Below are 144179 nucleotides of genomic sequence, written 5' to 3'. Positions count from 1 at the left end.
GCGTATCTCGGTCAGGTTTCGCTGAGTCTTCCAATTCTTTATTACTACAATCTTAGCTGGTTCCACGGTAATCCCCTCGGGATTGATTATGTGACATAGAAACTGCACTTCTCGTAACCATAAAGCGCACTTTGAGAACTTAGTGTACAGTTTCTCCTTCTTCAAAACTTCTAACACCTCTCTCATATGCTCAGCATGGTCAGACTCGCTTTTAGAATAAATTAATATATCGTCAACGAAAATGACAACCGACTTGTCTAACATCGGCCGACATACCCTATTCATCATGTCTATAAATGCTGCGAGAGCATTGGTTAGACCAAACGACATCAATCTTATAACTGATCAAACAAATAATCAATCGAGGAGTTCTGGCAGCTGGGGCATTAATTCTTTCATCTCGGACAGCGCCAAACGATAAGGTGCTTTTGCGACGGGCTGTGCTCCTGGTATTAACTCTATCTGAAATTCTACCTCACGTTCCGGTGGTAACCCCGGAAGGTCCTTAAGGAACACTTGGGATAGTCACACATTACTGCACCCTCGCCTTAACAAGCCATCGGCTTTTATCATCAAAATGATGTTAAGCTCTGAACCTTCTTTGTCACCATAAACCATTACTGTACCGCCATCCGAAGACTTTAGTCTTATCAATCTACTCTTGCACACTATCTGAGCTTCAAATTCGGATAGCCAATCAATCCCTAATACTACATCGAATCCTCCTAAGTTCATCACATACAGGCTAGCAGGGAATTCATGTCCTTCCAATTCTATCTTACAACTCTTAACCATTCTCATAGTTTTAACTGAGGTCTCACAGCGTTCTCTATCATAAAAGTTTCAGGCACACGACAACATTTCATCTTAGCTGTCTTACAAAACGGGGTAGTTACAAAACTCCTAGTCGCACCTGAATCAAACAATACAGAAGCAGAAACACTGTTTACTAGGAACGTATCTGTCATAACATCCGGGATCTGCTTGGCTTGCTCTTGGGTAAGCATGTAGGCTTTGGTCTTTGGCCTAGACCTCTCAGCATCATTTTATTCATTTCCTCCAACTTCAGTACATTCCCTCGCCATGTGGCTCGCCTTGCCACACCGGAAACATGCTGGTTTTGCATTGCATTCATTGGCATAATGCCCCACCTTACCACACTTGTAGCACGCATTCGACCCAAAACTTACACTCCCCTTCATGAGCCTTCTGACATGTTTTGCAAGGCTTAGTCTCCCACACATTCTGCTTCTTTTCCTTCGAATTCCACAACTGAGTACCCGGTCGCTTAGCAGGAGCGACACACTTCTTCACTTTCTTCTCTTCCACCACTACCATATCATCCATTGCCAGGTCATCGTAAACCATTTCTGCGAGTTCGACAACTTAATTTGCACGGCGGTACAGTGTAAGTTCCCAGTTGGTTTGACTCGTTCATTAGTCCCTATAATGAATATTATAATAATATTAATATTTTAATATTATTATAATCATTATACTAGACTGGGCTGTATAACTAATCTGGGTATAGCTGGTATGCCCAGAAAGTGTTAATAGGCTTAAATTGTGATGTTGTTCATTGTCTAATACCTAAAACCGAACCGGACTCAGTTTTCCCATTTTCCCATCTGGGCCAAGTTGTTCGTTTATGCGTTTAGAAAACAGTTATGGGGATGTAAGCTTGGGTAAATGTGTTGGTCGAAAAAATGAATAAGTTATAAAGAAAGATCACACATTGAGGTTCTGGATTTGTTACGTGGCTCGTTTCCGTTTATTCAGTTTAATTAGGAGAAAAATGCGCACAATTTATCCAAATTGTCTGGATTTCTCATAAAAAGTTTATTTTTACTTAATTAATCCAAAAATATGATTTTTGATCACTCTTGGTGTTCTGATATTCCAACACGTTCGTTGATCACCAACTCGTTGGTTTTTATTAGAATTAAACTTTTTTAATCTTTAAATTAGCACCATTAATTATCCGTTAATCATTAAATTATGAAAATTTAGCCACTTATAAAAATTCATTTTATCTGATATATTTAACCCAAAAATCATCCGTTTACACCAAACGATCAACAAAAATTCCACCAAAATTTCTGATTGACCAGAATGTGTCCCAAAACAACCTTCAAAAATCCCATACTCTAACAATCTTTCCAAATATCCTTTTCGAGATAAAGACGACTATGAAAATTCAATTAAACGCAAATGCAGAAAACCTACTTAGGGTTTTCTAATTGCTCCCAAATTTCATATGTGATCAAAATATACCAAATCTTAGTTTTACACAAAATTTCATAATTTTTAAAGCATTTTAACTATTTTTCCCAAATAAACGCCCCAATTCGGTAATAAATTTGCCAAATATTCTTGGATGGTCGAAAAATTACCAAATTTGAACAAGGACTCAATGATATAGTCCCTGATGTCCTTACAAAATTTCATGATCTAAAAATATGCACATCACAACCTTAACCAAAATAGCCCGTAATCGAGTGATTCGGTATTACCTTAGCGGTTTTGGTTCGGTTCGCCCTTCTAATCAAGTTTTTGGGTTCTTGTGCTTTTATTCAAGCTAGATACAGGTCCTATATCAAAAACCAAGCAATTCTTATCAACATGGCAGCCTTCTTAACCTAGGGTTTCGGCTAGGGTATTCAACTGAACTTTTGAACCGTAAAAACGCTGTTTAAACCCTATAATTCGTGTTTATAGCCAAAAAAGAGCATGATTCCGATTCCTAACAATGTGTATGATCAAAACATCTTTTTTGGACCATTTTAATGATTTTTGCATGGTTAGGAATGATTTTTGGTAATCAAACTATGTTTATAGGATATTAAACTTGATTAAACATGTGTTAAAGTTGCTTAAATATGTTACTTACCTTAGGGTTTGGTGTTTTTGGTGTAAGAACAGCAGGGGAGTTGTTAACTTTCTAGAAAATTTTGGACACAAAATATCTAGAGTATTATATATATATATTAATTAACTAATAATAATATTAAAGTTTTTTTTTCAACTTTGGCGGGCTGGGCTTTTTGGGCCCCCTTTTAGGCCCATGTGGCCCACTTTTCTCGATTTACGTGTCCGAACGTGAAATTTTGAGTCCAGATTTATTTTGGGTTTGGTTTTGGGCGTGAAAAAAATATCGGGTAAGACAAACAACGCGAAAATGAGTGTTTTTCGGCTAATTTTGTATAAATTTATAAAAACATATTATATGTTTGTAAAATTCAAAAATATTTTCACGGATCACATAAAAAATTTCAACTAAGTGTTTGGTAAGTCTTTTTTGGCTTAATGAATGATACAATGCTTGATTTGTAACTATCTTTCGCACTTAAATCTATAGTGGGTACTTAAACCAGCATGTTTTCATTTAAATTGTTTGCTATCGAACTAAGGCGATAATACTAATATATTAGCTTATATTAAAGGTATATCACTTATAGATGGTCCCCCGAGATATCTGGGTCATAATTAGACCCCGTTCTGTTAATCGTTCATTCGTTACGCAATAAACGATTAATCGCTTATTCGGTTTGTAAATACTGAGGTGTATACGTTTTTGTCACGAATGTCACATTCTCCCATCGTTAAGAAATTTCATCCTCAAAATTCACTATGCTAATTATACGTTCTTTGGAAGAAACAAGAGTATTTATTTTCGTTTTCAAATATATTTGGTTCCCCATTGTGGAGTTTACCGAACTTTGATCTATGAAATTTTTGACGAGTCGTAACTGTTTGAATTTCTCGTCCCTTATTCATACGGGTTCTTTACCAAGTTTAGTTATAAGTAAGTTTTCAACTGGTACTATCTCCGCCTCGTTAATAACGCACTTGTTTGTTTTAGTATATAGAAAATTATTTGTAGGACTAAAACTCGACACTAAATCTGGTCTTAGTCGATATGCTACGGGATTAAATTTCGAGGCAATATCGTACTGTTTCGTGTATGTTGAAGTTAAATTATTGGTTTCCTAATCTCAAGTAATACCTTCCAAGGTCTACTAGTTACTAAGTACATCAGTATATTTCTTTTATCAGTTTCAGTCGGTTTTCAATTTGTTTTTGAATCTTACGAGCTTTATCTGTAGTTTCTGGAATCAAATCAAATTTTGCATTTTGACTGTTTGTCAACTTTCAGTTTAATAAAGTATCAATTCATGTTCTTGTTCGTATCGTACCGGCTACAATGCCGCTCGTATAATATTATGATAACTATTATTATTCGATGATTAGACTAGTAGAAATATTGGTCCTAAATTTCTCTAAGGTTTGGTAATTCTTTCAGTGTCTGAATAGTTTGCCCAAATCGATCGTTTGTTTGAGAACGACAAGTCGTGGTTAAACCACATTTGGTTTCTTAAATTTGTCAGAACATAAGAGGCAAAATGACTATTTTAGTCCAAAATAATTGAAATAAACGTACCATGTTGAGTTATGATTTCGTCGACATAATTGTAGGCATGCCTTTCAGTTGTGTAATTGTTATTGATCGGGAGAGAGTATGCATTTTAAGTTAGCCAGCCAATTAGTACCCGGGCCATACTATGTTCTCGGAATGATTTACGAAGGTGTGCTATGAGGTTTATTATAATATTTTCCCACTTCTACTAGGAGTTTCTGATTGTTATAACACTACTGAGGGTTTTTGATACTCTGCTTTAATTCTAGCACGAGTCAGACATTCGAATTACCAATAATATTTATTTGAATCTTTGTGCATCATATCAGTACGTAGATGAATAGAATCTTTGGACTTATGTGCTTCGTCCATGATCAAGTCACATAGTTTACCAAAAGTTGGAATCCAGACTCGGTTTGTTGGAGGTACAGAATTTCATCGGTTTTTCTTTCCAAAGTTCTTATCGTCCCCGTACAAGATTTTGTTTTCTAAATTTTACGCTCTTAGGGCTTTCCTTATGGGCAATATGAATATGCCCAATAATGTTTATCTAAACAATCGTTTCAAATGCCCGTAACTTCCAGTGTTTAACTTTATCCCTTTATCTTAAGGCATCGGTTTTTTTTCCTCAATTACAATTGTTCCACGACTCTACTAGTCTTCCTTACCCCGTATCAAGTTTTGACCGTTCAATTGCGGGTCATAGGCTTTTGTAATTCATGTATATTGTGCATTTAATGGCGTATAAATAGTATTCCCATGCCTTAGGTGTAAAAGTAATTGTCCCATACTCCGGGTCAAAGATAGTATAATTCTTCCCGTGTGCTTTTGTTCGTTGGCAAGCGTATATCGTAACCTTGTCTTTCTGCATTAATACGTACTCTAATCCTTTTCAGAGTGTATCCCAATAAATTACAAGATCATCAGTCCCTTCCGGGAGACTTAGCATCGGGTTTGCACATAATTTCTTTTTCAGTAATTGAAAAGCCTTATTTTGTTATTCTTCCCAATCATAAATTCAGTCTTTTTTTTTAGTTAAGAGGGTTATGGTTTGGGCTATACTGGAAAATTTTCAATATGACGCCGGTAATACCCAGCTAATCTCAAAATTTGATGAATTTCTCTTGGTGCCCCTGATGCTTACCAGTTTTGCTCGGATGTATGTGAATTCCGCGTCAACTAATAACGTGTTTTAAGAATCGTATTTCTTGTAGCTAGAATTCATACTTGAACTACTTGGTATACATTTCCTCCTACCTCAACACCTCCAAGATTGATCATAAGTGTTGTTCATGTTCGTCTTCGGTTTTCGAATATATCAATAGATCATTACTAATGTTATAATGAATTTGTCGCAGTACAGTTTACAAACTCGGTTCGGGTGATCCATGAAAACTGCAGATGTATTAATCGATCCAAAGGGCATAACTAAAGGTTCATAGTGACCATGCCTAGCTCGAAACGCTGTTTTAGAAACATCTTCCTCTTGGATCTTAACTTGAAGATAGCCTGATCGGAGGTCGATTTTCGAGAAGTAATTCGCTCCCTTAAGTTGATTGACCAAATCGTCAAATCATGAGAGGAGTTGTTAGAATTTTATAGTGATTTTTGTTTAGTTCTCCGGTAATCAACACACACCCTAAGCCTCCATCCTTTTTCTTTACCAACAGCACCGGTGCTTCCCAATGAGGATAGTTAGGTTCTATGAAATCCTTGTCTAGTAATTCTTGTAGTTGTGTAATTAGTTCGTACATTTCGAAGAATGCCAGTCTATAAGGTGCCTTGGTAATAGTGGTTGCCCCTAAGGTGAGGTCAGTTCGGAGTTCAATTTGTCGGATAGTGGGATTTCGGGTAGTTCATGAGTAAGGATATTGGAATATTCAAGTAGTACGGGGATATTCCCTATATGTTTCATTAGGGTTTTATAGTTACATTATCCAGAAATGCCATACACCCTAGGTGTAAGTGCTTTAATATTTTAAGATGAGACACGAGAGGTGATTACACCAAACTTCTCTCCTTGTATCATATTGCTTCATCATACAAGAAAGGAATTTTAACTATTTAGTCATCACACACGATTCCCATCTTCTATTTAGCTAACTAGTCCATACTGGCAATTACATCGATGCTTCTCAACTAGTCCGGGAGTAGGTCAATAAAATTGGTTGGTTGTTTAGAATATTAGGATAGTTTTGGAGTATTGGGTTAACAACTCTAGATTTACCGTTAGTGAAGCCAATAGCATAAGGATATATTAGTTCACTAACCAGTACATTTCTCAGGAATAAGTGGTTAGCGGGAATGAGACTTCTATCGGTACATATATCAAGTGAATTCGAAGCATATTAATCAGGAATTACAGATCTACCCTTCACCACATCTAAGTCTTGTTGTGTTTTATCGGGTCCGATCACTAATTGCGGCCTCTAGCCGAGTTAGACGTCGATGTTCGTTCTTGGTTTAACTCAGGACAGTTCCTTTTGAAGCGTTTCGTACTTCCACACCCATAGTAAAATGGGGGTTTGTCATAGTTTGTGATCGAATTGGTTGCGATTAGGATAACGGTAAGTGGTGAGGTCAGAACGGTCGGTTTACAGTGTTCATAATAGTTTCACGGCTACAGGCATAGTATCCAACCTTCCTGCTTTTACGACATGCCTTTATTCGACACATCCTTTGGCAAAGGTTCATTGTATATGTTTAATTCTGAATTAAAGTTGCTTATGGTATTATTTTGAGTTGTACGGTGTGCAAGTTTAAATTGTTGTTGCTCTTGTACCCCTACTTCATGATTAGTTCGTTTTGTACTAGAAGATTTTCACGGTTATTCTCAACACACCTTTACTGACCGAATTCAAAGTTACCACCCCAACTTGTGTCCCGTTTGAGATGTTGTATGGTAGGAGGTGTAGGACTCTGATCTGTTGGGGTTCCATTGGTCAGAAATAGTTGGGTAGTTTTGAGGTGGTCAAGGCTACGACTGAGAAGCTCGTTAAGATTAAGGCTTATATGAAGGCCGCTTCGGATCTCAAAAGTCCTACGCGGATAAAAGGCGAAGACCTATTGTCATTGAGGTTGGGGATCGGGTTATGTTGAAAGTTTCTCCTTGGAAGGGTATTATTCATTTTCGTAAGAGGGGGAAGCTTAGTCCGAGGTTCATTGGTCCGTTCCGTATATTGTCCCGTGTTGGTGAGGTAGCGTATAGACTGGAATTGCCTGATGAGCTCGCGAGGATTCATCCTACTTTCCACGTGTCCCGTTTGAGGAAATGTTTAGCAGATGAGGAGGCCCATGTGCCTCTTGATGATATTGAGCTTGATAGCAAGCTGAACTACGTTGAAGAGCCTATTGCTATTCTTGACCGTCAGGAAAGGCGTTTGAGAAATAAAGTGGTTAGACAGGTGAAGGTGCAGTGGAGGCACCGTAGGGGTTCTGAGGCTACTTGGGAGTTCGAAGACAAGATTATGAAACTCAATCCGCAGTTGTTCCTGTCGTGTCGGGATTCGGGGACGAATCCTATTGTAAAGGGGGTGGACTTGTAACGCCCGTTAATTTTCGGTTTAAAGATTTAAAGCTTGTAAAGTATGTATAATTCTCGGGATTCAACCGATATTTCTCGGAAACCATCTCGTCGTCCTGGTATGTTAAATCCTTTAAATTTTCAACCAAGATGTTACTTATTTAAAATTGGAAGCGCTAGAGTGAAAAATTTTTATATCATAAACAAACCCTAACCCTTCCCCCCTCCTTGTCCGATCGGCATTGTAAAGCCCCCCCCCCCCCCCCCCCCCCCCGCGATTTTCTTTTTTTGCAGCCAAGGTTAACGTCTAAAACTTCAATTGAAGGTTAGCCCCATGTTCCTACAAGTCTTTTACACCTTAATTGGTCATTATAACTCGTTTATTGATCGATAAATGGCTCGTTTTAGGCTAACCGGGTGGCTGTCTAATTGAGCAATTCCGGGACTGTTTTGGTTGAGGTTTTTGCACCAACATCTTCCTAGTTATGTCTAGTATAACATACTTTAAAATTATGTCCATTGGAGTTCGTTTGATTGGTCAACTAGTTGTAGTTTGAATGTTAGTGTTCGGTTGACTAGAATTGTAGATTGTTGCGTTTAACGCGAGGGCTGAAGTGATTAACGATCAATTCAGCTCGGGTGAACTTGGTTTGATGTTCAGGCTGTTGAAAAATCATTTTTATAAGTTATGGGGCTGAATTGATTGTCGGTTACTTAAATGGGTCTGTACAACGCGCATTTGCGTTTATTGAATCGTAGGTGCGTTGTACTTGCGAGTTACTGACCCATTTGACTTGTGTAGCGTCGTGAGGACTTATTGGCTGTGAATTTATCATATTGGGTCCACACGGGGCTGAGTTGGATGTTAATCCCCTAAACAACTCTTAAACGCGTGTGTTAGTATCACCTAGTGCTTCCGGGGGTAATTTGGGAATTATTAATTCCCGGGAGTATCTAAGTGTCGTGTTGGTGGATGTAAGGCCCTGGGGGTGTTATGAATGAGTTTGTTTAGGTTGAGGCTTTAGGTAACTCGAACCATGTTCAAACATCTCGTAGGATTAATGAGTCCTTTCGATGTCACTTGTGATGATTGTATGTTTACCGGCAGGCGTTTGAGTTTTGGGGATACTTAGGGTTCTCTAGCTCATGGTGAATTCGTGCCTTGTGTCAGGTGAGTTTATGATGCCCCGTTTTAATCTTTTAAGTTTTTAGGCTAGCATGCACACCTAAGCAATTTTGCTTGATGAACTGTTAAAATTATTTTGTATGGACTTACTTGTATAGGGTAGGCCTTGAGATAACATTCTTGTATGTTTGTATGTATTATTGTGTGGCCAATAATTGGCGATGTTTATTAGACGTTATCGACTAAGGATGTTGACGTATGCCTACTTTGTGTTTGCATACGTCGGATGAGATGATACGTGTTTGGGTTGTACGTGTGCTCGACCCTGATGTTATTACTTGGATGATGTATATGTAGGGATATAATTACCAGGATGTTTATATATATATATATATATATATATATATATATATATATATATATAGATGATTACTTATTGTTGATGATGGCCTAACTGTTATATCCCGTGTTATTTTAAAATCCTTGGAATGACTATTATGATTTTTATTATTGATGTTAATTATTAAAACTTGAACTCTCTCAGCTCAAGCTGACTTTGTGTGCATGTTAGTGTGAGTTTCAGGTTAGGAGGAGGATGCATTACTGCTTGGACGTGCACGAAGCTACTTGGACGGTGAATGGCATACGTAGACTGAAGATTTAATATTGAACGTTTTCCTTTTAAACTTTTATTAAATACATTTAAATTGGTTTTGGGCATAATTCCCGGGTTTTGGGAACTTGTTTTATTAATTACGGTTTTCCCTTGAATTATACTCTGAATTGGTTATTTTAATGGAATGAACTGTTTTTGAGTTAAGTATTTTTATAAGTATTTTGTATGAATACCAACTATATGATTACCGGGATTCTGTGTCTTACAATGTATGTGTTATATATATATATATATATATATATATATATATATATATATATATATATATATATTACCTTTTATACACATATGTTGTCATTTTTACCTACCCGCACGTTTCGCGATTTCTCCACGAATTCCATCGTACAAGCAAGTCTGTTATTATGATCCGGACCACAATAATATTTGCCCTACAAGTTCATCCGTGTATCCATCAGTATATAACAATAAATTATTATTTATTTTCCAAGAGTTAATCGAGCCTACGATTATATTTTAGGTACCCTAAGGGATTACCTAATCCTTATAACCAATGGCTCTGATTCCGACTTTTGTCACACCTCGTTGAGCGACTTGCGGAAGCGTAAAACGAAAATGTAACAGACACCTTTGGTATCACTTACATTGTTTATAAAGAACAATACAAACTAGTTTGCAATATTTTACATTGATCTAACGTTGTTTACAACTAGGTGATACAAACTAAATCCAGCCTGTTAAGCGACTTTACTTCTTACTAGCACACTTGCGTCAATTCACCCAGTATTGATCGCATGTCAAACACGTAGCACATTGACTTTATAGTCCAAGTCTGGTATACCTGAAAAACATGTTAAAACAGGTCAACTAAAAATAGTTGGTGAGTTTCACGTGTTTCAAAAATTCATTTGTGCGTACAACAATCACAGTTTGTAAATACGCAAGTATGTATGTACGTACGTTCACAAGTACGTTTGTTTGTATGTTTATGACGTAATTATGCTAAGCTACATTGAAGCCTTGACTGTTCGTGCTGCATGCCTCCATTTCCCACGCTCAATCAACCACTGTGCCCCCCTTTCCGCCCACAACATGCCCCGAGTAGCTATGTCTAACACTACATAGCGTGTTTGTATAATTATGGTCATGTGCAAACAGTTTTATGTCTCGGCAAACCGTGCCGGCTCTGTTTGGGTTTGCAAACCAATAGTATTATCCACAAGCCATCGGCTCGAAGTTAATCACTATGTTCGAGGGGACTTTCGTGTGTTAGAACTTAGATAATTCCTATCATCAAACAATTCATATTATACAGATATGTATCAACATGTTTTTCACCCCAAAAGTTCGTAAAAATAGTTTAAAGTGGGGTCATGAAACTCACTGTTTAGAAGACCATCTACACAGCGGTACAGTGTAAGTTCGCAATTGGTTTGACTTGTTCACTAGTCCCTATAATGAATATTATAATAATATTAATATTTTAATATTATTATAATCATTATACTAGACTGGGCTGTATAACAAATCTGGGTATAGCTGGTATGCCCAGAAAGTGTCAATAGGCTTATATTGTGATGTTGTTCAATGTCTAATACTTAAAACCGAACTTGGCTCAGTTTCCCCGTTTTCCCAGTTGGACAAAGTTGTTCGTTTATGAGTTCAGAAAACAGTTATAGGGATGTAAGCTTGGTAAATGTGTTGGCCAATAAAATGATTAAGTTATAAAGAAAGATCACACATTAGGGTTCTGGATTCGTTACGTGGCTCGTTTCCGTTTATTCAATTTAATTCGGAGAATAATGCACACAATTTATCCAAATTGTCCGGATTTCTCATAATAAGTTTGTTTTTACTTAATTAATCTAAAAATATGATTTTTGATTACTCTTGGTGTTCTGATATTCCAACACGTTCGTTGATCACGAACTCGTTGGTTTTATTAGAATTGAACTTGTTTGATCTTTAAATTAGCATAATTAATTATCCGTTAATTATTAAATTATGAAAATTTAGTCACTTATCAACTAAATTATGTAAATTTGTATAAAAATATTTTTGGAATTATTTACTAATTTATTAATTTATAAAAATTCATTTTATCTACTATATTTAACCCGAAAATCGACCGTTTATACCAAACGATCTCCAAAAAATCCACCAAAATTTCTATGTGACCAGAATGTGTCCCAAAACAACTTGCGAAATTCCCAAACTCTAAAAATTTTGCCAAATATCCTTTTCGAGCTAAAAACCATTATGAAAATTCAATTAAACGCAAATATACAATACCTACTTAGGCTTTTCCAATTGCTCCAAAATTTCATATGTGATCAAAATATACTAAATCTTAGTTCTCCACATAATTTCATAATTTTTGAAGCATGTTGACTATTTTTCCCAAATAAACACCCCAATTCGGTAATAAATTCGCCAAATATTATCGGATGGTCGAAAAATTACCAACTTTAAACAGGGACTAAATGATATGCTCTCTGATGTCCCTACAAAATCTCATGATCTAACAATATGCACACCACAACCTTATTCTAAACAGCCCGTAATCGAGTGATTCGGTATTACCTTAGTGGTTTTGGTTCGTTTTCGCCCTTCTAATCAAGTTTTTGGGTTCTTGTGCTTTTATGCAAGCTAGATACAGGTCCTATATCAAAAACCAAGCAATTCTCATCAACGTGGCAGCCCCTTAACTTAGGGTTTCGACTTGGGTATTAAACCGAACTTTTAAACCGTAAAGACGCCGTTTAAACCCTATAATCCGTGTTTATGGCCAAAAAAAGAGCATGATTCCGATTCCTAACCATGTGTATGATCAAAACATGTTTTTTGGACCATTTTTATGATTTTTTTCATGGTTAGGAATGATTTTTGGTAATCAAACTATGTTTATAGGATATTAAACATATGTAAAAGTTGCTTAAACATGTGTAAAACTTGATATTTGGTTTGGTGTTTTTTGTGTAAGAACAGTAGGGGAGTTGTTAACTTTCTGGAAAATTGAATTTTTTTTTCATCTTTGGCGGGCAGGGCTTGTTGGGCCCCCCTTTTGGCCCATTTGGCCCATTTTTCTAGATTTACTTGTTCAGACATGAAATGCTGAGTCCAAGTTTATTTTGGGTTTGGTTTTGGGCGCAAAAAAAATATCGGGTAAGATAAACAACGTGAAAACGAGTGTTTTTCGGCTAATTTTGTATAAATTTATAAAAACATTATATGTTTGCAAAATTCGAAAATATTTTCACGGATCCCATAAAAAATTTCAAATAAGCGTTTGGTAAGTCTTTTTGGGCTTAATGAGTGATACAATGCTTGGTTTGTAACTATTTTCCGCGCTTAAATCCATAGCGGGTAGTTAAACTAGCATATTTTAATTTAACTTGTTTGATATCGAACTAAGGCCATAATACTAATATATTAGCTTACATTAAACGTATATCACTTATAGATGGCACCCCCAAGATATCTAGGTCATAACCAGACCCGTTTGGTTAATCGTTCATTTGTTACGCAATAACCGATTAATCGCTTATTCAGTTTGTAAATACTGAGGTGTATACGGTTTTGTCTTGAATGTCACATACGGCTTAATCAAAACGACATTTGCTAATCCGGATAACCTTGTCCATCGCAGTTATCCATTGCGGAGTAGCGGTTGCATCCCCTGTACCAGACAGCTTCGGTAGGTCACAACCTTTGAACAACCTATAGCTGCACCCACCTCGCCCCCTCTTACCATCATTAACCTTCACATACCGATCTTCACTCAATTCCTCTCTCTCAGTTTCATCACCTTTCTTACTACTTTCTCCTGTCCTCCCAGCAGTTCTTGCAGGGGTCTTAGTCAACTTTTCTTGTTGAAGATTTTGCGCTTCAGCAGCCACTGCCTGTGCAATGGCATCTTGGATAGCAGGGTTAAGCTGATACCCTTCCTCTCGTACTGTCATGCTTCTCTCTTCCTCGGACTCGAGGATCGGTTCTTCATGGGGGTGAGGGTACTTGGGTAACACGTGGTCTGCTACGGCGACTCGTGTGACTTCCTTTTCCAGCAGTCTTCTTAGCACCAGCCATTCGTATTCTATAGGAAAACACAAACGTCGTCACTACAGAAACTATTTAGTACAAGGATAGTAAGGCTAACAGGTAATAACAGTGGCCAGTTATGATTAGCTGATCACGTTACTCTTCGTGTCCTATACACTTCCCTTTGTGAGTTCACGTGTGCTAGTTTCTACTTATAACATTTAGTCAATCACGCATTTCACATCATCACGTATACACAAATATTCCTAACTCTAGCAATTAGGCTAGCTTTCTTACTCAATCTTCATATACATGAGATCAACATACACAAGTTGATCAACTTACTAAGCTTGCTTAGGAGACAGGTGGCATTCTCGGACTGGCATCTTCTTTCTTTTCTTCCTTGAGTCTCATTCTCTGTTCGAGTCTAAGCACGAAAGATGCTTATTATCTCAAACTTATGCTCTGATACCAACTTATAAGGCGCCGTTCCGGGTAGCCCTACATTGGTGTTGTATTTACTCATAAACACAGTTCTAAAATCAGAGTTATTTAAAACTTTCGTGAAATAATTAAAACTTCATGCATTACATTAAAAAACATCGAATCTTGTCTTAATAAAAGTTAACTTGTCTTAAAACATATCATACTAATTCATAACATTCCTGCCAAGATGCCAGTCTTCCAGTCCCTACCACGTGTCATCCTTAAGCCAGCTCCTTCATCATATTTATCTTCGTGCATACTAAAAGTCAGCTACCATGAGTGAGTTCTAGTAAAGTAGGTAACATACATTACATTCACATTCTTACTCATGTGTGTGTATATATATATTTATAGGGGTGGGTTCTAGTGAAAACTCCTCTTAAAGAGAAAACTTAAAACCTCCTAAAAACTTCTAAAAAACTCTTTTTAACTTTTTTTAAAGTTTATTTTTTCCATTATTCTTATATGTTGTTATTGGTTCAAAAAAAAAAACTTGTCGATAACCTCGTCGGTATAGTGCGCATGTGTAATAGTGTGCATTGCATATATGCAAAAGTGTTTGTATTGCATAGAATACAAAACTATTGCACATATTTGATACACACTATTGTATATGCAATATAAGACTAATACAAACATCGAATACACATTATTACGTATGTGTAATACAACATTAACGCACATGTGCACCACATCGACTTTTATTTTATTATTATTTTTTTTCCATATAATACAAAACTACTACACATATACAATACACAAATATTGAATATATGCAATAAAACACTATTAAACACAAAAATACATAGTAATACACATGTGTAATACAACAGTATCGCACAGTTACGTATGTGCATTACAGTGGGTTGTTTTTATTTTTTTTATTTTTTTTTATTTTTGGAGTGAAATAAAAGAAAATATAAGAATAATGGCTAAAACAGAATTTTGAAAATATTTTTTTTTATTTTTAATTAAAAATAATTCTTTAGGAGTCTTTTAGTTTTCTCTTTAAAGGTTCCTCTCCCTATCTATCTTACTTTCATACTTTCATTATTTTATACATACATAATCATTCTACGTTTTTAAGAGCCTTTCGCCCTATAACCTTCGCATATATTATTAGGGTCTGCAACCCTTACTCTTCGAATATACTATTGGGGTCTGCAACCCCTTTATTCTTCGTAGATACTATTAGGGTTTGCAACCCCTTTATTCTTCGCATCTATTCTTAGGGTCTGCATCCCTTTAACCATTCAACCATACAAACCCTACATGCCATAAGTACATTAGTTATTTCTATTCTCATAAACATTTTGGTACATACATTTAACTCTTTCTATGACAAACAATTATCATTTATAAACATTCATATGGCATACTATTACCACTTATGGTAAGTGTATCAACTAATCACATCGTAGTATGCACATAGCCCCGAAAAGATAACAGAGAAATGAGGCTAGAAACTCACCTGGAGTCGGTTTCTCTCCGAGTTATTAGTAATACCCTTCCTTAGCCGTGCACGGCTAACTGTGTAACACATTACGTGCATCAATTATCTATTGCTACTACTTCATACATCTACGTTAATGAACCCTCCAACTAACGGGGGTCTAGGCGGCAGCCCCTAGTAAAGTCCAAGGGGCGGAGCCCCTGGCTGGGGTCGAGCTGCGAGGTCAGCATGGAAAAATTTTATTTTTATTAATAGGGCCTTTATAAAAAATGCATTAGAAAATGAATTGGGTCACGTTTTACAACAATAAAAACAATTCGCATGAAAGAATTCGCATGAAGGAATTCGCATGAAAGAATTCGCATAAAAGAATTCGCATGAAACGAATTCACTTCGCACGGAAATCATTCGCACGTAAACCATTTGCATCGCATGGCTATGCGATGCAATTCGTGGAAAGAATTCGCATCGCATGAAAATGAGTCGCATCGCATGGCTATGCGATGCGATTCACGGAAAGAATTCGCATCGGATGGATATGCGATGCGATTCTGTGTTATGCGATCAGAATCTTCTCTTCTTTGTTTTTTACCATTTTAAATCCATTTTTATTCGAGGCTCTTCCTTAAGACCCGATTTTGCTCTTTTTATGTGTTTTGGGCCGTACCAACTTTGTACACCTGTCACACCCAGTTAAGCGATTTGCGGAAGCGTAAAACGGAAATGCAACAGATACAACTGGTATCAAATACATTGTTCATAAAGAAACATTACTAACTAATTTACAATATATTACATCGTTCTAACATCTTTTACAAACCAGGTGATACAATCAAAACCGGTTATTCAATTACTTTACTTCTAACTCAAATGCCCATGGTATCAATCACAAACCAGACACGTAACGCACAGTAAATTACTACTCTTTTCTAATTACCTGAAAAGCATGATAAAACTGGTCAACTACGAATAGTTGGTGAGCTTCATAAGTTTTGACGAAATAAGTTATGCGTACCACACAGTCATATTTTGTATGTACGCGCGTATGTACGAAAATATATTTACTCATATGTATGTGAATAAGTTTATGATTGAGTGAATCTACGATAAAATCGTTACTGCTCGTTTGTATTACGTGCATTCATTTTCCACGTAAAATCAGCCACTGTGGCCCCCCTTCTGCCCACAATGGTTCCACGTAAAATCAACCCCTATGCTCACTCTTCTGACCACAATTGTTCCACGTAAATTCAAACATTACACATTGTATACAAAAACAATTATTATTTTCTACACATAGAATTTCCTACTCCTATCCACATAGTATGTATATACATATATATACATATATGTATGTATACACACACACACACACGTATATATAGTATTTATCATGTATAACCAATCACTGTGGCTCCCCTTCCGCCCACAATATGTATAACCACAATATTTTCTTGGCATTATTGTCATAATCAACTTAGTTTGTTTAGTTGCAGCAGAACTTGGCTCATAGCCATACTCAACTTTAGTTTAGTAAGTTGCAGTAGAACTTGGCTCATAGGCCATACTCAACTTTACTTTAGTAAGTTGCAGCAGAACTTGGCTCGTAGACCATACTCAACTTTAGTTTAATAAGTTGCAGCAGAACTTGGCTCATAGGCCATACTCAACTTTAGTTTAATACTATTGTGGCCCCCTTCTACCCACTATAGTCCCATGATCATCACAGACCACGTTATCCCCATGGCCAATAGAGACCACGTTATTCCCCAACCTGTTGTGTTTAGCATTATATAGCGTATTTGAATAAACAGGTTGTCACATATGATTTCATTATGTTTTGGCATTCATAGTGTTTCCATTTAATATATCAATCACGATAATAATCACCTTTCATTAGCACGTAGTTTATCATTATATTTGTAGGGACTCTTCATATATGAAGGTTTGGGTATTTGTAAGATCCCAAATCCCGGGAATCCTACAGTTGGTAATCACGTCCACAAATTAACAAAAAAATTAAAAACCAAACAATTCACTTTGTATTTAAAACCCGTTCAGAGTAAATAATAGCGGAAAAGTTTAAGTATTAAAAATCCCAAAACGCGGGTACAGGTGTCCAAAATCAATTGTAAATAAAAGATTCGTTTTATTTGAAATCTTCATCTCATTAAAATCGTTTCAGAGTAGTAAACAGCGGAATAGATAACATCAAAATTCCCAAAACCCGGGAAAATGACCAAAATCAAAATTTAAATACTTATGGTAATAATTTAAAAGAAACAGTTTGCGTTATTAGTTCTTCGACTAGATGTGCCTTCAACCGTCCGAGTAGTCTCTAGCAAGTCCAAGCGGAAATCTCTAATCCTCAACCTGAAAGTCAATCTAACATACACACAAAGTCAGCTTGAGCTGAGTGAGTTCAAGTTGTCATAAACAATAATTCATACTTTATTTCAAAGCTATAGTTATAAACAATAGAGAAGGTATAAATAAAATAAATTATATATAATTCACCAAGTAATACAATCATCGTCGAACACACGTACACGGGCCTCTCCACCACGAGTCAAGACTCGAGTAATATATTTGACCCGGACGCGGAAAGACCTAAGCATGTGACACGAGCCTCTCCACCACGAGTCAAACCCGAGTAATATATTTGACTCGGTCATAGCTTATACATCCAAGCACGAGATATGGGCCTCCTCACCCCAGGTCTTCCCCAAGTAATATATTTGACCCGATCCCGGCTCATACATCCAAGCACGTGATACGGGCCTCCTCACCTCGGGTCTTCCCCAAGTAATATATTTGACCCGATCACGGCTCAACATCAACGGGCCTCTTCACCACGGGATTTTAAAACCAATGTAATATATTTGACCAGCCAAAATGATGATCACGTCACACGGGCCTCTCCACCACGGGTACAACCCGAGTAATATATTTGACCCGGCCATGAATCACCATGAACACACACATCAATAAGCCTACATACATCATTCTTTGTCACGAGGAACTAAATATCATTACACAATCATAGGCTAAAGGTAAAACATCCTCATACGTACATACATACCTCCATATACACATACATATATATTTCTACATACATACATACATACATACATACATATATATATATATATATATATATATATATATATATATCATCCCATATGGGAACTAAGTAGATAGGTCTACTCATATTCAATTACTACCAAGTCTACTAACGTCCTCGAGTCTAGACCATCAATAGTGTATGTAACCTTAAGGACACAAGACCATGAACGAGTCTAAAATATCCTAAGGCATATAAAATAATTCAAATATAGCTTTTAAAATGCACCATCACGAGTGAGACCATGTAAAACTATTCAAGTCATTGTAACGAGTAAAATCGTTTAAAATTGTATTTCGGTGTGTATGCTAGCCCAAAACGTAAAAGAGTAAAAAGGGCATCATGAACTCACCTGGAATCGATCGAACACCTGCAACGAGCAAGGAAATCCCTAAGTACACACTTACAAGTAAGGGCCTGTAAATTATACACAACGCGTTACTAATCTAGACCGCAAGGACACACTTGCCTAATGGGCCGCCCAAGCCCAACACTTTGGCCCAAGGCCCAACAACTTGGCCCAAGTCCCAACACTTTGGCCCAAGGCCCAACAACTTGGCCCAAGGCCCCTAAAACCTTTCAACTAACCAAAACCACCGGTTAAGCCTAAAACGAACTTGTTGATTGATAACGAGTAAAACGTGGAAATTTTAGCATGCGAAGATGCATTTAATTAAATACGATAACCTTTGAATTAAATTATTAAATTTTTACCAGACTTTAATAAATGTCTTAGGTTTATAAAATATTTTTATTATATTTTTGTATTGGACCCAAAAATCATAAAAATTCTTCCAACACAGAAAGGTATGTGCAGCTATTTCAGCGCGCAACAAAATGGTTTTACTTTTATAAAATTCTTTACCGAACCAAATTAAACGATTCCAATTGGGTTTGGTTCCTAACTCAAAACACCAACTTCCAGAAGTAGAACCAAGCAATTTGGATTTGTCGAAAAAAGGATATGACGTCGGGAACACAGACCAGAATCCGTCATCCCGCATCAGCTTTGACACTCGATTTTATAAATTCATAAAAACCATTCAAATCTCGTCCAAATATTACGTATTATACCTTTCTGGAAACTAGACTCAAAGTAGAATATCATAGAAACAAGAATAGATCAAAAATAATATATTTTCATCGAGTTACAGACCCTACAATAAACGTATACGAATCTGTCAGCAATTTGTTATTATCAAAACTCAACCTTAACGACCAATACGCGATGTATAAGGATGGTTTAAGGTGTAAAAGATTAGAGGGGACATGGGACTAACCTTGAATTAGATTTTTACACTCTAATGTTGGCTGGAAAAAAGAAAATCGGATGATATGGGAGCCTTGCCGCTGCCGATCGCAGAACATGGAGGCTAGGGTTTTGGGTATTTTGATTATTATATAAAATGTTACGTTCTGGCCCTTCCAAGTTGAAAGTTGCGACACTTGAATGAAACTTAAGTAATTCAACTTATGGGCTCGTCTAGGAGGCCCCCCGAAGATTCAAGACGAGTCCCGTAACAAAATAGAATCATACAATGCATAAGCATCATTTTCCTTTCTCAACGAAATTTTACGGGCGTTACAGTATTTTACATTCTGAACCGTTTTAAGAAAGATAATACATATAAACATGCTTTTCACCCCAAAAGTTCGTATAACAGTTTAAAGGGAGGGGTCATGAAACTCACGGTTTTGTAAGCACTCAGTGCGAGGTCATCTCGGGTTTGTTTCCCTTGCTATCTCTTAGTCTCTATAGTCAATATTATAATAATATTATTATTTTAATATTATTATAATCTTCATTCTAGATTGGGTTGTATATCTAGTCTAGGTATATCTGTAACGCCCAGAAAGCGTCAATAGGCTTAGATTGTTATGTTGTTCAATGTCTAGTGTTTAAAATCGAACTTGGCTTAGTTTCCCCATTTCACCAGCTGGGCCAAGTTGCTCGTTTATGCGTTTAGAAAACAGTTATGGGGAAGTAAACTTGGGTAAACATGTTGGTTAATAATATGAATAAATTTTAAAGAAAGATCACGTATTATAGGTCTGGATTGGCTACGGGGCTCGCTTCCGTTTATTTAGTTTGATTTGGAAAAACACGCGCACAATCTATCCAAATTGTCTGGATTTCTCACAAAAAGTTCATTTTTACATAATTAATCCAAAAATATGGTTTTTGATCACTCTTGATGTTCTGATATTCTAACAAGTTAGTTAATCACGAACTTGCCGGTTTTCGTCAGAATTAAACTTGTTTAATCTTCAAATTAGCACAATTAATTATCCGTTAATCATTAGATCATGAAAATTTAAAAGTATATCAAATAAAATATGTAGATTTTTATAAAAATATTTCTGGAATTATTTACTGATTTATAAATTAAAAAAAAATCATTTTATGTGCTACAATTAGCCCGAAAATCATCCGTTTATACCAAATGACTTCCGAAAAATCCGCCAAAATTCCTGAGTGACCAAAACATTTCCCAAAATAACCTGTAGGAATTACAGAATCTAAAATAACCTAAGTGACCAAAACACTTCCCAAAATCATCCGTTTATACCAAATGATTTCCAAAAAATCCGCTAAAATAACCTGAGTGACCAAAACAATTCCCAAAAATCCGACCATGTTTTCGTTTAACTGCTTTGCTATTGAACTAAGGCCATAATCTTAATATGTTGGCTTATATTAAACCTATATCACTTATAGATGGCCCCCGGGATTTCTGGGTCATAATCAGACCCGTTCAGTTATTCGTTTGCTCGATACACAGTAAGCGGTTAATCGCTTATTCGATGTGTGAACACTAAGGTGTATCCGGATTTGTCACGAATGTCACAATACCCGTGTTTTTCAAAGTCCGAAAATCACCTTTTTGTCCTATAACACACCCGTGAGGTTATAACTAAACCAGGTTTATGTTTTTCTTTTATCCTACAGCCCGATCTATCGTTATATCAGTTTGCATGTCAAAACCAGCCATGAAAACTTAACCTTGTTGGCCAAAACTCACCCATTGGTCTTGATCCGGTTCAGATACGGACAACCCGTAGATCTTGACGTGTTCTTGTTGTTTCAAGATGTTGAACACGAGATTTATCTCACCTTTGGCTCGTATTGGGATCAGGGTTTAAGAGACATATGAGTGCGTTCTTGACTATGTGTGTGTGTGTGTTTGCAAGGAAAGGGTTTAAGAGACAATGTTGGGGTGTAAACACCCCACCCTATGGGCCTTGGGCCCGTATCCATTTTTTCAAGCCCATTCATAAATCCTAGGCCCATCACTCAATCTCTTTATACTTAACAAAATTAAATAATGACACACACAATAAGTACTGAAATTCTCTTTCATTGATAATTCTCAAATTACGGATGTTACAAGTCTACCCCTCTTAAAAGAGGTTTCGTCCCCGAAACCTAACTATTTCGTAAAAAAATGGGTAAAACTTGTACATCACTTCTTCAACTTTCCAAGTAGCATCCGATCCCTTACGGTGCTTCCATATCACTTTAACTAACGGAATACCCTTTCGTCGAAGCGGCTTTTCCATACGGTCCACTATCTCAATAGGCTACTCGACGTAATTTAGCTGCTTGTCTACCTCAATGTCTAGAAAAGGTACGTGAGACGTATCATTAGCAAGACACTTTCTCAGGTGAGAGACATGGAGGGTAGAGTGAATTCCTTCTTGATCCTCAGGTAGATCAAGCTAGTAAGCCACTTCAACCACCCGAGCTAGAATCCTAAACGGTCTGATGCACCTTGGACTCAGCTTTCCTTTTTTTCTGAAACGAGTAAACTCAATCGGTCGTCGTCGCTTATCGGCATATGACTTCTGACGATCTTGAGCTACTTTCATCCTCGCCTTGATCTGATCAATTTTCGAAGTGGTTTCTTCCACAACTTCTAAACTACCAATCTCCTTCTGACCGATTTCTCCCCAACAAACCTGGGTTCTACAACGTCTGCCATACAACTTCTCGAACTGAGGCATCTAATACTCGAATGGTATCTGTTCCTGTACAGAAAATCTGCTAAGTGCACATGATCATCTCAACTTCCTCCAAAGTCTAACACACATACACGTAGCATATCCTCAAGGGTTTGGATAGTCCGCTCGGACTGCCCCTCTGTTTGAGGATGATAAGCCGTGCTGATGTTCAATCTTATTCCAATTGCTTCATGGAACTTCTTCCAAAATATTGAAGTAAAACGGGTATCTCTGTCGGACATAATCGATAACTGTACCCCATGCTCTGTCACAACTTCCTTGATGAACACGTTTTCCAACGTTTCTGACGAGATGGCCTCTCGTATAGGCAGAAAATTAGCACTCTCGTATAGGTCCATAATCACCCATATGGTAATATGATTCTTAGCTATACGCGGTAGCTTAGTTAGAAATCCATGGTGATGTGTTCCCATTTCCAGTCAGGTATCTCCAAAGGCTGTATCTTTCCATACGGTTTCCGGTGCTCTGCCTTGACTTGTAAGCACGTTAGGCACTTGCCGACATAATCTACCACTTCGTTCTTCATACCCGGCCACCAATAGTCTTTATTCAGGTCTTGGTACATCTTAGTGGAACCCGGGTGGATCGAATATCGAGACATGTGGGCCTCGTCTAGGACTCGGACTCTAAGATTTCCGTGTCGAGGAACCACATTTGATCAAATTTGGTCTTTAAACAGTGAGTATTATCTAACAACTCATTCTGCTACCGAATGATCCTTTCTTTCTTTATCAACCCTTCGTCCACAAGCACCTCTGATTGGACCTTGCTGATCTCTTCAAAGAATTTGAGTTGATTATCAACTTATAAGACTTCTCTGTCGAGATGACTTCTGCATTCTTCCAGCTTAAGGCGTCGACAACCACATTAGCCTTTCTCGTGTAATACTTGATATCACAGCCATAGTCCTTTATCAGTTCTAACCACCTTCTCTGCCTCATATTCAGCTATTTCTGCTCGAAGAAGTATTTCAAACTCTTATGATCTGTATAAATGGTACACTTAGTACCGTATAAGTAATATCTTTAGATCTTGAAAGCATGCACCACAGCTGCTAACTCTAGGTCATGTGTCAGCTATGTGCTTTCGTGAAATTTCAACTGTCTAGACGCATAGGCTATGACCTTTCCTCGTTGCATCAACACACAACCTAACCCTTGATGGGAAGCATCAGTACAAACTACCAAATTCTCTTCACCATCGGGCAGAACAAGGATTGGAGCCTGTGTGAGTCTTTTCTTCAGTTTATCAAACGCTTCCTCTTGATACTTACCCCAACTGAATACTAAAGCCTTCCGAGTCTGCCAGTCAACAGTGCGGCTGTCTTGGAGAAGCCAGGAATGAATCTCCTATAATAGCCAGCTAACCCTAGGAAACTGCGTATCTCGGTCGGGTTTCGCGGAGTCTTCTAATTCTTTGTTGCTTCAATCTTATTTGGGTCCATATTAATCCCCTCGGGATTGATTATGTGACCTAGAAACTGCACTTCTCGTAACCAGAAAGCAAACTTTGAGAACTTAGCGTATAGTTTCTCCTTCTTCAAAACTTCTAACACCTCTCTCATATGCTCAGCATGGTTCAGACTCGCTTTTCGAATAAATTAATATATCTTCAATGAAAACGATAACGGACTTGTCTAACATCGGCCGACATACCCTATTCATCATGTCCATAAATGTTGCGGGAGCGTTGGTTAGACCAAACGACATCACGAGGAACTTGTAGTGTCTGTACCGCGTCTGAAACGCTGTCTTAGCGATGTCCGGCTCTTTCACCTTCAGCTGATGATAACCTGATCTAAGATCTTTTTGCAAAAACCAGCTTGCACCTTGATACTGATTAAACAAATCATCAATCTGTGGCAACGGATATCTATTCTTTACCGTAAACTTATTCAGCTCGCGATATTCTATGCACATCCTCATACTTCCATCTTTCTTCCTGACAAATAGCACCGGTGCGCCCCACAGGGAAACACTTGCCCTTATAAAACCTTTGTCGAGGAGTTCTTGCAGCTGGGACATCAATTCTTTCATCTCGGATGGCTCCAAATGATAAGTTGCTTTTGCGACGGGTTGTGCTCCTCGTATTAACTCTATCTGAAATTCTACCTCACATTCGGTGGTAACCCCGGAAGGTCCTCAAGGAACACGTCGGGATTGTCACACACTAAAGGAACATCTTTCACTTCTTTCGGCACCCAGGTAAGAACTGCAACCTCGCATTAACAAGCCTTCGACTTTTATCATCAAAATGACTTTAAGCCCTGAACCTTCTTTGTCACCATAAGCCATTACTATACCGCCATCCGAAGACTTTAGTCTTATCAATCTACTCTTGCACACTATCTGAGCTTCGAATTTGGACAGCCAATCCATCCCCAATACTACATCGAATCCTCACTAGCGATCTTTATTATAAAAGTTTCAGGTACACGACAACATTTCATCTTAGCTGTCTTACAAAATGGGGTAGCTACAAAACTCCTAGTCGCAACTGAATCAAAAAATATTGAAGCGAAAACACCATTTACTAGGAACGTACCTGTCTTTGGCATATACCTCTCAGCATATTTCTATTCACTTCCTCCTACTTCAATGCATTCCCTCAACACATGGCCCGCCTTACCTCACCGGAAACATGCTGGTTTTTCATTGCGTTCATTGGCGTAATGCCCCACCTTACCACACTTGTAGCACGCATTCAACCCAAACTTACACTCCCCTCCATCAGCCTTCCCACATGTTTTGCATGGCTTATTCTCCCACACCTTCTGCTTCATTTCCGTCGAATTCCACAACTGAGTACCCGGTCGCTTAGCAGGATCAACCCAATTCTTCTCATTCTTCTCTTCCACCACTACCACATCATCCATAGCTAGGTCATCATAAACTATTTCTGCGAGTTCGACAGCAGACACAAAAGTAGAAGGTTTACTAGCCCGGACAAAGGTGCGGGCATTTTGTGGTAGTCCCCTCAAGTAGCACTTGATCCCCTTTGCATCAATGTTTACCATGTCAGGGACAAGTCCGGACATACGATTGAACTCAGTGGTGTACTGGCGGTGTGTCATTTTCCCCGCCTTCAAATTCAGGAACTTCATCTCCGCCCTTTCGACTTTAGCATCAGCACAGAACTTCTTCATGACCATCTCTTCCAAATCATCCCACTTCATAGCTTTGATTTCTGATGGAGTCTTCCTCTACTCAACAATCTCCCACCAAAACATAGCTTCATCCCCAAACGACTGGGTAGCAAAGCCTACCATTTGATCGGAACGATATTCGCTAATCCAGATAACCTTGTCCATCGCAGTTATCCATTGGATAGTAGCGATTGCATCCCCTGTACCAGATAGCTTCGATGGGTCCCAACCATTGAACAACCTGTAGCTGAACCCACCTCGGCCCCTCTTACCGTCATTGAACTTCACAGACCGATCTTCACTCAATTTGTCACACCCCGACTAGCAAAATGCAAAAGCGTTAAACGGGAATGTAATACACACCTCTGGTAGCAGTAACATTGTTTATAAAGAAGCTTACAAACTAATTTACATTATATTACATTGATCTATCTTTGTTTACAAACTAGGTGTTACAACAAAATATGTTCGTTCAACTATTCTATTCGTACAAATAACCTTGCGCCTATTCACATAGCATCGAGCACGTTCCACGATAGATAGCACGACATCACTTTATTCCAACTTTGGTAATCCTGAAAAGCAGTTAAAAAACGGGTCAACTACTGGAGTATGTGAGTTTAACGAGTTTCAAGAAAAAAGTTATGAATATTCACAAGTTAACACTTGTAATCATGATATAAGTATGTATGTATGTATGTACGTATGTAAATGATGTAATTATGCTAAGCTACTGTGAAGCATTAACTGTTTGTGCTGCGTGCATCCATTTCCCACGCCCAATCAACCATTGTGGCTCCCCTTCCGCCCACAACATGGTAGATATGTCTAATGCTACATAGCTTGTTTGTATAAGTATGGTCATGTGTAAACGGCGTTATGTGATACGGCATCCAGGCCGATTCTGTTTAGTTTTGTCAAACCAATAGTACTATTCACAAGCCACAGGCTCGATGTTTATCAATATGTTTGTGGGGACTTTCGTGTGTTTGCACTTAGATAATTCACATCATTACACGTTTCAGAAATGTATACGTAATCAAACATGCTTTTCTACCCAAAAGTTCGTAAAACTGTTTAACGAGAGGGGTCATGAAACTCACGGTTTAATCAGTATTCAATAGCACGTCAGTTCGAGGTTAGTTTAACTTGTAATCACTGGTCCATATATCGATATTTTAATAATATTAACATTTTAACATTATTATAATGTAAATACTAAACTGCGCTGCGCTGTATATCTAATCTTGGTATAGTTGTTACGCCCAGAAAGTGTCAATAGGCTTAGATTGTGATGTTGTTCAATGTCTAATACTTAAAACCGAACTTGGCTCAGTTTCCCCTTTTTCCCAACTGAGCCAAGTTGTTTGTTTATGCGTTTAGAAAATAGTTATGGGGATGTAAGTTTGGGTAAATGTGTTTGTCAATAAAATTTTTAAGTTATAAAGAAAGATCACATATTGGAGGTCTGAATTCGCTACCGGGCTCGTTTATGTTTATTGAGTTTGATTTGAGAAAAAACGCGCATAATCTATCCAAATTGTCCGGGTTTCTCATTAAAAGTTTGTTTTTACTTAATTAGTCCAAAAATATGATTTTTGATTACACTTAGTGTTCCGATATTCCAACAGGTTCGTTAATCACGAACTTGTCGGTTTTTATTAGAATTAAATTTGTTTAGTATTTAAATTAGCACAATTAATTATCCGTTAATCTTTAAATTATGAAAATTTAGCCACTTATCAATTAAAATATCTTGAGGTTTTTAAAAATATATTTGGAATTATTTACTAATTTATTAATTTATAAAAAAATATTTTATCTGCTATATTTAGCCTGAAAATCGTCCGTTTATACCAAACAATCTCCAAAAATTCCACCAAAATTTTTGACTAATCAGAATATGTCCTAAAATAACCTGGAAAAATACCAAACTCTAACAATCTTAGCAAATATCATTTCCGAGCCAAAAATGACTATCAAAATTCAATTTAGCGCGAATGCATGAAACCTACTTAGGCTTTTCCAAATGCTCCCAAATTCAATATGTGTTCAAAATATATCAAATCTGAGTTTCCCACAAAATTGCATAATTTTCAAATATTTTAACTATTTTTCCCAAATAAACGTACCAATTCGGTAACAAATTCGCCAAATATTCTCGTGTGTTCAAAAAGTTACCAAATTTGAATAGAGGCTCAATGATATGGTCTCTGATGTCCCTGAAAAATTTCTTGGCCAAAGAATATGTACATCACAACCTCAACCTAAACAGCCCGTAAACGAGTGATTCGGTATTACGTTAGCGGTTTTGGTTCGTTTTCGCCCTTTTAATCAAGGTTTTGGGTTCTTGTGCTTCTATGTAAGCTAGATACATGTCCTATATCAGAAACCAAGGAAGTTTCATCAACATAACAGCCTCTTAACTTAGGGTTTCGGCTAGGGTATAAAACCGAACTTTTGAACCATAAAAACGCCGTTTAAACCCTCTTATCCGTGTTTATGGCCAACAAAAACTATCAAACTAGGTTCCTAACCATATGTATGATCAAAACCAGTTTTTGGACCATTTTTAGGATTTTTGCATGGTTAGGAATAATTTTTGGTAATTAAACTATGTTTATATGATATTAACTATGATTATTAAATTGAAAAACATGATTAAAAATCAGAATTACCTAGGGTTTTGAATGTTTGCTGAAGAACAAGAGAATATCCAGAAAGTTGTGCTCAAATTTTAAGGAATAAATATCTTCGATATCATATAATTATTAAAAGAATGCTTAAGAGGGTAAATTTTTTTTTCTTGCGGCTGGGAGAGTAAATGGGCTTCCATTGGCCCATTTTGTCCCAATTTTCTGAATCCACAAGCCCAAACATGAAAACCAAGTCCATATTTATTTCTGTTCGGTTTTTGGCGCGAAAAACATATCAGGTACGACAAACAGTGCGAAAACGAGTGTTTTTCGGCCATTTTTGTATAAATTTATAAAAACATAGTATAGGTTTTTAAAATTCGAAAATATTTTCACGGATCACTTAAAACATTTCAAATAAGTGTTTGGTATCTATTTTTCGGCTTAACAGATGATATAATGATTGGTGTGTAGCTATCTTTCGCGTTTAAATCTATAGCGGGTAGTTAAACGAGCGTGTTTTCGTTTAACTTGTTTGCTATCGAACTAAGACCGTAATACTAATATATTAGCTTATATTAATCGTATATCACTTATAGATGGCCCTCCCGTGATATCTGGGTCATAACCAAATCCGCTCGGTTAATCGTTCGATCGATACGTAATAGGCGTTTATTTGCTTAATCGGTAAATACGTACTAAGGTGTACATGGTTTTGGCTCAAATGTCACATTCTTCCCCCGTTAGAAAATTTCGTCCCCAAAATTCAATTATTTAACTTTGCCCTTATTTGGAAAAAGGTTCGAGTATTTCTGTATAAATTCAGATTTTCGCTCCCACGTGAATTCGTATCCTTGTTCTGAATTCCACCGAACTTTTGCTAAAGAAATTTTGTTGTGTCTTAATTGTTTAATTTTCCCTTCTAGTATTTCCGATGGTACCTCTACGAATTTTAGTTTCTCGTTTATGTTCAAGTCTTTTAGTGGCACAATTTCGGTTTCGTCAGTAAGGCAGTTTTTCAAGTTCGAAACGTGGAAGATGTCGTCAATAGAACTTAATTCCAAAGGTAACTTCAGTTGGTAGTCTACAGGACCGATCTTAGAATTAACTTCACACGGCCCAATTTATCGTGGAGCTAGTTTACCGGTTTTATCGAATCGAATAACGCCTTTCCACGGGGATACTTTTAGGAAAACTTTGTCGCCTAATTTAAAGGAGAATGGTTTCCTACGAACGTCAGCATAGCTTTTCTATCGGTCTCGGGCGATTTTCAATTTGTTTGTGATTTTACGGATTTTGTCAGTGGTTTCTTGAATCAAGTTAGATCGAGTAATTTGAGTGTCTCTGACTTCCGTCCAGCATTGAGGTGATCTACATTTTCGATCGTACAGCGCTTCGTATGGTGCAACTTGAATGCTACTGAGATAGCTATTATTATATGAAAATTCAACCAGTGGGAGATGTTGATCCCAGTTCCCACCAAAGTCTAGTACACAAGCGCGAAGCAAATATTCTAAGATTTGAATTGTTCACTCAGATTGACCGTCGGTTTGGGGATGGTAGGCGGTGCTTAGGTCAATTCGAGTTCCCAAGGCTTCTTGTACTGCTTGCCAGAATAGAGAGGTAAAATGGCTATCACGACCAGATATGATCGAAACAGGTACGCCGTGTTATGATTTCATTGATGTGGATATGAGCGAGTTTTTCAGTTGTGTAGGTGGTACGAATTGGAAGGAAGTGTGCGAATTTGGTTAATCGGTCAACTATTACCCATATTGCATCGTTTCCATGGGAGATTTTAGGCAGGTGGGCTAGAAAATCCATGGTAATTTTTTCCCATTTCCATTGTGGTATTTCCGGTTCGCGCAGCATTCCCGAAGGTTTTTGATATTCAGCCTTAACCCTTGTACAAGTTAGACATTTATGGACATACGTAGCTATATCCTTCTTCATACTGGGCCACCAATAATACTCTTTCAAGTCTTTGTACATCTTATCGTCCATAATCAAGTCCCGCAAATTGTTAAGAATGGGAATCCAAACTCGGTTTTTGAAGTATAAACTTTCGTCCGTTCTTCTTTCAAAATTATGCTCATTCCCATGTAAATCTTTATTTTTTAAATGATTTTCTTTTAAAGCTTCGTTTTTGATAGTACGGATTTGTTCGGTAAGGCTGGTCTGGACAATCATTCCTAGTGCTCGGACCCTTAGTGGTTTGATTCTGTCTTTTCTACTCAAGGCATCTGCTACTATATTAGCCTTTCCCGGATGGTATCGTATTTCACAGTCATAATCATTCAACAGTTCTACCCATCTTCTCTGCCTCATATTCAGTTCCTTCTGATAGAAAATGTGATGTAGACACTTGTGGTCGGTGTATACTATACATTTAGTGCCACACAACTAGTGCCTCCAGATCTTAAGTGCAAAGATAACCGCTCCCAGTTCCAAGTCATTGCTAGTATAATTCTTCTCGCGTACCTTTAACTATCGAGAAGCATACGCATCCTAAACCTTTCTGGGACACATCACAATAAACTACCAGGCCATCAGTTCCCTCTGGAAAACTCAGTATCGGGGTTGGCATAATTTATGTTTCAGCATTTGAAAAGCCGCTTCTTATTCTTCTTCCCAGTCATAAACATGGTCTTTTTGGGTTAAAAGAGTTAAGGGTTAGGATATACTCAAAAAGTTTGTGATAAAGCACCGGTAATACCCAGCTAATCCCAAAATTTGGCGAATCTCTTTCGGTGACTTCGAAGCTTGCCAATTTTTATTCGCTTTTTGCTCGGGTCTACTTGGATTCCATGCCGATTAACAACGTGGACTAAAAATTGTACCCCTTGTAGCCAAAAGTCGCATTTTGATAACTTGGCATACAGCTTCTCCTGCCTTAATAACTTCAAGATGGTTCATAAATGCTTCTTGTGTTCCTCCTTGGTTTTCGAATATATCAGAATGTTATCTATAAACACAATAATGAATTTGTCGAGGTAGGGTTTACAAACTCGGTTCATGAGATCCATGAAAACTGCAGGTGCATTAGTTAGTTCGAAAGGCATAACTAGGAATTCATAGTGGCCGTAGCAAGTTCGAAATGCCGTTTTAGACACATCTTCCTCTTGGATTTTAACTTGATGGTAACCGAACCGGAGGTCAATTTTTGAGAAATAATTTGCCCTTTGAAGCTGGTCAAATAAATCGTCTATTCGTGGGAGAGGGTATCGGTTTTAGATGGTTACTTTGTTTAATCTATACACATTCTAAAACTTCCATCTTTCTTCTTCAAGAACAATACCGGTGCTCCCCAAGAAGAATAGATGGGATGTATGAAACCCTTATCTAACAACTCTTGTAACTGGTTGGATAATTCTTGCATTTCAGAGGGTGCCAATCGATAAGGTGCCTTAGCAATAGGGGCTGATCCTGGGATTAGGTCAATACGGAATTCAACTTGTCGGTTCAGTGGTAATCCAGGTAAATCGTCCGGAAAGACATCGAGGTATTCACGTACAACGGGGATATTTTCTATGTGTGTCTCATCAGGTTTCTTTACAGTCACGTTTGCCAGAAACGCCATACACCCTTGGCGTAAATACTTTAACACTTTGAGACGAGACACAAGTGGTAATATCGAACAGGACTTCTCTCCCTGTTCTACAATCATTTCACCATCCGAAAGGGGAATTTTAACTGTCTTGTCGTTATACACAATCTCTGCCTTATACTTGGTTAACCAATCCATGCCGACTATAACATCAAAACTTCCTAACTCTATTGGGAGTAGGTCAATAAGGAATGGGTGGTCATTTAGAATAATGGAACAGTTTTGGACTATTTGGTTAACAGTTATAGAGTAACCGTTAGCGAGTTCTATATATAGGGATTTGTTAGTTCACTAACTGGTATATTCCCCAGGGATAAAAAGCTAGTGGAAACAAAGCTTCTATCGGCACCCGTGTCAAATAATACAGAAGCATATTGGTCAGAGACTATAAATATATATGTCACCGCGTTCGGGTCTTGTCATGCTTCTCCTGAACCAATAACAAACGCGCATCCTCTAGGCCCATTCGAACTCGATGCTTGATTCGGTCTACTAACTGCTCTTGTATTCAGTTTGAGGCAGTTCCTTCTAATATGTTTTGTACTGCCACACTCATAGCAAGCACGGTAGGTTGTTGCGGCTGGGGTTTGTTGGATAGGTTTTTGACGGATTGGTTGAGGTCTAGGTGGTTGTAGATGATAAGGTTGCGTTGTGATGGTTGGATAAAATTTAGTTAATTTTATATATTTATTAGTTAATTTTAATTAAATAAATGAATGAACATAGGTACTTCAAGCATTGTTATGTGTTTTCAGGACATTGGAAGTTAAGGAGCTTAAACGAGCTAATTCAGAGCCATCCAGATGAAGATTAAGCAAGCTTCGAGATGATGGAAGTATGGTGAAACATATATGGAGGGCTAAGAAGGATTCGGGAAAGCATTGGATGAGAAACATGAAGCCGAAGTGAAAAGTAAACAAGATGGGTTACCAGGAAAGTGTCTTTTAGTAAAATGGGCATATCTCGGCCTAGAAAATGAGTTACGCAATCCATAATATATGAATTTCATGTTTCGCAAAGAGACGAATCTGAATATGCAGTAATCTGAGTATCGCAAAGATGCAGTAGGGGCAACTTCGCGATACGCAAAAATGCTTAAGTTGGCCAAAATTTAGGTTTTGCCTTATATAAACCCATTAACCCCACCATTCGGTATATCATAACTTCCAGAGGCAAAAGAGGCTGCATAGGGTGATTTCCCACCATTCCAAGGCTTACAATTAGTTCCAGGTTTGCATGTTCATCAAAGATAAATGTTTTGACATCATGATTATGTTCGACTAGAATCTAGTGTTTGTTCTAGGCTAGGGTTTTGTGTAATTCTCCTTAAGACCAGATTCATGGGCCTAATGTTTATGAACTTGATTTAGTTTATGGCTTTTATCTTGTTCAATTGATTTCTTGGTTGTTTAAACAATTTGTGTTTAAGATTATTGATTAATACATCATTTTATTGTTCATCAACATTTAGGTTTAGGCTCTTGTGTCATTGCACTATTCGGTTAGGTCGAGTTCAATTGTGTCAACAATTCGGTTAGGGTATCGTTTGTCATCACAATCAAACTACTAGGTCTAGTAATTACTGCGCAATCAAGACAAGTGAATCTGGAATTAAGTTGATTATCACATTACCCGAACCTAGAATGAATATCTTTTCTTAATATTGTTTACAAAATCTTTTTAATTAATCATTTGGTTTTAATTAATTTTTTCTAAAAACTGCTTAACATCGTCTGTCCGCCTTAGTTTAATAATTAATTTAGTAATATTAAATTAGCACTTTCCTTGAGTCCCTGTGGAGACGACCTTAGTCAACTGTACTTATTACAGGTATTTATGTCACACGTCAAAAATCTTAATTTAACAGCGGAAGACTTAGTCAAATAATTTGGGCAGTGACAGATGCCGTTAAGTTATCGGTATTTAAGCACAACATATTAACATACAAGTTGGACTTTTATTTATTACAAAATGTCAAAAGTACACGTGTCAGAGTACACGTTTTGTTTAACATAGAAGTCCAACACTCAAGTATTTTACACTTGTTTTTCCCACTTCATCCTCACGAAGCCTTTCCTTTTGGTTTACCTGAAAACACGTTTAAAATGATTTTGTCAACACAAAGGTTGGTGAGTTCTAAATTTAAAAACCATGATGTAACAGCCTTAGGCTTTTACATCAATTATTTCTTTATTTTAATCAATGGGAATATCATCATTAACTTTAGTTCTTGTATTTCACTTCACATTTATTTCATTGAAACAAAGATTTTCTTTGTTTAATTATTCCCACAAATACCACTTAGTCCATACGTACCTAAGTCAATGCATTACCTTGCCTTTACTTAGCCAAGGTTTACTTTTGTTTTACACACAATAGTTATTTAAATTTTCACACCGGTCCTCGCTTTACCACGATAGACCATATGGCCCCCCTTTCGCTACAGAAGTGAAAGTGCATAAAATTCAACATTTTATTTAACAAGTATGGTAGTTATAGACTAGCTAGGATTATAACAAATGTATGACTCCCTTAAATCTATAATCAAAGCGTACAACAATCGAAATATTTATCACTTACCCCACCGGCGTGACCGGTGATGATAGGGCGTCACCCCGATAGATCTATCAACATTTCTATGCCTGTTTAACAGTAAATGATTATAAGGTTGTGAAAAATGTTCTCGATTTATGTCCTCGGTAGCCCGACCATATCGGTCAAATTTAAAGTCATTCCAATACCACAGTTGTTAGAACAAAACGAGTTTTGACCCAAACGTGTTTTCCCCCAAAACATTTATAAAATTATTTAAATGTGTTAAAATAGTGGGGATTTATGAGAAACTCACCTTTAATGATATAACGTCGGTAAAAGTCCAAACACTCGTGTCCTATTAATATATTACATGTTTTTAATAATACATTCACCTTTATAATATACATCGTCCATCCAACTTGAAGCGTTCACACAAACGTTTTAACCTTTAAAAACGATTATTTTTATTATTTTATTATTTTTGTGTTTAAACGACCCACTGGCGACCTTTAGTTCGATTAAGTTCAAATTGTTATTTCTCACACAAGCACGCAACTTCTAACAAACAACTAATATCCATAAATCCTATTATGCACATAAAACATTCAATTAAACAAGTTACGCACATAAATATTATTATTTATCTAATAATAATTATATTCACAAAAGATTATTTGTTTTTATTAGACTTAAGTTTTAGTATGACTTTATACACCTTTATTACAAGTTTTATAAACTTTATGTTTTTAAACCAATTTTTCTGGTTTTGTCGGTTTCGCGTCTAACGGCGAACCGGTTAACGTTTTGTATAATTATTTTATGGTTATAAGCATGAAAACAATTTATATAGTTAAAATATATAAGTTTTATGATTTAGTTTATAAAAGTATTTTCGCTCTCGGTTTAGCTAAATTTTCCATAAAAATGGTCGTTTTTAACGACTTCGCGTCGTCTTTTGCGAACCGACTCGTTTATTGTCAAGTCTTATCATCTTGACCTCATTTCACTTAATATATGGTGTAATGTATATGAGCTCTTAGGTTTTAGGGGCTGTTTTATTTCAGCTATGAAAATACTTGTCGGTTTACGTTAAAAAGCCTATTTTTTTGAATAGTTAAGTAACCGACACTCATTTTGAACCAAGTAAAGCATCTAGAGCACATTTTATACAAAATCTAATTATTCTAACATGTAAACACATAAATTTCCAAATTTTTTATTATTTTCCTAAAATTATATTTTATTGATTATAGACATGCATTTAATTCTCATTATAAATTCATTTTGTTACACACTAATATCTAGCCTTAAGACATCATTTTCCAATGATATAAAGCATTTATATTATATGGAAAAATCAGATTTCATTCCCCTATTTAATTATATTAACTCTAGTCTTTATTACATTTTACTTTTTCAATTTTTGTCATCCATTTCAAGATTATTTTTACAATACATGCAAGTTAGCCATTTAGTTGTATGTCATGCATGAAGATGTTATGTGTTCTAATATGATTTTATATGAATTTAGTTAACCCTTTTACTAATATTATGATAACATTAATCCATCCCTAAGAATCATGTTCATATTGTAATTTCTCAAGCATGCATGACAATAACTAAATTTGGATCAACAATACATGCATGTATTCCATCAAGCTACAAGTAAAATGAATGAATTCATCATATTTTATGTGGGTTTTCAAGAGTTCTAACTTTTAATTTTATATTATCATACCCTTCATTATTAAACTTTTCAAAATCACCGTAATCAATCCTATTTTTAACAAATTCAAACCTCAACATCTAGATTCAAGCATGCATGCAACATTAAAAACTTGAACACACTCATTCATACTCTTTCTCTCTAACACAAGGATTTTTCTTTCTCTACAAACCCATTTCATCTTTCAACCTCAAGAATCATCACACCAAACATTATCAAACTTCAGAATGGAAGCAAAATGCATGTATGCATGTATGTATATGTGTGTACGGCACACACACACACACACAAACACACACTTCACGGTTCAAACGCATGACACACACATCATACCCTTGTTCCATTTTTACATGTGTGTATGTGTTTGCATATTTGTGTGAACTCTTCAAGTTGTTAGAACAAGATGTAGCTTCAAAACATAAGAAATTAAGAGCTTTGGTGATGGGTTTTTACCCTTAAGGTTTGAGAAAATGAAGAAGATGATGATTAATTTTGATGGGTTTTTGTTGTAAACTCTTAAAAGGTGTTCCAAAATGCTCCCACAAACTCCTATCTTCAATCTTAATCCCTGAATTCTTATGTTTTGTGATGGAAGGATTTTAGATGTGAAAATGAAAGAGAGAGATGGAGGAGACGGTTGAGAGGGAGAGGAGGAAAGAAGAATGAGTGATGGTGGTGTTGGGAAGTGGAGTAATGGTTTTTAGTATAAAGTGTACGTGCCAAGTGGTTGTTGCATGTATCTAGAGACAAATGGCCATCCTTTTATTCTTCAACATATCAAAGTAAGCAACCCTATATGGTAGGGTGTAGGGGGACGGCCAAGGGTGGGGGTCGGTTTAATTTATTTATTTATTTTGTTTAATTTGTTAATATAACTTGTATATTAAACCCACTTTGTTATAATTTGTATTTTATAATTAGTTAGGCTTATTTATATGTAAAACCAATTACATATTTGAATTCCTCATAAAATTAGCTTCAAACTACATAAAGATCTAAATTTTTGGAATTGGTTGGTTTCGGGTCACTACGGTGTCCGGTGCCGGCTTCTACTTGCTTATTTTCTCGTTTTCGCGAACCGAACATTCTAAAATTATGTTTATGACCTAATATAAATATTTTCACTTTAATTATATTACATTACATCGTTCTTGATGTTTTTGAATATTTTTGAACTGTTAACTATACCCGGGTCGTTGTCAGTGTTAGTTTTGCGCAGTTTTCGCTATGTGCCAAAACTCAACTTTTTGAACACATTAAAATATAACTCATATATTTTTGGAGTTTTTGGAATAAAATACCATTATTTCATTAATTATAATATTTTATTCTTATAATCACGAATTATATTAGTACCGGATTAGGCTTAAAATAGCTGGGTGTCACATTCTCCCCTCCTTTAAGAAATTTCGTCCCGAAATTTAGGAGGTAGCATTCGCATCTAATTGTTTAGGAAGAGCTAAAAATATTATCTTTTCATCTGATCTCTTCATTCCCATGATATTGCAGGGTTACGACTTGAATTCAATCCGACTTTGACAAACTCGATTTTGTTTTGCCTGAGTTTATGGATCTTCCAATCCATGATCCCGGCGTGTTTTACATTAAATAGAAGCTTGTTGTCCACGTGGACTTCGAAAGAAGGAATGATCAGTGATTCATCAGGTATGTGCTCAGGTTAGATACGTGGAACGCGTCAAATATTCTACTAAATGATCAAGGTAATTTGAGCTTGCATGCTAGTGGACCGACTCGATTGGTGATTTCGAAATGTCTAGCATAATGAAGACTCAACTTCACTCTAGCTAAATTCAGTAATGTGAGGACGAATGTTATTTCCGTACGAGGCTCCCAATGTTGGGACCTTAATACTGGAAGATGATTGTTTAAGGAAAGTAAGCCAATGGTAGGCGAGTATTCCATAGATTCTTGGAGAGTTATCCCAATCCTTGACACAGAAAAGCCATATTAGAGTTCAAATGCACCTGTAATTTCACAATTACGTTCTAGAACCGTAATTGTCAATTTACCTTACAAAATTACTCTAACGTCCTTTCCATCATGAACTAATAATTCTCCATCTTGTATTCTTTTTAAGGGGTAGAGAAAAAGCAAATTGATCTTACCATTATCCAGATAGTGTCGCACTTACTGGATATTTATGGTAAATTGGTTATAAGGTCTATGGTGACGGGTTCCTATTAGGAAAGCTCAGATCATTGCAGAAGTTAAGATGGCTCCTGATGTTCTACCTTAACCTTGGAGAATGTTACACGCTTTTCTACAATATCTCCTTGTATTGGTCCATCTTTAAAATTCTGAATTATTTTTGTATCTCGGTAGAACTTGGATTAATTGAGTACCTAGACTTATGCGTTCGTCTACACAAGTTCCTAAATCAAGGCACCTAAACTTGGTTCACTAAGCATATTGTTTCATTAGCCTTTGACGCAACTTCACACTCAATTTCTCTTGACTTTTAACCTTTGGATTTATCTCCTCAAGGCTTTGTATCAACCATCATGAATTCGGATTATAATAATCATTTTGAATTATTAATCACAAAGTGCATACGTGTAACAACTTTTCTCCTAATCCTTTCTACTTAAGAATCAACTACATTATTCACTTTACCTATGTGGTAATGAATATCGCAGTCATAATCGTTAAGTAGCTATACTCAATTTCGTTGTCTCTTGTTGAAATGAAACTGAAGACTCTTAGGATTAGTGTGGAATGTACACTTTATATCGTAGTGATGATGTCCCAAGATTTTGGGAGCAAGAACAATAGATCCTAATTCCAAATCATGGGTTGAATAATTCTTCTTGTGCAGTTTGTGTTTTCATGTCATATAGGTTATCCACCTTTATCTTTCTGCATACGCATGCAACCAATACCTAAGCGTGAACATCACTACAAGCAACAAAATCATCGGTTCTTTCTAGGAAGAACAAGATAGGTGTACCACACCACTTTTGTTTAATAACTGGAAAGTTTCATCTTACCTCTTGTTCTGGTCATATTTCTTATCTTTCTGGGTTAATAGCCTTCAAAGGCTGAGCTATCTTAGAGAAATTGTCGAGAAATCTCTGATAATTCCCAAACAAGATCTAAGGATTATTGCACGTCAGTCAGGAACTTTAGTGTTTTAAATTCTTAATAGATCTACGGGTATGTCTTCCTCATAGATTACATATCTTAGAAAGTGAATCTCCCAAATCCAGAAATCATACTCAGAGAAGTTCCTATTATCACCACTTAAATCATCGATGAACACTATTTTGAATTTATTCAAGTAGGGTTGACATGCCGTAATTATGAGATACATAAACCTAACGGCATATTTGTCACTCCTGGCGGTATGAATAAGACCTTATCATGGCCTTATCACGCTCTAAAAATGTCTTATTCTGCTAATGGTAACTAGCACATAAGACGATCTTCGAATAACAACTAGGTCCTTGTAACTGATCGAACACATAATCAATTTTCGGAAATGGCACCAAAATTTTATGGTTCGTTTATTCAGTTCTTGCTGATCGATACTTGATTGAACGATCTTTCTTTTTCATGAATAGAGAACTAGTGCTCCTTAGGGTAAGAAGCTCGGTTTTATGGAACCGTTGTCTACTAGTTCTTGAAGTTGTTTGGACAGTTTCTTCTCTTCCGATGGCGTCAATCTATACGGAGACTAAGCTATCGGTGCAGCATTTTGGACAGATCGATTCTGGAATTATCATGATTCCATGGAAATTATCCATACACTTTTTAAGGAAAACTTCCAGATAATCTTGGGTTATTGAAATATCTTGACAACACTGATTTGAATGTAGGGTATCTCTTACACAATAGCTTGCATCTATTGATAACGAACTTTAATTTGGTATTACACTGATCACTAAGAATTACTAGATCTTCACCAGTTGCGAGTGGTAAACCATCTAGCTTTTTCGAATATATAATCATAACATGATTTATTGACAATCAATCTACTCCTATATTGACAATCAAACTGTCTATCTCGTCGGGTAATAGATTAATATTAAATTTGTAGTTTTCTAACAAAAGGTTACAGTCATGGATGATTTTATCGGTTTCCATTAACTTTCCCTTTGCTAAACCTACCAAGCACTTCCTATCCGATTTACTGGTTTTATGCCCAGAAATGTCTCTAATCGTTTAGAAACAAAATTCAAGTTGGCTCCAGTATAGAAAAGTAAAAATATATTGGTCATTTAAAAGAAGCATATCGGTGTTAATCCAGGGATCCTTACTAACCTTCCTTGTATTAAAAGATCTTTCTCTAGCATTTCGATTTTTGAATTCAGTACCCTATGGGTATGTTATCCATCCTTGTATTCAAAACAACCTTAATTTCGCACAACGCCAGTTATCATTTGTCTCGCAGGGCAAATTTCTGAAACAAGTGTCTAGAACTATCTCTTGGTGCATCTTTTGCAAACGCTAAGATGACACTTTCCAACAAGTATTACACTTGGGAATTTAAAATTGGTTCGTACCATTTTATATGAACTTGATGAAACCATACGGTATTTGTTCTTTTGAAAACACTAGACTGTTTTCTTTTCTGAATAGGTTCAACCTTTTTCTTGCCGGTATCACCCTTGTTAAACAATAATCCATTTCGAACGGCATCATCAGGCGGTGATTTTGCCAAAGTTCTAGCAATATGATTTACTGTTAGATTAACAAAGGTAGCCACGCTCTTGATATTTGGTATTAAGCCATAGATATATCTCTCGATCTTGACATATTTAGGTACAACCAAGCGAGGGACCAATCTTGTCAGATCGTTATTCGAGAAGTATAGGTCTTAATTTCATCACCTTTCATGATTACATTATGGAATTTGGTTTCGAAATTCCGAAGCTCTTTCCTGGGACAACATTCTTTCAGCAACATCTCCTTGAGATTAATCCAGGTAAGACTATGAGCAACATTTTGTCCTCGATCCTGATCTTGAGTGTTCTGCCCGGATAAAGCCTCATCTCGAAATAAGCACGATATATACTTATTCTCCACTTAGCAAAATCCTTCATTACCAATGGTATCTCTATCTCCTCTATCCATCAGAGGATATTTAGAAGATATGTAGTCTTAGTTAGGTATTTGAGTTACAACTCCGAAAATTCATGTAGGTACATCCTAGTACCAGGTTCCCTATTCCCTAGTTTTCAAATCAATTAAGGCTATTGATTAAACTAGTTTCGATCACTCTTGGAATAAGAACAAACATTTTAGTCTTTTCTGTTCATAAAGAATTTACGGTAGTAGCTCAATTGCTAGTACCTTTACTTGTATAGCATCCATGACCTTGTATGGCATCTTTGTTAACGTTCCTAAGCAGTGCTAATCACTTTGTGTGGTCCATTACGCCAAATTTATTTATTTATTTTTTTTTTTGAGGAGTTAGTCTAGATCTTCTAAGGGTGGGAGGGTTGTCTTAATTTGGGTGATATATTGTCATTTCTATTATTTTCGGATAATTTAATTAAAACAATATTCATTATTAGTTATAAACTGCGTGTGAATAAATATAGGAAATAATCACTACTACATAAGAACTAACAAATCAACCCAAAAGATTTTCATGGCATTTAAATTGGAAAATTTATATTACTTGTTTAGAAGTTAATAGAATAACAACTAAAATAGGTGAGAATACGCATCAACACCAAACACAAGTCTTTAAATTTTTCCTTTGTCTGGTGGCGCCTAACTGGATCAGTATGAGAAAATTACTAGAAGTATAAGTGATTAATGGTTCTAAGACCTGACTCAAAATTAACTAAATCATTGGAGCGGTGTTACACAACCTCAAGAATCGAAAGAGATAGGGTAGCGTTACCATTTTTGATCAACTTAATACTTTGCAAAATAAGAATAGCTCTTGTGTAGAAAGATGACGAGTGGCCTGGGCTAGCGGATGAGAAAGTTGTTGGAGTGAGTGCATTGTTATCGACACAACAGGGGTCAGTGGAGGTGGTCCCCTAACATGTTGTTAGTGCTGTGAATTTCGATAATAGTGTATGAATCAAATGTTTGTGACATAATCCGTAATAAGTAATCATAATAAAGTATAATATATTTAACATGTAAAATTTATAACTTAAATTTCACATAACACATAAACAAATTAAATGCAATATTTTCTTTTACATTTCTTATAAAATTTGTTTATACAATTTTTCAGCTTTGTGAAGTGAGAAAATGTTTGTTTCAAATAACGGGTTATAATCTGGAAATTTTTCTTCAAAAATTTCTAGTTCCCTATAACCAATGGCTCTTATACCAACTTCTGTCACACCCCAAAAATCTTAATTTAACAGCGGAAGACTTAGTCAACTAATTTGGGCAGTGACAAATGCCGTTTAGCCATCAGTATTTAAGCACAACATATTAACATACAAGTTGGACTTTTATTTATTACAAAATGTCATAAATACATGTGTCAGAGTACATGTTTTGTTTAAAATAGAAGTCCAACACTCAAGTATTTCACACTTGTTTTTCCCACATCATCCTCACGAAGCCTTTCCTTTTGGTTTACCTGAAAACACGTTTAAAATGATTTTGTCAACAAAAAGGTTGGTGAGTTCTCAATTTAAAAACCATGATGTAACAGCCATCGACTTTTACATCAATTATTTCTTCATTTTAATCAATGGGAATATCATCATTAACTTTAATTTTTGTATTTCACTTCACATTTATTTCATTGAAACAAAGATTTTCTTTGTTTAATTATTCCCACAAATACCACTTCGTCAATAGTTATTTAAATTTTCACACCGGTCCTCGCTTTACAACGAGAGACCATATGGCCCCCCTTTCGCTATAGAAGCGAAAATGCATAAATTTTTATTTAACAAGTGTGGTAGTTTTAGACTAGCTAGGAATATAAACAAAGTATGACTCCCTTAAATCTATAATCAAAGCGTACAACAATCGAAATATTTATCACTTACCCCACTGGCGCGACCGGTGATGATAGGGCGTCACCCCGATAGATCTATCAATATTTCTATGCCTGTTTAATAGTTAATGATTATAAGGCTGTCAAAAATGTTCTCGATTTATGTCCTCGGCAGCCAGACCATATCGGTCAAATTTAAAGTCATTCCAATACTACAGTTGTTAGAACAAAACGCGTTTTGACCCAAACGTGTTTTCCCCCAAAACATTTATAAAATCATATAAATGTGTTAAAACAGTGGGGATTTATGAGAAACCTCACCTTAACGGTATAATGTCGGTAAAAGTCCAAACACTTGTGTCCTGTTAATATATTACATGTTTCAATAATCCATTCACATTTATAATATACGTCGTCCATCCAACTTGAAGCGTTCACACAAACGTTTTATCCTTTAAAAACGTTTATTTTTATTATTTTATTATTTTTGTGTTCAAACGAACCACTGGCGACCTTTAGTTCGATTAAGTCAAAATTTTTATTTCTCACACAAGCACGCAACTTCTAACAAACAAATAATATCCATAAATCCTATTATGCTCATAAAACATTCAATTAAACAAGTTACGCACATAAATATTATTATTTATCTAATAATAATTATATTCACAAAAGATTATTTGTTTTTATTAGACTTAAATTTTAGTATGACTTTATACACCTTTATTCCAAGTTTTATAAACTTTATGTTTTTAAATCAATTTTTCTGCTTTTGTCGGTTTCGCGTTTAACAGTGAACCGGTTAACGTTTTGTATAATTGTTTTATGGGTTTAAGCATGAAAACAATTTATATAGTTAAAATATATAAGTTTTATGAGTTAGTTTATAAAAATTTTTTCGCACTCGGTTTAGCTAAAATTTCCATAAAAATGGTCGTTTTTAACGTTTTCGTGTCGTCTTTTGCAACGCGACTCGTTTATTGTCAACTATTATCATCTTGACATCACTACACTTAATATATAGTGTAATGTATATGAGCTCTTAGGTTTTATGGGCTGTTTTATTTCAGCTCTAAAAATCCTTGTCAATTTACGTTAAAATGCCGATTTTTTGACTAGTTAAGTAACCGACAGTCATTTTGAACCAAGTAAAGCATCTATTGCATATTTTATACAAAATCTAATTCTTCTAACATGTAAACACATATAAATTTCCAGATTTATTATTATTTCCTAAAATTATATTTTTAGTGATTATAGACATGCATTTAATTCTCATTATAAATTCATTTTGTTACACATTAATATCTAGAGTTAAGACATCATTTTCAATGATATAAAGCATTTATATTACTTGGAAAAATCAGATTTCATTCCCCCATTTAATTATATTAACTTTAGTCTTTATTACATCTTACTTTTCCAATTTTTGTCATCCATTTCAAGATAATTTTTACAATGCATGCAAGTAAGCCATTTAGTTGTATGTCATGCATGAAGATGTTATGTGTTCTAATATGATTTTAAATGAATTTATTTAACCCTTTTACTAATATTATGGTAACATTAATCCATCCCTAAGAATCATGTTCATATTGTAATTTCTCAAGCATGCATGACAATAACTAAACATGGATCAACAAGATACATACATGCATGTATTCTATTAAGCTTCAAGTAACATGAATGCATTCATCATATTTTAAGTGGGTTTTCAAGAGATCTAACATTTAATTTCATATTATCATACCCTTTATTATTAAACTTTTCAAAATCACCAAATTCAATCCTACTTTTAATAAATTCAGACCTCAACATCTAGATTCAAGCATGCATGCAACATTAAAAACTTGAACACACACATTCATACTCTTTCTCTCTAACACAAGGATTTCTCTTTCTCTACAAACCCATTTCATCATTCAACCTCAAGAATCATCACACCAAACATTATCAAACTTATGAATGGAAGCAAAATGCATGCATGCATGTATGTATATGTGTGTACGGCACACATACACACACACACACACAAACACACACTTCACGGTTCAAACGCATGACACACACATCATACCCTTGTTCCATTTTTACATGTGTGTATGTGTTTGCATATTTGTGTGAACTCTTCAAGTTGTTAGAACAAGATGTAGCTTCAAAACTTAAGAAATTAAGAGATATGGTGATGGGTTTTTACCCTTTAGGTTAGAGAAAATGAAGAAGATGATGATTAATTTGATGGGTTTTGGTTGTAAACTCTTAAAAGGTCTTCCAAAATGCTCCCATAACTCCTATCTTCAATCTTAATCCCTGGATTATTATGTTTTGTGATGGAACGATTTTAGAGGTGAAAAGGAAAGAGAGAGATGGAGGAGACGGTTGAGAGGGAGAGGAGGTAAGAAGAATGAGTGATGGTGGTGTTGGGAAGTAGAGTAATGGTTTAGTATAGAGTGTAAGTGCCAAGTGGTTTGTTGCATGTATCTAGAGACAAATGGTCATCCTTTTATTCTTCCACATATCAAAGTAAGCAACCCTATATGGTAGGGTGTAGGGGGATGGCCAAGGGGTGGGGGTTGAGTTAATTTATTTATTTATTTTGTTTAATTTGTTAATATAACTTTTGTATTAAACCCACTTTGTTGTAATTTGTAATTTATAATTAGTTAGGCTTATTTATATGTAAAACCAATTACATATTTGAATTCCTATTAAAATTAGCTTCGAAACTATATAAAGATGTAAATTTTTGGAATTGGTTGGTTTCGGGTCATTACGGTGTCCGGTGCCGGCTCCTACTCGCTTATTTTCCAAGTTTTGCGAACCAAACATTCTAAAATTATGTTTATGACCTATTATAAATATTTTCACTTCAATTATATTACATTACATCATTCTCGATGTTTTTAAAAATTTTTGAACTGTTAACTATACCCGGGTCGTTGTCAGTGTTAGTTTTGCGTAGTTTTCGCTAAGCATCAAAACTTAACTTTTTGAACACATTAAAATATAACTCATATATTTTTGGAGTTTTTGGACTAAAATAATATTATTTCATTAATTATAATATCTTATTCATATAATCACGGATTATATTAGTACCGGATTAGGCTTAAAATAGCTGGGTGTCATAATTTATGTCTTTAATTTATTGTTTTTGAGTAGACTGCGATAGCCTTTGTCAAAACGGCGCTGTTTCCGGGGACTCAACGCGCTTAGTGCTAGTTTAGTCTAGTTTAGTTTAGTTTAAATAACATAATTTAGTTTAATTTTAGTTTATTTTCTTTTCGTTGTTGATTTTACGCGAGGTGTGCTTGTTTGGTGTGTGCAGTTAATCTTTTAGGTTGATGCATACGAGTTTTTCCCGAGGTAAGGAGGTATTATAGTTTGATCCTGAGACTGAGAAAGCCGCGAGAAGAAACCGAGCAAATCAAAGAAAAGACGGAACCTCGAGGCCGAAAGTAGAAGACATGAACTATCAAGAGCATAACCCATACCCAATGCCACCGGTGTTTCAACCTGACAATCTTAACCCACCACCGCACCAAGAACAACCCAATCCACAAAACCCTCCATTCCATGACTTGCCATCATTAATCCCACTAAACCCGCCACTCAATCAACATATTAACCAAAACCAAAATAGTACCAGATTGGAGATGATCGTTCCGTGAGGCCTGAGCCGCCAAACAATAGGGTCGAGTTTGAATATGAAAGGGTCGCTAATCGGCGGAGGTTGTTCGATGATTATGATGAGTTCGAGGATGAGGAACAGATGGAGGATGCTCAAGAGGGTCGGTACTATAGAAGACAACAACAACCCCCCCCCCCCCCGAAACCGAACACCCGAACCAGTTCAACCACCGAGAAACCGCCGAGCCCAAAGAGGACATGAGATTCCTGAGCTGCAGTTTCCCAAGTATGAGTTTGACGATGGGGTCCCGAGGACATTTGTTCCACTGCCCGTTCGGGGAGTTCAAAGCCACTTCATTCCACAAGTGGCCACGAACCTGCTTCCCATTGTCATTCCAGTTTGAGAAGGAAGAACGTTTTCAGTGAGACAAAGCAACTTAACTGGGATGCCTACTTTTCATGGGAAAGCATCAGAAGAGCCGTACCTACATTTGACCGAGCTTAATGCGATTTGTGCCACCATCTCAAGTCAAGGGTTCACTGCCGATGAGGTCAAGCTAGTGGTGTTTCAGTTTAGTCTTAAAGATCCAGCGAAGCAATGGTTTTTATCGTTACCGTCAGCGAGCATTTATATGTGGCAAGATCTGGCTCAGCAGTTTTTAGACGAGTATTACACACCACAAAGAACGTCTGAGGCTCGAATCTCCATCATAAATTTTCAGCATGGGTCGTGTGAGACTTTTCATGAAGAGTTTACGAGATTCAAAATGATGCTAAGGACTTGTCCTCATCATGGGATAGCATTGTGGGAGTTGATTAAAGCGTATCATGACGGGTTGTCGAGTGACGATGTGCATGATCTTCAGTCGACCACAAATGGGTCATTTTTGACAAATGATTAAAATGAAGATTGGCAACACATAGAGCGGCATGTAATGAACTCGAAGAGACAAGCTTAGTCGAACCGCATGGTTAAAAGAGAGGTGGTGAGAGCCGTGGATAGCGGTGAGTCGGATGATCATATGGCTAGGTTGGAGAGAGAGTTGGATCAGTTGATAGGCGTAGGTACGAAGGAGAAAGGCAAGTCAGGAAAGGTGTATCCAGTTTGTGAGGGTTGTGGAGGAATAGGCCATGTAGTGGCTACTTGTGGAGTTGTGATGGAAGACGAAGAAGAAGAGGAAGAAGAGGAGGTGAACTTTGTTCAGGGTGAGAAGAGGTACAACAAAAATGGTAACATGAATTCAAATACCTATCACCAGGGCCTTCGGAACCACCCCAACTTCAGTTATGGAAACCCGAATACACAACAAAACCCGATTTTTCAAGGTAATTCCCAAAAAGAAGGCTATCAGTCAAATCAGAGGCAGTATGAGAATGAGAGGGGTAACGGTCAAAGCAGGTACAATTAAAAGGAGTCGAGGGGTTACAACAAGACTTATCAGAAGAATTATCAACAAGGTCAACAAAGTCAAGGGGTGGCTCAAGGTCAAAGTTCTTCGCAAGATTCGGAAATCCTAACACTACTAAAGGACTTGAGCCGAATAATGGAGATTCAAGAAAAAGCGAATGACGCAAGAGATAAGCAAATGAGTCAATTGGTTGAGGAGATGGCCACCTTGAAGAAAGACCCAAAAAAGCTACCAAGTGACACCTTGAAAAATCCGAGCCATCAGAGTATTAGTTCATCAAATGGTACAAACTTACACGTGAGTGCGATCACTATTGAAGATCATGGGGTGAACGACTCGGTTGAAGAATTTGAAACAGGGGCATCACTTATTCCCATTCAGATTAGCGAGTTTAAGACCACCAAGGCGTTAGTTGATTATGGTGCGAGTGTAATTGTTCAACCGGGGAGTGTTTATGACAGGTTTGAGTTTGGACCTTTACAAGAAGTTGACACCACATCGGTGTTAACTGATTTCACTTGAAAAAGGCCCCGAGGGAAGTTGGTTGGAGTTGCAGTAAAGGTTGGTCATTTTTATTATCCTGAAGATTTTCTTGTTCTTGATTATACACCGGTAGAGAATGAAGAAGAGCCGAGAGTGATATTGGGGAGACCGTTTTTGGCAACATCAAATGCTCAAATCAATTGCCGAGACAGAACTGTGTGTATGACCTTTGGTAACCGTAAGTTAGTTTTGCATATCTTTTCCAATTCATTTGATTATTCTTGTGAAAGTAAATCTTCTAGGTCAGGTGCTACTAACATGTGTCTTCCTCATATAAGTGAGGATGACACCAAAGAAGAAAGTTTTGTGTTTGATAGGTCGAAGCGGGAGAGAGAAAAAGAGGAGCTGAATGTGGTAGAGATTCATGTTGGAGAGTTGGAGATTTCATGTGATGATATCAAGACTATGATGGAAAAAGTGGTTAATAATGAGACTAGCAAAACAAGTAAGAAGAAACCGCCAAAGAAGAAGAAGGCGAGGAAGCCACCATGATTTGAGAATGAACAAAGAAGGTTGGCGTGCATCGGGCCAAGGTGGAATGTTCTGGATAATATACCCCTTTGTTGGAGGAGTAAGAAGAACGGGGTGGAGGAAGGTAAGCATTCCATTAGACCACCTTAACCACCAAATTAGGTAATGGTCCGGCTAAAGACCTTAACAAAAACTTAGCGCTAACCGGGAGGCAACCCAGCCTAGTATTCAGGTACTTGTATATTTTTGTTGTAATTGAACTTTGTGGGTGTAGTTCACTATAAATCCTCACGAGACCATACTCGTCCACCCAGGCTGCCGGGGGGTTTAAAGGGCTTGTTGCAGCTAAATACAACTATGATTCCTACGAAAGTGAGTTAGGTCATTTAACATCTTTACTCGTTTAACAAATTTGGTTATGAAATTAATTAATCTTGGTTGGTAATTTAAAATTAATGGTTTTGCAAACGGTTTAAAAGACCTATATTTTTAACACTTGTGAGAAGCTTGCTTCTACATGTTTGAGAGTTTACATATTTTATTTTGAGAGTTGAAGAAGTGAGTTCATCGAGAGATCACCGAGGGCACGAGAGTTGCATATGAGAGTTTTATTTTCTACCAGGTGATTTCATTTTCATAACATTCTTTGTTTTATTAGTTTTTGTGTTAAAAGTGTAATTGTATTTGTGTACATTTAGTAATAATCACCATCACATTAGGCCCGGTTTTTAATTGTCAAAGTGAATTGTAACCCCGTCCCTATTAATCTTATTTTTAATTGCTAATTTTTAAACATTGAGGACAATGTTTGCCTCAAGTGGGGCGATGGGGGGAGAAATTGAAAATTTTAAAAGTTTAAATGCTCCTTGAATTAAGATTTTTTACATAATAATGGAAAATGATAGAAAATCGGTGGTTATTTTTCAAAATTATTATATAATATGAGATAAATAGAACGGGAACACACTTAATTTGGGATGTGTCGGTAGGCTCAGCCTTAAGAATGAAAGGATAATTTGGTTGTAGACTTAATTGAATTTTAAATGCTTGATTTTTAGTGGGAAACGCCTTTGTTTAGCTAAGCCTGTGTAAGGACTGGAATGAAAGATTAGGCCATACTCAAGGCTTTCTATTAGAATTGATCACCAAAAATATATTTTAATATGAATGGTTATTGTACAATGGTTGGATAGGCTTAACATTAGAGTATGCTAGATGTCTTGTGATATAAACATAAATGAAAATTCTGCTAGTTAAGTGGTTAACGGTTTTATAGCCTTAAATCCTGTATTGATGGGATGCTTCGGGGTTCGGAGACCACGGGTCAGTATGCGGTTTATCATCTAGGTATGCGTAAATCCTAAGTGTATTTATGTATATTAAATAAGCTTAAAAAGAGCAAACCCGTAGTTTATCTGCCAATTCATAAGTCATTAAACATGATCACAAAAAGTGCTTTAATAGTACAATTTCATTACTGACTTGATCATCCACGCTGTTAGTCATATGGGGTCTCCGTGCTCGCGTCTCATTACCATTAAGAAATGGACCACACGGGACACGTCATATGCAAGCCCTACAGACGAATTCGTGCCTACACACGTATGGTGATGGACTTCGGGGTATTGCTTGATAACGGGGGTATGTCATATAGTGGGGGCTATTTACTAGTTGGTTACCTAATTGCACCTTAATCATATCTAATGGGCATTTTGGTAGACTTTAATGCTTAAGTTTAGGTTTTGGTTCGATAAAAATATCCAAGATTGTCTTAGCTATTACATATGGGCTTGAAAAATTGTACAAATGTGCTAAATTTTGATCGTCTAATTTGAAGTTTTAAGTCAAGTTGGGGTGGTTTGGTTAGGTAAAACTATAATGAAGCATGGTAAGGCAGCTTCAAGGCTTTGAGGTGTGGGTTCCATTTTAATCATATGAACTAATAAAACTATCGCACCTTATTTTTCCCGGTAAGTATTGAGGCATGGGTTTAAGTGGACAACAATATCGGCAATCGTGATTTTTGTATTCTTTGTGCTTAATTAAGATAATCTAAGAAGTATTTTGTAAGAATGATCTCTGATTCTAATTCCAATGCAAAGTCTTTTTCGGGACGAAAAAGGATAAGTGTGGGAATGTGATGGTTAGGAAAACTTAGTTAATTTTATATATTAATTAGTTAAGTTTTGTTAAATAAATGAAGGAACTTTGGTACTTCAAGCATTGTTATGTGTTCTCAGGACATTGGAAGTTAAGGAGCTTAAATGAGCTAATTCGGAGCCATCCAGATGAAGATTAAGCAAGCTTCGAGATGATGGAATTATGGGGAAACATATATGGAGGGTTAAGAAGGATTCGGGAAAGCATTGGTGTAACGCTCGTAAATTTTCGTTAAAAGGATCTATGTGTTGTAGATTTTGTATTTTTACAGAGACTCAATCTGGCCTTCCTTGGGGACCTTTTTGTCTTTATTGTAAGCCTTTTTATTTAACGTTTAATCCAAGACATCATAATTTACAAGATAGAGGGCCAAAGTGTAACTTTATAATATTAAAACCCTAGCCTACTTCTCCTTCCTTCCTGTTCCGATCGGCGCCCATATTGCAGCTTCCATCTCATTTTTCGTGCCACTTCAGCCAAGCTCCAGCCCTCCCCTGACTAATTCAAGTTTGGTATTATATCAATATAAGTCTTTTTCACCATTAAACCTTTTATTTAACCCTAGAGATGTCGTAATCATGTTAGGGTTTGAGTTTTGATTAAAACAGTTGCTGATAGATTCGTACTCATTTATTATTTGGTCTGTAACTCGATGAAAACTGATTGGTTTTGATCGATTATTGTGTGTCAAAGCTGCTGCGAGGTGACGGATTCTGGTCTGTCTTTCCGACATCATAACTCTTTTTTGAAAAGTCCAAATTGGTTGGTTCCACTTCTAGAACTTCATATTTTGAGTTAATATTATAACCCAATTGGAATTGTTTAATTTGGTTTGGTAATGATTTTTAAACACGATTGCTGCGCACTGAAATAGCTGCACATACCTTTCTGTGTTGGAGGAATTTTTATGATATTTGTTTCTACTAGAAAAATATAATAAAATTATATCTATAAATCAAAGACTTTTATGCAACTCTGGTAAAAATTTCATAATTTATTTATATGGTTTTCCTATATAATAAAATACATCTTTTCGTGCAAAAATCTGCGCGTTATACTCGTTATTGATCAATTAGTTCGTTTTAGGCTTAACCAATGGCTGTCCAATCGAGTATCTTTCGGGGCTTTTTTAAGTGAGGTTTTTGCTCCGCCATCTTCCTAGGTATGTCATATGTATCATAAGTTAGTATCGTGAGCAATGAAGCTCATTTGGTTAGTCAATTGTCGATAGATTGAAAACTAGGATTTCGGTTGTCTAGTTTGTTGATTGTTGCGTCTAGCGCGTTGTTTGAGAGAATTAACAACCAATTCAGATTGTGTAGCCTCAGTATGTTATACGGGCCGTGAAAAACTAAATTTTTATGTTAATGGGCCTGAATTGGTTGTCGGTTGCTCAAACGGATCGGCACATCGCAAATTCGCGTTTAATTGGTAGTTTATGCGTTGTTCAAGCAAATTGCCGACCCATACAACTCGTGTAGTGTCGTGTGGACTTGTTGGCTGTAATTATAATAAATTTGGTCTACACAGGGCTGAGTTGGTAGCTAAGTGCATAAACAACTCGTTAACGCGTGCATTCGATACAATTAACAACTTTCGGGTGTAGTTTGGAAATCCATTGTCTCCGGAATAAACTAAGGATGGCTATGGTAAATACATGTCCTCGCGGGCTGATGTAATTGAAATTGGTATGGACGAGTCTTTAGGTCAATCAAATCATTTTAGAACTCCTCGTAGGATAAACGAGTCGGTACAGTTTAGTTAGTAATCTTTGTTTGTAATCGAACAGGATTGTGATTTGTGGATTTGCTTAGAGGTCCTTTGACTCATTGGTATTTGCATGATTCGTGTCAGGTGAGTTCATGATGCCTCTTTTTAATCTTTTTACGTTTTGGGCTAGCATACATAACGTATTACAATTTTACGCGATTTTACTCGTTACAACTATTTGGACGGTATTGCATAGCCTTATTTGTATTTGTGGTCGAATATTCCTTAAGGTTATATATATTACTTATGGTCTAGGCTCGATGACACTATTAGGCCTATTATTAATTCCTAGATTATCCATTATTTATAGATTACACGTAATGATATTGCTTGGTTGATTAATCAATTAAGATGTTCATAAGTGTGTATTTGGATGTGTATGTTTTGATAATCTGTGGCCGGCTCAAATATATTACTCGGGGAGGACCCGGGGTAAGGAGGCCCGTGTTGCATGTTTATGTTGCGATGGGTCAAATATATTACTTGAGTCTTTGACTTCATGTCTTGTGACTTCGGTTGAGGAGGCCCGCCGTCCTGCTAAACCGTGATCGGGTCATATATATTACTTGGGGAAGACCTGGGGTGAGGAGGGCCGCATCACGTGTTTAGGTTTGTTAAACCATGACCGAGTCAAATATATTACTTAGGGAAGACCTGGGGTAAGGAGGCTCGTGTTGCGTGATATTGTTTTGTTAAACCGTGACCGAGTCAAATATATTACTTGGGGAAGACCCGAGGTGAGGAGGCTCATGTTGCAAGATTTTGTTTTGTTAGACCGTGACCAAGTCAAATATATTACTCGGGGAAGACCCGGGGGTGAGGAGGCTCGTGTTGCATGATTTTGTTTAGTTAAACCGGGACCGAGTTAAATATATTACTTGGGGAAGACCCGGGGTGAGGAGGCTCGTGTTGCGTGATTTGGTTTTGTTAAGCCGTGACCGAGTCAAATATATTACTCGAGGAAGACTCGGGGTGAGGAGGCTCGTGTTACATGATTTTTGTTTTGTTAAACCACGACCGGGTCAAATATTACTTGCGGAAGACCCTGGGTAAGGAGGCACGTGTTGCGTGCTTGACCAAGAAAAATATTTTATTATTTTATTTAATTATGATTTGACCAAGGAAAGTTATTTATTTATTTACTTGTGATTTTCTCCAACATTTTTAAATTTATTAATTTAAATTGATTTATGGATACCAATTACAAAAACATGAACTCACTCAGCTTAAGCTGACTTTGTGTGTATGTTAGATTAATTTTAAGGTTGAGAAGCAGGTTGCTATCGCTTCGACGTGCTCTAGACTACTCGGACGGTTGATGGAATTTCAAGTCGAGGACTTCAAATAAAACAAACGACTTATTTATATATGTTTTTGGGCACATGTCCCCGGTTTTGGGGTTTTTGTTACTTATTAATTTTTGCTGTTTATTACTCTGACTGGTTTTAAAAAAACGAATTGCTTTGGTTTTAAATTTTTGTGAATTTTGGGTATGATTACCAATTGTAGGATTCACAGGATTCGGGGTCTTACAAGTTGGTATCAGAGCCATGGTTTGAGTGATTTGAGCACTCTTGAATGCTTGGACTAGAACTGTTAGAGGAAGGACTAGAAATGCTAATCGCGAGTAGCTGCACACCAAGAGGTAATTTTTATATTTTCTTATTCATTTTTATTAGCATTAGGGTTTTATTATGTGCATAAACTGTTTAAGTGTTATATGGGATGCTAATATGGTTAGAGGCAGGGGGTGTTTAGGATGGGCGGGTAACGTCAACAATTAATAACACTTAATCAACGTTATTAGCAGTTTAGCCTTACCTTCCATGTTGTAAATGCTACTTGTGCTTGACTGTGTTAGGGTTTTGTCTTTGTAGGGATAGGATATGGCTAATACTTGTGTTAATAACGTTAATGTTCCTCCATTCGTTAAATTCTCCTGTTTAATTCTCATCCTCTCAAAAGCTTTTGTGTGTAATTGTTTAGCTAAGACATAGAACAATATCATTCCATGTACCTTTTATCTTGTTGAGCTATGGGCTTTGTTCCTGTTTGTAGGCTTTGCACCCGTAGGGGTGTTGTCTCTAACGCTTCTTGTATAATTAGATGATTTGGATTTGTCTCAATATGCTCCCGTTCCTGAATAGCGGGATTCGGGGACGAATCCCTTTTTAAGGGGGTAGACTTGTAACGCCCGCAAATGTTCATTAAAAGGATCTATGTGTTGTAGATTTTGTATTTTTACCGAGACTTGATCTTGCCTTCCTCGGGGACCTCTTTGTCTTTCTTGTAAGCTAGTTATTTAACGTTTAGTCCAAGACATCATAATTTACAAGATGGAGGGCCAAAGTGTAACTTTATAATATTAAAACCCTAGCCTACTTCTCCTTCCTTCCTGTTACGATCGGCGCCTATATTGCAGCCTCCATCTCGTTTTTCGTGCAACTTCAGCCAAGCTCCAGCCCTCCCCCGACTAATTCAAGGTTGGTATTGTATTAATATAAGTCGTTTTCACCATTAAACCTTTTATTTAACCCTAGATATGTCGTAATCGTGTTACGGTTTGAGTTTTGATTAAAACAGTTGCTGACAGATTCGTACTCATTTATTGTTTTGTCTGTAACTCGATGAAATCTGATTGGTTTTGATCGATTCTTAATTCCATCATGTTCTACTTTGAATCTAGTTTCCAGAAATGTATAATTTGTAATTTTTGGAGGAGATTCTAATGGTGTTTATGATTTTATAAAATTGTGTGTCAAAACTGATGCGGGGTGCGGATTCTGGTCCGTGTTCCCAACATCATAACTCTTTTTTGACAATTCCAAATTTGTGGGTTCTACTTTTGGAACTTCATATTTTGAGTTAAGATTACAACCCAATTGGAATCCATTAATTTGGTTTGGTAATGATTTTTAAACAAATAAAACACGATTGCTGCGCACTGAAATAGCTGAACATACCTTTATGTGTTGGAGGAATTTTTATGATTTTTGTGTCCACTGGAAAAATATAATAAAATTAATTTTATAAATCTAAGACATTTATGCAACACTGGTAAATATTTCATAATTTATTTATATGGTTTTCCTCTATAATAAAATACATCTTTCCATGCAAAAATCGGCGCGTTATACTCGTTATTGATCAATTCGTTCGTTTTAGGCTTAACAGGTGGCTGTCCAATCGAGTACCTTTCAGGGCTGTTTTAAGTGAGGTTTTAGCTCTGCCATCTTTCTAGGTATGTCATATGTATCATAAGTTAGTATCGTGAGCAATGAAGCTCATTTGGTTAGTCAATTGTCGATAGATTGAAAACTAGGATTTCGGTTGTCTAGTTTGTTGATTGTTGCGTCAAGCGCGTTGTTTGAGAGAATTAACAACCAATTCAGATTGTGCAGCCTCAGTATGTTATACGGGCTGTGAAAAAGTATTTTTTTATGTTAATGGGCTTGAATTGGTTGTCGGTTGCACAAACGGGTCAGTACATCGCAAATTCGCGTTTAATTGGTAGTTTATGTGTTGTTCAAGTGAATTGCCGACCCATTCAACTCGTGTAGTGTTGTGTGGACTTGTTCGCTTTAATTATAATAAATTTGGTCTGCACGGGGCTGAGTTGGTTGCTAAGTGCATAAACAACTCGTTAATGTGGGCATTCGATACAATTAACAACTTTCAGGTGTAGTTTGGAAATCCATTGTCCCAGGAATTAACTAAGGATGGCTATGCTAATTACACGGTATCGGGGGCTGATGTAATTGGAATTGGTATGGACGAGGCTTTAGGTCAATCAAATCATGTTAAAACGCCTCGTAGGATAAACTTGTCAGTACGGTTTAGTTAGTAATCTTTGTGTGTAATCCGACAGGATTGTGATTTATGGATTTGCTTAGAGGTCCTTTTACTCATTGGTATTTGCATGACTTGTGTCAGGTAAGTTCATGATGCCCCTTTTTAATCTTTTTACGTTTTGGGATGGCATACACATCGTATTACAATTTTACCCGATTTTACTCGTTACAACTATTTGGACGGTATTACATAGCCTTATTCGTATTTGTGCATTTATGAAATTATGTGTGGATTATATTCTATGCCTTAGGATATTTTAGACTCGTTTATGGTCATATATTCCTTAAGGTTATATAAATTACTTATGATCTAGGCTCGATGATACTATTAGGCCTAGTATTAATTTCTATATTATCCATTAGTTATGGATTACACGTGATGATATTGCTTGGTTGATTAATCAATTAGGATGTTCGTAAGTGTGTATTTGGATGTGTATGTTTTGATAAACTGTGTCTGGGTCAAATATATTACTCGGGGAGGACCCGCGGTGAGGAGGCCCGTGTTGCATGTTTATGTCCCGATGTGTCAAATATATTACTTGAGTCTTTGACTTCATGTCTCGTGACTTGGGGTGAGGGGGCCCGCCGTCCTGCTAAACCTTGATCGGGACAAATATATTACTTGGGGAAGACCCAGGGTGAGGAGGCCCGTATCACGTGTTTAGGTTGGGGAAAACCCGGGGTGAGGAGGCTCGTGTTGCGTGATATTGTTTTGTTAAATAGTGACCGAGTCAAATATGTTACATGGGGAAGACCCGGGGTGAGGAGGCTCGTGTTGCGTGATTTTGTTTTGTTAAACCGTGACCGAGTCAAATATATTACTCGAGGAAGACTCGGGGTGAGGAGGCTCATGTTACATGATTTTTGTTTGATTAAACCGCGATCTTGTCAAATATATTACTTGGGGAAGACCCGGGGTGAGGAGGCCCGTGTTGCGTGTTTGACCAAGAAAAATTATTTATTATTTTATTTACTTATGATTTGACCACGGAAATTTATTTATTTATTTACTTATAATTTTCTCCAACATTTTTATATTTATTAATTTAAATTGATTTATGGATGTCAATTACAAAAACATGAACTCACTCAGCTTAAGCTGACTTTGTGTGTATGTTAGATTAATTTTCAGGTTGAGAAGCAGGTTGCTATCGCTTCGACGTGCTCTAGACTACTCGGACGGTTGATGGAATTTCAAGTCGAGGACTTCAAATAAAACAAACGACTTATTTATATATGTTTTTGGGCACATGTCCCCGGTTTTGGGGTTTTTGTTACTTATTAATTTTTGTTGTTTATTACTCTGACTGGTTTTAAAAAAACGAACTGCTTTGGTTTTAAATTTTTGTGAATTTTGGGTATGATTACCAATTGTAGGATTCACAGGATTCGGGGTCTTACAAGTTGGTATCAGAGCCATGGTTTGAGTGATTCGAGGACTCTTGAATGCTTGGACTAGAACTGTTAGAGGAAGGACTAGAAATGCTAATCGCGAGTAGCTGCACACCAAGAGGTAATTTTTATATTTTCTTATTCATTTTTATTAGCATTAGGGTTTTATTATGTGCATAAATTGTTTAAGTGTTAGATGGGATGCTAATATGGTTAGGGGCAGGGGGTGTTTAGGATGGGCGGGTAACGTTAACAATTAATAACACTTAATCAACGTTATTAGCAGTTTAGCCTTACCTTCCATGTTGTAAATGCTACTTGTGCTTGACTGTGTTAGGGTTTTGTCTTTGTAGGGATAGGATATGGCTAATACTTGTGTTAATAACGTTAATGTTCCTCCATTCGTTAAATTCTCCCGTTTAATTCTCATCCTCTCAAAAGCTTTTGTGTGTAATTGTTTAGCTAAGACATAGAACAATATCATTCCATGTACCTTTTATCTTGTTGAGCTATAGGCTTTGTTCCTGTTTGTAGGCTTTGCGCCCGTAGGGGTGTTGTCTGTAACGCTTCTTGTATAATTAGATGATTTGGATTTGTCTCAATATGCGCCCGTTCCTGAATAGCGGGATTCGGGGACGAATCCCTTTTTAAGGGGGTAGACTTGTAACGCCCGCAAATGTTCATTAAAAGGATCTATGTGTTGTAGATTTTGTATTTTTACCGAGACTTGATCTTGCCTTCCTCGGGGACTTCTTTGTCTTTCTTGTAAGCCTAGTTATTTAACGTTTAGTCCAAGACATCATAATTTACAAGATGGAGGGCCAAAGTGTAACTTTATAATATTAAAACCCTAGCCTACTTCTCCTTCCTTCCTGTTACGATCGGCGCCTATATTGCAGCCTCCATCTCGTTTTTCGTGCAACTTCATCCAAGCTCCAGCCCTCCCCCGACTAATTCAAGGTTGGTATTGTATTAATATAAGTCGTTTTCACCATTAACCTTTTATTTAACCCTAGAGATGTCGTAATCGTGTTACGGTTTGAGTTTTGATTAAAACAGTTGCTGACAGATTCGTACTCATTTATTGTTTGGTCTGTAACTCGATGAAATCTGATTGGTTTTGATCGATTCTTAATTCCATCATGTTCTACTTTGAATCTAGTTTCCAGAAATGTATAATTTGTAATTTTTGTAGGAGATTCTAATGGTGTTTATGATTTATAAAATTGTGTGTCAAAACTGATGCGGGGTGCGGATTCTGGTCCGTGTTCCCAACATCATAACTCTTTTTTGACAATTCCAAATTTGTGGGTTCTACTTTTGGAACTTCAAATTTTGAGTTAAGATTACAACCCAATTGGAATCCATTAATTTGGTTTGGTAATGATTTTTAAACAAATAAAACACGATTGCTGCGCACTGAAATAGCTGAACATACCTTTATGTGTTAGAGGAATTTTTATGATTTTTGTGTCCACTGGAAAAATATAATAAAATTAATTTTATAAATCTAAGACCTTTATGCAACACTGGTAAATATTTCATAATTTATTTATATGGTTTTCCTCTATAATAAAATACATCTTTCAATGCAAAAATCCGCGCGTTATACTCGTTATTGATCAATTCGTTCGTTTTAGGCTTAACCGGTGGCTGTCCAATCGAGTACCTTTCAGGGCTGTTTTAAGTGAGGTTTTAGCTCTGCCATCTTTCTAGGTATGTCATATGTATCATAAGTTAGTATCGTGAGCAATGAAGCTCATTTGGTTAGTCAATTGTCGATAGATTGAAAACTAGGATTTCGGTTGTCTAGTTTGTTGATTGTTGCGTCAAGCGCGTTGTTTGAGAGAATTAACAACCAATTCAGATTGTGCAGCCTCAGTATGTTATACGGGCTGTGAAAAAGTATTTTTTTATGTTAATGGGCATGAATTGGTTGTTCGGTTGCTCAAACGGGTCAGTACATCGCAAATTCGCGTTTAATTGGTAGTTTATGTGTTGTTCAAGTGAATTGCCGACCCATTCAACTCGTGTAGTGTTGTGTGGACTTGTTCGCTTTAATTATAATAAATTTGGTCTGCACGGGGCTGAGTTGGTTGCTAAGTGCATAAACAACTCGTTAATGTGCGCATTCGATACAATTAACAACTTTCAGGTGTAGTTTGGAAATCCATTGTCCCAGGAATTAACTAAAGATGGCTATGGTAATTACACGGTATCGGGGCTGATGTAATTGGAATTGGTATGGACGAGGCTTTAGGTCAATCAAATCATGTTAAAACGCCTCGTAGGATAAACTTGTCAGTACGTTTTAGTTAGTAATCTTTGTGTGTAATCCGACAGGATTGTGATTTATGGATTTGCTTAGAGGTCCTTTTACTCATTGGTATTTGCATGACTTGTGTCAGGTAAGTTCATGATGCCCCTTTTTAATCTTTTTACGTTTTGGGATGGCATACACATCGTATTACAATTTTACCCGATTTTACTCGTTACAACTATTTGGACGGTATTACATAGCCTTATTCGTATTTGTGCATTTATGAAATTATGTGTGGATTATATTCTATGCCTTAGGATATTTTAGACTCGTTTATGGTCATATATTCCTTAAGGTTATATATATTACTTATGATCTAGGCTCGATGATACTATTAGGCCTAGTATCAATTTCTATATTATCCATTATTTATGGATTACACGTGATGATATTGCTTGGTTGATTAATCAATTAGGATGTTCGTAAGTGTGTATTTGGATGTGTATGTTTTGATAAACTGTGTCTGGGTCAAATATATTACTCGGGGAGGACCCGCGGTGAGGAGGCCCGTGTTGCATGTTTATGTCCCGATGTGTCAAATATATTACTTGAGTCTTTGACTTCATGTCTCGTGACTTGGGGTGAGGGGGCCCGCCGTCCTGCTAAACCTTGATCGGGTCAAATATATTACTTGGGGAAGACCCAGGGTGAGGAGGCCCGTATCACGTGTTTAGGTTGGGGAAAACCCGGGGTGAGGAGGCTCGTGTTGCGTGATATTGTTTTGTTAAATCGTGACCGAGTCAAATATGTTACATGGGGAAGACCCGGGGTTGAGGAGGCTCGTGTTGCGTGATTTTGTTTTGTTAAACCGTGACCGAGTCAAATATATTACTCGGGGAAGACTCGGGGTGAGGAGGCTCATGTTACATGATTTTTGTTTGGTTAAACCGCGACCTTGTCAAATATATTACTTGGGGAAGACCCGGGGTGAGGAGGCCCGTGTTGCGTGTTTGACCAAGAAAAATTATTTATTATTTTATTTACTTATGATTTGACCACGGAAATTTATTTATTTATTTACTTATAATTTTCTCCAACATTTTTATATTTATTAATTTAAATTGATTTACGGATGTCAATTACAAAAACATGAACTCACTCAGCTTAAGCTGACTTTGTGTGTATGTTAGATTAATTTTCAGGTTGAGAAGCAGGTTGCTATCGCTTCGACGTGCTCTAGACTACTCGGACGGTTGATGGAATTTCTAGTCGAGGACTTCAAATAAAACAAACGTCTTATTTATATATGATTTTGGGCACATGTCCCCGGTTTTGGGGTTTTTGTTACTTATTAATTTCCGCTGTTTATTACTCTGACTGGTTTTAATATAACGAATTGCTTTGGTTTTAAATTTTTGTAAATATTGGGTATGATTACAAATTGTAGGATTCCCGGGATTCGGGGTCTTACAATTGGATGAAAAACATGAAGCCGAAGTGAAAACTGAACAAGATGGGCTACCAGAAATGTGTCTTTTAGTAAAACGGGCATATCTCAGCCTAGAAAATAAGTTACGGAATCCATAATATATGAATTTCATGTTTCTTAACGTGACAAATCTGAATATGAAGTCTGTTTGCATCTTAGCGTATCTCGAAGATGCAGGAGGGGCAACTTCGCGATACGCGAAGATGCTTAAGTCGACCAAAATTTAGGTTTTGCCTTATATAAACCCATCAACCCCACCATTTGGTATATCACGACTTCCAGAGGCAAAAGAGGCTTCTTAGGGTTATTTCCCACCATTCCAAGGCTTCCAATTAGTTCCAGGTTTGCATGTTCATCTAGGGTTTTGTGTAATTCTCCTTAAGACCAGATTCATGTGCCTAATTTTTATGAACTTGATTTTGTTTATTGCTTTTATCTTGTTCAATTGATTGCTTAGTTGTTTAAACAATTTGTGCTTGAGATTATTGATTAATACATCACTTGTTTGGTTTTGTTCATCAACATTTAGTGCTAGGCTTTTGTGTCATTGAACTGTTAATCATCAACTATTGTCACTTAATTAGTTTTCATAAAGCATAAATTAGTAATTGTGTAGATCGAGTTCAATTGTTTCAACAATTCGGTTAGGGTATCGTTTGTCATCACAATCAAACTACTAGGTCTAGTAATTACTGCGCAATCAAGACAAGTAAATATGGAATTAAGTTGATTATCACATTACCCGAACCTAGAATGAATACATTTTCTTAATATTGCTTACAAAATCTTTTTAATTAATTATTTAGTTTTAATTAATCTTTTCTAAAAACCACTTGACATCGTCTGTCCACCTTAGTTTAATAAGTAATTTAGTAATATTAAATTAGCACTTTCCTTGAGTCCCTGTGGAGACGACCTTACATACCCGTACTTATTATAGGTATTTAAGTCTTTAATTTATTGTTTTTGAGTAGACCGCGACAGCCTACGTCACGTTGTTTGGGTTGGTCGGTTCATACCTTCTGTACCTGCTCTGCAGTTTGGGGCGTAATGCCCAGTTCTACCACGTTTCTGGCATACTGGTAGTTTGCATTCTCCCACATGATGGTAATTGCATTTATCACACTTTAGCAACGGTCCCTTATACTTGTCTCGTATCTGAACTGGTTATCGCATAATTTCTCATTGTCGGGCGTGCACGATTGCTGGATTGCCATCCTTGTGATCTCGTCCCATAGTCAGTTTGTTTCATGCCCACTGATTCTCTGGCCATTCTCAATATTCCGCTTCTGTCACACCCCGACTAGCACAATGCGGAAGCGTAAAACGGGAATGTAACAGACACCTCTGATATCAACACATTGTTTATAAAGAAACATTACAAACTAATTTACAATATATTACATTTGTTCGTTCTATCATTGTTTTACAGTCTAGGCGATACAAACAAAACTAGTTCGTTAACTAAATGTTCTTACTACTAACACCCTTGCTTCTATTCACATAGCATCGACCACACACTTCAGGTAAGTAACAGATCACCAAATTACTCCGATTTAGGTACACCTGAAAAGCAGTTTAAAACGGGTCAACTACTAGAGTTGGTGAGTTTCTCGAGTTTCAAGAAAACAGTAATGAGTGTTCACAAGTCAACACTTGTAATCATGAAATAAGTATGTATGTGTGTAAATGATGTATGTGATGTAATTATGCTAAGCTACAGTGAAGCCTTGACTGTATGTGCTGCGTGCATCCATTTCCCACGCTCCATCAACCACTGTGGCCCCTTTCCGCCCACAACATGCCCCGGTAGCTATGTCTAACACTACATAGCCTGTTTGTATAAATATGGTCATGTGCAAACGGCACTATGTGACACGGCAACAAGGCCGATTCCGTTTGGGTTTGTCAAACCAATAGTACTATTCACAAGCCATCGGCTCGAAGTTAATCACTGTGATCATGGGGACTTTCGTGTGTTAGCACTTAGATAATTCGCATCGGTAAATGTTTCAGGTATGTATATGTAATCAAACATGCTTTTAACCCCAAAAGTTCGTAAAACAGTTTAAAAGTGGGGTCATGAAACTCACGGTTTAGTCGATAATCAGTAATGTATCAGCTCGTGGTTCGTTTGGTCTGCTATCAGTAGTCCCTATAATCAATATTATAATAATATTAATATTTTAATATTATTATAATCTCAATACTAAACTGGGCTGTATAACTAATCTGGGTGTATCTGGAACGCCCAGAAAGTGGCAATAGGCTTAGGTTGTGATGTTGTTCAATGTTTAATACTTAAAACTGAACTTGGCTCAGATTCCCGTTTTCCCAGCCGGGCCAAGTTGTTCGTTTACGCGTTCAGAAAACAGTTATGGGAAAATAAACTTGGGTAAATGTATTGGTTAATAAAATGATTAAGTTATAAAGAAAGATCACATACTGGGGTCCCGGATTAGCCACGGGGCCTGTTTCCGTTTATACAGTTTGACTTGAGAAGAAACGCGCACAATACACCCGGATTGTCCAGGTTTCTCATAGAAAAGTTCATTTTTACTTAATTAGCCCAAAAATATGATTTTTGATCACTCTTGGTGTTTTGATATTCCCGCAGATTCACTAGTCGCGAACTTGCCGGTTTTTATAAAAACTGAATTTGTTTAATATTCAGATTAGCATAATTAATTTAACCACTTATCAATTAAAATATATAGATTTTTATAAAAATATTTCTGGAATTTATTTACTAATTTATTAATTTATAAAAATTCATTTTGTCAGCTATATTTCGCCTGAAAATCGTCCGATTACCCCAAACAATTTCCAAAAATTCCACAAAAATTCCTGAATACTCAAATCATGTCCCAAAACAACCTGTATCAATTCCAGAATGTAAAAAGCTCGTGCAATATTCTTTTCGGCCCAAATTCGGCTGTAAAAACTCACACGAACGCAAATAAACAAAACACCTTTAAACTTCTCCAAATAATCCCACAATTCATATGTGATCAAAATACATGAAATCTGAGTTCCCAGAAAAATTTCATAATTTTTGAAATACTTTAGCTATTTTTCCCAAATAAACGTCCCAATTTGGTAATCAATTCGCCAAATATTCTCGGATGGTCGAAAAATTACCAAATTTGAACAGGGACTTATTGATATGGTCCCTGATTTCCCTGCAAAATTTCAAGTTCTAAAATTATGCACATCACAACCTTAACCTAAATAGCCCGTAAGCGAGTGTTTCGGCATTACCTTAGCGGGTTTTGCTCGTTTCCGACTTTTTAATCAAGTTTTCAGGTTCTTGTGCTTCTAAGCAAGCTAGGTACAAGTCCTATATCACAAACCAAGCAATATTTCATCAACATAACAGCCCTTAAGTTAGGGTTTCGGCTAGTGTACAAAAACGAACTTTTAAACCGTAAAAACGTCGTTTCAACCCTTTAATCCGTGTTTATGGCAAAAAAAAACTATCAAAACAGGTTCCTTACCATGTGTATGATCAAAACATGTTTATGGACCATTTTTAGGATTTTTACACGGTTAGGAATGATTTTTAGTAACCAAGACATGTTTTTATGGTATTAAACAAGTTTAAACAAGTTCAAAAGCTACTTATTTAAGCCCTTTACCTTAGGGTTTCTTGTGTTTTTGGCTGGAGAAGAAGTTTATGTCCAGAATTTTCAAGAAATAATGTTGAAAATATCTTGTATCTAGTTTAAATGTGAAAGAATAAAAAGGGGGGGCTGCTGCTGCGATCGGACCATCATGGGCCCACTTTGGTCCCATTTTGGCCCAAGTTTCTGATTTCTCAAGCCCAAATACGAAAATCCCGGTCCAAATTTAGTTTGGGTTCAGTTTTTGGCGCGAAAAACTTATCGGGTGCGTTAAACAGCGCTAAAACGAGTGTTTTTCGGCTAGTTTTGTGTAAAATTATAAAAGCATACTATATCTTTGTAAAAATCAAAAATATTTTCACAGATCACTTAAAACATTTCAAATAAGTGTTTGGTAAGTCTTTTTCGGCTTAACGGATGATACAATGCTTGGTTTGTAACTATATTTTGCGTTTAAATCTATAGCGGGTAGTTAAATGAGCATGTTTTCGTTTAACTCGTTCGCTATCAAAATAAGACCATATTTCTAATATTTTAGCTTGCATAGATCGTAAATCACTTATAGATGGCCCCCCGATATATCTGGGTCATAACCCGACCCGTTCGGTTAATCGTTCGTTTGTTACGCAAAAGGCGTTTATTTGCTTAATCGGTAAATACGTACTGAGGTGTACCTTGTTTTGGCTCAAATATCACATTCTCCCCCCGTTAGAAAATTTCGACCCCGAAATTCGATTATTCAACTTTTTCTTTGTTTGGAAACAGGTGCGGGTATTTCTTTTTGAATTCGGATTTCCGCTCCCACGTGAATTCGGGTCCCGTTTGTGAATTCCACCGAACTTTTACTAGAGAGATTTTGTTGTGTCTTTATTGTTTTATTTTTCCCTCTAATATTTCCACCGGTTCTTCAATGAAATTCAGTTTTTCGTTTATGTTTAAGTCTTTTAATGGCACGATTTCGGTTTCGTCAGTAAGACACTTTTTCAGGTTCGACACATGAAAGACATCGTGAATAGAACTCAACTCCACATGAAGTTTCAGTCGGTAAGCTGCCGGACCTATCTTAGAAATGACTTCATATGGCCCAATGTATCGCGGGGCTAGTTTACCGGTTTTTCCGAATCGAATGACGCCTTTCCACGGGGATACTTTCAGAAAAACTCTGTCGCCTATTTCAAAGGATAACGGCTTTCTACGAACATCCGCATAGCTTTTCTGTCGATCTCGGGCAATTTTAAATTTGTTTGTGATTTTACGGATTTTGTCGGTGGTTTCTTGAATCAAGTCAGATCGTGTAATTTGGGTATCTCCAACCTCAGTCCAACACAAGGGTGATCTACATTTCCGTCCATACAGCGCTTCATACGGTGCCGCTTGAATGCTACTGTGATAGCTATTGTTGTACGAAAATTCGACCAGTGGAAGATGTTGATCCCGGTTTCCACCAAAGTCTAGTACACAAGCGCGAAGCAAATCTTCTAAGGTTTGAATGGTTCTCTCGGATTGACCGTCGGTTTGGGGATGGTAGGCGGTACTTAGGTCAATTCGGGTTCCCAAAGCTTCTTGTACGGCTTGCCAAAAACGAGAGGTGAAATGGCTATCGCGATCAGAAATAATTGAAACGGGTACGCCATGTCGGGATACGATTTCATTGATGTAGATGTGAGCAAGTTTTTCGGTTGTGAATGTGGTTCGGATTGGAAGGAAGTGTGCGGACTTGGTTAGTCGGTCAACCATCACCCATATTGCATCGTTTCCTCTGGAGGTTTTTGGGAGATGTGTTACAAAATCCATGGTAATTTGTTCCCATTTCCATTGTGGTATTTCCGGTTGGTGCAACATTCCTGAAGGTTTTTGATATTCAGCCTTAACTCTCGCACACGTTAAACATTTACTGACGTACGTGACTATATCCTTCTTCATACTGGGCCACCAATAATACTCCTTCAAGTCCTTGTACATCTTATCCGTTCCAGGATGAATGGAGTATTTGGACTTATGGGATTCGTCCATGATCAAGTCACGCAGATTACTGAAAGTGGGAATCCAAACTCGATTTTTGTAGTATAGAATTTCGTCAGTTCTTTCTTCAAAGTTTTGTTCGGTCCCATGCAAGTTTTCATCTTCCAAGTGATCTCCTTTCAAAGCTTCGTTTTGAGCAATACGAATTTGCTCGGTGAGACTGGTTTGGACGATCATTCCAAGTGCTCGGACCCGTAGTGGTTTGATCCTGTCTTTTCTACTCAAAGCATCTGCCACTATATTAGCCTTGCCCGGGTGGTATCGAATCTCATAGTCATAATCATTCAATAATTCTACCCATCTCCTCTGCCTCATGTTTAGTTCCTTCTGGTCAAAAATATGCTGTAGGCTTTTGTGGTCGGTGTAGACTGTACATTTGGTGCCATACAAATAGTGCCTCCAGATCTTAAGGGCGAAAACAACCGCGCCCAGTTCCAAATCATGGGTGGTATAATTCTTCTCATGCACCTTTAATTGTCGAGAAGCGTATGCTATGACTTTGTTTCTTTGCATAAGTACGCACCCTAAACCTTTCCGGGACGCATCACAATAAACTACCAGATCATCAGTTCCCTCTGGAAGACTCAGTATCGGGGCTTGGCATAGTTTCTGTTTCAGCAATTGAAAAGCCGCTTCTTGTTCTTCTCCCCAAACATAAGCACGATCTTTTTGAGTCAAAAGAGTTAAAGGTTGGGCTATGCTGGAAAAGTTAGCAATAAAACGCCGATAATACCCAGCTAAACCCAAAAATTGGCGAATTTCTTTTGGTGAATTTGGGGCTTGCCAATTTTTGATGGCTTCAATCTTACTTGGGTCTACATGGATACCATGCCGGTTAACAACGTGCCCTAGAAATTGTACTTCTTGTAGCCAAAATTCACACTTTGACAGCTTGGCATACAACTTTTCCTGTCTCAATAGCTCCAAAATAGTTCGTAAATGTTGTTCGTGTTCCTCCTTGGTTTTCGAATATATCAAAATGTCATCAATAAACACTATAACGAATTTGTCGAGGTACGGTTTACAAACTCGATTCATAAGGTCCATGAAAACTGCGGGAGCATTAGTCAGTCCGAACGGCATAACTAAGAATTCGTAGTGGCCATAACGAATTCGGAACGCCGTTTTAGACACGTCTTCCTCTTGGATTTTAACTTGATGGTAACCGGATCGAAGGTCAATTTTTGAGAAATAGTTTGCCCCTTGTAGTTGGTCAAACAAGTCATCTATTCATGGAAGAGGGTATCGGTTCTTGATGGTAACTTTGTCTAATTCCCGGTAATCGATGCACATTCTAAAACTTCCATCTTTCTTCTTTACGAACAATACCGGTGCTCCCCAAGGAGAATAACTAGGACAAATGAAGCCCTTATCTAACAATTCCTGTAACTGGTTGGATAGTTCTTGCATTTCAGACGGTGCCAACCGGTAAGGTGCCTTAGCAATGGGGGCTGATTCTGGAATTAAGTCTATGCGGAATTCAACCTGTCGGTTCGGTGGTAATCCGAGTAAATCGTCAGAAAAGACATCGAGGTATTCACGTACAACAGGAATCTCTTCTATGCGTTTCTCATCAGGGTTCTTTATAGTCACGTTTGCCAAAAATGCCATACAACCTTGGCGTAAACATTTCAACACTTTGAGATGAGACACGAGAGGTAATATCGAACCAGACATCTCTCCTTGTACTACAATCACCTCACCATTTGAAAAGGGAATTTTAACTGTCTTGTCGTTACACACAATCTCTGCCTTATTCTTGGTTAACAAGTCCATGCCGACAATAACATCAAAACTTCCTAACTCTACCGGGGGTAGGTCAATAAGGAATGGGTGGTCATTAAGAATAATGGAACAGTTTTGGAGTATTTGGCTGACAATTATAGAGTTACCATTAGCGAGTTCTAAGTATAGGGATTTGTTAGTTCACTAACTGGTATGTTACCCAAGGATACAAAATTAGTGGAAACAAAGCTTCTATCGGCACCAGTATCAAATAACACAGAAGCGTATTGATCAGAAACAACAAATGTACCTGTTACTACGTTCGGGTCTTGTCGTGCTTCTCCTGACCCAATAACAAACGTGCGTCCCCGAGACACACTTGAAGTCGATGCTTGGTTTGGTCTAGTAACTGCTCTTGGATTCAACTTGGGGCAGTTTCTTCTAATATGATATGTACTGCCACATTCATAACAGGCACGGAAGGTTGCTGCGGTTGAAGTTTGTTGGATAGGTTGTTGGCAGATTGGCTGAGGTCTCGGTGGTGGTGGACGACGAGGTTGAGTTGTTTGAGTTGGTCGGCTCACAATTTCTGCACCTGCTCTGCAATTAGGGTCATAATGCCCAGTTTGACCACATTTCTGGCATACCGGCAACCTGAACTCTCCCACATGATGGTAATTACATCTGTCACACTTTGGCAAGGGTCCCTTATACCTGTCTTGCTTCGTATCGGAACCAGTTATAGCATAACTTCTGATTGTCGGACGTGCATGTTTGCTTGATTGTCCTCCTTGTGCTCTCGTCCCATAGTCAGTTCGTTTCATACCTGATGATTCCCCGGCCATTCTCATCACTCCGCTTCTTACCAAGTTCAAAGTTACGATGCCGGCCTGAGTCATGGCATTCTCGAACGAAGTGTGACCAACAGAGTTCACCAAACTCCTCAGTTCTGGGGCTAAACCCCAAATATAACGTTCAACTCGTTTATTTTCAGGAGTTACTAACCATGGTACTAAGCGAGCCAATTCATTGAAGCGGTTCGTGTATCCCAAATGATCCTCTCCTCTCATCTCCAAACTCCAAAGTTCATGTTCTAACCTTTGTATATCGTTCTTTGGGCAGAAATGTTCCAGCATCAGTGTTTTGAGTTCAGCCCATGTCATGCGATTCACCGTATCTTGACCTTTTATCTGTACCGTAGTGTTCCACCGCATTAATGCGTGATCAGTAAATGTAGAAGCAACATACTTGACAATGTTTTCGGGTGGACAATTGCTGATATTGAGGACAGATTCAGTCTTTTCAATCCATTTGATTAACCCATGTGACCCTTCAGTGCCCTTGAAATCAATCGGTTTACAGGCCATAAAGTTTTTGATTGAATATTCCTTTCGAGGGGGATTAGGGTTGTTATTGTCATTACTTTGGTTCGGTGGGGGATTATTGTTTGTAACTGTTTCATTGTTGGTTGGGGGAGCATTAATGTTTTGTTGTTGGTTTGTTTGCATATTTTCGTTTACACCGGCAGTTATTTGTGTTACGATAAGTGGGATTACTATCTTCATTTGCCGAGCAATCATCTCGGCTATTTCTGCCTCAGTCATAGGGTTTGCTTTCTTTGGGGCCATTCTATAATGATAAACAAATATAAGCCAATTAATACTAATTCCAGTCTACGGCACTGTGTAATAATAATCATAATAAATGTTGTACAGGTAAACCAGATAACATACTGATATTTCACAAATTGTTCTGTACATTGATAATAAAAGGTACATAGACTTAGCCTGATAAAGGCCAGTGCTTGCATGTATATATCAAAATCTGTCACTAAGTGACTGTTAGACTTAACCCTATAAGGGTCAGTGCTTGTAATAATATACAAAGTTGTGCCCCATATTAACATAACATACTACTATATACATACATGGGGTATCTAAAGATCAGGTACACATAATTGTAATATTCCGCATCTATCCATACAGACGATAGGCTAACCACAAACAAAAAAATAACAGCACCGCAATCACCCAGTAACAGTTCCACAGCCGAACCGTCACCCTATCCAAACAACAGTGGTGGTAGGCATCTGACTGCTGTAAGTTCAGTACTATCTGATGTAACGTCGATAAGTACTGGGTCACGTCCCTTCTCTCCTGGTTAATGTTAGCTATGGCTATCGAGTGGTCTATCACACGGTCAGTCAGAACAGCCATCCAAGAGTTGTTTCCTGCGTTTGGGAGGTCAGGGCGAGGGGTGGGTATACTCAACGAACGAGAAGATGAAGTATCTACCCTAGGGCGTGAAGGTCCTCCCCGGTCGTGGGTAGATCTGAATGGAATCGAGGTAGGGTCAATCGGGGTTACCCGAATACGAGCAATCTGCCGGATTCGCGCAGTAGCTGAAGTCGTCGACGACAGGTGTATAGGTGGAGTGGGTAATCTGGCTACTCTAGCATGTGAACGATACTTACTGTTAACTTCATCTTGATCCCTGCGTGGTGACCTGGGTGGATAACTATCGCATCTGTAGCCAGATTGATCAGGCACATTCCTGGGTAACTCTCTACAGATAATTTCTTTTTCCACCTCTTCCTCTTCTTCCTCCGGTTCCTCTTCTGGGTCCTCCTCCTCTGGATCCTCCTCTTCTGGATCCTCCTCTGATTCTTCCTCGGGATCCTCCTCTACAGATATTACCGGTTCTTCTTTCGGTACGTAGTCGTTATTCTTTGACATGACTCTGCACAAAGGTTAGCTATAAGAATAATATCTATTGCTATCGCTAACTATTGTCGAGGAGATTAATTACTTAAACCAAATTCAATATTAATTATATTATAATATAATATTAGTTTTATTAAAATTTTAATTATTATTATTATTTAAATCAATACTGAATATAAATGAATATAATATTCATAGTAAAATTTACCGTAATCAACAGTATCGTACGTACACGTATTTATACACCTTGTTCCACATAAACACGTATGAGTGTTACATATATATATACTTTCCCATTACCTTTTATACACATATGTTGCCACTTTTACCTAACCACACGTTCCGTGATTTCTCCTCGAATTCCCTCGTACAAGCAAGTCTGTTATTATGTTCCGGACCACAATAACTCACTTGCCCTACAAGTTCATCCCGGCATCCATCAGTATATAATATTAATTTATTATTTAATTATTTTCCCAGAGTTAATCGAGCCTACGGTTATATTTTAGGTACCCTAAGCGATAACCTAATCCTTTATAACCAATAGCTCTGATACCAACTTCGGTCACACCCCGACTAGCACAATGCGGAAGCGTAAAACGGGAATGTAACAGACACCTCTGATATCAACACATTGTTTATAAAGAAACATTACAAACTAATTTACAATATATTACATTTCTTCGTTCTATCATTGTTTTACAGTCTAGGCGATACAAACAAAACTAGTTCGTTAACTAAACGTTCTTACTACTAACACCCTTGCTTCTATTCACATAGCATCGACCACACACTTCAGGTAAGTAACAGATCACCAAATTACTCCGATTTAGGTACACCTGAAAAGCAGTTTAAAACGGGTCAACTACTAGAGTTGGTGAGTTTCACGAGTTTCAAGAAAACAGTAATGAGTGTTCACAAGTCAACACTTGTAATCATGAAATAAGTATGTATGTGTGTAAATGATGCATGTGATGTAATTATGCTAAGCTACAGTGAAGCCTTGACTGTATGTGCTGCGTGCATCCATTTCCCACGCTCCATCAACCACTGTGGCCCCTTTCCGCCCACAACATGCCCCGGTAGCTATGTCTAACACTACATAGCCTGTTTGTATAAATAAGGTCATGTGCAAACGGCGCTATGTGACACGGCAACCAGGCCGATTCCGTTTGGGTTTTTCAAACCAATAGTACTATTCACAAGCCACCGGCTCGAAGTTAATCACTGTAATCGTAGGGACTTTTGTGTGTTAACACTTAGATAATTCGCATCGGTAAATGTTTCAGGTATGTTTATGTAATCAAACACGCTTTTCACCCCAAAAGTTCGTAAAACAGTTTATAAGTGGTGTCATGAAACTCACGGTTTAGTCGATAATCAGTATTGTATCAGCTCGTGGTTCGTTTGGTCTGCTATCAGTAGTCCCTGTAATCAATATTATAATAATATTAATATTTTAATATTATTATAATCTCAATACTAAACTGGGTTGTATAACTAATCTGGGTGTAGCTGGAGCGCCCAGAAAGTGGCAATAGGCTTAGGTTGTGATGTTGTTCAATGTCTAATACTAAAAACTGAACTTGGCTCAGATTCCCGTTTTCCCAGCCGTGCCAAGTTGTTCGTTTACGCGTCCAGAAAACAGTTATGGGAAAATAAGCTTGGGTAAATGTATTGGTTAATAAAATGATTAAGTTATAAAGAAAGATCACATACTGGGGTCCCGGATTAGCCACGGGGCCCGTTTCCGTTTATACAGTTTGATTTGAGAAGAAACGCGTACAATCCACCCGGATTGTCCAGGTTTCTCATAGAAAAGTTCATTTTTACGTAATTAGCCCAAAAATATGATTTTTGATATTCCCGCAGATTCACTAGTCGCGAACTTGCCGGTTTTTATAAAAACTGAATTTGTTTAATATTCAGATTAGCATAATTAATTAACCGTTAATTATTAAATTATGAAAATTTAACCACTTATCAATTAAAATATGTAGATTTTTATAAAAATATTTTTGGAATTTATTTTCTGATTTATTAATTTATAAAAATTCATTTTATCAGCTATATTTCGCCTGAAATCGTCCGTTTACCCCAAACAATTTCCAAAAATTCCACAAAAATTCCTGAATACTCAAATCATGTCCCAAAAGAACATGTATCAATTTCAGAATGTAAAAAGCTCGTGCAATATTCTTTTCTGCCCAAATTCGGCTGTAAAAACTCACACGAACGCAAATAAACAAAAGACCTTTAAACTTTTCCAAATGATCCCAAAATTCATATGTGATCAAAATACATCAAATCTGAGTTTCCAGAAAAATTTCATAATTTTTGAAGTAGTTTACCTATTTTTCCGAAATAAACGTCCCAATTCGGTAATAAATTCGCCAAATATTCTTGGATGGTCGAAAAATTACCAAATATGGACAGGAACTTATTGACATTGTCCCCGATTTCCCTGCAAAATTTCAAGTCCTAAAATTATGCACATCACATCCTTAACCTAAATAGCCCGTAAGCGAGTGTTTTGGCATTACCTTAGCGGGTTTGGCTCGTTTCCGACTTTTTAATCAAGTTTTCAGGTTCTTGTGCTTCTAAGCAAGCTAGGTAAAAGTTCTATATCACAAACCAAGCAATATTTCATCAACATAACAGCCCTTAAGTTAGGGTTTCGGCTAGTGTACAAAAACGAACTTTTGAACCGTAAAAACGTCGTTTCAACCCTTTAATCTGTGTTTATGGCCAAAAAAACTATCAAAACAGGTTCCTTTCCACATTTATGATCAAAACATGTTTATGGACTATTTTTAGGATTTTTACACGGTTAGGAATGATTTTTAGTAACCAAGACATGTTTTTATGGTATTAAACAAGTTCAAAAGCTACTTATTTAAGCCTTTTACCTTAGGGTTTCTTGAGTTTTTGGCTGGAGAAGAAGTTTATGTCCATAATTTTCAAGAAATAATGTTGAAAATATCTTGTATATAGTTTAAATGTGAAAGAATAAAAAGGGGGGGCTGGTGCTGCGATCGGACCATCATGGGCCCACTTTGGGCCCATTTTGGCCCAAGTTTCTGATTTCTCAAGCCCAAATACGAAAAGCCCGGTCCAAATTTAGTTCGGGTTTGGTTTTTGGCGCGAAAAACTTATCAGATGCGTTAAACAGCGCGAAAACGAGTGTTTTTCGGCTAGTTTTGTGTAAAATTATAAAAGCATACTATATGTTTGTAAAAATCAAAAATATTTTCACGGATCACTTAAAACATTTCAAATAAGTGTTTGGTAAGTCTTTTTCGGCTTAACGGATGATACAATGCTTGGTTTGTAACTATCTTTTGCGTTTAAATCTATAGCGGGTAGTTAAACGAGCATGTTTTCGTTTAACTCGTTCGCTATCAAACTAAGACCATATTTCTAATATTTTAGCTTGCATAGATCGTATATCACTTATAGATGGCCCCCCGAGATATCTGGGTCATTACCCGACCCGTTCGGTTAATCGTTCGTTTGTTACGCAAAAGGCGTTTATTTGCTTAATCGGTAAATACGTACTAAGGTGTACCTTGTTTTGGCTCAAATGTCACAGCTTCGCACGAAGTCAAAAGTCACGATGGCGGTTTGAGTCACGAAAGTCTCGAAAGATGTGTGACCAACAGAATTCACCAAATTCGTTACCTCCTGGGCTAAACCCCAAATATAAATTTCAATTCATTTAGCTTCAGGAGTTACTAGCCATGGTACTAAGCTAGCCAGTTCGTTGAAGCGGTTTATGTATCCCAGGTGATTCGCCCCTTTCATTTCCAGGCTCCATAGTTCGTGTTCTAACCTTTGAATTTCGTTCTTTGGGCAGAAATGTTCCAGCATTAATGTTTTAAGTTCAGCTCAGGTCATGCGATTAATCATTTCTTGCCCTTTTATCTATAATGTAGTATTCCACCACATCAGGGCATGATCAGTAAATGTAGAGGCAACATACTTAACAATGCTCTCGAGTGGACAATTGTTGATATTAAGGACTGATTCAGTCTTCTCTATCCATTTAATCAACCCTTTTGGCCCTTCGGTGCCCTTGAAATCAATCGTTTTACAGGCCATAAAGTTTTTAGTTGTGTATTCTCTACATAGGGGATTAGGGTTCTTATTGTTATTGTCCTGGTTCGGTGGAGGATTATTGTTTCCCATGTTGTTTATATTGACAGGGGGATTATTGTTGTTGATAGTGTTTGTTTCTGGTGGGGGCTTGTTTGAATTAAGAGTAGTATTTACATTAGGTGGGGAAATATTATTTGTGACATTTTCAGTGTTGGTTGGGGGAGCATTATTGATTGGTTGTTGGTTTGTTTGGATATTGGCATTTACACAGACAGTTACTTATGTTACAATAAGTGGGATCACTGCCTACATTTGCCGAGCAATTATCTCGCAAATTTCCGCTTCAGTTATAGGATTTGCTTTCTTTGTTCTATAATGATAATTAAATATAAGCCAATTAATACTAATCCCAGTATATACCACACTGTAACAAAAATCACAATAAATATTGCATAGTAAATCAAATAACGCACTGGTTTTTCACAAACTGCTCTGTACATCAATATCAAAAGATGCATAGACTTAGCCTGATTAAGGCCAGTGCTTACATGTATATATCAAAATCTGTCACTAAGTGACTGCCAGACATAACCCTATAAGGGTCAGTGCTTGTAATAATACACAAAATCATGTTCCATGTCAGTATAACATACTACTATGTGCATACATGGAGTGTTAAAAGTCTACGTATACAGGTCCGTAACATGCTACATCTATCCATACAAACGATGGACTAACCACAAACATAAAAATAACAACACCGTAATCACCCAGTAGCACCTCCACAGTCGTTCTGTCACCCTATCCAAACACCAGCGGTGGTAAGCATCTGACTACTACAAGTTCAGTACTATCTGTTGTAAAGTTAATAAGAACTGGGTCACGTCTCTCCTCCCCTGGTTAATGTTAGCTATAGCTATTGACTGGTCTATCACACGATCGATCAGGACAGCCATCCAAGAGTTGTATTCTACGTTTGGGAGGTCACAGTTAGAGGTGGGTATACTCAATGAACGTGAGGGTGTAGTACCTGTCCTAGGACGTGAAGGCTCTCCTCGATGGTAGGTATATCTAAGTGGAACTGAGGTAGGGTTAATCAGGGTTACCCTAATACGGGCAGTCTGTCGGACTCATGCAGTGGCTAAAGTAGTCGGGGACAGGTGGAGAGGTGGAATAGGTGATCTGGCTACTTTAGTGGGTGAACGATACTGTTGATACATGTTTTGTATGTCTCAGTCTTTATCAAGGCATTAATGTAATTAGTTTAAAGTATAGGGATCTTAATGTATATATGGCTAAATAGGCCATTCGCTCTAATGTAATGTTACATTCGTTACCCGGTAACGAATGTAACACATTCGTCTAATCTGTAAGCTCATTCGTTAACCAAGATTAACGAATGAGATAACGAATGAAGGCTATTCGTTATATGGTAAATGTATTAACGAATGAAGAGTTCATTCGTATGGTTTAATGTAACGAATGACACATTCGTATGGTTTAATGTAACGAATGACACATTCGTTAACTATTAAGTTAACGAATGTGGTCATCCCCTATTTGTAGGTTGTAAATTATTCATTAATGCAAGTTTTCAAGTTTGTTTATCAATTCTCTCGTTACTCTGCACATTCATTCTCTCACATCATTCATATCGATCATAACGTATCAACTTTAATCGTATAACTAAACATCATGTATCGTCGTAATCATAAGTTCTAGATCCTTTCCGTGCTCAACCAAGGACTCAAAAGTGGTATCAGAGCCTTGGATCTGATCTTCGATACATAATCGAATTAAAATCGTAATCAATTGATCAATTTCGAATATGAATTGATTGATTTTGTGAGTTAATTGAAGTTCAAAACCAGAGACTGGTTATTCGTTAAATTGATCCTGATTGAAGAATGTTTGTGACTTCGGACATGGCTAGATATGTTCAGATTTGGTATTGGATTGTTTTGATATAAGTTTTAAGTAGTTTCAGTAAGATTCGGACGAGTTCGAAGTTGAAATTGGAAGTTTGAATCGTTGAAGACTTATTCGTTAAGATGAAGTCTTATTCGTTTGGATGAAGACTGATTCGTTACACTCATTCGCTAAGACCTAACCACTCATTCGTTACAATTTCAATCTCATTCGTCACCTTATTCGCTAAGATCAAAACTTATTCATTCAACCTTCTTCGTTAAGCCTGATTCGTTAAACCATATTCGTTAACTTTCATTCGTTAACGAATATCTTAGACATTCGCTAATGTAATCAACTTTTAACGAATATCCCATTCGTTAAAGTATCTCAGTTTTAACGAATATCCCATTAGTTAAAACCCATTCGTTACTAGCTCATTCGTTAAAGGGTTAACGAACGTGAAGAGATTCATTCATTAAAACCTATTAGTTACTGGTTCATTTGTGTGAACAGTAAACTTTGTTAATCCCTGAAGTTTATCAGTTGGTTTATCATGGCTGATCAGAATTCATCTTCTTATGCGTTAGCATCACATAACGTCTTATTGCAACAGATGCTGACAATGGATAACTAGATAGGCAGTCATAATAAATGTCCCAAGCTGTTGAAACTATCAGACTTTGCCCATTGGGAACCAAGATTCCGTGCACATCTGGGATCCGTGCATCCTAGCAGTGTTCGTTTTCTTGATGATGTTTATGCTGCACCACTGATCGGTAATGACAACACGAGTTGGACTCCGAAACCTTTTAAAGAGTATGAGACACATGAGTTGAAGGACTTTAAAAGTGAGACGAAAGCATATTCTACACTCACTATGGCTTTACCAGAACATATTTTTCATCAATATAGTACGATCAAAATCTGTGCTTCCGTGTTCACTACCTTGAAAACGAGAAGTTTGGGCAATACTCTCGAAAGCAAGAAGACTTTAGTGAAATTCCAATTTAGAAACTTTATTCTGATGAAAAATGAAACTGTAGAAGAAATGATCAACCGTTTCAGCCACTTGATTGTTGAGATGTCTTCTGTTGATCTTGAGCCAATAGAACAAGACAAGATTGAAACTTTGAAGAATGCTTTACCTACAGACTATTCGACTTTCCTGTTTGTGCTTAAAGAGAACGGATTCTTTCAGAAACATGTACTGACTGATGTACAATTCATTAACAAGATCGAAGAAAGGGAATTTGATCTTAAATGTCAATCTACTTTGAAAGAAAATCAAAATCAGCAGTCGTCAACTCAAAACCGGTTACTTTATGGTGGTGCATTACCAGCAAATAATGCGACAAGCTCAGTGCCTATTAATGCATTTTTTGCTCAATCCCAAGAGGATCCTAACGTAAAAAGTCCCCATAATGTATGTTTCATGGCGAGTGGTGCAACTGGTAACTCAAATTCTTATACATCAAGCTTACCCAAGGTTAATTTACAAGAAGCTGGACAACAGTTCCCTTTTGTATGTGCGTTCATGACTTCATATGAACAACTGGTGGGAAGTAAGATTGCTATGAGCGATCTCACAGATGAGGACTATGATCAAATCGACCGAGATGATCTTGAGCCTATGGATTTGAAGTGGAACATGGCCATGATTGTTCGAAAGGTCAAAAGATTCATGCAACGAACGGGAAAAGATCTTCCCACGTTGAACGGGTTGGGTTTGATAAGTTAAAAGTCAAGTGTTATAATTGCAGTGAATTTGGCCACTTTTCCAAAGAGTGTGACAAGCCGAGGAAAGAATATTCTGGCTTACGCAATTCTGTCCGTTCTTCTACAAAGTCTTCATCTGGAGGAGATAAAAGTAACACTGCTGGCTCTGGTGATCAAGACAAATCTCCCGTTACTCAAGCTTTATTGGTAAATGACGGAGTTGATTGGTCTCAGCGTTTATTGGGAAACCAGGCAAACGTTGCTATCGTTGAGCCTGTGAAGAATTTTGAGGATGCCAGTAGCGATAACGTATTGGAGAGTAGTGATTCATCTGACTCGGAGAATGACAGTAATCAATCTCTGTCATCTCAACCAGAATCAACTCCTGAGAAAACTGAATCTTATGCCTGCATGGCTAAGATTGATGAGGTATGTCCTACACCTCAAATTAATGTAAATGAACCTGCATCAATAATGGTGGATTGTTCTGAGTGTGCTGTGTTAAAAGCCAAACTTGAAACAGCATTAACTCAAAACAATACATTTACTAATGATTACTTTACGATCAAGGAATGCTATAAGCAAAAGACAAAATTGCTTGAGCAAGCTAATCTGAAAATTCAGAAATTATCAGATAGTAATCATGATCTTAAAGCAAAGGTTCATTGAAAAATTATTGAAGTGGATCAACATCTAAAGGAGATTCTTCATCTCCGAACTTGCATTTCCAATCTCGAACAAGAAAAAATGACATTAAATCATAAACTTACTAAATTCAGAGATTCTTCTTTTCTGTTGAATGAAATAATCGAGGTTGATCATTCACATAAAAAGAACGGAAAAGCAGGTTTGGGATACGTCGAAATTCCTCCCCCATTTAATCAGGATTACAGTAGCATTCCTAAGGCAGAAAATTCTTTAAATATGCCTACTGATAAATTTGAAAATGTTGATTCATTTGAACCGACTCGTGAACCAGTTAATATTGAAAGCAAAAAGGTGTTTACCAAAAATGAAATGGACGGTTCAATCGAGGAGCTGACTGAAACAGATGTGATTGTTAAAAATAAGGGCATTCCAATTGACAATCACATTCTGTGTGAACCAGAAGATTTTGATAAAGTTGTTTATGGTGCAAAATCCTCAAGTGTTTCTTCAAACAATTCACATGTTCCTAAGGATATTCCTAAAGTAATTCCAAATGAACATGTTAATATAACTTCCACAGACAAGCTTTCAGTGTCTAATGAGGAATTAATGCAATTCATTAATCCTCCACTGAAAACTTCAACTGGAAAAGTATTTAAATTAAAAGGTCTCTCAAAAGTGTTCTCAGACAAAGAAGTTCCATTGAATCTTCTTAAACCAGAATTGATTGAAAGTGTATTTCAAGATGAAACTACTAAAATGACTGAACTTGAGAAGAAATTCTTTCAATCAAAAACTAGTAATGTTCAAAAACAAAAAACAAATGTTTTCAAACCTATAAAATTCATAAAATCGTCAGAAATTCATCGAATTTGTCAAATCTTGAATTTTACAAAACAAAGAAGGGTTTAAAACATGAGTCATCGAAGAAGGCCACTTTTGAGACACCTAAATCTGATGATCTTAAAACTTTGATATCACAACTGACCGGTACTTCATCACAACAAAGTTTAGATTCTATACTGTGTTTCAAGTGTGGTGAACCGGGTCACGTTTCAAGATGATGCAAAGCAAAGATCGACAATATAAAAAATTATTCAACTTGCAAGACTAAATCTTTTTCAAACACAAAGGAAAATCAAGTTGATGATTCTTTGATAATGTATTCAAACATCAATCCGAGGAAAGTTTCGGGTTGATCCACTAAATGTATTGAACACATGTGTTGATCGTGCTCAACCCATCTGTTCAAACACAGATTCGGGAAGAATCCATGATGGTTATCTTAAAAAGAAAACTAAGAAAACGGCCACTTATTCTCAAGTACCGAATACGTGTGTTAAATTATTAAGTTCTCCAAAAGTTTCAAAGGGAGAGCCCAAGACTGAGGCTTGGGCTACCTTTTGGACTAATCATTTTACTTGTTTGTGCAGGGTCCATATGAAGTCGTTACTCCTCTGGAACGACTTCATATGGATCTCTTTGGTCCAGTGAACCGTGCTACCATTGCTGGAGATTTTTATTGTTTGGTTGTGACGGATGATTTCTCTCGTTACTCGTGGGTGTTATTTATGGGATCGAAAGATCAAACTCCTGTGCTAATTCAGAACCTTATTACAAAGATCGAATCACATTACAAACTGAAAATGAGACGAATTCGTAGTGACAATGGAACTGAGTTCAGGAATAATGTATTGGATTTCTTCTGTATACAGAAAGGAATTCATCGGGAATTCAGTGCACCTTATGTTCCTCAACAGAATGGGGTGTCTGAACGAAAGAACCATACGCTGGTTGAAGCTGCACGTACAATGCTGGCTGATTCAAAGCTACATGTTCAATTCTGGAACGAAGCTGTGAATACCGCTTGCTACACATTGAATCGCGTACTAATGGTAAAGAAGCTCAAAAAGACTAGTTATGAGCTTCTACATAATTGTAAGCTGAACTTAAAGTATTTGGAACCATTTGGGTGTCCATGTACTGTGTTGAAGAAAGACGTTGGAAAGTTCGATGAGAAAGCTTTTGAGGGTTATTTCTTGGGTTATAACTCTCCGAAGAAGCGGATTTTCAATCTTTCTTCTGGTTGAGTGGAGGAATGGTATCACGTTGATTGTCAAAGTTATACGACTCCACCAACTGGTACAACACCCGATTTGATGTTCGACTACGATCGATTATTTAATTCATTTACATCAATAGTTAATGACATACCTGAAGATCTCGTTAGATCGTATTTGGAGGACCAATGTCTTCCAAGTCTGTAGGTTCCCTGGACGGATCACACGAGATATCCCGATATACACAGGTGGGAATTCCTGTGTAGATCGTTACGGACGTAGAACACAAGCTCACAAACACACGAATACGATACGAACAAACACACGTTATATTAATAACTCAACAAGTTCCTTCAACGCATCGTCAAGTTCCTTCAACACGTGATACTTACAGACTCTCGACCTCACGTCACTTGACTCACTGAATTACACGTAACTTGAACAACAAAAAACGAACAACCGTAACCTATATAAATACACGACAACTTCGCCTCAGGCGAAGTTGTCCATAACTTCGCCCGTTCAACAAGTTCGCCTAGGCGAACTTGTCAACAACTTCGCTTGGTTAACAAGTTCGCCTAAGCGAACTTGTCAACAACTTCGCTTTAAACAAACAAATACATAAACAATATTACAGACTCGATTACAGACATTAGACATATGAACTACTGACATTTATGCACCAATAGACTCCCCCTTGGCAGTAGCTTCATATCTTGATCTTTCAGCATCTGTCTCGTAATCCTGTATCTTCACGCGTGCACTCCTTCTCTAACACATACCGTGACTACTCGCTGATATTTCCTTGCTTCATCCTTCCAAGCAGGAATATAGAATATCTTCTTTTCATTCAACACTTGCAGATCAGCTTTCGATAAGTTAACAAGATGCATCGGATCATACACCCTCAGCACTTCTTGTTCGTCTTCGTCTTCCATCACGACTTCAGCAGTCTGGCAATCAACGTACCACCATTTAAGATTCTTCAACACATCTTGAGGCATAGTCTTCATTGGAACCTCCTTGATGCATCATATCGGTTTGTACTTCATCACAATCCATGGCTTGCCATCTGCTCTCATTCCCCTTTCTGTATCCTCCACGAGCTTTCCCTTCTGTGGCTTTAATAATTCAAACTTCTTCTCTTTTATACTTTCTTTCCACACGATCTTCCCAATCACTCTTGCCATGTTGTCGTCACTTCTATTTATCAGGCCCAACCTGGCCAAATCCTTCACCTCACATTCCGGCAACATATTGAGAGATCTCAGGGTTCTTTTGAAGTATTGAATACCATCATATTGCTTCACCACAAACAACTTTATCTGTTCATCATATATCCAACATATAATTCCCTTCTTCGACTCAGCATAGCCTTTGATGTTATAACTCTTCTTGAACATGGCTGGAACAGCAGGCTTCTTGGTCTTAATAAACCAATGAGCACAGCCTTCCTTCCACCTAGGCTGCTCCTCCCACTCAGTCTCATCCATCTCAGTACCCATGTCTGCTTTCTCAACATCTGGGATCTCGTGTTCAACGTCTTCTTCTACTATCTCCCCCTCTTCTATCCCATCTTCAATCACAATCTGTGCGCCAATCTTCTCAATCTCCTCACACGGCAGCACATCTTCATCAAACAACACATCATCGCTGAACATATCATCGTCAAGTTCCTTCAACGCATCAATCACGTCATCATCAACCAACACCACATCATCACCACCAGAACCACCAGCCGCGTCGGCAGACTCCCCCTCAGCTGTGGAAGTACCAAGAGCTTGAGAAGGTCTTGGCAGCTCACCACCTGCATCTTTCGATGCATTGGGATCATCGTCTCGGTCATTTCTTCTTTTCGTCCTGAGCTCGTCGCCCTTACAGCTCATCTCCCCCTGAGATGCCAAGAACTCCTTCAAGGCATCTATAATTTTCCCATGCTCAACCAGGAGGGATGACTGTAGTTGATTTGCTTCCACTAGGCGTTGAATAGTCTTCGATTGCTCTGCCACGATCCGCTATAGTGAAGCTATTCTCTCTGAGTCTGACATAGGCGTAGGCGAGACATCAGAAGCAGGCGTAACCGCAGGTGGTACCATACCTGATAACCCTGCAGCAGTGATGACCGTTGACTCTACAAATCGTGCAGCTACCACCGACTGAGTAAGCGTTGGAGGTGGTAGAGACACGATCTCCGGAGTCGACGTCTGGATGGTAGTGGTGGATGGAATGCCAGCAGATGATGTAACCACCACGGGAACATCCGCAGCGCTTGTACTTGAAACCTGTACAGAAGTAGGAACGATAGACATACCAGACAGTGAGGCCGGAGCAAAACATACCATCCTTGAAGTCTCTCCAGCTCCCATGCCAGCACCTGTCCTTTCCCGTCTTGATCTTCTTATCAGCTTATGTATATCTTCTTCCTCTTCTGACTCATCATCATCCTCCGTTCTCTTTCTCTTCCCAAAAGTTCTCTCTCGAGACACCATCAACCGTCTCCCCTCATCCATGATCTCATCCAAATCTGAGTCAGCCATCGACGTTGCTGCTCTAGTAGCACTCACACCCGAACCCTGTGCAGCAGAGACCTGCACCTCTTCATGTGTAACAACTTGATCCATATCAAAATAACCTTGACCTCCAAAGACAGCATCAAGATCTATATCATCTGCAGCCGACACAACAGGCACAGCAGGTGCAGCTTGAGTTGCTCTTGCCTGTCGCGGTTGAGGATCTCTGAACTCGTCCCCACCAGCTGGAACATACTCTGGGTTGATTAAAAACCCAAACAGTGGAGTATGCCTTGGACAACGTTCAGGGTTGCTCCTTGCACTCGAAGTGCGGCATTGAGCAAAGATACGTTTGCTCACAGATTCCACGTATCTTATCGGTCGTCTCTGAGGTAGATTCGGAGCCACATGGTTCAATATCATCTGGATAAAACGTGGATACATAATGAACCGCTCCCGAGCCATCGCCCTTCTCTGTCTGTCAATCTCTTAAAAGACCATCTGACTAAAACTGTAGCGTTTATTGTAAGTCAGTGCAGTCATTGCAGACTGCATGGTCGCACCCATACCATCCGTGCCCGCCTTCCTTCCTGACATGCAAACTATCATGACGTGCATAAGGAAGCGCCACTGATCAAGCTATTAAACCCTTCCGTCTCTGTGTATCGCCTAATGGACCAGAATAGCCCATTCGGAGAAACGCTTCATCACGAAACGGAGCCACAAACTCAGTTGGGTCGTCCCTCGTCTCTTCTCCAAACCGTAATGCCACCCGAATCTGTTCAGAATTGAACTGAACTTGTTGATTGTTCACAGTCGCTCGCATGACCGAGGGCTCAACACGACAGTCGTATTCGATCGTCTGCCAAAAGTCTTCGATATTTGGTAAGGATATCGGCAGAGTGTTTGTGATGGAATGAAAAATCCTCGAGCGTATGAGGAAAGTAATAATCTCGCGGTAATCCTCAACTCCGCTCGCTTCCGGGTCAAGGGTGATGTACATATTGTGACCCGGGAAAAATTGACGTTGGTTATCACAATCGTCTCCTCCTGCACCTCCAGCACCAGCTACCGCAGCCATATCAAAACAAACTAACCAAGTTAGATAAACGTTAATGAATAACACAAGTTCGCTGGTTACCATGAGCGAAGTTGTGATAAACCCTGTATAGGCGAAGTTAAAGTTGAGGCGAAGTTGGGAACAACTTCGCTTCAGCTTTAAGTTCGTCTAATTAACATTAAGTAAAAATGATCTAGGCGAAGTTAATGTTAACTTTGCCTCATCACAACATCGCCTCAGGCGAATTTAAGTTTCAGGCGAAGTTACGGATAACTTCGCCTCAGGCGAACTTAAGTTTCAGGCGAAGTTACGGATAACTTCGCCTCAGGCGAACTTAAGCTTCAGGCGAAGTTACGGATAACTTCGCCTAAACCCTAATTTCGCCTGAATCTGAAACGGCGACAGTAAGGTTAAAGCAAACATCGAAAATCTGATGTTTCGGCTAGTTTAGACGATTAAGGACCCTTAAACCAAGCTTTTTAAGGACATGTTGACGATCAGTATGGTTATTAACACGTAACAACGAGTTTTGAAAAACCGATTTGAAGGTCCGACGGTTCGAGGTTCATAATCGGGTCGAAACGACCACTGATTATCATTGAAGAACAATGAATATACGATGTAATGGCATCACGAACCTTGAAACGTAACGGAAACTGGGAAATAAGAACAAGTACACTGAATAAAGATAAGTTCGCCGGATAAACAAGGATAACTTCGCTGGTTTTTCAAATAATGAACTGTTGTGACTCTTGAAAACCCTTATATAGGGGCGAAGTTATACAGGCGAAGTTACGGATAACTTCGCCTAGGCGAAGTTATTCACAACTTCGCCTGTTTAACAACATCGCCTATATTTACAAAATCAAACCTTATAATTTGAACATTTTTCAATTAACTCTTTAAAACTTCCCTTTAAGAAATAAATGACATGATCAATTCTAAGTAACCAGTTAAAAAATCATAAAACTATCTAAGTACAAAAACTTTTAAAAGTTTAAAGTATAAGGGATCAAATTTCAGTCTAGTTAGGGACTGCCACGTTTTAGAAAAGATCCGAACAGGAATCATACTAATTACGTGACTGTCACATAGATCTGTGTTTAGCTGTATTATGACATATAGAGACAGGTTGTAAGCAGGTATAACTTAAAGTGGTTTTCATCGTTTCTGTGATACGAGTTAGGTTCGATTATGCCTCAAAATTTAAGTGGGCAACAACTCAGAAATATTGATGCCTCCTATCTCTCCTCTAAGCGTATTTGGCTTTCCCCAAGTCACCCCGAATTGACTTCGACCCATAGTGTCTGATTAAACTTGTAAGTATTCTTGATCTGCTTCCCGTTCTTCTCTCTTACTCAATGATTGTGAAGTCTTGATTTCGTCATCTCTAAAATGTTTCAATAACTCCAAATATTTTTTTTTTTTTTCGAATAAACATAGACTTCAAAGTAGAAATTAACTGCAAGTCCCGAATCTGGATCACTGCAGTATCTTGAGACGCTATCTTTACGGGAATCAGAACACACATGGGCTCGTGTATGACTGGGTAATCGCTTTTCTGCCTATCATTCGGAAAGATATATACGAAGACAAAACTCTTAAGGAGTTTCCACGTAAAATCAAGTAAATTTAGTTTGTATCACATCTACTTTTACGCACCATAAAAAGTTACCATGACATACAATGACTGTCCTAAAGCCTTTTAAGCCTAATAACTTCACTAGTTAAGCACACAGAATTAGTATATCTATCATTTTTCAAGGTTGGATCAATTTTCTGTTAAACATAGCTAACGAACTTCTTACGAAGTAACAGACTTGAAAAATAATTTCATTTCCCACTTCTTTCAAAATTTTAACATTAATCGCCCCGACCAAAACAAAGTCTTCAGGTAAACGGCTATCCCGAAGATCCACTGGATCAGCTGGACCGACCAAATACTAGTATGTGTCCTTCTAACTAAGTATGATCGACTAATTTTAAGCGAAAGAATGAAAAACTCATCATAAACCGCCCCGGTCTCTATCAGTAATCTGGTTAATGGCTATCCTCAAAATCTACAAGTAGAAAATGAGGACCAAAACATATCCGAAGACAAGTCCTTCAAACTGATGTAACCGACATATTTTTAAGCGATTAGTGACGTTTTTTTTTTTTTTAAATATCACAAGAAAAGCATGGTTACTCGGGATTGATCATCCCATTCAGTTCAATAAGGTTTTGAAATCTGGATTTGTCAAACGCTTTAGTATATAAATCAGCGAAATTGTCAAGCGTATCCACCTTTTCAAGCATTATCAGTTTCTTCTCAGCACAATCCCGTATGAAATGATGACGTATGTCAATGTGTTTAGTTTTACTATGTTTCACGGGATTGTTAGTTACTGAGATAGCAGCTGTGTTATCAATGCAAATAGGAGTAAGTAAGAAATTCAGACCATAGTCGCGCAACTGTTGTTGTATCCAAAGAACCTGAGAGAAGCAGTTGGATGCTGCCATGTATTCTGCCTCACAGGTAGAAATTGCGACTGAAGTCTGCTTCTTGCATTGCCACGACACCAATCTGCCACCAAGAAACTGACATCCTCCAGTTGTTGACTTCCGACTCTGATTGCACCCTCCATAATCAGAATCTGTGTAAGCGACCAGCTCCAAGTCTCCTCCTCTCGGGTACCACAACCCCAGCTTCGGCTTGCCCTTGAGATACCGCAGTATCCTCTTTGCACCTTTCAAATGAGATTCTTTTGGATTTGCCTGAAAACGTGCACAAAGACAAACAGCAAACATTATATCAGGCCTAGATGCAATTAAGTACATTAAAGAACCTATTATTGCCCGATATTGAGTTGGGTCCACATCTGCATCACCGTCTACTTCAGCACCCAATTTGTGATTGACGCAGATTGGAGTATCATATGGAGAACTATCCTCCATCTTGAAGCGCTTGAGCACATCATGAACATACTTCGTCTGATGAATGAACATCCCGTCCTTCTTCTGATCAACCTGCAATCCTAGAAAGAAAGTTAGTTCACCCATAGCACTCATTTCAAACCTTTTCTTCATGACGGCTTCAAACTCCTGACACATGGAGACTCTTGACGAAGCAAATATAATGTCATCCACGTAGACTTGTACCAGCAGGAAGTCGCTTCCATCTCTTTTGAAGAACAACGTGCTATCAATTTTTCCTCTTTCAAAACCATTCTCGAGCAAGTAATCCGATAAAGTTGAATACCAGGCACGAGGTGCCTGATGTAATCCATACAACGCCTTGCTCAACCTGTACACGTGATCTGGAAAGTCTGGGTCAGGAAAACCCGGAGGTTGCTCAACATACACAACCTCATCAACTTTCCCATTCAAAAACGCAACATCTAGCTGAAACACATTCATCTTTTCATAAGCAGCAAACGCTAAAAACAATCTTATGGCTTCCAACCTGGCGACAGGAGCGAACACTTCGTTATAATCAATCCCCTCTTGTTGATTAAAACCTTTAACGACTAGCCTCGCCTTGTTTCTTATAATAATCCCTTATCATCTCTCTTGCACTTAAACACCCATTTTGTGCCTATCGCATGCACATTCTTTGGTTTTTCAACCAAAGTCCAAACTTCCATCTTCTCGAATTGAGCCAACTCTTCTTGCATGGCCTCGACCCACGAGCTGTCCTTTAAATCCATTTGATAATTCTTCGGTTCAATCTGGCTTATAAAGCAGGTATACAGGCATTCATTGATTATTCTTGTCTCCTTAATGCTTGTATAAACACAGGTGTGTTCATTCAAGCTACTTCTCGTTTGTACACCTGAGGACACATCACCAATCACATTATCCAAAGGGTGATCTTTATGAATTCTCGTGGTCGGAACAGAACCGACATGCAAATTATCTTCCAAATTAGAAGAGATCTCGTCTATGGTTGTTTCTGGCTGAGAGTGAAATGGATTGATAAATTCTTCTTCAGCAGAGGCAACTGGGGTACCGATAGTGTTTGATGAGGAAGGTTGACATTTATCAATCAGCTGTCTTTGCAATAGATTTTCTTCCTCATCGAGTATCATCTTCGTCGCAACTCTTTCTTCTTCTTCAGAAATTTCCAAATCCGGTATGTTAAACGACTTAAAAAGCTTAACATAGTCGAAAAGCTCAGCAGGTCCATTGCTAGGTTTTGGCGGTTGGTAACTTGTGATGTCGGTGTTACACACCACCTCCACCTTGCAAGTCGCAGTATTGAAGACACGTCTGTTGGGAGTACCAACAACATAACCGACTAAGATTCCTTCATCGGCTACTTCGCCAAATTTAGAATTTGTCTTCAAGATCGAACAAGGGGACCCGAATGGTTCAAGACCACTCAAGTTGGGCTTCCTTCCATGCATAATCTCGTAACACGTTTTATCAAGTCTCTTAACAGTTAACACTCTATTCAGAACATAGCAGGCTGTAGCAACTGCTTCAGCCCAGAACATCACAGGAAGCTTCGAATCTGCCAGCATAGTTCTGGCTCCTTCAATTAAAGTTCGGTTCTTCCTTTCAGCCACTCCATTCTGTTGCGGGGTATACGGAGCGCTGTATTGGTGTTCAATTCCTTTCTGAAGACAGAAGATCTCCATTTCAAAATTCTTGAACTCCGTTCCATTGTCACTCCTGATGAACTTCACTGTTTTACCCATGACGTTCTCAACTTTGGTAATCAAATTCTTCACCATTTGAGCCGTCTCATCTTTCGATTTCAGAAAATATACCCACGAATATCGTGAGTAGTCATCAGTGATCACCAAGCAATAAGAAGTACCTCCTAGACTTTTTACATTCACGGGACCGAAGAGATCCATGTGAAGCAGTTCTAGAGTACTAGCAATAGAGTTGACCTTCTTGGTGAGATGGGATTTCTTGTGTTGCTTTCCCTTCTTGCATGCTATACATTTGTCTTCAAAGTTAAAACTTTTCAAGGGAATGCCCATCACAAGTCCATTCCTGACAATGTGGTTCATCTTCCGAAGATGAATGTGCCCCATCCTCCTGTGCCACAATTCGGATTCCAATTCGCTTGCTTTCGTTATTAAACATGATTCTTCCGAGGCCATTTCAGTAGACCTCATATCCATCACATAAGTATTTGTATCACGTGGAGCTTTCATCACTATCCACTCGTCTGGTATCTGAAAACCAGGCTTCAACACGATCGCCTCATTCTTCGTGAAATGAACAGTGTACTCCTTATCACAAATCTGCGACACACTCAGCAGATTGTGCTTCAATTCTTCTACAAAGTTCACATTCTCAAGAGTCATTTTTCCATTGGACACCGTTCCTCTTCCAGTAATTCTGCCTCCACTTTCACCGGCAAAGCTAACTCTCGCACCTTGAACAGGTTTTAAGTCATGCAACAAGTATTTGTTACCCGTCATGTGCCGGGAACAGCCGCTATCTACAATCCAAAGACTGTGGGCAGCCCTGTTCAACTGTTCCTGCACAATAAAGCAAAGGATTAGAATCTAGGGACCCAAGACCAATTGGTCTTGGATCTATATATCCCGTACTTCTGCTTTCCAAAGTTAGCATCTGGATAATTCCTGTCAGTCCTATTCGGAAATCTCCTTGGAAATTGAGTGTGAGACCTTCCAAACCTATGTATATTGAAAGTATTATATCTTGTGGTTTGGTTATTAGCATTGTTAAACTGAGGTTTGTTTCTGTGAAAACCTGAATTAGTTACATTTTGGAACTTTGAAGGGTTTTCATTTTTAGCAGTATTAAAATTACCATTAGGCTTATGCTCAGTTTTAATAGGCCTCACACCTCTGAATTCGGTGTCAGAGGGCAATCTGCAACAAGATGTCCTAACTTATTACACCTAAAACAACACCTATGCTCCATTTTCTTTTCAAAGGTTGTTTTGGATGTCGAGGCTGTGTTACCGGCCGTTCGTCTCACATAAGGTGGGACGTACGGGTTGAGTGGAGTACTCTTTTTATAGGTTTTATCTTTTTCTCCACCAGTGGGTAACACTACCTTTTCTTTTGTCTTACCCGATTCGGACAACTTATCCGAATCTGATGAGACTGGACTTGTAACAGAAATTTTCACACTTGAAACAAGCGAACTCGTTTCGCCACTACTAACACTTGGTTCTGTACTCGTAACCTTGATTGGAACTGTCTGAGGAATTTCAAAATCAACAGATTTCTGAACACTAGGGTTAAAAGTGTAATTGTGGTTATAAGGTGGTGGAACCTCGTGATAACCAATTCCTCCCCTCTTCGTAGAGATACCTTGATCACTAACAAGGTGATCAAGAATAGCTGAGGAATTTCTGAACTGCTCAAGTTTTCGGTTCAGTTCCACCACTTTCACCTGGTGGTCAGCAATCTGCTTTTCTCGTTCAGCAATCAGTTTAGTTTTTTCTTCTAAAACCTCATAACTTAGATCAATTACTTCAATTTTTTCAGCAAGTTTTGTTTTTAAGCTTTTAACATCTTTTTCACACGCTTTTATTTTAACTTTGTAACTGTTTTCTCTTGCTTTCATAAAGTGATGATCTTCTTTAAGAGTTTTAAATTCAGCATCTAAACGAACATACTGATCAGTTATGGTAGCAAGTTGCTCAGACAAATTCTCACATTTAGTACAAATAGATTTAGAACTTACCTCGGAGAGTTGATCCTTGTTATCTGCCATTAAAGCTTTTTCCTTACCAGTAGCTTTCTCTTCTCCGGTAATCTTCTCACATTCTTCATTCTCAACATTAGCCATATTTGCCTGCTCACTAGTTTCATTCGAATGCAGGTTCCAGTTGTATTCACCTGCTTCTCTGGACATCATGGCATTGACTTCTTTACTACTCCCAGTGTGCTGTGCAGACCGGCCTAGACCACGTTCAACTCGCTCGTTTCTGCACTCTTTGGCAAAGTGCCCGTTTTGTTGACAGTTATAGCACCTCACCTTAGACTTGTCGAACCCTGGCCTGCCACCAACAAACTTTCTCCCCGTCTTTCTCATAAACTTCTTCACTCTCCTCACTATCATGGCCATCTGCCATTGTAAATCCATTTCCTCTAGATCATCAGCATCGATCTGGTCATAGTCTTCATCCAGCATCGCTGGATCAACAACCTTTCCTTGAATATAGTTTTCATATGAAGCAATAAACGAAGCATAGAGGCCAAACTGCTCTTCAGCAGATTTGACGCTCATTGGCATCTTAGAGTAATTATTGCTTGAGGAACTTGAAGATCCACTAATCTTGCTTGCTGTCTGTTGAGTACCACTTGATCCACCGGCTACAAAGCAAACATCCCCATTTGAGTTTACTGACACATGCCCCTCCTGTGAAGACTTGTCACAAGACTCGCCCTTCGAGTAGTAGGCGGCAGAATCAGTCTTTGAACTTGAATTTGAGTTTACTTTAGCACCGTACATGCCTGGATCTTGAACCTGATCCATAGATGTTTCTTTTCTTACCATATTAAGCTCAAAAGTTCTGAGCTTGTTGACAGTGGTTTCAAGGTCATAAGTAGGGAAGTCCTTGTCTTCCCTCATCAGCACAGTATACATCTCCCATTTTGGTGGGAGGGCATCGAGAAGCTTTTCCACAATCTCTTCTTCTCGGTAGGAAATGGAGTAGTTACTCAATTCAGTCATTAGATGATAATATCGAGTGATAATATCATCAAGAGATTCGTTCTTTAAGTACTTAAAGACTGAAAATTGAGTTTTGAGCAACTTTATCTTTGAAGCCCGAATACCTACATTCCCTTCAAATCTGTTTTCAAGAGCTTCCCAAAGCTCTCTAGCTGATGTATACTTTCTGAATGTATGGAGGATCTCCTGTGGAAGAGCCATTGTGATTGCAGCATGAGCCTTGCTTTCGGCTTCATACATCTTTTTCTCCTCCTCTTCCATTTTACTGTATTTCTTGATTTGGTCTCGACCCTCATACTCCATGACTGGTGGAATATATCCATCTTGGATGCATACCCACATTTTCGCATCCTGGTACTTAACGTATTGTATGAACCGATCCTTCCACGCGACAAAATCGGTTCCCTTCAGCAACCTTGGGGCCTTTGTAGCTGACCCCGCTTCAACTTCCATCTTTACAAGCTCCGAAATGTTGATCGACGACATCCTTCTTGAAGACTAAGAAACCCGAAAAATTCTGAGTAGGCGAAGTTAAAAAATTTTCTCTGAACAGTATTGTAGGCGAAGTTAAGGATAACTTCGCTTAAGTAATAACTTCGCTGGATCTTTCTTAAATTCGCGTGACTGGGCGAAGTTGAGAATAACTTCGCTTAGGGTAAGCGAACTTAGAAAGTAGGCGAACTTGAAGATAAATTCGCTGAGCTAGGCGAACTTGATGAGAACTTCGCTGAGTTAGGTGAAGTTGAGGAGGTAGGCGAAGTTGTAAATAACTTCGCTTCTCCTTATATCTTCGCCGAAACCCTACGTATCCTGACGGCAACTTCGCCTGATGAACAGCAACTTCGCCTGACGAACTCAAACTTTCTGCCGATCTGAAAATCGGATTTTAACGACGTTTTTGACGGTTTAAAGGCTTAAACACACTGGTAGGAGGCTAGAATGAGAAAAAACACCAAAAACTCGTCCCGTGAATAGCCGAAATGGGATGAATTCTACACCCGCGTGAATATCCCGAACCACACAATCGAGCAAAAGCTCTGATACCAATTGTAGGTTCCCTGGACGGATCACACGAGATATCCCGATATACACAGGTGCGGAATCCCTGTGTAGATCGTTACGGACGTAGAACACAAGCTCACAAACACACGAATACGATACGAACAAACACACGTTATATTAATAACTCAACAAGTTCCTTCAACGCATCGTCAAGTTCCTTCAACACGTGATACTTACAGACTCTCGACCTCACGTCACTTGACTCACTGAATTACACGTAACTTGAACAACAAAAAACGAACAACCGTAACCTATATAAATACACGACAACTTCGCCTCAGGCGAAGTTGTCCATAACTTCGCTCGTTCAACAAGTTCGCCTAGGCGAACTTGTCAACAACTTCGCTTGGTTAACAAGTTCGCCTAAGCGAACTTGTCAACAACTTCGCTTTAAACAAACAAATACATAAACAATATTACAGACTCGATTACAGACATTAGACATATGAACTACTGACATTTATGCACCAACAAAGTCCAAGGTTTTCCTCGGTTGATGCAAGTGACTCTCCTAATGTATCTGAAACATCAAACGATGTTTCTGAATTTTTTGATGTTGCTGAGTTTTTTGATTCATCGTCTATAATGGTAGATGAGGCTCAAGAGACTACCGAGCCTATTCTAATCAGTGATGATTCATCATCTGTCTCTTTAGACACTGCATAGGAGAATATTACCAATTTGGGTGATAATGTATCTGTTCCTGCGAATCCTACTTTACGGATTCATTCGCAACATCCACAAGATCAGATAATTGGTGATGTGACTGACGGGGTTCGCACAAGGCACCAATTGGCTAACATATGTGATGATCAATCTGATCATAATGTATCTCCTACTGAGGATTCGATTGTTTATGCTTATGCGGATTTGCACTCTTCGGGTATCCTTAGTATTGCACAATACACCTGCTTTCTATCACAGATAGAACCGACAAGTGTCGCAATGGCACTCAAGGAACCATCATGGGTTGAAGCTAAGCAGGAGGAGCTGCAACAGTTTTTTAGACTGGGTGTATGGGACTTAATCGACAAACCCGATCGCGTTAAAAAGGCGATTCCTTCAAAATGGGTTTTTAAGTGCAAGAAGGACGACCGTGGGGTTATCGTGTGAAATAAGGCGCGATTGGTCATTCTTGGTTACAATCAATAGGAAGGCATAGATTATACAGAAGTGTATGCTCCGGTGGCACGACTAGGGGCTATACGAATCTTTCTTGCCTATGCAGCGTACAAAAACTTCAAAATTTATCAAATGGATGTGAAATCGGCATTCTTAAACGGAGCAATTCATGAAGAAGTGTACGTGAAACAGCCTTCTGGCTTCGAGGATCCAGACTTTCCAGCGTGTTTACTGTTTAAACAAAGCTCTGTATGGTTTGCATCAGGCCCCGAGATCCTGGTACAGCACGTTGGCTGACCATCTGATTGAAAGTGGATTCAAGAGGGGAACTGTGGATTGTACGTTATTTTACAAGAATATGGGTGATGATCTGCTCCTCTTCCAAATTTACTTGGACGATATTATTTTTGGTTCGACAAACGATAGTTTATGCAAAGAATTCAAGAAAACGATGCAGACAAAATTCGAGATGAGTTCGATGGGAGAAATGAGTTTCTTTCTGGGTTTGCAAGTTCACCAGTCTGACGCCGGGATCTTTATCCATCAGAAAAAATATGTGAATGATGTCTTGAGCCGATTCAAGATATCTGATTGCAAAATTCCCTCTACTCATCTTCCCATGGGTCACAATTTATCACCGGATGAATTGGAGGATACCGTAGATCCGACCCTATATCGAGCTATGATTGGATCACTTATGTATTTAACTGCTTCTCGACAGGACATTATGTTTGCTGTCTGTTTGTGCGCTAGGTATCAATCGAGTCCCCGAGTGACTCACCTGGTAGCACTAAGGCGTATCTTACATTATCTGAGGGGAACTCCAGACATCGGGTTATCGTACCCCAAAAACAATAAGTTCAATCTCACCGCCTTTACTGACTCGGACTATAGAGGTTGCAAAATCAATTTCAAATCGACAACGGCGGGATGTCAATTCTTAGGAAACCGGCTTGTTTCCTGGCAGTGTAAGAAGCAGACAACGGTCTCAACTTCAACAACTGAAGCGGAGTATGTGGCGGCCTCGAGTTGTTGTTCACAGGTTCTCTGGATCCAGCAACATTTGCGGGATTATGGTTTGAAGTTTCTTACTACTCCTATTTTTATTGATAATTCTGCTGCAATCTCTATCACCAAAAATCCGGTTCAACATTAAAAAACAAAACATATTGAAATCCGTTATCACTTTATACGTGATTGCTATGAAAATAAATTAATATCAATTGATAAAATTCATACGGATTTTCAAAAGGCTGACCTTTATACCAAAGCTTTTGACAAAACGCGTTTTCAATACTCGCTTGATATAAATGGTTTAAAATCTTTCACAGAAATTCAAAAGCTTTGTTAGATCAATTTTTTTTATGTTATTTCAATTTTTACTGTTTTAGAGGAAGAAAATAGAAAAATACAAAAATATTGTGTTTTCGTTTGTACAGAAAAATTCTATAAACTCCAAAAACATTCAAATATTGAAAAATCCAAAAACATTGAAAAATGCTCCTCAAAATTGAGTTTTGGAACAAAAAGGGAAAATGATAGTACATTGACGGGATTGATCTAGTACATGGATAAACTAGATTAAAAATTACCGTAAGGCCAGCAATATGATATGCAAAGATAGGCTTGACAGACTATATAGGAACTGATAAGATATAAAGATAATGAATGCCGAACCTAGTGGAAGTACATCTTGAAAGATTGATGTTATATCTGGTTTAAAAAAAAATCAAAAGTCAAAATGATTACTGTGTGTGCATGCTTTCATTTTTGAAGAAAATTCTGCTTTGTTTTTTATTTTATTTTGCAAAGAAATTCAACTTTATTTTTTCTTTATTTTTATTCAAATATTGGATCCTCTCCTGCGTAATAAGATTATCCGACCTGAGGGTTAATATTTGGGTATTCTGCTTTATTTTACTTGGTATTTCCTATAAAATCTTGGACTTTTTCCGCGCGATAATACTGTATTATCCGAATTGAGAGTTAAGATTTTATGTAATTTCAGCTTATTTTTTTTGTTCTTCTTTTTATTTTGTTAAAATGGAACCTTATTTGCGTGTAGTCATACCGACCTTAAGGGAAAATTTTAACCTTCTGCTTTATTTTTTTTTTATTATTTTTGTATGAGTCACAGTTAATCAAAATTTGGAAAATCAAAAGAAAAACGTACATGTGATATTCACTGTATAAGAGATAGAAATGTTATATCTGATTGATGGGGTCCACATATGGTTTTGTGCCTAATTGAACCAAATTAAAGCATATCGTAAAGTTTCCGACAAGTCTATGAAAAGTTTAAAAGGACAATTATATCTGCAATCATCGTTGGGTTACGTGTATAATAACCGTTGAAATTGAAGTGTTACTTAGTGACATTTTCCTCAATATGATTCCCTGCTCAACTCACAAAAATATGTAGTGCTTTTCATTTACTGTGTTTAGAGAAGATTCGTTAACAATTTAACGAATGAGAGAAGATTCGTTAAAAATTTTAAGGAATGAGATTCAACAGTTAACGAATGAGGCCATTCGTTAGTTCAAATTTTGAACGAATGATCTCAATTCGCGTGAAATTATTGGATATAATCCCAAGGTTAAACGAATGACGGTTCATTCGCCTAATTCCTATTCCATTGCCTTCTCTAAACGAAACTCTGCCAAAATTTCATCAGAATCCATTACTTACATATTTGCCTAATTGATTGTTATCTTTGTGATCAGCAGGTAAATATGATAATCATCATATGTGTTTCATGAAGAATTATCGGTGGTTTAAGTGTCAAACTGATTCATTAAATACGTGAAACTTAATTGAATAATTAGAAATCGATAATATTCATATATGAGATTACCTTTGAATCGATAATTGATGGATTATTACACAAACTCAATGGTTAATCGTACAGATTGTTTGGAATTTTAACAGATTCTGATATGAACATGACGGTTTTGACTATAAATAGTCAAAATTGTTTGTATTCTGACTCTCAGATTAGTCAAACAGACATTCTAGACTGATTCGTTATTTTCATAACGAATGAAGCATGATTCGTTATCTTTATAACAAATGTAGCTTGATTCGTTAAGACAGTTAATGAATGACTGTCTGATTCGTTAAGGCAACGAATGGATTGGTTAAATTCATAACGAATCAGATTGGATTCGTTAAAGTATAACGAATCAGAGTGATTCGTTAAATCTGATTCTTTACTTGTAACGAATAGGTTAACGATTAAGGATAATTCGTTAAAGATAACGAATGAACCTTTTAATGTAAAACGAATGTCCCATTCGTTTACAGCTTTTAACGAATGTGATTGTCATTTGTTAAATAGTTTGATTATTTTGGAATATTTTACTAATGTATGTTTGTTCTTAACAGAAATGGCATTGTCTTGGAATAAGAGCCGCAACATATGTGCGTTTTTAGAGCCGAACTTTGAAGATGCTCCTATCTTTGGGGGTATGATTAGTTTTCTCATCCGCTCAAGAATCTACAAGGCCATCTCTACCCGAACAATTGTTTATCAAAAAATAATCAGGGAATTCTGGAATACAGCCAGAATTAATGAAGCGGAAAATCAGATTGAAGCAGTTGTTCAGAACAAGCGGGTAGTGAAAGATGTTGAAGTTATACGAGACTCACTGGGTTTCCACGATACTATTGATGATAGGTGTGAGTTCGATCGAGCGTTTATCAGAGGATTATTTGCCCGAGTAAAGTATAATGGAGATTTTGGCAAATCAATGTACAACAAAGCGAACTTGTGTGAACAATACAAGTATCTGCTTTATGTTCTTATTCATTGCCTGGGTGGTCGGAAAGGAGGTTTCGACGAGTTCAGGGTGATGCTACAATCTGCATTCGTGGCTTTAGTGCTGAATAAACCATTCAATTTCTCCGAATTGGTGTTTTATCATTTAAAAGAAAACATCACCAGCAGACATAAGTTCTTAATGTATCCCAGATTTTTACAAATGATGATAAATGATATGGTACCTGACATAGAAAAAGATCAATCAGACATGATGAAGCTAGATCATATGAATGAAGAGAAGATGCGACGTTTGAGATCGTACAGAGGTCAGAGTTTGGCAGATCAACCGAGGTATAAACGTTTGATTGTTCATCTAGCAAATATTGATTATGTCGCGCCACCTAATGATCGTTGGGCTCATGACGATTCCAATTCAGAACGTGAAGGTGGTGATGGTGATGATGGTGGAGATGATGGTGGTGATGGTGGTCTAGGACCACAAGCCGAGTTAAGTTATGTACAGAAGCGTAAGCGTAAAGGTAAAGAACCGATGACTGAAAAAGGGGAGAAACTCAAGAAACAACGAGTTAGAAGGGGTTCGGGTATTGAGATACCGAGTCAGTCGTTTGTGCATTCTACTGCTGTTTCTACTCCTATTATTTCTTCTACTGCTTTTTCAGTTCAAGTTCCACAGATTCCACGATCTCCTACTCCTACTCCAATGACAGATTTTCCTCGTTTTCCAACACCTGTGCAGATGCCTACATCTCCAATGCCTCCAACTCTGACTTTGGCTACTACTGTGAGGCCTGATCCTCATTTTGGTGACATATTACGTACTGCATTGGCACAGATGCCTACACCACAGCCAACAACATCTGTTACTCCTGTTACTTCAACACCGTTGCCGAGGCCTGAGCACTCTTTTATGTCATTCAGTCGTCCTCAGGGTCCTATGCAACCAGTGCATCCTAATTTCTATCACATGGCTCCTCATGCTCAATGGTTTCACATGATGAATCTGTTGCATTTACAACACACTCAAATGCAAGCAGACAGAGCTGCAAATGAGCTAGCGCAAAGGAATTTGCTGAGGCATCTTCTATCAGCTCAGCGTGATAATAAGGAACTTCGAGCCCTAGTTGCTGCTCAGGGGGAGAGGTTAGACAAACAGGATGAGATTATTCATCAACTGACATGCAAAGAAGATGAATTAAAGAAATTGAAGAATAATGAAGACGATCAGGATGGTGCAGGGGGTAGGGTAGATCAGCTACCGGGTGGAAGTTCCACACCGTCGGCGGGTAATAAGACTGATGCGAGTGTTGGTGGTGGGTCTGAAGCTAGTAATCTACAGATTGTTCCATATAAATATTACACGAGAGCCAAGCCAATAGATGTTATTCCGGCTAACATGCTTCTGTTTGTAGGAATGGATGGGATTGTATACAGTATGGTGAATGCTGATGAGATCGAAGAAGGTGAATTTGTTGATCATTCTTTAACGAAAGAACAAATTGCCTTGCTTCTGGATCTAAATGATGATGAGATTGAGGAATTGGGTAAGAACGTGGATGTGGAGATGGAAGATAGTACTGATACAAGTATTCCTCACAGGAATGTACCTGATTTTGAAAACGTGGAAGTGGAAGATGTTACTGCTGAAGAATATCAGGAGTTTTACACAGATAATAACAATGACTCGGGTATTCCGTTCTTTACAACTGAGAATTTCAATGAGGCAAGGTGTCAATTACAGGAAGAAAAAGATAAGTTAACAGCTGCAGAATCGAGCCATGGGTCCACTACAGAGAAGAAGCGGAAACGTGCTTTAGATGGTATGTTTGAGCATAACGTTGAGAAGATGAATAAGATGATCGAGACTTTCAGATATTATGACCGAGAAGATGTGAAAGTTGAGAAAGCTCGGGAATCTGCATACCAGATGAAGAAGTACAAGCCTGCTAAAGATGTTAAAGATGATATGGTGGCCTGGCAGTGCGATTCAGATCTTAAGGTATATATAGTTAAGTGGGAGCACGGTATTTATTATTTCAAACGCCACACGATATTTTATCTATGCCTCGATGGGATGTACAAACCTTAGCTAATCATCCGTTTGTTAATCGTGGAGACGATAAATGGGCTAGCTGGTTCTACGGGCAGTTATTGCATGAAACCCGCTTTGGTTTCAAATTCGTCCAGCGTCAAGTGCCGAAACACAAATATATTGACGAGATAGATGCACGCACGGGATGGAGGAAGTTAATCTTAATAGTGAAACCGCCAAAAACGATGAAGAGGGTTCCGATGAAGATATTCCCTCAGAGTCTCTTCACCTTATTTAATTATTGGTATTATGATAATCATACAGGTAAAGCGGTTATTGTTTATGGTCAGGGTTCACGCACGAAGACATTATGTGTATTTGATCCGATGTGGCTGGTCAATCTATCTGAGTCTGACAACGATGCATTATTCACAAGTCAGATCAGATTTGCTAATGTAAAAGATTATGATCTTATAATGCAGTTTCAGAGGTTGTTCGTGTCTGCTACACATACAAGATTCATAGTTGCGTTGATTGGAAGACAAAGATGGTTCAATGCAAAAGTATGATAAAGAGCTCGAGATGAGGGGGAGTTTGTTGATACATGTTTTGTACGTCTCAGTCTTTATCAGGGCATTAATGTACTTAGTTTAAAGTATAGGGATCTTAATGTATATATGGCTAAATAGGCCATTCACTCTAATGTAATGTTACATTCTTTACCCCGTAACGAATGTAACACATTCGTCTAATCTGTAAGCTCATTTGTTAACTAAGATTAACGATTGAGATAACGAATGAGGGCTATTCGTTATATGGTAAATGTATTAACGAATGAAGAGTTCATTCGTATGGTTTAATGTAACGAATGACACATTCGTTAACTGTTAAGTTAACGAATGTGGTCATCCCCTATTTATAGGTTGTAAATTATTTATTAATGCAAGTTTTCAAGTTTCTTTATCAATTCTCTCTCGTTACTCTACACATTCATTCTCTCACATTATTCATATCGATCATAACGTATATCAACTTTAATCGTATAACTAAACATCATGTATCGTCATAATCATAAGTTCTAGATCCTTTCTGTGCTCAACCAAGGACTCTCAGATACTGACTGGTAACTTCGTTCTGACATCTGTGTTGTGACCTAGGTGGGTAACTATCGCATCGATAGCCAGACAGGTCAGGCTCGTTGCTGGGTAGCTCTCTACAAATTACTTCCTTCTCAACCTCTTCCTCATCCTCCTCCGGATCTTCCTCCGGGTCCTCTTCTGGGTCCTCCTCCTTAATGGATATCACCGGTCCCTCTTCCGGTAGATAGTCGTTAATCCTTGCCATATTTCTGCACAATGGTTAGTTATAAGAATAATATTTATTGCTTGTGTTAATTATTGTAGGGGAGGTTAATTAATTAAGTCAAATTTAATATTTATTATAATAAAATATAATATTAGTTTTATTAAAATTTCTTTTTAATTATAATAAGAACTAATATTGAATATAATTGAATATAATATACATTACAATAAGATTTTATCATTATCGATAGTACAATACGTTCACACATTCGTACACCTTGTTCCAGATAAGCACATATGTGTGTTACATATATATTCATATGCATACTCACTGTTACCTTTTATACACATATGTTGCCATTTTTACCTACCCGCACGTTCTGCGATTTCTCCCCGAATTCCCTCGTACAAGCAAGTCTGTTATTATGTTCCAGACCACAATAACTCACTTGCCCTACAAGTTCATCCCGGCATCCATCAGTATACAATATTAAATTATTATTTATTTTCCCTGAGTTAATCGAGCCTACGGTTATATTTTAGGTACTCTAAGGGATAACCTACTCCTTTATAACCAATGGGTCTGATTCCAACATCTATCACATCCCGACTAGCAAGATGCGAAAGCATAAAACGAGAATGTAACAGACACATCTGGTATCAATAACATTGTTTATAAAGAAACATTATAAACTAATTTACATTATATTACATTGATCTATCTTTGTTTATGAACTAGATTTTACAACAAAATATGTTCGTTCAACTATTCTATTCGTACTAATAACCTTGCATCTGTTCACATAGCATCGAGCACGTTCCACGATAGATAGCACGACATCACTTTATTACAACTTTGGTAATCCTGAAAAACAGTTTAAAAACGGGTCAATTACTGGAGTTTGTGAGTTTCACGAGTTTCAAGAAAACATTATTGAATATTCACAAGTTAACACTTGTAATCATGATATAAACATGTATGTATGTATGTATGTATGTATGTATGTATGTATGTATGTATGTATGTATGTATGTATGTATGTAAATGATGTAATTATGCTAAGCTATAGTGAACATTGACTATTTTTGTTGCGTGCATCCATTTCCCACTCCCAATCAACCACTGTGGCTACCTTCTACCCACAACGTGCGCCGGTAGCTATGTCTAACTCTACATAGCCTGTATATATAAGTATAGTCATGTGCAAACGGCGATATGTGACACGGCAATCAGCCCGATTCTGTTTGGGTTGGTCAAACCAATAGTACTATTCACAAGTCACCGGCTCGAAGTTAATCACTGTGTTAGTGGGGACTTTCGTGTGTTAGCACTTAGATAATTCACATCATTACACGTTTCAAATATATATACGTAATCAAACATGCTTTTCACCCCAAAAGATCATAAAACTGTTTAAAGAAAGGGGTCATGAAACTCACGGTTTAATCAGTATTCAATAGCACGTCAGTTCGAGGTTGGTTTGACTTGTAATCACTAGTCCCTATAATCAATATTATAATAATATTAACATTTTAATATTATTATAATGTCAATACTAATCTGGGCTGTATATCTAATTTGGGTATAGCTGTTACACCCCGAAAGTGTCAATAGGCTAATAGGCTTAGGTCCTGATGTTGTTTAATGTCTAATACTTAAAACCGAACTTGGCTCAGTTTCCCCGTTTTTCCAGCTGCGCCAAGTTGTTCGTTTATGCATTTAGAAAATAGTTATGAGGATGTAAGCTTGGGTAAATGTGTTGGTCGATAAAATGGTTAAGTTATAAAGAAATATCACATATTGGAGGTGTGGATTCGCTACGGGGCTCGTTTACGTTTATTCAGTTTGATTTGAGAAAAAACGTTCACAATCTATTCAAATGTCCGGGTTTCTCATAAAAATTTCATTTTTACTTAATTAGTCCAAAAATATGATTTTTGATTACACTTAGTGTTCTGATATTCCAACAGGTTCGTTAATCACGAATTTGTCAGTTTTTATCAGAATTGAATTTGTTTAATCTTTAAATTAGCACAATTAATTATTCGTTAATCTTTAAATTATGAAAATTTAGCCACTTATCTATTAAAATATGTAGATTTCTATAAAAATATTTCTGGACTTATTTAATGATTTATTAATTTATAAAAAAATATTATTTTATCTGCTATATTTAGCCCGAAAATTGTCCGTTTATACTAAACAATCTCCAAAAATTCCACCAAAATTTCTGAGTGATCATAATATGTCCTAAAATCCCAAGCTCTAACAATCTTGGCAAATATCATTTCCGAGCCAAAAACGACTATGAAAATTCAATTAAACGCGAATGCACAAAACCTACATAGGCTTTTCCAAATGCTTCCAAATTCAATATGTGATCAAAATATACCAAATCTGAGTTCTTCACAAAATTTCATAATTTTTCAAGCATTTTAACTATTTTCTCCAAATAAACATCCCAATTCGGTAATAAATTCACCAAATATTCTCGGATGGTCGAAAAATTAAAAAATTTGAACAGGGACTCAATGATATGGTCTCTGATGTCCCTGCAAAATGTCATGATCTAACAATATTCAAATCACAACCGTAACCTAAAAAACTTGTAAATGAGTGATTTGGTATTAACTTAGCGGTTTTGGTTCGTTTTCGCCCTTCTAATCAAGTTTTCGGGTTCTTGTGCTTCTATGTAAGCTAGATACATGTCCTATATCAAAAACCAAACAAGTTTCATCAACATAACAACCTCTTAACTTTGAGTTTCGGCTATGGTATAAAACCGAACTTTTGAACCATAAAAACGCCGTTTAAACCCTCTAATCTGTGTTTATGGCAAAAAAAAACTATCAAACTAGGTTCCTTACCATGTATATGATTAAAACATGTTTTTGGACCATGTTTAGGATTTTTGCATGGTAAGGAATTATTTTTGGCAATTAAACTATGTTTATATGATATAAACTATGATAATTAAATTGAAAAACATGATTAAAAATCATTCCTAACCATGAAACCTACCAACTCTTGTAGTTGACACATTTTAAACATGCTTTTTAGGTATGGTACCAAAGTTAGAATAATATGATGACATGCTACCTGTCATGGAATATGCTCGATGCTAAGTGAATAGATGCAAGTTATTAGCAAGGAGTGGGACAGTTAATATATAATTTTGTTTGTTTCACCAAGACAATAAACATAGATAGAAGATATAATATAATGTAAATTAGTTTGTAATGTTTCTTTATAAACAATGTTGTTGATCACCGAGGTGTCTGTTACATTTTTGTTTTACAATTCCGCATTTTGCTAGTCGGGATGTGACAGAAGTTGGTATCAAAGCCATTGGTTATAAAGGATTAGGTTATTCCATTGGATGCCTAAAATATAACCGTAGACTCGATTAAATCTGGTAAATAAATAATAATTTAATATTATATATGGATGGATGCCGGGATGAACTTGTCTGGCAAGTGAGTTATTGTGGTCCAGAACATAATAACATACTTGCTTGTACGAGGGAATTCAAGGAGAAGTCGCAGAACGTATGGCTGTAACATCTAGGAAAAACCCATATTTATTTTGGGTTAAAGTTGCCAACTTTGAAAGTTGAAGGATTAAAAATAATTTCAAAGATAAGTAAAGGGGAGAATGAGATAAAGAAAAACAAAGCATTATTATGTTAAGGTAATAAGGAAAAATAAGATAAGAAAATAAAGGCATCTTATCTTAAGAAAATAAGAAAATCCATCCCACATGGAAAGATGGAAGAAAAGGTAAGCATTTCACATGAGTATAAATAAGGAAAAGATACTTTCATCACACATAGAAACAAACAAAGAAATGAAAGCTCTTTATAAGGAAGCAAGTTTCCATAAAAATGTTTTAATGTGGCTAACCACTCTCCATAGTCCTAGCGAAGGGTGCGAAGCACCCGACGCGCACGGACACGGACTCGGACTCGGACTCGGACTCCGACTCCGACTCCGACTCAGGAGATGGGCGTAATGTGGGGTTTTGATGGCGCACTTGGCACTTTGAACGCTCGCATCGCCGCGAGCCGCATAAGGGCCGCTTTAGTATTTTTAGAAGATGGAAATATGATCAAGAAGTGGCAAGTTATCAACAAAGAGGGACTAAAAATAAAAATCTGAATTCTGGAACCCATCGCGCTACGCGATGAGCCCAGCCTCAGGACCATCGCGCTACGCGACGGCCCCTGATGACACAGCAACACGTGTCGCGACCGGGGGACACGTGGCAAACGCTAGGGCTAAGACAGCAGCCACGCGTCGTTTCTCTGACATCGCGCTACGCGATGGCATAAGACAAGGGACTATCGCGCTACGCGATGGTACCCAATTTCGGCTATAAAAGGGAGGGGTCACGGCATTCACCACTCACACCTCTAACACACATTTCACACACACCAAACCTCGGTTTGCGTGCCGGTCTCGTGGAACGTGCCAAGCTCTGACAGTCTAAGCTCTAGTACACGATATAAAGTAGAGGTGCTGCTCCATCAGTCATAGGCATTAAACTCCAAACACCCATATGAGTTAGGGGTTCTGATTAAGATATTATTTTATTATTATAATAATAGCTTAGACCATAGTCGGGGGTATAACCCGAACCTTGATTACTGATAAGCATAATATAAATTTTCATATGCAAATGTTATAGTTAAATAGTATTTCTTAATGATTAAGAAAGATACTATTCATATAGACAGGGTATAGTTAAAGTAATGTTTCTTCCTGAAGAAGAAATCTGATATATAATTAATAAATAAACAAAGGGACTAAATGTTCACATGTTTATACAAACAAGTAAATTATCAAGGTTACAGCTACACAAAACAGACTACGGGGTCTGAAGCTAGATCGTAGATTTAGATATTTATTCAAATGTTATACTCGTACTATAGGTCCAAGATAACAGCCAATCAATCAATCTGAAAGCTGAAAACAGAAATACGAATCAGTAACAGGTGTTACGCCCTAAACTCAACTCTTTTAGAGTCTGAACTGTTTACATAGGATTTACGAATCCTTAAAACTTTGTGCTACAATAATGAGAAACGGGCATTCTCAAATTAAGAGTATACATGTGTCTGGATCCATACATACATGGTGACTCGGATTTCCCTGAGGCCATGCATATCATCAAACATGCCTCTGGTAGTCTACGGGACTGATCAGAGAAATGATATTGTGTATATGATTAATTGTACATGTACTTAGGGTAATTGTAACCCAATTGAGTTGGGTGCCTAATGAGTATTGTCACAAAGGTATTGTTATTGTTTACACACTAGTATTATTGAGTCAGCGTCATTCACCGGCTGTGTGCTGACGTATTTTCCCCCACATTTCAGGGAATTATAAAGAATAGAACTGACAGACATGAATTGTTAGAAGATTGGAGACATAGTCATTAGAGGTGATCTGATGGCTCAGATATTTTAGTTAAATATTGTAAAGAATCATATTTTGAAATAACAGGTATTGAAATAACAAATACGGGTATTTTGACCCGACATTTTATAAATGAATATTTTATTAAAAGGCTTCCGCTCATATTTTGTTAAATATTGAAATGGGTAATTGAACTCATTATTTTATATAAATGAATATAAAAATTTTAAAGTCCGCTAATAACCCGCAACTCTGATATATTTTCAAACCGGATGCCAACTAATGGGTGTCGCACCCAGGCCCTAAGTCGGGGTGTGACAGGTTGGTATCAGAGCCATCGGTCTTAGCGAATTAGGTATACTTATTACCTAAGCTTTGACTAGAAATAAGGAAATTGCCAAAAACATTGGTTTTCAATGGATTTAATCCTACACGTGTACTGATTCAAACAAAATAGGTACTTAACTGAAAATATCTAAAATACAGTCACTGAATAATAAAACTGTTACGGATAAGAACGCGACCCTATTTCTTATCTAACATCGTACAGATGTCTGATCGTCAATCCAACCAAAGATCATATCAACCTCGGTCAGGTAAAGGAAAAGGGCCTATAGGGACAGCTTTACTTCCGATCCCAATAACTAGTAGTGAAGACTCATATTAGACCTCAATGGAGGAAAATTCAGATTCATTCGATTCTAACATCCCACTAGCCCATATCATGCGAAGACAAGATGTGCAGGGAACAAGATCAAGTGGATCAAGTGGGTCCCAAAGATTAATAAAGTCAAAGGGAAAAAGGATAATGACTGATCAGGAAAAAAAATCCTTAGGGGCAGGAAATTTCAATTATCCAATGAACCAAGATCCTCAGAATGAACGCTGGAGCACAGATTATGAAGGAATGTACATTAGAGATGACTTAACATGTTATGAAGTTGATGCTACAAAAATAGCCGAATCAATGCTCGACGATATAGAAATGGAAGAAGAGAAGGAAAAAGGAAAAGGAAAGGAAACAACTGGGAATACCAAAAAGGACAGCAAAATCAAGAAATTGATTGTCCGCTGGAAGAAATAGATAGATAAAGAACTGTAGTAATTGTAACAAGTGTAGCTTTAAATAATGTTATGCACTTTTGTAAACTACAATAATATAAATAAATGATATGTTTTAATTCTCCGGATATTAAACTTGTCTTTAAAATTTTATTGTAGTATATCAACAGAAGGAAAAAGGAAAAGGAAAGGAAACAACTGGGAATACCAAAAAGGACAGCAAAATCAAGAAATTGATTGTCCGCAGGAAGAAATAGATAAATAAAGAACTTTAGTAATTGTAACAAGTGTAGCTTTAAATAATGTTATGCACTTTTGTAAACTACAATAATATAAATAAAGAATATGTTTTAATTCTCCGGATATTAAACTTGTTTTTAAAATTTTATTGTAGTATATCAAGAGAAGGAAGTGCAAATTCTCAGAACAATCCTTCCAATAAAGTTGGAAGCAGAGAAAATGTTGACAATAAAAACAAGGAACTTCCCGCCCAATATAAAGATGAAATTCAGAAAATGATACAAGAAGCTATCAAAGATAATTCTATCAATCAAAGTTAACTAAAATCTGATAACGAAAGTAAAAGTAAATCTATTCATTCAAGAAAGGAAGAAGTTTATGATAGCTCTGCGTCTGATAATAACTCAAGGGACAAATCCCAAAAGAAGTTGAAGCATCAAGTAGGATGCAACTTTAAGAATTTCCAAGCTTATAAACCTAAGGAATTTTATGGAGATAAGGATGCTATAGCCGCTCTGAGATGGCTTGAGGAACAAGAAGCAATCATTTACATTAGTAAGTGTACAAGTGAAGAAGCTATTCAGTATTCTTCTCAAATGTTCAAGGGAGAAGCTCTTGAATGGTGGAATACCCTAATCTGGAATAAAGGAAGAGAAACAATGTGTAAGGCCCCGTCACCGGTAACCCTACTTTCGTGTTGGATTTACTCATAAACACAGTTCTAAATATCAGAGTTAATTAAAAACTTTACGCGGAATATAAAACTTTCATAAAACATTACATATCAATTCATAATCATGTCTTAAAACATTCCTTTTGTCTTTCAAAATTAAAACATAACTTATAAAACATATCAGATCTTCAGATGCCAGGCTTTAGTCTTCTGCCATGTGTCCTCCACTCAAGCCAGCTGTCTCATCCTACTCACCTGCGTGCATACTAAAAGTCAGCTACGCTGAGTGAGTTCTAGTTAATCATACAATACCATACAATACCTTATTACATACATACGTACTTAACCTCATAACTTTCTTTCATACACACATAAGTACTCATACCTTCACTCTTACTTACATACTTTCTTTCTTACTTACATACTTTCTTTACATTCATAATCATACGTTTTAAAGAGCCTTTCGCCCTATAACCTCACAGATATTATAAGGGTCTGGTCCCTAACATCACAGATATTATAAGGGTCTGGTCCCTATCCTCACAGATATTGTAAGGGTCTGGTCCCTATCCTCACAGATATTGTAAGGGTCTGGTCCCTATCCTCACAGATATTGTAAGGGTCTGGTCCCTAACATCACAGATATTATAAGGGTCTGGTCCCTAACATCACAGATATTATAAGGGTCTGGTCCCTTGCTTTTGGATATTAGTAGGGTTCAGTTCCCTCTTCGTTACTATACAACCATACATCATACCCCGAGTATTATTAGGACTCGGTATCCTTTTCGTAACCATACAACCATACAACCGTCATTTCCTTCTTTTATTAACTTTATTACGTTCATACACATAAACATACATATCATACTTACCATATTTATAACGTTACAACCTGACAGTACGTGCAATATCCGAAGATCGTTCACGTACCATCAAGCAATCATTCATACATATCATACTTACCATATTTATAACGTTACAACCTGACAGTACGTGCAATATCCGAAGATCGTTCACGTACCATCAAGCAATCATTCATACATATCACATATATCACATATGGCATACACTTATCACTTAGGATAAATGTATTAACAACACATCAAGTATGCACACAGCCCCGAAAACATAACAAGGAATGGGGCTAGAAACTCACCTGGATCCTGTTACGCTCGCCGTTGATCGTAATTCCTTTCTTTAACTGGGCTCGGCTAACTGTATAATATTTACACATATCAATTAACTACTACTACTCGTTTTGTATTTCTATCTATATATGACCCACAACGAACGGGGGTCCGGGGGCAGCGCCCCTGGCAGCGGGGTTCTAGGGGCGGCAGCCCCTAGCGGGGTCCAAGGGGCAGAGCCCCTGGCTGGGGTTAAGCTGCCAAGTCAGCTTGGAAAATTTTATTTTCGATAACTGCCTTACCACATTTTCCATTAGGTTTTTAATTTATTTTATAAACGAACTTCACTTCAGGCGAAGTTAAACCTTAGGCGAACTTGGCTTCAAGCTAAGTTAAACCTCGGGCGAACTTGGCTTCAGGCGAAGTTAAACCTTCGGCGAACTTGGCTTCAGGCGAAGTTATACCTTAGGCGAACTTGGCTTCAGGCGAAGTTAAACCTCGGGCGAACTTGGCTTCAGGCGAAGTTAAACCTTAGGCGAACTTGGCTTCAGGCGAAGTTATACCTTAGGCGAACTTGGCCGTAGGCGAAGTTATCCTTAGGCGAAGTTACGCTTGAAGGCGAAGTTACGCTTGAAGGCGAAGTTCATCAGGCGAACTTAATCTTGCAGGCGAAGTTATCGCGCTGCAGATCTGTTTGCCCATAAATCCTTCGTTTCTTAGCCAAATAACTCGATTTTGGTACCCACGGAATCGTATGATCGGCGCCTACAAATCCCAACCATCAAATCGGCCTAAAATCGACGTTTTAGGGGTCTGATTTGGGCAGTTTGGGTTTCGGGTCCGGTTAACCCATCCAATCCTAACCATTTTCAGTAATATTAGCTTTGGTGGATTTGTTCTTACCTTACCAACTCAGATCTATCAACAAAATCTCGGGTCTCGGCTTCGAATCTTGATCGGTTAGTATGTGTGTGTTTTGAGGAGTGTGTGGAGTGTGTGTGGAGTTTGGTGAGAAATGAGATATTTTGGGATTTTGGGGGTATTTATATCCCTGAAATCCCATTCTCATTTATCCTATCTCAATTAATCCAAGTCCATGACCCGCTCCTACTCGATATTAATAATTAAAAACGCGAAATCACTAACATAACTTTCTTTATTCAACATTATAAATTTTAGAATGTTACACAATGTACAATCTAAGCTGGAAAAAATTCAAAGATCTTGTTATAAAGAAATATTGTCCAATTCATGAGATGGATCGAATTCAAACTCAGCTATGGAATCACAAGGTTGTTGGAACAAATCTCAGGAATACAATACTAAATTCCTTGAATATTGCAGACTAGTTCCACATCTAGTTACTCCGGAATATAATAAGATAACACGTTATATATATGGGTTGCCAAGAGAGATAAGAGACTTGGTAAGAGCTAATATGCCGCAAACAATTGAATCGGCCATGGAGGTAGCCAGATACTTGATTAATAGCATGATAAGAAATCAAGAGGAAGAAAAGAAAGAAGAAAAAGAAATCAAGAAACCAAAAGATTACGAGAAGGTAGAGAAAGAAGGAAATACTTCAAAATCCACTTGTAAAACTTGTGGAAGAAAGCATTTTGGAAAATGTCGACGAGAAAGCACAGATAAGTGTGCATACTACAATAGAGAAGGACACAAAATGCAAGAATGCAGGAAGAAACAAGGAGTATGTTTAATATGTAGAGAAACGGTTCACTTCAAAACAAATTGCCAGAAAAGAAAAGTTAACCAAGACTGACACTAATGTCAGAAGAAATCATAAATATTTGACAACAAATAACATAGTTAACTTCTGTACATTAGTTGTAACTCGTTCTGAAAACGATAAGTTTCGTAAACTGAGAAAAGGTATTTAATTCCCTCTGTTCTAAATAAGATATTAGCATACAAATCTTGTCAATACACAAGAATGCTTAATCGAAATTGAAACTGACATTCAAAACTGATAACATGCTGATTTGATTTATCATCTGACAGATTCATCCAGTTAGATGAACTATCTCTATTAGGCCAAGGCGTGCCATATTAAACATCATATGTAAATATAAAATAAAATTACTATAAAACTCTATTAAGGTTAAGTGAAACCTAAAGAGTCTGCTGAATTAAATCAAACATAAAAGTTTGCTGATCAGACTAAGAGTCTGCTGAAATAAATTAAACTTAAAAGTCTGTTGATCAGACCAAGAGTCTGCTGAATTAAATCAAACATAAAATTTTGCTGATCAGGCTAAGAGTCTGCTGAAATAAATTAAACTTAAAAGTTTGCTGATCAGACCACGGGTCTGCTGCCACGAATCTGCTAAACTAAAACAGACTTAAAGTCTGATGATTAACCAAGAAACAACATCTAGATATTTATGCGAGCCTATTAGGTTAATAGCATACTGAGGTAACAAGATTCTGAATATCAATGATATTACGAGATATCAAAATATGCAAAGATAGCATATCATTGAAAGGAAATCTTTGGAAAATGCTGTTGAAAGAATAATCAACAGGGTTTGATCAAAAAGTCAAAGGAACTCAAGAATGTTTAAGAGACATGATTGTATAGCATATCAGATATGATTGCTCAAAAGTACAAAGGTACTGTTGTGACGTACGGAAAACAAATAATAAAGATCAAGAGACAGAATTGATTAGACAGATCGAATCCAAGAAGCAATAAAGCTAACATTGGTAAATGTTTAGAATGCGAAAGGTAAGGTAAATAATTAAACATAACTAGCCACTGTGTTTAGCAATTTGCCATTACTTATGATATTCTGAACTATTGACTGATTACATCAATCGAGATGTAAAGTTAGCAACAGGTCTGAAAATTTTCATCGTTCTACAATGACAGTTAAACGCGAGAATCAGATTAGATAGAATCTAATTACCGATTAACAGAGGAAAAACATCCAAACCTAAGACAAGCGAATCTCGAGGACGAGATTCATTCCAAGGTGGGGAGGATGTAACATCTAGGAAAAACCCATATTTATTTTGGGTTAAAGTTGCCAACTTTGAAAGTTGAAGGATTAAAAATAATTTCAAAGATAAGTAAAGGGGAGAATGAGATAAAAGAAAAACAAAGCATTATTATGTTAAGGTAATAAGGAAAATAAAATAAGAAAATAAAGGCATCTTATCTTAAGAAAATAAGAAAATCCATCCCACATGGAAAGATGGAAGAAAAGGTAAGCATTCCACATGAGTATAAACAAGGAAAAGATACTTTCATCACACATAGAAACAAACAAAGAAATGGAAGCTCTTTATAAGGAAGCAAGTTTCCATAAAAATGTTTTAATGTGGCTAACCACTCTCCATAGTCCTAGCGGAGGGTGCGAAGCACCCGACGTGCACGCGCACGGACACGGACTCGGACTACGACTCGGGCGATGGGCGTAATGTGGCATTTTGATGGCGCACTTGGCACTTCACACGCTCGCATCGCTGCGAGCCGCATAAGGGCCGCTTTAGTATTTTTGGAATTTGGAAATATGATCAAGAAGTGGCAAGTTATCAACGACGAGAGACTAAAACTAAAAATCTGAATTCTGGAACCCATCGCGCTACGCGATGAGCCCAGCCTCAGGACCATCGCGCTACGCGACGGCCCCTGATGACACAGCAACACGTGTTGCGACCGGAGGACACGTGGCAGATGCTAGGGCTGAGTCAGCAGCCACGCGTCGTTTCTCTGACATCGCGCTACGCGATGGCTTAAGACAAGGGACCATCGCGCTACGTGATGGTACCCAATTTCGGCTATAAAAGGGAGGGGTCACGGCATTCACCACTCACACCTCCAACACACATTTCACACAAACTAAACCTCGGTTTGCATGCCGCTCTCGAGGAACATGCCAAGCTCCGAAGCTCTGACAGTCTAAGCTCTAGTACACGATAGAAAGTAGAGGTGCTGCTCGATCAGTCATAGGCATTTAACTCCAAACACCCGTACGAGGTAGGGGTTCTGATTAAGATATTATTTTATTATTATAATAAAAGCTTAGACCATAGTCAGGGTTATAGCTAGAACCTTGATTACTGATAAGCATAATATAACTTCTCATATGCAAATGTTATAGTTAAATAGTATTTCTTAATGATTAAGAAAGATACTATTCATTTACACAGGGTATAGTTATAGTAATGTTTCTTTCTGAAGAAGAAACCTGATATATAGTTAATAAATAAACAAAGGGACTAAATGTTCACATGTTTATACAAACAAATAAATTATCAAGGTTACAGCTATACAAAACAGACTATGGGGTCTGAAGCTAGATCGTAGATTTAGATATTTATACAAATGTTATACTCGTGCTACAGGTCCGAGATAATAGCCAATCAATCAATCTGAAAGCTGAAAACAGAAACAGGAATCATTAACAGAAACTGATTTACAGACAGGGTCAGTAACCGAAACTGATCAATACACAGGAATCAGTATCAGAAACTGATTACAATCATAACAGGTGAATACGCCCTAAACTTTTACAACTCTTTTAGAGTCTGAACTGTTTACATAGGATTTACAAATCCTTAAAACTTTGTGCTACAATAATGAGAAACAGACATACTCAAATTAAGAGTACACATGTGTCTAGATCCATACATACATGGTGACTCGGATTTCCCCGAGGCCATGCATATCATCAAACATGCCTCTGGTAGTCTACGGGACTGATCAGAGAAATGATATTGTGTATATGGTTAATTGTACATGTACTTAGGGTAATATTAACCCAATTGAGTTGGGCGCCTAATGAGTATTGTCACAAAGGTATTGTTATTGTTTACACACTGGTATTATTGAGTCAGCGTCATTCACCGGCTGTGTGCTGAAGTATTTTCTCCCACGTTTCGGGGAACTATATAGAATAGAACTGACAGACATGAACTAATAGAAGATTGGAGACATAGTCATTAGAGGTGATCTGATGGCTCAGATATTTTAGTTAAATATTGTTAAGAATCATATTTTGAAATAACGGGTATTGAAATAACAAAAACGGGTATTTTGACCCGACATTTTATAAATGAATATTTTATTAAAAGGCTTCTGCTCATATTTTGTCAAATATTGAAATGGGTAATTGAACTCATTATTTTATATAAATAAATATTAAAATTTTAAAGACTTCCGCTAATAACCCGCAACTCTGATAAATTTTCAAACCGGATACCAACTAACGGGCGTCGCACCCAGGCCCTAAGTCGGGGTGTGACAATGGGTAGGTAAAAAATGGCAACATATGTGTATAAAAGGTAATGTTTTATATATATATATATATATATATATATATATATATGTAACACGCATATGTGCTTATCTGGAACAAGGTATATAAATACATGTACGTACTGTACTATCGATAATGGTAAAATCTTATTATAATGAATATTATATTAAATTATATTCAATATTAATTCTTATTATAATTAAAATTCAAGTTTAATAAAACTAATATTTTATTTTATTATAATTAATATTAAATTTGGCCTAATTAATTAACCTCCCCTACAATAGTAAACACTAGCAATAAATATTATTCTTATAACTAACCAATGTGCCGAGATATGAGAAGGAGTAAAGACTAACTACCGGAAGAGAGACCGGTGATACCCATTGAGGAGGAGGATATAGAAGAGAATGCAGAAGAGGATGAGGAAGAGGTTGAGAAGGAAGTAATTTGTTGAGAGCTACCTAGCAACGAGCCTGGCCTGTCTCGCTATAGATGTGATAGTTACCCACCCAGGTCACAACACAGAGGTCAAAACGAAGTTACCAATCAGTATCATTTACCTAGTAGAGTAGCCAGATCACCTACACCACCTGTCCACCTATCCCCGACTACTTCAGCCACTCCACGAATCCGACAGACTTCTCGTATTAGGGTAACCTTGATTGACCCTACCTTATCTCTTTTAGATCTACCTATCATCAGGGAGAGCCTTCACGTCCTAGGACAGGTACTCCATCCTCCCGTTCGTTGAGCATACCTACCTCTAACCCCAACCTCCCAAACATAGAAAACAACTCTTGGATGGCTATCCTGACCGAACGTGTGATAGACCACTCGATAGCCATGGCTAACATCAACGGGAGAAGAGATATAACTCAGTTTATATTGACATTACAGCAAATGGTGCTGAACTTGCAGCCGTCTGATGCCTACCACCACTGGTGTTTGGATAAGGTGGCAGCCCGACTAAAGAGCTGTTACTGGATAATTATGGTGTTAGTATTTGTGTGTTTGTGGTTAGTGCATCGTGTGTATAAATTGATATAGTAGTATGTTATGCTAACATGAAGCATGATTTTGTGTATTATTACAAGCACTGAACCTTACAGATTTAAGTCTAGCAGTCACCTAGAGGAAGATTTGGATAAATACATGCAAGCTCTACCTTTATCAGGCTAAGTCTATATACCTTTTGGTATTGATGTACAGAACAGTTTGTGAAATACCAGTCTGTTGTTTGATTTACTTGTACAACCCTTATTGTGGTTATTGTTACAATGTGTCATATACTGGAATTAGTATTAATTGGATTATATTTGATTATCATTATTGAATGGCCCTAAAGAAAGAAAATCCAATGACTGAAGCAGATATAGCTGAGATGATTGCTCGGCAAATGCAGGTAGTGATCTAACTTATTATAACACAATTAACTGCTGGTGTAAATGCAAATATACAAAAAAACCAACAACCAATCAATAATGCCCCCCCAACCAACACTAAAAATGTCACAAATAATATTCCCCCACCTAATACAAATACTACTCCCAATGCAAACAATCTCCCACAAGAAACAAACACTATCAACAATAATGACCCCCCTGTAAATACGAACACCGTGGGAAACAATAATCCTCCACCGAACCCAAACAATAACAATAACAACCCTAATCCCCCTCGGAGAGAATATTCAATTAAAAACTTCATGGCCTGTAAACCGATTGACTTCAAGGGCACCGAAGGGCCAAACGGGTTGATTAAAATGGATTGAATAGACCGAATCAGTCATCAATATAAGTAATTGTCCACCCGAAAGCTTTGTCAAGTATGTTGCTTCTACTTTTGCTGATCACGCCTTGATTTGGTGGAACACTACGGTACAGATAAAAGGGCAAGATACGGTTAATCGCATGACTTGGGCTGAACTTAAAACATTTATGCTAGAACACTTCTGCCCAAAGAACAAAATTCAAAGGTTAGAGCATGAACTCTGGAGCCTAGAAATGAAAGGAGCTGATCATTTGGGGTATACAAACCGCTTCAATGAACTAGCTCGCCTAGTACCTTGGTTAGTAACTCCTGAAGATAAACGCATTAAACACTATATTTGGGGTTTAGCCCCAAAAGTGAGGAGTTTGGTGAACTCTGTGGGTCACACATCGTTTGAAAATGTCGTGACTCAGGCCGGCATTGTGACTTTTGATTTGGTAAGAAGTAGTATATTGAGAAAGGCTGGAGAATCAGTGGGTTTGAAACGAACCGACTATGGGACGAGACCACAAGGAGGGCAATCAAGCAAACGAACACGCCCGACAATAAGAAATTATGCTATAACCAGTTCAGATACGAAGCAAGACAGGTACAAGGGATCCTTGCCAAAGTGTGATAAATGTAATTACCATCATGTTGTGCCGTAGTTTGTGGTTTATGCTTTGTAATAGTGGGCTTAGTTGGGCTTACGTATGTAAACTGAGGTCATTTGATCTTGGTGGGCTTTAGTTTGTTTTGGGCCTAGTTGGTAGTCTATATATAGGATATGTGTTTGCTATTGTACGGTTGTTCGTTCAAACATATCGATCACCCGTGTATGTTTGTTAAGGGCTTAAGCACCTGACGTATCAATATACGTGTGTTTTGAAGCTTATTCTTTGTGTTTGTTTGTGTTTGTGTTGCTTTATAGAATCGGCTTGGTGATTAGTTTAAGCCTAATCATTGTGTTATTTGATATCACATTGAAATATACTTTCTCGGGACTTCCAATTGGTATCAGAGCCTATAGACCTATTCTAGGCTCGGTTATTGGTGATATCAAGGATTCTATCGGTGATTCACGGGTGTGCTTTTGGTTGAAGATTTCTGGATCTTGAAGAATTGTTCTTCGTGTTCTTCGGCTGGTGAAAAGCTTTTGGAATAGATTTTCGTAAATCTTGTGTTTAATTCAAATCCCATTATTCTTGGGATTTTGTTAAACATTCAAAGATTACCATATCTTGAACTATTCTTAGTTCTCGGTAAATCTGTTTCGGTTTTTGGGTTCATTTCAAGGCTTTCAGGAAGATCTCAAGGTTCTCGGTTAAACTTCAGGGTTTTTGGGAAGATCTCAAGGTTTTCGGGAGGATTTCTAAGTTCTCGGGTTGATTTCGATGTTGTTGGTCAACTTTCTGTGTTTTCTGATGATATTTGTTGTTTTTGATTTCTCCTTTCACAGTTTTCGGTTAAGGATATTATGGGTCTATCGGCTATTAGCACGTCTTCCAATGCTACTCTGCATCAAGTGCTCGACTCCATCAACGGGACTACCACTCGCGTGCCCCGTCTACTGTCTTCAGAAGGATTTGCTGAGTGGGAGTTCAGGTTTGAGAAGTATGTGAAGGCAAAGGATGTGAAATTGTGAAGGAGCATAGTTGGAGGTCCTCAGGTTATTACGTATCAGAGAGAGGGGTCTGATGAAGTGGAGACGAAGCCAGTTGAGTCGTATACGGATGCTGATTTTGATAAAGTTGAGCAGGATGAGAAGGCTCTAGCTACTTTGACCATGGCACTTTCGCCTGAAATTGCCTTGGGGTTTAGAGAGCTGGATTATGCTAAAGAACTTTGGGAGGCTCTTATTGAAGTGTTTGAAGGGAATCAAGACATGAGGAGAAGTAGGCAGGACCTCCTATGACAGCAATTCAATATGTTTAACTATGTCTTGGGAGAATTTCTTGAGAAGCAGCTGCACATGTACATCTCATTGGTCACGGAGATGAAATCGGCCAATATAAACCTCACGTCTGCTGAAATTAACAAGAAGCTAGTCAACTCACTGCCAAAGAAATGGGATCTAAATTTGGATGTTATTAAGAAAACTAAAGATCTAGCAAGATTGACACTTTCTGAGGTGATGGCAATTATCAAGGCGTGTGATATGGATGACAAACAGCGTGCAATAAATCGTGCAAACACCTATAACACTGTTGGTTATAGCATTGTCTCCAACGATGCCCTAGTTTCACAAGATAATTTCTCATTGTTCAAGTCGTCTCAAAGTCAACCAGCTCAATTGCAGCAGCCTCAGCAGACCTTCTCCATGTTCAAGTCAACTCAAACTCAACCTAATTCACAACCTACACCAGCTGCTCCAATTTTCTTTCCACAGCCGGCTCTTGCACCGAAATCACAAACTTCTATGGTTACGTCCATTCAGTCTCCCATTCAGATTCCTGTGATTTCTAAGGAGACACAAGAGAGCATCGCTTTAATGGCAGGTTTTATGAATTGCTATAATGCTTTTCTTGCTGGAGACCTGGTACAACCCGTTGTGGCCAATGAGCTGGATCAGATACATCCTAATGATGTGGAGGAGATGGACATTTCTTGGCAAATCGCCATGGCTGTTTTCAGAGCCAAAAATTTAACTAAAAGGACAGGCAGGAACAACAGGAATGTGTCTGCAAACCAAAAGGTGGGATTTAACAAGAGTTCCTTGAGGTGCTACAACTGTCATGAGCGGGGTCATTTTGCTCGTGAGTGTACCTACCCGGCAAAGGAAGGTAATAGAGAGAGGGCAATGGTTCCAGTGAATGGTGGAATAAGAGAGAATGTGGTTAGTTCAAGTGTGGGTGAACGTGGTTTGGTGGCTCAAAACTTCTCCTGGGAGGATCAGATGGCAGCATTGAACATAAGTGGTCAAGTTGCAAATTTTGTTGAGGTGGATGTTGAAGAAGAGGAGAACGAAGCAGTGGAGCAGGTCAAGGATCTTCAGCAAGCTTTCATGGTCTTCACTTCCACAAAATCCTCTGAGGTAAGTCCTGTATTATGTTCTCAATCATGCATTGATAAAGTAGGACTGTATAAAATTCACAATAGCAACCTAATTAGGGAAATGGAGGGTGTTAAATATGAAAATACCACACTTAAGAAACTTGAAAAAGCTTTAAAAGACAAAATAGAGGCACAACAACAAAATTTTTGAAAACTTCAATCGGATTTTAGTACAAAGTGTTGTCACCATCTGGATGCTAGAAAGAAAATTGCTGAACTAACCGGCGAGTTAGATGTATTGAATTTGGAAATAGCAAAGCTAACAAAAAAATTCGAAAATGTTGAATTCAACTTTAAAAATTTTGATGTCTCTAGTGCTGTTGTTGAGTCGATGATAGAAAATCTATTAAAATGGAAAGAAAATAAGGATGTGGGTATTGGATATAACATGGTTCCCCCTCCATATAATAACAATTACACTGGACTTCCTTTATCAAGGAAGAAGAAGAAAAGGAAAAGTTTTCGCAGTATGGTAAGTCACCTGCAATGGACAAGGGTACGGTTGGTTCAGACACAGCATCTGAATCAACCTCTGGGGTGAACGATTCTAATGTGTTTACTTCATGTGCAGATGAAGTAATAGTTGTGGATTGGACCGATGAGGATGATGAATCACCCATTGACTCTACTGTTTCTTTTAATTTGCATGTTTTCCTATTTTAAACAATGATGTTACTGATGTGTGTGTGTGCTCTGTTTTTTAAGAGAGAAGACAATTGGTTGGCTACTTTTTCTAAAACTTCAAAAGGCAGTGATCTGTCTCTTAATAAATCTGATGAACTTAAAAGTCATAATAAACATTTGACATCTAAGTTTATGAGAGAAAAGGGTTTTTGTAATGATAAATGTGGAAGCTCAAATGCTAAGTCCAATGATGGAAAAACAAGCTCACACAACAGAGTAAGACCAGGAATTCGCCACAACGATTTTACGTTAAAAGGCAAACCTGTTTCAACTGTGGCATTCCCGATCACATTGCTAGAAATTGCTCTCATCTCCGGTATATTCCCTATTACAGACGCCATCAGAGGACTATGCCTTAGAATGCCTATAAAAACTTTCACTCTAATAAAATGAGGAATTATAAGGCAAAGCCCTCTGACGGTAATTGGAGGAGAAACAAGGCTGACAGGTCAAGTTCTCATCAGACCAAGCCAATTGTGGCTCAAAAGAGGAATAGAAACACGGTTTCGGCTCTGAGACCAAAGTGGGCCTCATAACCGAAAACACTTAAAAGGTCAAAGCCAAACATGTCTCCTATCCGAAAACCGGAGACCAAGTCAACCATTTGTGTAAATCACAAACTTTTCAAACCAAAGTACAAATGGTTGCCCAAGTCTCTAGTAACAAAGTCATCAATATCGTCTGACTCTATTTTTGATAGTTATGAAGATATGTCATGGCAACCAGTAACACGGTTGAACAAATCCGGTTTACCCAGAACTACTATGGACTGGGTACCCAAAACTAACCAATCCCGCACATTGTGCAGGAACAACTATGGAGGAATATCGTCAGACCATGGTTTGTTGATAGTGATTGTTCTAGGCACATGACGGGGGACATATCTCAGCTGAGTGATATTCAAATCTTTAACGGTGGATAAGTTTCCTTTGCGGGAGGAGAGAAAGGGAAGATTACTCATAAGGGTACTGTGAGTAATGGGGTTCTGAAATTCGAAAATGTTAACTATGTTCCGGAATTGAAGCACAGTCTGCTTAGCGTGTCGCATATTTGTGACAAAGGTTTTTCTACTCACTTTACTAACAAGGAATGTTTGATTCTGAAACCTGGTATCATCATACTAGAGGAGTGGGTTCTAGTCAGATCTCAGAGAAAAGATAATGCCTACCTGATCGATATGAATAAGAACGTTCCTAATGAAATCACATGTCCGTTTTCTAAAGTGTCAGAACATAATGCCATGATTTGGCATCGTCCCCTTGGTCATGCCAATGTCAAAACCCTAAACCGTCTTGCTAAAAACAGTATTGTTCATGGCCTGCCAATTAAAGATTTTGTGACTATCGAGAAATGTGTGGCTTGTGCGTTAGGAAAGCATCATCGAAAAGCACACAAGCCGAAGCTGATTAATCCAATTTCCAGCGTCTTTCAGTTGCTTCACATGGACTTGTTCAGTCCAGTTCATGTCTTGAGTCTTTCTCGTAGCAATCATTGTCTGATCATCACCAACGACTACTCTCGCTTCACTTGGATGTCTTTTTGTCGAATAAAGGTGAGACTGCTGAATTGATCAAGAAGTTTGTGGTGCTTATAGAAAATCAATTGAACTTGAAGCTCAAGGGAATTCGCTGTGACAATGGCACGAAGTTCAAGAACTCTACACTGAATCATTATTGTGCCGAAAAGGGAATTCTTCGTGAGTATAGCTCAGCTTGTACTCCACAGCAAAATGGTGTTGCTGAAAGACGGAACCGTACTTTGATTGAAGCTGCAAGAACGATGTTATGTGATTCAAAGTTACCGTTATTCTTCTAGGCTGAAGCGGTCAACACTGCCTGTTACATTCAAAATCGGGTGTTGATCAACAAATATGAAGACTCCCTATGAAATTGTTTATCGTCACAAGCCTACAGTCACACATTTTCGAGCCTTTGTTTGTCTGTGTACCTTGTTATATCTTGAGTCGACTCCAAAGTTTGAAGCCAAGGCTGATGATTGTTACTTTGTTGGTTATGCTGGTCGAACTGTCTAAAGAGTCTACAACAAGGCATCGAAACAGATCATCGAATCATATGATATCCGCTGAATGGAAGAGAATAAGACAGATGCTCGTGTGGGGCCTAACTGGTTATTTGACTACGACAAACTGTTTAAGCCATTCAATGTGTTTCCAGCAGTCGATACTAAAAACTCAGGGGTAGGAACTTCTACTGTTGTTGATGATGAAGAAGATATTCTTGATGATATTCCAGAGTCTCCTATAATGAGTGTAGATCCGTCTGAATCTTTAGACACCACTCAGCCGTCATTAGAGAATCTGGAAGAGACTGTCACCGAGACTGTATCCACACAAGAGCCTTCTACAGCAGAGGTTTCACAAGTAGAGGGGGAGAATGTCATTCGTAAGATATTTGGTAGCACTCGATTCCCTGATGTCATTCCAAACGAGTATATTACCAGTACCTCGTATTTGCACAGTACCGCAGCATTGGGATGGAGGAACCCTCTCACCGAAGTCCGCGAAGTTCCAACAAATTTACCAACAAACTGTTATGTTCCTGATCACTCTATTCCATCAAGAATTCAACGGAACCACCCTATTGACAGTATTATTGGTCCCCTTGAAGCTGGTCTCTCAACCAGAAGTGAGACTGGAATAATCGATAACTACTTGTATTCTTGCTTCATTTCACAAATTGAGCCTAGACAGTTGACATGGCTTTGCAAGAACCAAGATGGGTTGACGCCATGCATGAGGAACTCAATTAGTTTGAAAAACTCAAGGTTTGGAGGTTGGTCGAGTTACCCGCTGGGAAGAAGTCACTGGATACAATATGGGGTTTTCGCAACAACCAGGATGATACTGGGGTTATTGTTAGAAACAAGGCAAGGCTTGTGGTTAGTGGTTTTCGTCAGGTAGAGGGTTTGGACTATACTGAGGTGTACACTCTAGTTGCTCGTCTTGAGGCCATTCGGATCTTCTTGGCATATTCATTCGGATCTTCTATCAGATGGATGTCAAGACAGCGTTCTTATATGGTGAAGTGAAGGAGGAAATTTATGTGGATCATCCACATCCGTCTGTAGGTTCCCAGCCGGATCTACACGAGATATCACGTACTACGCAGGTGCGGAATCCCTACGTAAGACGTTACGAGTATAGAAAACAATACGATTAACACACGATAATCAAACACGTTGTATACCAATCTTAAACACGTGATACGAAGATCACTTGATTACAGAATCTCTGACTCGAATACACGAAAACTGTAAAACTGAATTTATTATTAATAAGCCGTAACAGATGGCTTATATAATCACGACAACTTTGCCTGGCATGTTCAGGCGAAGTTGTCACTAACTTCGCTTGTCTAACAAGTTCGCCCATATCAGCGAACTTGTTAGCAACTTCGCTTATACAAAACATAAAATATTACAAACACAATTACAGACACTAGACACTGAACTACTGACATTATGCACCAACAGACTCCCCCTTGGCAGTAGCTTCATCTCTTTAGCTTCAAACACGTGTCTTGTAATCTTCAACCTTGTATCTTCACGCATGCACTCCTTCTCTAACACAAACCGACACAACTCTTTGATATTTCCTCGCTTCGTCTTTCCAAGCAGTAATATAAAAGATTTTCTTCTCATTGAGCACCTGCAGATCAGCTTGCGATAAGTTTACCAAATGCATCGGATCGTAAACTCTTAGTACCTCTTGCTCATCCTCGTCTTCCATCACCGCCTCAGCTGTCTCACAATCTACAAACCACCACTTTAGGTCTTTAAGCACTTCCTTGGGCATAAGCTTCATCGGTACTTCTTTCAAACACCGGATCGGTTTATACTTCATGACCATCCAAGGCTTTCCATCAGCTCTCAAACCTCTATCCTTGTCTTCAACAAGTTTTCCCTTCTGTGATTTTAACAGCTCAAATTTCTTCTCTTTTATACTTTCTTTCCATACAATTTTCCCAATAACTCTAGCCATATTATCGTCACTTCGATTGATTAACCCCAATCTGGCTAAGTCTTTCACTTCACATTCCGGCAGTGTATTAAACGATCTTAACAGTCTTTTAAAATACTGAACACCGTCATACCTTTTAATCACGAAGAGCCTCAACTGCTCATCATAAATCCAGCAAATAATCCCTTTCTTCGCTTCAGCATAGCCTTTAATGTTGTAACTCTTCTTAAACATTGTAGGGACCGCCGGTTTCTTCGTTTTGACGAACCACTGAGCATAGCCTTCCTTCCATCTAGGCTGCTCTTCCCATTCAGACTCGTCGCTTCCAATCTGTTCACTCAAACCTACTTTCTCAACATCTGGTATCTCGTGCTCCACATTCTCTTCTACTATCTCTCCCTCTTCTATCTCTGTATCAATCACAATATCTTCTCCAATCTTCTCTATCACATCACTTGGTAGTACATCATCATCACCAACCAAAACATCATCCATCTCCTCTACGTCCACTACCACCACATCTATCACATCAGTTGTCGACTCCCCCTGAGTTGTGGAAGTTCCAAGAGCTTGATCAGTTCTTGGTAGCTCACCACCTGCATCTTTCGACGCATTGGGATCGTCGTCTCTATCATTCCTTCTCTTGGTCCTTAACTCGTCGCCTTTACAGCTCGTCTCCCCCTGAGATGCCAAGAACTCCTTCAGAGCATCTATGATCTTTCCATGTTCTACCAGCAGGGACGACTGCATCTGATTCTCTGCAACTAGGCGTTGAATAGCCTGGGTCTGGATAAGATTCACCCTTGATTGTTCTGCCACGACCCGTTCAAGTGCTGCTATTCGTTCTGAGTCTGAGAGGGTTGCATCGAAATCGAACCTCATATGTGAAATGTCTTGAGTGTACTGAGGAGGGATTTCCGATGTCACCGGGACCTCAGAAGTAGAAATAGACGTAACCGCAGGTGGTATCGTCACCGATAGCCCTGCAGTGGCCACAATAGTCGACTCAATAAAGCGTGCCACGACCTCCGATGGAGTAACAGTCGGAGGCGGCAACGAAACGATCACGGGAGCCAAAAGTTGGAAAGTAGTGGGTGGAAGGCCAAATGTAGATGAGGTAGCCACCACGGGAACACCCGTAGCGCTTGGCCTTGTAACCTGTAGGGATGAGGGAACCATGGTCATACCGGATAGTGCTGGTGGAGTGAAACGTACCACCCTAGAGCTCTCACCGGCTCCTGATCCTGCACCTATCCGTTCCCTTCTTGACCTTCTTATCAGTTGTTGTACCTCTTCCTCATAATCAGACTCGTCATCATCATCTGTTCTCTTTCTTTTCCCATGTAGTCTTTCTCGAGTCACCATAATCCTTCTGGCCTCTGCCACTTCATCATCAGAATCTGAGCCAGCCACCGTTGTAGCTGCCCTAGTAACATGCACAGTCGAAGCCCGTTCAACCTGGACCTGAACGTTCTCCTCTGGATCCACCCGATCCATATCAAAGAAGCCTTGACCACCAAATTCTGCATCAAGGTCCACTTCCTCCTCCGGTGACACAACAGGAGCATCAGGTATAGCTTGAGGTGCTCCTGCCTGTTGTGGTGCCGGGTCCCTAAACTCATCCCCACGAGCAGGCACATACTCCGGGTTGATTAAGTACCCAAAGAGTGGAGTATGGCGAGGACGAAGCTCAGGTTTGCTCCTCGCACTGGAGGATCGACACTGGGCGAAGATCCGTTTATTCACACTCTCAACATATCGGATCGAACGGCGCTGAGGAAGTGTTGGAGCAACATGATCCAAGATTATTTGAAGGAATCTTGGATACATGATGAACCGCTCACGCGCCATCGCTCTTCGTTGACGATCAATCTCGTAAAAGACCATCTGACTAAAGCTGAATCGCTTGTTGTATGTCAGAGCAGTCATCGCTGACTGCATGGTCGCGCCCATGCCATCAGTGCCCGCCTTTCTCCCTGACATGCATACTATCATAACATGCATGAGAAAGCGCCACTGGTCAAGTAGGAATCCCTTCCTTCTCTGCGAATCCCCTAAGGGACCTGAATAACCCATCCTCAAAAATGCTCCATCGCGAAAAGGAGCTACAAACTCTGTCGGGTCATCCCTTGTCTCGTTTCCAAACCGCAGAACCGCCCGGATATGTTCAGAAGAGAACTGAACCATCTGACCGTTGACTGTTGCGCGCATCACCGGGGGTTCGACTCTACAGTCGTATTCCACGGTCTGCCAGAAATCCTCAATGTTGGGTAAGGATATCGGCAGAGTTGTTGTAATGGCGTGGAATATCCTCGAGCGTAAAAGGAATGTGATGATTTCGCGGAAATCATCAACTCCGCTCGCTTCCGGGTCTAATATTATATACATGTTGTGACCCGGGAAGAACTGTCTTTGTTGATCACCTCCGTCATCACCGCCTGCACCACCTGCTCCAGCAACAGCAGCCATATCTGCAACAAACGGGTTAAGTTAGATAAACATCAAAGCGAATCACAAGTTCGCCTGTTACCATGAGCGAAGTTGTGATCAATTCTGTATAGGCGAAGTTAAAGGTGAGGCGAAGTTGGAAAACAACTTCGCTTCAACTTGAACTTCGTCTGAAAATAGTTAAGTAAAATGGTCCAGGCGAAGTTACGGATAACTACGCCTAATCACAACATCGCCTCATAAACTGTTTCAAAATCAATAATCAGGCGAAGTTAAACCTCAGGCGAAGTTACGGATAACTTCGCCTAAACTGTAACTTCGCCGAATTTGAATCGGCAACAGTTAGGATTTTGAACGACGTGTAGACGATGATTTCGGAGATCAAGGACTCCGAAATACATGATTTTATGAAGTTTTATACGTTCAAGTGGTTTACTATCACGTAAAAACAAGTTTGAAAATCGGGTTTTTAGGTTTCAAATAATCGAGGTCACGAAACGGGTCGTATCGACCTGTGATAATCATTAACGACAATGATTATACGAATATGGAACCCTACACACCTTTAATCGACAATGAAATCGAGAAAGAAACACAGAATGATTGATGATAATAGAATCGATAAGTTCGCCGAGGTTTCTGTGAGTATAAGTTCGCTGGGTTTTGAAATAAATGAACAGTTTGACCTTTAAAGTCCTTTATATAGGGTCACAGATGTATCGGCGAAGTTGTGGATAACTCGCCTATAAGGCGAAGTTATGCAGAACTTCGCTGAAATTAAAAATTTTTCAAAACAAACCCCATAATTTGAACAATTTGCAACTAAGTTAGAAAACATCCTTTAAAGTGTTAAATGAAACGATCAAGACCAAGTAACCAGGTATAAAATCAAACAATTACAAAAGTAACAAAAATTTGAAAAATTAAAGTACACGGGATCAAATTTCAGTCTCGACAGGGACTACCATGTTTTGGAAAAGATCCGAACATGAATCATACTAATTTCGTGACAGTCACACAGATCCGTGTTCAGCTGTATTATGACATAAAGAAACAGGTTGTAAGCAGGTAATATACTTAAAATGGTTTTCATCGTTTCTGTGATACGAGTTAGGTTCAATTAAGCTCAAAACTTAAGTGGGCAACAACTCAGAGATTATGATGCCTCCTATCTATTCTCAAGGCGTATTTGGCTTTCCCCAAGTCACCCCGAATTGACCTTGACCCGTAGTGTCTGATTAAGTAGTGATTACACTTCGATCTTAGACTCTGTTTCCCGTTCACCTTCTTGCGTCTTGATTGAGAATCATTAACCTTATGAACTCTAGAATACACACATTTTTTTATTTATTTTTTAATCTAACATATATATACACAACTTCAAGTAGAAAATAACTGCAAAGTCCCGAATCTGGATCACTGCAGTGGCTTGACACTCTATCTTCACGGGAATCAGAACACTCACGGGCTCGTGTATGACTGGGTAATCGATTTTCTGCCTATCATTCGGAAAGATATGTATGAAGACATGCACAACTCTTAAGGAGTTTCCACAAAAATCGAGTAGATTTAGTTAGTATCACTTCTACTTTTACGCACCATAAAAAGCTACCATGACATACAATGACTGTTCTAAAGAATTTTAAGCCTAATAACTTCACTAGTTAAGCACACAGAATCAGTATATCTATCACTTTCCAAGGTTGGATCAATTTTCTGTTAAACATAGTAAAGTAACTTCTTACGAAGTAGTAGACTTGAAAAATAATTTCATCTCCCAAAAAGAAAAATTTAACTTCTATCGCCCCGACCAGATCAAAGTCTTCAGGTTAACGGCTATCCCGAAGATCCAATGGATCAGCTGGACCGACCACGTACTAGTATGTGTCCTTCTAACTAAGTATGATCAACTAATTTTCAGCGAAAGAATGAAAACTCATCATAAACCGTCCCGGTCACTTTCAGTCATCTGGTTAATGGCTATCCTCATATTCTACAAGTAGAAATGAGGACCAAACATATCCTAAGACATGTCCTTCAAACTGAGGCAACTGACATAGTTCTAAGCGATAGTGACGTTTTTTTATTTTTTTTTTTATTTTTTTTAATCAAAAACACAAAGCATGGTTACTCGAGACTGATCATCCCATTCAGCTCAACAAGGTTTTGAAATCTAGTTTTGTCAAACGCTTTCGTGAATAAGTCAGCGAAATTATCTAACGTATCAACCTTTTCGAGCTCAATCAGCAGCGAAATTATCTAACGTATCAACCTTTTCGAGCTCAATCAGCTTTTTCTCAGCACAATCCCGTATAAAATGATGACGTATGTCAATATGTTTAGTTTTACTGTGCTTCACGGGATTGTTAGTTACTGAGATAGCAGCTGTGTTATCAATGCAAACAGGAGTAAGAGAGAAATTCAGACCATAGTCGCGCAACTGTTGTTGAATCCAAAGAACCTGGGAGCAGCAGTTGGATGCTGCCATGTATTCTGCTTCACAGGTTGAAATTGTGACTGAAGTCTGCTTCTTGCATTGCCACGACACCAATCTGCCACCAAGAAACTGACATCCACCAGTTGTAGACTTCCGACTCTGATTGCACCCTCCATAATCAGAATCTGTGTAAGCGACTAGCTCCAAGTCTCCTCCTCTCGGGTACCACAACCCCAGCTTCGGCTTGCCCTTGAGATACCGCAGTATCCTCTTCGCACCCTTCAAATGAGATTCTTTTGGGTTTGCCTGAAAGCGTGAACAAAGACAAACAGCAAACATTATATCAGGCCTAGAAGCAGTTAAGTAAATTAAAGAACCTATAATAGCCCGATATTGGGTTGGGTCCACGTCTGCATCGTTGTCTGAATCAGCACCCAATTTGTAATTGACGCAGACTGGAGTTTCATATGGAGTGATGTCCTCCATCTTGAAGCGTTTTAGAACATCATGGACATACTTCGTCTGATGAATGAACATCCCGTCTTTCTTCTGATCAACCTGCAATCCTAAAAAGAAAGTTAGTTCACCCATAGCACTCATTTCAAATCTCTTCTTCATGACGGCCTCAAACTCCTGACACATGGTGACCTTTGATGCAGCAAAGATAATGTCATCCACGTAGACTTGCACCAGCAGAAAGTCGCTTCCCTTTCTCTTGAAGAACAACGTGCTATCAATCTTACCTCTTTCAAACTCATTCTCAAGCAAGTAATCGTATAACGTTGAGTACCAGGCACGAGGTGCCTGATGTAGTCCATACAGCGCTTTACTTAGCTTGTACACGTGATCGGGAAAGTCAGGGTCAGGAAAACCCGGAGGTTGCTCAACATACACAACCTCATCGACTTTACCGTTTAGGAACGCACTCTTCACATCCAACTGAAAAACTTTCATCTCTTTATGAGCAGCAAATGCCAAAAACAGCCGAATGGCTTCCAATCTTGCCACAGGAGCAAATACTTCATTGTAATCAATCCCCTCTTGTTGATTAAAGCCTTTAACAACCAGCCTCGCCTTATTCCTGATAACAACCCCTTTCTCATCTCTCTTACATTTGAAGACCCACTTCGTGCCTATCGCATGCACATTTCTTGGTTTTTCAACCAAATTCCATACTTCCATTTTCTTAAACTGAGCTAACTCTTCTTGCATGGCTTCGACCCACGAGCTGTCCTTCAGAGCCATTTGATAGTTCTTTGGTTCAATCTGGCTGATGAAGCAGGTGTACAAGCATTCGTTGATAATGCCCGTGTCTTTAATGCTTGTGTAAACACAGGTGTGCTCATTCACGTTTTTTCTTGTTTGTACACCGGCGGACAGATCACCTATCACATTCTCCAACGGGTGATTTTTGTGAATTCTCGTAGTCGGAACCGAACTGACATTTAGATTATCTTCCAAGTTCGAAGATAGCTCATCCATGGTTGATTGATGTTGAGAGTGAAACGGATTGATGAATTCCTCTTCAGTAGAGGCAGCAGGGGTATTGACAGCATTTGACGAGGAAGGCTGACATTCATCATACTGTGGTCTTTGCACCAAAGTGTTTTCCTCATCGCATATCATCTTCGTAGCAATTCGTTCCTCATCTTCTGCAAAATCCAAATAAGGCATGTTAAAAGATTTAAAAAGTCTATCATAGTCAAAAACCCCAGCGGGTCCCGTGCTTGGTTTTGGTGATTTGTAACTTGTGATATCAGTGTTACACACCACCTCAACCTTGCTGGTCGATGTATTAAAGACCCGTCTGTTGGGAGTCCCAACAATGTATCCGACTAAGATTCCTTCGTCGGCAACTTCACCAAATTTTGAATTGGTCTTTAATATCGAACACGGGGACCCGAATGGTTCAAGACCACTCAAGTTGGGCTTTCTCCCATGCATTAGTTCATAACAGGTTTTATTTAATCTTTTAACAGTTAACTCTCTATTAAGGATATAACAGGCTGTTGCAACGGCTTCAGCCCAGAACACCACGGGAAGTTTCGAATCAGCCAGCATGGTCCTGGCTCCTTCAATCAAAGTCCTGTTCTTCCTCTCAGCCACTCCATTTTGTTGCGGAGTGTACGGTGCGCTGTATTGGTGTTCAATCCCCTTCTGTAGGCAGAAGATCTCCATCTGATAGTTCTTGAACTCATTCTCATTGTCACTCCTGATGTATTTAACTCTTTTTCCCATAATGTTCTCAACTTTGGTAATCAAATTTATTACCATCTGAACAGTTTCATCCTTCGACTTCAGGAAATATACCCACGAGTATCGAGAAAAATCATCAGTAATCACCAAGCAGTACGATGTTCCTCCTAGACTTTTTACATTCACGGGACCGAAGAGATCCATGTGAAGTAATTCTAGGGTACTGACAATTGAATTGACCTTCTTGGTGAGATGGGATTTCTTGTGTTGCTTTCCCTTCTTGCATGATAAGCATTTGTCTTCGAAGTTGAAATTCTTCAAGGGAACCCCCAACACAAGCCCATTTTTGACAAGGTAGTTCATCTTACGAAGATGAATGTGCCCATTCTCCTATGCCATAATTCGGACTCTGATTCAGTCGCTTTCGACAAAAGACACGATTCTTCAGTGGCCATTTCAGTAGACCTCATATCCATGATATACGTATTCTTTACTCTCGGAACCTTCATAACAATCCAGTCCTCTGGTATCTTAAAACCAGGATACAACACTATCGCCTCATTCTTCGTGAAATGCACGGTATAATCCTTGTCACAGATCTGCGAAACACTTAGCAGATTGTGCTTCAGTTCTTCAACAAAGTTAACTTTCTCTAGCGTCATCTTCCCGTTAGTCACAGTCCCAATTCCTGTGATCTTTCCACCGCTCTCTCCTGCGAAACTCACTCTACCACCTTGAACAGGTTTCCAGTCTTGTAACAATTTCTTGTTACCCGTCATGTGCCGGGAACAGCCGCTATCCACAACCCATTGATTGTTGGCAGCCCTGTTCAACTGTTCCTGCACGATTAAAGTAAAGAGTTAAAATCTGGGGACCCAAGACCGATTGGTCTTGGGTCTATACATCCCGTACCTTGGCTGTCCAAAGTTAGTATCATAATCATTTTTGTGAGTCCTAACATGATACCTTCTTGTGGATTGTCTATGAGGCCATCCATACCGTCTTGAATTAAATGAATTATTAGTTATGGTTTGGGTGTTACCAGTGAAAAACTGAGATCTATTTCTTTGAAACCCTGGATTAGTCCATTTTCTGAAATTCGATGGGTTTTTAGTTTTATCATTAAATTGATTACTGTTAGCTCTTTCTCAGATTTTAAAGGCCTCACAACTCTGAATTTTTGCTTCAGAGGGCAACCAGCAACAAGATGTCCTTGTTGATTACATCTAAAACAACACCTGTTTTCAACTTTCTTATCAAAAGTTTTCTTAGATGTTGAGGCTGTATTACTGCCCGTTTGTCTCACATATGGTGGGACATACGGGTTTAGTGGAGACTTCTTTTCAGGTGTTTTCTTTTTCTCTCCACTTTTTGGTAATACTTCCTCTTGATTTGTCTCACTCAACTCAGAAGACTTGTCCGAGTAGATGAGACAGGACTCGGAGCAGAAATTTTAACACTTGCAACAGGCTTACTAACTTCTGGTTCTTTAGTAGTAACTGGAACTGGAACTGTCTGACCATAGTCAACATCGACAGATTTCTGATTACTAGGGTTAAAAGTGTAATTATGATTGAAAGGTGGTGGAACTTCATGATAACCAATTCCTCCCCTTTTTGGAGAACCTTGATCACTAACAAGGTGATCAAGTATAGCGGAGGAATTTCTGAATTGTTCCAGTTTCCTGGTAAGTTCCACCACTTTTACCTGGTGATCAGCTATCTGTTTTTCTCTTTCAGCTATTAGTTTGGTTTTTTCTTCTAGAACCTCATAGCTAAGATCAATCATATTAATTTTTTCAGCAAGCTTTGCTTTAAGACTTTTAATATCTGTTTCAATAGCTTTAATTTTTACTTTGTAACTATCTTCTCTAGCTTTAGTGAAGTGATGATCTTCTTTTAAAGTTTTATGTTGCGCATCCAAACTAACAAACTGATCAGTTAGAGTTGTCAGTTGTTCAGACAGAAGTTCACACTTAGTACAAGGGAGTTCGGTACTTACCTCGGAGAGCTGGTCTGCTACATCTGCCATGTACGCTTCATCTTCGCCAGTTCCCTTCTCACTATCTGCATTTTCGATGTTTGCCAAGTTGGCCTGTTCAAATACTTCTTCAACATGCAGATTCCAGTTGTACTCTTCATTCTGTCTGGAAATCATGGCTCTATAGTCATTACCACTACCACTTTGCTGTGTAGATCTGTTCTGACTGCGTTCTACAAGTTCATTCTTGCATTCTTTTGCAAAGTGGCCATTCTGCTGACAGTTGTAGCAGCGAACCTTCGACTTATCAAACCCTGGCCTCTCACCGACAAACTTCCTGCCAGTCTTCTTCATGAACCTCTTCACCCTTCTGACAATCATAGCCATCTGCCACTGCAGATCCATCTCCTCCAGATCATCAGCATCGATCTGGTCATAGTCTTCATCCAAAACTGCAGGATCAACGATCTTACCCTGAATGTAGTTCTCATACGAAGCAATAAAAGATGCATAGAGAGCAAACTGCTGTTCAGCAGATTTGACACTCATGGGCATCTTCGAGTAGTTGTTGTTTGAAACCCTTGGGGAATAACTACTCTTGGTCGCTTGAGGTTGAGAAGTATTTGACCCTCCAGCTACATAGCACACATCACTGTTCATATTGAGAGATACATGTCCCTCATGTGTTGAGCTTGCGCCTGACTCTCCCTTAGAGTAATAAGCAGATGATTCCGTTTTAGAACTTGATCCGGAGTTAACCTTTGCCCCATACATACCCGGATCTTGAACCTGATCGGTAGGTGTCTCCTTTCGTACCATGTTCAGTTCAAACGTTCTCAGCTTGTTAACTGCTGTCTCAAGGTCATAGTCAGCAAAGTCTTTATCTTCTCTCATCAACACAGTATACATCTCCCATTTTGGTGGGAGAGCATCAAGAAGCTTCTCAACAATCTCATCTTCTTTGTATGCAATTGAATAGTTGCTGAGTTCAGTCATCAGATGATAATATCTGGTGATGATATCATCAAGTGATTCGTTTTTTAGATACTTGAAGACCGAGAATTGGGTTTTTAGAAGTTTAATCTTCGAAGCAAGAATTCCCACATTGCCCTCAAAACGGTTTTCAAGAGCTTCCCAAAGCTCTCTAGCAGTCTTATACTTTCGGAAGGTGTGAAGTATCTCTTGTGGAAGAGCCATTGTAATTGCTGCATGAGCTTTACTTTCTGCCTCATACATCTTCTTCTCTTCATCTTCCATCTCTTTGTACTTCTTGATCTGATCACGACCTTCATACTCAGTAGTAGGTGGAATATAACCATCTTGTATACACACCCACATCTTGGCATCTTGATACTTGACATATTGTTCAAAACGATCTTTCCACGCTACATAATCAGTTTTCTTGAGCATCTTAGGTGCCTTTGTAGCCGAACCTGCTTCTACTTCCATCTTTACTAGTTCAGTAACGTTTATCGAAGACATCTTTCTCTAAACTCAAAGAAATCCGATAATAAAAAATTTTATTTTCAAACAGCACTGTTGGCGAAGTTGCGGATAACTTCGCTTAAAGCATAACTTCGCGTGAATTTGTAACGTCGCTCACTTTCTTAAATTCGCTGGATAGGCGAACTTGAGAATAACTTCGCTTAAGTTGAGCGAACTTGGGAGGTAGGCGAAGTTGAGGGTAACTTCGCTTAAGATAAGCGAACTTGAATAGGTAGACGAAGTTGAGGATAACTTCGCTTAACCTTATATCTTCGCCGAAACCCTACTTACAGTGACGGCAACTTCGCCTGATGAACACGAACTTTCTGCAGATTAGATTTCTGGGTTTTTCGAGGTGTGTGAAGGTGTTATGGGTTGTTTTTGAAGGTAGGGGGTGAGTAGGACACAAAAACTCAGAAAACTCGTCCCGCGAATAGTCGAACGGAACGATTTCTATACCCGCGTGATAATCCCGAACCACACAATCGAGCAAACGCTCTGATACCAATTGTAGGTTCCCAGCCGGATCTATACGAGATATCACGTACTACGCAGGTGCGGAATCCCTACGTAAGACGTTACGAGTATAGAAAACAATACGATTAACACACGATAATCAAACACGTTGTATACCAACCTTAAACACGTGATACGAAGATCACTTGATTACAGACTCTCTCTGACTCGAATACACGAAAACTGTAAAACTGAATTTATTATTAATAAGCCGTAACAGATGGCTTATATAATCACGACAACTTCGCCTGGCATGTTCAGGCAAAGTCGTCACTAACTTCGCTTGTCTAACAAGTTCGCCCATATCAGCGAACTTGTTAGCAACTTCGCTTATACAAAACATAAAATATTACAAACACAATACAGACACTAGACACTGAACTACTGACATTATGCACCAACACCGTCGCATGTCTATAAGTTAGACAAGGCTCTCTAAGGCCTTCATCAGGCTCCTCAAGCATGGTATGTGACGTTTACAGCTCATCTTTTAGAGCACGGGTACAAGCTTGGAACCATTGATCAGACACTGTTTATAAGGATTGTTGGAAAAGATCTGATATTGGTCAGATTTATGTGGACGACATCATTTTCGGTTCTACCTGCACTGCTCTCTGTTCTGAGTTTGAGGAAGTGATGAAGAAAAGATTTGAGATGAGTTCGTTGGGGGGAGATGACGACATTTCTGGGTTTGCAAGTTCATCAAAGCTCGACAGGCATTCTACTACATCAAGGAAAATACGTCAAGGATATGTTGGAAAATTTTGAGTTTCAAGATTCCAAGAATGCGGCGACTCCTATAGCTGAAAGACTTCTTCTTTCATCGGATCCTGAAGGAAAACCTATAGATCAAACGTACTATCGGTCGATGATCGGGTACTTAATGTATTTTACCGCCAGTCGCCTTGACATCATGTTCGCAGTCTGTCATTGTGCTCGTTTCCAGGATAATCCTGAACTCTCTCATTTAATTGATGTTAAACTATCTTTAGATATCTGAAAGAGCAACTGAAGCTCGGGCTTTGGTATCCCAAAAATTAAGAATTTGATCTGTATGGTTTTGCTGACAACAATTATGAAGGTGATGATATTGAAAGGAAATCTACGTCTGCTGGATGTGAATTTTTGGGGGATCGACTCATCTCGTGGCAATGCAAGAAATAACAAACGATGTCCACATCCACTACTGAGGCTGAATATATTGCCGCTTGTTCCTGCTGTTCACAGGCCATATGGATGCAACATCAATTGCTGGATTACGGTTTAGAATTTCTTGACACTTCTATTTCTGTGATAATGATGTTGCCATTGCCATTGTTAAAAATCCGGTTCAGCATTCTAATACCAAGCACATCAATATCAAAATTCATTTTATTCGTGACTGTTACAACCGAAAGTTAATTCATCTTGAGCAGGTCCACACTGATAATAATGTGGCAGACCTATTTACGAAACCGGTCGGAACAGCCTAATTCAATGTGCTTGTACGGTTTTTTAAGATGTTACGTTTTGAAGACTGAGTAATTTTGAGGTTTAAATTTTGTACATAAATTTTGTTTTTGCTTGTTATAATTTTTGTACAAATTTAGGGGGAGAAAATGAAAAATACAAAAACAGTGTGTGTGTGTGTGTTAAAAAAACAGAAAACAGAAAAAGAGAAAATGTTTTGTTCTATCGCTTAAAATTACGTTGGTTACTCAAGTTCAACGGGCATATTTCATATGTTTGGTCCCGTTATCAATTCTTGAATCACCGGAAAACCATTAATCTTAGGACTGAAAGTGACTGGGGCGAGTGAATAAAAAAAAGTTGTTTTTGGTTTAACTATCTGTTATTAAATTCTTTCACTGCAAATTATGTCAGTTACCTAAGCTTGAGGGACATATATTATTATGTGTTTGATCCTACCTTCTACCAGTAGACACATGGGATAGCCATTCACCTGAAAACTGAAAGTGACTGGGGTGATTGAATCTAAAATTGTCTTCTAAGTTATCATCTAGGAAGTGATATTATTATACAGCTAAAGCTTTTTAGAAGCTGAAAATATTTTCAAATGAAAATTGATCCAACCTTTGAAAATTGATAGGAAAATTGATTCTGTGTGCCTAATGTGTGAAGTTATTAGGCTAAAAATGCTTTTGATTAGTCATTGATGTGTATGGTAGCTTTCCATGATAAGTAAAAGTTTGAAGTGATATAAACTAAATTTGCTAAATTTTTTGTGGAGAGTCATTTTGAAGATGTTTGCATGTCCTTAGATAAATCTCTCCGAATGATTGGCAGAAAAGTAACTACCCAGTCATACGCGAGCCTGTTAGTGTATTGATCACCAAAATATATATCTTAAAAAATTATTCTTTAAATTATAATTATTCAAATATATTTTTTATAATAAGCTTAAAGGGGCACCAAGGAAATACTGTGGTGGGGCATACAAGTAAGTCCTAAACACCATGAATGTAAGGCTTGTAAGTCCGGACGGCATGTAAGTCCAACGTTTAACCTTAAAGTTTTAAATCTTTGTGTTGTATAGAGAAAATCCTTTGACCAAGCACTAGGGGGTTCGAGTCAAATTGGGGTGATCTGGGGAAAGCCAAATAAGCTTTGAGAAGAGATAAAGGGCATCATAGGTCCATCAGTGATGTCCATATAAGATTTATGCCTAACTGAATCTAATCGTATCAATAGCGCAATGAAAATCATGATAATTACCTGCTATCAACTTTTTCACTATGTCAAAATAACGCTGAAAATGGATTATTGTGAAAGTATCTTAATCAACATGATTTCATGTTCAGATCTTTTCTTAAAAAGGGTTGCTTGTTTTAAAATAGCTGAAATTTGATCTCAAAAATATGTTCAATCTACTGAAGGCTATATAGGTAAATTACTTTTGTCTTAGTTTAGTTTTTTATTCTAATTTTATTTTGTTTTTTAATTTTTATTTTTTACCTCATGTCTACTCGTGTTGAAACAAATGGCTTTTAAGAAATCATTTTATACATGAATCGGGATTGTTGACATTTGACGACTGCTGATTTTGATTAGTGGGCCATTCTGTTTGGCCCAACGGGTTCCACTGTGTTCTCGGCCCATCCGGACACTCGGGCGATATGATTCTATTTCAGAAGTTTAAAAGGTGGTTTTTGGCTGCTATTAGTAATGTTTAAATCTGCAAAAACTCTCAACCCTCTTGCTCAAATACCCAAACTTCCAAATTGCATAAAAAGCATTCACGTTTCGTTTTCGTTAAGTCTCAAAGGTAGCCTAACTTAATTTAATTGATTTTTTGAATTAAGGTTGCGAAACCATTGGGGTTAACTAAACGATTGATGTGTGAGATGTTATTTGTCTAGATGTTCGCATTGAACGATTAGGGTTGATTAATTGGGGTGTGAGTTTTTCATGAAGTTGCAGGTTTCTTTCCGACGGTGATTGACGTGACGTGGAAGATGAAGAGGATGAATTCTAGGGTTTTCGGTGATGGTTGACCGAACGTCCTTGGTCAAACCAGAGATCCCTTGGTTCAATTATGTTCTCGGTCAAACTTTGACCGAGAATCTGTTCAGTCAACCGAAAACCTTGTTGTTCTCGGTGTTTCTGAAATTTTATAGACCTAAAACACAATATTGAACAAGAAACTTAGTTTGTGGACCGAAAACACAACATGTGAAATCCAAAATCTATCTGATGTATCAATAATTTAACTCATTTGTTGCAGTTATGGCTGATCAGGTCCTTTTGAAGTTGATTGACTCTCACAATGTTGCTGGATGCTTAGTTGATATTCCTCCTAATCACAAGGAATTCAAATCCATGATCGTTAGCCTAAGCACCTACACGATTTCTCACGCCTTACGAGTCAATCCTGTCATATGCAAGAAGATGGTAAATGACTTCTGGAAGCATGCATCTATCAATCCAAGAGGTGTTGGAGGAATAGCTGTAATTGAGTCGAACATTCAGAAACGACCTGTCATTGTTTCTGAATCCATCATCCGTGAGGTACTATTATTCGGGGAACAACCTCACTATCCAACAGAGTTTCCTGTTGATGATGTAGCTGTGATTGTTAGTAGAATGAACTACGAAGGAGCTTACCCACCAGCCATCAAGAAGCTCTTTCGCTCGTATTGGATATTCTTAATTCACACGTTCTTTACGTGTGTCTCGGGACGTAAAGAGGTTACTGATGCGATAAGCCTTACTCATATGTCAGCTGTTACTGCTCTGATCATGGACTGGGATTACAACTACTCGAAGTTTGTGTTCGATGAAACGATGAGCAACCTTCAAGGGAAAAGGAAATAAATGTTTCTGATGTACCCGAGATTTCTACGGATGATCTTTGACTCTCACTATCCTAATCTGATAAAATCTGTGGAGATGCTCGATATGAAGCCATTGGGACCAAGCACTTTCGGCTTATTGAAAGAGTCAAAGAAAGGGACGAAAGTTGTATATCAAGATCTTCCTCCGTTGGTTAAATTTGAAAGATTTGCAGAGACTGAGGTGAGTGTGGGTGATGTCGGTGCAGCTATTGCTGAAGAGCACGTGGCTCCTACTCAAAAACATGTTGCTGCCTTTGAGGTGTTATTTAATGATGATGATTTTGACAGCTCTCCATCACAATCTATGGAGACAGAACACCAGGTACAGCAATCAGTACCTACTGCTGAACTAGTTAAAGAATTCGAAGCTTTCAAAGAAAAACTCCAATCGACTGCATTGAAGCCTCCTTGATCAGTCACTGTGACACAAGCTGAAGATGAAGTTGAAGAAGAGCCATCCGCCGATCTTATTCCACGAAAAAGACGAAAGAAAGATCCAAGACCGGGTGTGCTGGCTGTTGAAGTGACACCAACTTTTCCATCAACTGTTGCTGAGCCCATAAATGTTGAGGCTCAAGTTTCTCAAGGTCCGTCTACTGTCGCTCAGCAAACTCAAGAACCAATTCTGGAAGACATTATGCATGAGTTTGACTTTGAGGCTCATACTTACTCCAACACTGAACCATCGGGATCGTTTAATCCGATTGATCAAGAAAGCTCAAGTGCAACTGAGAAGGTGGCTCATGTTTTAGCTATGCAAGACAAGTTTTTTCAAGACAAGGGCAAGGGACTTGCTCTAGAATCTGAGCCTGTTGATATTCAGGCAATACAACACAGAGTTTTTGAGCTTGAAAAAGACTCAGTTGTAAAGGATGTTAGCATTAAAGAGCTTGAAGAGAGCCATGTTGTCACACCCCGACTAGCACAATGCGGAAGCGTAAAACGGGAATGTAACAGACACCTCTGGTATCAACACATTGTTTATAAAGAAACATTACAAACTAATTTACAATATATTACATTTCTTTGTTCTATCATTGTTTTACAGTCTAGGTGATACAAACAAAACTTGTTTGTTAACTATACGTTCTTACTACTAACACCCTTGGTTCTATTCACATAGCATCAACCACACACCTTGGGCAAGTAACAGATCACCAAATCATTCCGATTTAGGTACACCTGAAAAAGCAGTTTAAAACAGGTCAACTACTAGAGTTGGTGAGTTTCACGAGTTTCAAGAAAACAGTAATGAGTATTCACAAGTTAACACTTGTAATCATGAAAGAAGTATGTATGTATGTAAATGATGTAATTGTGCTAAGCTACAGTGAAGCCTTGACTGTATGTGCTGCGTGCATCCATTTCCCACGCTCAATCAACCACTGTGGCCCCTTTCCGCCCACAATATGCCCCAAGTAGCTATGTCTAACACTACATATTGTGTGGTATAATTATGGTCATGTGCAAACAAGGTAAAGTCTCAGCAATACATGCCGGCTCTATTTGGGTTTGTCAAACCAATAGTACTATTCACAAGCCACCGGCTCAAAGTTAATAACTTTGTTAGTGGGGACTTTCGTGTGTTAGCACTTAGATAATTCACATCAATACATGTTTCAGGTATGTATATATATTCAGACATGCTTTTCACCCCAAAAGTTTGTAAAACGGTTTAGAAGTGGGGTCATGAAACTCATGGTTTAGTAGATAATCAGTACTGTATCAGCTCGTGGTTTGTTCGGTCCGCTAGCAGTAGTTCCTATAATCAATATTATAATAATATTAATATTTTAATATTATTATAATCTCAATACTAAACTGGGCTATATAACTACTCTGGGTGTAGCTGAAATGCCCAGAAAGTGGCAATAGGCTTAGGTTGTGATGTTGTTCAATGTCTAATACTTAAAAGTGAACTTGGCTCAGATTCCCGTTTTCCCAGCTGGGCCAAGTTGATCGTTTACGCGTTCAGAAAACAGTTATGGGAAAATAAGCTTGGGTAAATGTATTGGTTAATAAAATGACTAAGTTATAAAGAAGGATCACATACTGGGATCCCGGATTA

This window comes from Bidens hawaiensis, unplaced genomic scaffold (genome assembly GCF_021521415.1).
Source record: "Bidens hawaiensis isolate Kalapana, Puna unplaced genomic scaffold, B.hawaiensis_p1.1 tig00001299_1, whole genome shotgun sequence".
In the NCBI taxonomy this organism is placed as follows: Eukaryota; Viridiplantae; Streptophyta; class Magnoliopsida; order Asterales; family Asteraceae; genus Bidens; species Bidens hawaiensis.
This window is presented reverse-complemented; position numbering follows the sequence as displayed.